At 44.1% G+C, this 144,179-nt stretch overlaps 2 protein-coding genes and 1 long non-coding RNA gene across 7 annotated transcripts in view; all 3 read left to right on the plus strand.

Annotated features, from left to right (window-relative positions):
* The first annotated feature begins 2,077 nt into the window (after nt 1-2,077).
* On the plus strand, nt 2,078-2,973 carry LOC122429543. Its single transcript, XR_006266061.1, has 3 exons — nt 2,078-2,184; nt 2,577-2,695; nt 2,914-2,973. It is a non-coding gene; the product is annotated as an uncharacterized LOC122429543 (long non-coding RNA).
* Nucleotides 2,974-45,955: 42,982 nt separating this feature from the next.
* KCNJ16 (potassium inwardly rectifying channel subfamily J member 16) lies at nt 45,956-107,896 on the plus strand. 3 transcript variants are annotated; one of them, XM_043450151.1, is made up of 3 exons: nt 45,956-46,094; nt 66,738-66,935; nt 106,247-107,896. In XM_043450151.1, exon 3 carries the CDS (start codon nt 106,346-106,348, stop codon nt 107,606-107,608), a length of 1,263 nt encoding a protein of 420 aa, XP_043306086.1. In that variant the 5' UTR covers nt 45,956-46,094; nt 66,738-66,935; nt 106,247-106,345; the 3' UTR covers nt 107,609-107,896. The 3 variants fall into 3 exon arrangements, with proteins under 3 accessions (XP_043306086.1, XP_043306009.1, XP_043306161.1); XM_043450074.1 differs by lacking the exon at nt 66,738-66,935 and having other exon boundaries at nt 45,973-46,094; XM_043450226.1 differs by lacking the exons at nt 45,956-46,094; nt 66,738-66,935 and adding an exon at nt 81,457-81,585.
* A 28,231-nt stretch (nt 107,897-136,127) lies between these two features.
* KCNJ2 (potassium inwardly rectifying channel subfamily J member 2) overlaps nt 136,128-144,179 on the plus strand; it is a 12,972-nt gene continuing 4,920 nt past the window's right edge. The window contains exons 1-2 of one of the 3 annotated variants that reach the window (XM_043450429.1): nt 136,128-136,743; nt 143,946-144,179. The exon at nt 143,946-144,179 is cut by the window's right edge and continues 4,920 nt beyond it. In XM_043450429.1, coding sequence (XP_043306364.1) covers nt 144,166-144,179 — 14 coding nt within the window. In that variant the 5' untranslated portion in view covers nt 136,128-136,743; nt 143,946-144,165. Of the gene's footprint in view, nt 136,744-137,239; nt 137,372-138,040; nt 138,208-143,945 lie in introns of those variants that run through there. The other 2 variants (XM_043450498.1, XM_043450345.1) reach the window with 2 other exon arrangements.

Here is a 144,179-nt window from a genome sequence, read left to right on the forward strand (position 1 = left end):
TTCCCAACCCAGGGATCAAACCAGAGTCTTTACATTGCAGGCAGATTCTTTACTGTCTGCGCCAGCAGGGAAGCCCGATTCTGTAGTTAATAGATAATAAACATCCTTTTCTGCAAATGAGTTCAACCCTCCCTGTCTTAAACCTGGTTCTTCCTGGCACAGCTTTCCAATAACTTGTCTCCTCCCAGAAGAATGTTTTCTCTAATCTCAGATCCCATCCCAGAATTCTTAAAATGGCATTTAGGGAACTCCCTGTAAGTTTTCCAGCTTCCCAGGTGGCTCAGTGGTAAAGAATCCACCTGCCCAGTGCAGGAGACAGGGGTTCAGTCTCTGGATGAGGAAGATCCCCTGGAGAAGGAAATGGCAACCCACTCCAGTATTCTTGCCGGGGAAACCCCATATACTTCCAGAGAGGTCTAGCGGTTTTCAATCCATGGGGTCACAAAGAGCTGGACATGGCTGGGTGATTGAGCACTCATGCTGAAAGTTTTCTTGCTTGATATCATTTTGATCAAATTTTTCAAGCTTTGCTTTTATTTGCTACCCATCTGCTTCCACTGCTGAGTGGAGGAACCACCACTTCAGTTCCTTCGCCTCTGCATTAAGTTTAGTCTGAAGCTAATAGCAGTTGATTTTATGTTGACAAATTCTTCAGAGCAGCCAGAGGGAGGAAAATGGCAGGCCTGCCCAGCAGCAACACATAAGCTCTCACTTCCCTTTTATTCCGTCTCTTGTCTTACTTGAATTTTGATAGGAACCGTGTGAGTAAAAGGTAATATGACCACAGCTCAGGTTTCTTCTCTGACCTGGAGCAAGGCAATTTACCTCCCTGGTTTCAGTTTCCCCACATGCAGAATCAAGAACTTGGCTGGATGACTTTTTAAAAAAAGCTATTGTTCAATGTAAAGAATCAGGGAGCAGTCTGGGTTAATCCATTTTTCATCTGTCCAAGTTCATTTGTTTCTTAAAACGATAAACGTTTCAGGGTCATTTTAAAGCGTTTGCTTTTTCATCTAAAATCTTATTTTTCAGTGGTGTGCTTTTGACGTACCCCTCCAGGGGAATGCTATATAAAATGTACGGCCACAGGGGTGGTGAATTTATCAGCTAGAAACAACATCATCCTTTTATCACCTGAGGTAGTAATAGAACATTATATGCTGCACTAAAAGTCTAAACACTTCGGGATCACTCAGAAAATAATCGGCCTGCCATAAATGTTCCTGAGAAAGATAGCAGCGAGCCAGACAAGAAGTGCAATTCTTGGCAGAAATAACTGCTTTTCTAAGAGCAAGGTCCTTACCATCCACTTGACCCCAAATGGAACAGATTTAAAAACACTCAAGGATTTCCAGCTTGATCTGCCTGTTTCACTGCCTTCAACCAATTCTGAGTCCTTAGCTTGCCCTTTGGAGAGCTGTGTCTTTCAATCCTATTTTTAATTTGTAAGCAGATAGAGCAGGAGATGCAGATTCTACCCTTAGGTCAGGAGGATCCCCTGGAGGAGGAAATGGCAACCCTCTCCAGTATTCTTGCCTGGCAAGAATACTGTCCCATGGACAGAGGAGCCTGGTGGGCTACAGTCCGTGGGGTCCCAAAGAGTCGGACAGGACTGAGCAACCACACAACAAGCAGATAGAGGTGCCCCTGCAGAGATGATACGGGGACTCTTTCTTGTTTTAGTGATGGTCAATTTCACGAGAAAAAAGCATAATCTTTTTTACTTGACATCATGTGAAGTCTGTTGTATACATTTCCAGAGAACCTCTGAGCCTCCACACGACAGCAGTTTAAGACTGGATCTTCTGAATTAACTGCGGTTTTGTCTTGTGCTCTTCGGAGGGTGTCTCCTTGTCTGTAGCCAATCTGATGTCCTCACACCGCTCAGCACCGATGCTTGTAGAACGCTGGGGAGGAGGCTGCAGGGTGCCCGGACGCTGTGTGCAGATGCCAGAGGAGATGTGGGCACGTGGACATCTCTGCTGTCCCGCTCCGCAGCTCGGCCCTCAGAGCTCTGTCTCAGGACCTGTGCCGGGAGAGGGCTGGTGGGTCTCCATCTAGTCCGGGCAACTGTATTTTCCAGGCTTAGCATCTGATTCTCTGACAGGCAGCTGAACGTCAGAAGACAGTCCTGCCAAGTTTTTGGCATGCAACTTGGCCCCCTGGTATCCTTCGCACAGTGAGGTAAGAAATCTGTGAGGGGAGAGCTGTGTTCAATGCGGCAATTTCCGGTTTCTGTTCACTACAGAAGTGAACCTCAAGTAGGCCTCGTTTTGCAACAAGATAAACATTAATTTCAGGTCGGGTTTGCCTCACATGCTGGCTGACTCCAGCTTTTAGTTTCTTGCAGTCGCCTTGATCTAAAGGGGAGACGTGATTGTTTTTCAGCCGGGACACGCTGTTGGTTCCTGTTGTCTTTCTCGAATGTATACTTGGTCTGCTTGGAGCAGGAGAAAATTAGAACAATAACAGAGGAGAAACAGGGATGTGTTTCCTTGTCTCGAAACCAAACCAAAACAAAAAGCTTCTAATTCCAAAATTAAACGTGTCGAACAAAACAACCTCTTCCTCTGCAGGACAGACACACGTGATTGGAAGCTGAACAGAATGGTTCTCACGCTGTGTGCGGCCACTGAGAGAGAAGACGGACTTTGCTCCATTTATATCCTGCCATTCTTTAAAAGAATGCTTTTAGGTCTGTCTTTAATTCTATTAATGTCACATTGCTTTAAACGGTGCTTGTTTTCTGTGGATCCCCTTTATTAAGTCAGAGCTTCATGAGGGGCTATTCTCTAGAGGAAAGTGAAAGTTGGTCAGTCATGTCTGACTCTTTGCGACCCTATGGACTATACAGTCAATGGAATTCCCCAGGCCAGAACACTTGAGTGGGTAGCCTTTCTTTCTCTTTTCCAGGGGATCTTCCCAAGCCAGGGATCCAACCCAGGTTTCCTGCATTGAAGGCAGATTCTTCACCTGCTGAGCCACAAGGGAAGCCCAGGAATACTGGAGTGGGTAGCCTATCCCATCTCCAGAGGATCTTCCCAACCCAGGAGTCAAACCGGGGTCTCCTGCATTGCAGGCGGATTCTTTACCAGCTGAGCTATCAGAGAAGCCCTTCTCTAGAGGAAAGTGAAAGTGAAGTCACTCAGTTGTGTCCGACTCTTTGCGAACCCATGGACTATAGCCCACCAGGCTCCTCTGCCCATGGAATTTTCCAGGCAAGAGTACTGGAGTGGGTTGCCATTTCCTTCTCCAAAGGAGAAGGAAAATTCTTCCTTCTCTAGAGGAAAACAGTAACAAATACTGCTGAAACCTGTGTATTATAAGGGAGATCACATGACTTGCTTGTAAACACTCAGGGCAAAAGGAAATTTCTTTTTTTTTAATTAGCAGAGGACTGCCCAACTGAGTAATGAAAGCATGATAGAAAAAATCATCAAGGTTTTTCTAATCCATCCCCTCATTCTATACAAGGTTAGATGCATCTAAACATTCTTAGAGTGATTAAAATCTCCCCTGTATTAAATCTTCCAAGGAAGAAAATCTGTTGAGCAGTATATTGTATAGAAAGACTGTGATCATAGATTATACCTATATTTTTATTCTTACTTCTCCACTTCTAGACTGTATAACCTTGGACAGTTATGTAATGTTTAGAAGTTTAAATATCTTGCCCCTCTCACTTTCACCTAAAAATTGCTCATTAATTGAAGTTGGTAATAAGTACTACATTTATTATTACAGAGATTAAAAAGCATAGCTTGTATTGCTTATATGTGGAATCTAAAAAGAAAATGATAGAAATGAACTTATTTACAAAACAGAAATAGATTTGCAGATGTAAAAAAATAAACATACAATTACCAAAGGAAAGGAGGAGGGATAAATTAGGAGTTTGGGATTAAAATATACATAAGACTATATATACAGTAGGGTAGGGCTGTATGGAAATTTTATAGGAGAAAAACAGGACTATCCTGGGAAAAAGGGACTGAGGCCTTAACTCCTCTCTGCAATTCTCGGGTGGTGAAGCCAGTTAGACTGGACCTAGATGGTGCCTCAGTGAAGGTGTCCGTCAGGAAGGGGAAGGTGGCACTGGGGTCTGAATCATGGGAAGATGGGCATATTCATAAGTACATAAAGGTGCATCCTAGATTTCATATCTCTTTGCCGACAAAGGTCTGTGTAGTCAAAGCTATGTTTTTTTCAGTGGTCATGTATGGATGTGAGAGCTGGACCAAAAAGAAGCCTGAGTGCTGAAGAACTGATGCTTTTGAGTTGTGGTGTTGGAGAAGACTCTTGAGAGTCCTGTGGACTGGAAGGAGATCAAAATAGTCCATCCTAAAGGAAATCAACTCTGAATATTCACTGGAAGGACTGATGCTGAAGCTGAAGCTCTAATACTTTAGTCACCAGATGTGAAAAGCCAGCTCTTTGGAAAAGACCCTGATGCTGGGAAAGGTTGGAGGCAGGAGGAGATGGGGACGACAGAGGAGGAGATGGCTGGATGGCATCACCAACTTGATTGACATGAATCTGAGCAAACTCTGGGAGACAGTGGAGGACAGCGGAGCCTGGCGTGCTGCAGTCCACGGGTCACAAAGAATCAGACACAACTTAGCAACTGAACAACAAGGTTTAACATTTCTCCAATGTTGTCTCAAATGTACTAAAAACCAATCAATCCTGGTTCTTTGTATAGAGAGCTAATATTCTTTACAGATTCTCCACAAATACAGTAAAATTCCATTTCTAATTTCCCAAAGCCTGTTCTCTCTTAGCAAAACAGACTAAGACTTATAAATCTTACCACTCGTCAGATTGTATTCAGCTCCTGGACCATTGACAGCCGGCTTCCAGCTTATCTGGAGTGGGTTGAGCAGTTGAGAGGTTGCTCAAATCTGGTGTGGGAAATGGAAGAGATTCAATTTGTGGTGGTCAAAAAAAAATGGGAAATGATACTTTTCATATCACTGAGAAAAACACTGCCTTGTTCTTTGGCCTTTGGTTTCATAAATAAGCTTGCTCTGGATCAAAATAGTGTTCAAGCCACAAATTCCCTGAGCATCATCTCTTCACTTTATTCTCACCATTTTAAAGTTGAATGAGTTTTTGTTTAAGAGTTCCTAGGTAGAGCTGTTTTTTCCTCTCCTTCCTGTTTACCTCTGTCCCAGGTCATCCTTGAGTCCTGTCTTACCAAAGTTCTTTTGTTTTCATAAAGGAAACAATGGTTTTTTAAATAATTGATATTGGATAACTGATAGCCATTTGAAAAAAGATAAAACTGAGCTTATGTTTCACACCACATATCACAATACACTATAAAGGCATCTGAGTTCTAAAGGCAAAAGCCAAAACCATACAAATACTAGAGGAAAGCATGAGGGAATTCTTTTATAACCAAAGTGTGGTGAAACTTTTAAAATTCTTTCTTTTTTCTGATTTCTTTTCCCAAAAAGTGGGCAGAAGCTCTAAACATGCATTTCTCCAAAGAAGACATACAGATGGCTAATAAACATACAAAGAGATGCTCAACATCACTCAGTATTAGAGAAATGGGACCCAAAACTGCAAAGAGGTTATCATCTCACACCAGTCAGAACGTGCAGTACTCTGCTAAGTCACTTCAGCTGTGTCCAACTCTTTGCAACGCTGTGGGCTGTAGCCTGCCGGTTCCTCTGTCCACGGGATTCTCCAGACAAGAATACTGAAGTGGATTGCCATTTCCTTCTCCAGGGGATCTTCCATCCAGGGGATAATCCTTCCAGGATCAAACCTGCATCTCCTAGACTATCAGGCAGCTAGGGGTCTTACTGCACTGAAATTCTCATCCATGTCTCAAAGTCAGCTTTTGAGAGAAACCACTTAAGAGGAAATGATTGATAAAATGCCTTTAATGATAAAAATATATGTGTTTATATTTAGAACACATTTCTTCATCCTTTAATCTGTTCATTCATTTAATCACATTGGAGAGCAATCTATATACCAAGTGAAGGTTACTGACTATCTGGGAAGAAAAAAAAATAATAATAATTTATGACTCCAAGGGGACCCTAGTCTGGTAGCAATAGGCAAGTGAAAATAATATGCAAGTAAAAATAAATATGTAGAATGAATCTTGGATGCCTTCAATAAGGAAAACAGGGGGAACAAAGTAGGACATTAGGGGTCGTTTTGAGAAAAATAGACCCCTCACTTTATAAATGTGGACACAGTGAGGGAAGGCCACTTGGCTAGCCTGGGGAAGAGTGAAGACAGGAGGGCAGGTCTCTCTATTCCAGTCCAGTATTCCTTCTACCTTCCTATATGGAAAAATGGAAAGAGGTGAATTCTTGACATTTTATGACTGTTAATTATGTCTAGAAATGTACGTGATAAGGTGGTAGGTAACCAGTAACTTTTTGTTTCAAATGGACTTAGTTAACTGGAGAAAGAAGTAGGTGAGGGAATTATTTTTTCCACTTCTTAACCCACTTTCATGGGCCAAATCCAGCACTCTTAATATCAGTCTGTAAAAATAACAAAAAACAAAGAAAGCAAATATAAAACTCAAATTATGTTTATGTAGCTGCAATGAATTGCGAAGAAACAAGGTGGTTTCCAAATGATTTTTTTAAAATTTTACTTAATAAGGGAGTATAGTTTGTTAACAATGCATTAATTTCAGGGGCCCAGCAAAGTGGTTCAGTGTTACATATACGTGTATCTATTCTTTTTCATCATCAGCTAAATGGACATGCGTTTGATCAACCTCTGGAAGATAGTGAAGGACAGGGAAGCCTTGCATGCTGCAGTCCATGGGGTTGCAGAGAGTCAGACAGGACTCAGGGACTGAACAACAACAATTCTTTTCCAGATTCTTATCCCATTTAGGTTGTGACGTAGGATTGAGCAGAGTTCCCTGTGTGATACAGTAAGTAGGTCCTTGGTGGTTATCTATTGTAAACATAGCCGTGTGTACCTGTCCATACCAAATACTTTTTATTTTCTGGTTTCCCAGCTTTGATCTCAGAGCACTACTGTATAGTTCAGACTTTCTCCCTCAAGCTGGACATCATGTGATGAAATATTTGGGATGATGAATGTTTGGGAATTGATCATGGGTAATGGCTTGGCAGTTGCTTGGCCCCTGTGTCTTCAATAGCTGCTTACAAGGCAGAGCCAAAACGTTGCTTGGGGTCCTAAGTTGTCTCTGAACAGGCAGGACGTGTCTTACTGTGGTTCAAATTCAAGTCCAGGGCCCTTTATTGTTATTCTCTTCAAAAACAGAGCCTGCTCATACTGGTCCATAGCCCCCTGTGTTTGTTTCAAGAGCAGTATCAGCTGACTCCCAATGATTTATTTGTTCATAAAGCAAATTAACAGAAATAAATTCTGATTCTCACTAGTCCAGTGAAGGCACTATGGCAGTTGTATATTGGACAAGCTTGTGACTTCGTCTTTATTATGATGGTACCAGCAATTCATGGGTATGGACCATGGGCTTGCCTCTACTGGTCTCCTAAATTAGAAAAGTTCAACAAATGACTTATACACCTGCGTCCCCTCAAATGCTTATCTTCCTTAGCTTTCTAGCATCCTTTACATTTATCCCCTTCCATAATTCTCAAGCAATTACAAAATCCATTCACTATAATTACAAAGCTCCATTATAATTTGATATATGCAACAATTAATATTCACCATCTGTAATTTTCCAAATGAATATTTGTTTATTTCAATACTTCAGCTGTGACATCTAAAAATGAAGGTGAATAATTTGACAAGGGCCTCAAAAGCCTTGAATATTTTCTTTCAGTTGAGAAGTGTATGACTTCTTAAAATATCTCAGCTCTTCATCTTTCATAGAACTTCTATGAATGTCCTTATGGATTATTTTGTGAGACTATAAAGGGAAAAGATTTGGATTAAAACCCCCCTTGGCTATTTTTAGAGAAATACTCAACAATCAGAAGATGTATTTAGAGTTTTTCTAAAAAGGATGCTATTCTGTTGTCAATGCAATTCCTAGTTCATAACTGAGGCACTAGAGTTAAAATTATCATCACCATCATCATCAACTAGAGGCATCATCATATTTATCGAAGGAATCTAATATTATGCTACTTTGAGTCAGAGTTCTTGTTTGAAATTTGTTGTTGTTGTTCAGTCACTAAGTCGTGTCTGACCCTTTTTGATGTCACAGACTGCACCACACCAGGCTCCTCTATCCTCCACTATCTCTTGGAGTTTGCTAAAATTCGTGTCCATTGAACTAGTGATGCTATCTAACCATCTCATCCTCTGTCGTCCCCTTATCTTCCTGCCTTCAATCTTCCCCAGCATCAGGATCTTTCCCAATGAGTCAGCTCTTTGCATCAGGTGGCCGAAATATTGGAGCTTCAGCTACAACATCAGTCCTTCTGATGAATTTCAGGGTTGGTTTCCTTTAGGATTGGCTGGGTTGATCTCCCTGCTGTCCAAGGGACTTTCAAGAGTCTTCTCCAGCACCACAACTCAAAAGCATTAATTCTTCAGCCCTCAGCCTTCTTTATGGTCCAGCTCTCACATCTGTACATAACTACGGAAAAACATAGCTCTGACTATATGGACCTTTGTCAGCAAAGTGATGCCTCTGCTTTTTGATACACTGTCTAGGTTTGTCATAGCTTTCTTTCCAAGGAGCAAGTGTCTTTTAATATCATGGCCTCAGACATTCTCTGGAGTAATGTTGGAGCCAATAAAAGAAAATCTGTCACTGCTTTCACTTTTTCCTCTTTCTCTTGGTTGAAATAGAAACCAACAAACCATTTCTGGGTAACTTATGTGGAAAAAAGTATAGTTTGTGAGATCTGTAAGTCTCTCAGATTCAAGCTGGAGAACCAGGCTGACACCAAATCAAGGAAGGAAGGTGTCTTTAATATATCTTCAGTGAACTTCAAGACATCACTGTTCACCAGATGACCCTTTTTATAGCTACCTCTGGGGTCCAGCAGTGAGTTCAACAATATGCGAACCAAGAAATTCCAGATGAAATTAGACAAGGCAGAGGAACCTGAGATCAAATTGCCAACATCAATTGGATCATAGAAAAAGCAAGAGAATTCCAGAAAAACATCTACTTCTGCTTCAGTGACTAAAGCCTTTGATTGTGTGGATCACAGCAAACTGAAAAATTCTTAAAGAGGTGGGAATACCAGACCACCTGTCCTGCCTATTGAGAAATCTGTGTATGCAGGTCAAGAAGCAACAGTTAGAACCAGACATGGAACAGACTGGTTCCAAATTGGGAAAGGAGTACTTCAAGACTGTACATTGTCACCCTGCTTATTTAATTTATATGCAGAGTACATCATGTAAAATGCCGGATGGATGAAGCACAAGCTGGAATCAAGATTGCTGGGAGAAATATCAATAACCTCAGATGTGCAGATGACACCACCTTTATGGCAGAAAGTGAAGAAGAACTAAAGAGCCTTTTGGTGATAGTAAAAGAGGAGAGTGTAAAAGCTGGCTTAAAACTTGGCATTCAAAAAATGAAGATCATAGCATCTGGTCCCATCACTTCTGGCAAATAGATGGGGAAACAATGGAAACAGTGAGAGACTTTCTTTTCTTGGGCTTCAAAATCACTGCAGATGGTGACTACAGCCATGAAATTAAAAGATGCTTGCTCCTTGAAAGAAAAGCAATGACTAACCTAGATGACATATTAAAAAGCAGATATTACTTGCCAACAAAGGTCCATCTAATCAAAGATATGATTTTTCCAGTAGTCATGTACAGATGTGAGAGTTGGACTATAGAGATGATTGAGCAGCAAAGAATTGATGCTTTTGAACTGTGGTATTGGAAAAGACTCTTGAGAGTTCAAGGAATTGCAAGGAGATCAAACAGTCAATCATAAAGGAAATCAATCCTGAATATTCACTGGACGGACTAATGCTGAAGCTGAAGGTCCAGTAATTTGGCCACCTGATGTGAAGAGTTGACACATTAGAAAAGACCCTGGTGCTGGATCATGACGATCTTTTTTTTTTTTTTTGTATAGTTCTTCTGTGTATTCTTGCTACCTCTTCTTAATATCTCTGCTTCTGTTAGGTCCATACCATTTCTGTCCTTTATTGTGCCCATCTTTGCATGAAATGTTCCCTTGCTGTCTCTAATTTTCTTGAAGAGATCTCTAGTCTTTCCCATTCTATTGTTTTCCTCTATTTCTTTGCCTTGATCACTGAGGAAGGCTTTCTTATCTCTTCTTGCTATTCTTTGGAACTCTGCATTCATATTGGTGTATCTTTCTTTTTCTCCTTTGCTTTTCACTTCTCTTCTTTTCTCAGCTATTTGTAAGGCCTCCTAGACAGCCATTTTGCCTTTTTGCATTTCTTTTTCTTGGGGATGGTCTTGATCCCTGCCTCCTGTACAATGTCATGAACCTCTGTTCATAGTTCTTCAGGCACTCTGTCTATCAGATCTAATCCCTTGAATCTATTTCTCACTTCCACTGTATAATTGTAAGGGATTTGATTTAGGTCACACCTGAATAGTCTAGTGGTTTTTCCCTACTTTATTCAATTTAAGTCTGAATTTGGCAATAATGAGTTCATGATCTGAGCCACTGTTAGCTCCCAGTCCTGTTTTTGCTGACCGTATAGAGCTCCTCCATCTTTGGCTGCAAAGAATATAATCAATCTGATTTCGGTGTTGACCATCTGGTGATGTCTGTGTGTAGAGTCTGCTCTTATGTTATTGGAAGAGCATGTTTGCTATGACCAGTGTGTTCTCTTGGCAAAACTCTGTTAGCCTTTGATCTGTTTTGTTTTGTACTCCAAGGCCAAATTTTCCTGTTACTCCAGGTAGCTCTTGACTTCCTACTTTTGCATTCCAGTCCCCTATAATGAAGAGGACATTTTTTGGGGGGGATGTTACTTCTAGAAGGTCTTGTAGGTCTTCATAGAACTGTTCAACTTCAGGTTCTTCAGCATTACTGGTCAAGTCGTAGACTTGGATTGCTATGATATTGAATGGTTTTCTCTGGAAAAACAGAGATCATTCTGTCATTTTTGAGATTGCATCCAAGTACTGCATTTTGGATTCTTTTGTTGACTATGAGGGATACTCCATTTCTTCTAAGGGATTCTTGCCCACATTAGTAGATATAATGGTCGTCTGAGTTAAATTCACCCATCCCAGTCCATTTTAGTTCACTGATTCTTAAAATGTCAATGTTCATGATTGCCATCTCCTGTTTGACCTCCCAGTTCAAATTGCCTTGATTCATGGAGCTAACATTCCAAGTTCCTATGCAATATTGCTCTTTATAGCATCAGACCTTGCTTCCATTACCAGTCACATCCACAACTGGGTGTTGTTTTTGCTTTGGCTCCATCCCTTCATTCTTTCTGGAGTTATTTCTCCACTGATCTCCAGTAGCATATTCAGCACCTACTGACCTGGGGAATTCATCTTTTAGTGTCATACCTTTTTGCCTTTTCATACTGTTCATGGGGTTCTCAAGGCAAGAATAATAAAGTGGTTTGCCATTCCCTTCTCCAGTGGACCATATTTTGTCAAAACTCTCCACCATGACCTGTCCATTTTGGTTGGCCCTACACGGCATGGCTCATAGTTTCATTGAGCTAAACAAGGCTGTGGTCCATGTGATCAGTTTGGTTAGTCTTCTGTGATTGTGGTTTTCAGTCTGTCTGCCCTCTGATGGAGAAGGTTTAGAGGCTTATTGAAGTTTCCTGATGGGAAAGTCTGAGGGGGGAAATGGGTCTTATTCTGAAGGGCGGGGCCATGTTCAGTAAATCTTTAATCCAATTTTCTATTAATGGGTGGGGCTGTGTTCCCTCCCTGTTATTTGACCTGAGACCAAACTATGGTGAAGATAATGAAGACAATGGCGACCTCCTTCAAAAGGTCCCATGCATACACGGCAGCTCTCAGTGCCCCCGACCCTGCAGCAGGACCCCACTGACCCACACCTCTGCCAGGGACTCCTGGTCACTCCGGGTGACCTGGGTCAGCCTCTTGTGGGGTCACTGCTCCTTTCTCCTGAGTCATGGTGCACAAGGTTCTGTTCTGCCCTCCCAGAGTCAGTTTCCCCGTCCTGTGTGTGTTCTGGGGGCTCTGTGGTTGGGGTTGGTGGTGACCTCCACCCAGAGGGCTTGTGCCACACCCAGGTCTGCTCCACCCAGAGCCCCTACGCAGGCCACTGCTGACCGCACCTCCACAGGAGACACTCAGACACAGCTCTGGCTCAGTCTCCGTGGGTTGCGAGTGCGTTGTGTGCCCTTCCTGGGTCCGAGCAGCTCAGGCGACTGGGTGCTTGGGAGCACACTGTCCCAGGAGGGCCGTGGTCTTACTCACCTCCCCGGTGAGCTGCTCAGTTTCCCGGGAGCACCGGGAGAGTACCATCTCAGGTGTGCCGTGTGTCTTCTCTGGGGAGCTGATCTCAGGCTGCAACCGTCCTGGCAGATGTCAACCGTCCAGGATACCAGGGAGACGTGGTTAGCAGCTGGGAGCCTGCTTGCAGTTTGGTGGAGGATGCCATCTCTGGGGCTGAGATTGCCCCTCGCTTTCCGGCTCTGGCTGTCGCCCGCCTGCCTGTCTGCCTCCTGGCAGGCTGGGGCTGGTCCGCAGCCGGCCAGTTCTCCTTTGGGGTTTGCTCAGTCCTTTGTTCTGTGAGGGCCAGGCTGTGCATTAGGTTGTTAGGTTAGAGCCTTTTGCAGGAAAGTTCTCTTTTCCACAGTTGGGGTTAGGTGTGTATTCTTTGTGTGTGTGTGTTTTCTCCTAGTTATGTTGCCCTCTGAAATTCCAAAACTCCCCACAGACCCTCCAGTGAGAGGTTTTCCTGCTATGTGGAAACGTCTCCTCCTTCACGACAGGTCTCCATCCCTAACTCTTTTGTCTCTCTTTTTGTCTTTTATATTTTGTCCTACCTCCTTTAGAAGAAATGGGCTGCCTTTCTGGGTGCCTGGTGTCCTCTGCCAGTGTTCAGAAGTTGTTTCGTGGAAGTTGCTGAGCATTCAAATGATCTTTTGATGAATTTGTGGGGGAGAAAGTTGTCTCCCCGTCCCCGTCCTTTCCTATAAAGTGGGCCTTAGGAAGCATCAGTATGAACAAAGCTAGTGGAGGTGATGGAATTCCAGTTGAGCTATTTCAAACCCTAAAAGATGATGCTGCGAAAGTGCTGTGATGCTGTGAAAGTCAATATGCCAGAAAATCTGGAAAACTCTGCAGGGGCCACAAGACTGGAAAAGGTTAGTTTTCATTCCAATCCCAAAGAAAGGCAATGCCAAAGAAAGTTCAAACTACCACACAATTGCACTCATCTTATATGCTAGAAAAGTAATACTCAAAATTCTTCAAGCCAGGCTTCAACAATATGTGAACCACAAACTTCCAGATGTTCAAACTGGATTTAGAAAAGGCAGAGGAACCAGAGATCAAAACACCAACATCCACTGGATCATCAAAAAAGCACAAGAGTTCCAGAGAGACATCTACTTTTGCTTTATTGGCTACATAAAAGTCTTTGACTGTGTGGATCACAACAAACTGTGAGAAATTCTTAAAGACACTGGAATACCATACCACCTGTCCTGCCTCCTGAGAAATCTGTATGCAGGTCAAGAAGCAACAGTTAGATCTGCACATGGAACAGCAGACTGGTTCCAAATTGGGAAAGGAGTACTTCAAGACTGTATATTGTCACCCTGCTTATTTAATTTATATGCAGAGTACATCATATAAAATGCTGGATGGATGAAGCACAAGCTGGAATCAAGATTTCTGGGAGAAATATCAATAACCTCAGATATGCAGATGATACCACTCTTGTGGCAGAAAGTGAAGAAGAACTAAAGAGCCTTTTGATGAAAGTGAAAGAGGAGAGTGAAAAAGTTGACTTAAAACTCAACATTCAGAAAACAAAGATCATGGCATCTGGTCCCATCACTTCATGACAAATAGATGGGGAAACAATGGAAATAGTGAGAGACTTTATTTTTGGGGCTCCAAAATCACTGCAGATGGTGATTGCAGCCACAAAATTAAATGATGCTTGCTCCTTGGAAGAAAAGCTATGGCCAACCTAGACAGCATATTAAAAAGCAGAGACATTACCAACAAAGGTTCATCTAGTCAAAGCTATGGTTTTTCTAGTAGTCATGTATGGATGTGAGAGTTGGACTATAAAGAAAGCTGAGCACTGAAGAATTGATGCTCTTGAACTGTGGTGTTGGAGAAGACTATTGGGAGTCCCTTGGACTGCAAGGAGATCCAACCAGTCCATCCTAAAGGAGATCAGTCCTGGGTGTTCATTGGAAGGACTGATGCTGAAGCTGAAACTCCAATACTTTGGCCACCTGATGCAAAGAACCGACTCATTGGAAAAGTCCATTATGCTGGGAAAGATTGAGGGCAGGAGGAGAAGGGGGCGACAGAGGATGAGATGGTTGGATGGCATCACTGACTCGATGGACATGAGTTTGAGCAAGCTCCGGGAGATGGTGAAGGACAGGGAGGCCTTGTGTCCTGCAGTCCATGGGGTCACAAAGAGTCGGACACAACTGAGTGGCTGAACAGCAACAGCAACTGGGTCCAGCAACCCTGGACACTGGCAGTTGCTCTGCAGACCTGAATTGCCTTTGGACTTCTACTGCTATGCCATGGGAATCCCCATATTACACGGGAATTTTCTGATTTTCTACCTGCCTATCTTTTATATTTGTTTCCCCCTCCAAGGTCAAATGCAGGCTTTCATGTTTCTGGATGCAGGGTCCTCACAATCTTATAAGCTAAGTTCTAGCAATAAATAGATTAGGGATCTTGGGAGAAGATTTATATTTTATACTGCAATAAAGGGGAAGAGAACTGTTTTCTTCCCAAAGAACCTTACTTGCTCCTTGGAAGCTATTGTTCTGAGTTCATTTTAATGGCATTATGTCTTATGAGTCTTGGTTGTCAAGGACTAAAATCCTGTTCATTATGACTTATCCTGGTGTTTTAGTTCCCTGAGATGAGTTTGTTTTTCATCAGAGGGAAGTGATAGACTGAAAATAGATGCCTCCACAGAGATCATAATAAGTGAGCTCTTTCAAAGGGGAAATTGCTTTTGCCTGGAGAAATGTTCCCACCATTTTACTATTTTTTTTTAATTGTTCTTTCACACCTTACTTCACATAGGAAGAAGTTTTCTTTAATTACCGTCATCAACTGAGCAGCTTATAGGAAGTGACTCAAAGGAAAAGGTGTAGACTCTTGTGAGCTGATAACATAGAAGCTGGTGGCCACGCAGGAAGACTTTCAATGGGGAAACACAATGTTCGTTTTGTGCCAGCATTCCATGGCCAGTTACAGGCCACTGTATTCCCTTATATTTACACAGTTTAATGAAATCACTTTCAAGTAAAGATTTCAGTCTGTACTGCATGTGAATATATATTACATATTCAGTGAGGTCAAACATTTCCATTTTATTTTATTCAAAAACTGTATTTTATTATTGGAGTATGGTTTTTCCAGTGGTCATGTATGGATGAGAGTTGCACTGTAAAGAAGGCTGAGTGCCAAAGAATTGATGCTTTTGAACTGTGGTGTTGGAGAAGACTCTTGAGAGTCCCTTGGACTGCAAGGAGGTCAAGCTAGTCAGTCCTAAAGGAGGTCAGTCCTGAATATTCATTGGAAGGACTGATGCTGAAGCTGAAATTCCAATACTTTGACCACCTGCTATGAAGAGCCAGCTCACTGGAAAAGACCCTGATGCTGGGAAAGATTAAGGGCAGGAGGAGGAGATGACAGAGGATGAGATGGTTGGATGGCATCACTGCCTCAATCGGCATGAATCTGAGCAAACTCCCGGAGATAGTGGAGGTCAGGGGAGCCCAGTGCTACAGTCCATGGGGTCACAAAGAGTCAGGCATGACTTAATGACAAAACAACCACCAAAACACAAAACTGTTGTCTAATGGAGAGTTTTCTCATACCCTGAAGGGCCTGGAGTGACAGCACAAAGAGATTCCATTGAAAATAATTTCTATGTGTGCTAGTTAAATGTGTCAAATTTGAGATTTTCCCCCTCCTTTCCCCCCCAGTGATTTATTATCTTTTTATATTAAACCGTATCCTTCCGGTCAAACAAGACCTAATTTAATTTTTTCAAGAGTAATTCACCTTCATCTATCTCTCATGTGGTCATAGAGTCAGTCAACAGATATGTATAGATTCCTGAGCACCTCTGAGATGCTGGTCAGTGCTGGAGACACTGTCGTGAGCACGTTTGACACGTGTGTTTCTTCCTGCCTTTTGGATACATCACACTCATTGTGAGAACTTACAAACCCTCACGTGGGGGGGGGGCCACTTTGAAGTTCTGCGCAAAAGCAACCCAGGACCCCAAAGATTCCAAAAATCATTTCCTTTTATCACAAAGAGAAGAGGTCACATTTTCCTCTCCGTTTTGTGAAGAGGAAATGGGAGTTTGAGTAAATCTTAAGTCTTTTTTTTTTTCCCCAAAATATGGATCATAAAGCAAAAAAACAAACAAGGAACAAAGAACAAAACCCACAACAATAACAACAACAACAAAAAAACTGGGAGTCTTCCGGCTGAGTCTAAGGCAATAACCTGTGTGACAGGTAACAGTGACGATCATGCTATATATTCTCTTCCTATTAGTAAAAGAAACACAAAAAAGATGAAAAAGCAGTCATCATCTGGCTTCCTGTGGACAACTGTGACCGTATTAAAAACAAACAAAACTTGAGAAAAGATGACCTCCTTACTTGATTCATACAAGCAGTCATTTTTTATTTTCATAAATACAAAAGCCTTCCCCTGTAAAATTTTGGGTTGTTACTAAATTATCAGATAGTCTCTCCTACTCTATTTCACTGTTGGTGACTATTTTACCTGTTGTCCCAATAATGGCATAAAGCCATGCTCCAAAGGTAAATAACAATAATATTGAGTTGATGCATGCTTTTGAATAGCCATATTCTAAAAAGGCAATTTTTTCCAAAACAAGTTTGCTCGTCACGCTTTCTATTTTTAATTTGCACTTAACACTCCATTTCAGTCCCCATCGTGCATGTGCCCTGTGTTTACTCGCCTCCCTCAAGACAGGTCTGTTTCCTTTTCTGCTCTATGGAAACCTTCACCATCTGTTCCTGATGCCATAATAGCCTGCCCTGAGGTTTAGGGTTACAGCAATACTGACAAATTTGCTGGGGGAGAGAGATGGCAAAAAAAAAAAAAGAAGAAAAAAGAAGGACTAAAGCCCATTGAAATTCAAGTTAATTAATGGAAAACTTTCAGATTAGCAAAGCATTTTTATGGCATACTGTAAAACAAAGTTTACATTTTCTAAAAATGTATTTATTACTGTATCTACTATGAATATGATTAAGCCCTTTTTTATTTGCAGAGTGCTTGGTCTCTGAGAGTTTTATGTTATCATCACATGCATAAGGGGGATCAGTTTAGAGAAAGAAGCATTAAGATCATTTTACATTAATAATAAACCAACTCAATGGAAACATCTCACCGAGAAAATATATGAAAAGACCTCAATAGCATTAGCTATTGGGGAAAAGCAAATTTCAGCCATAGTGAGATACTATTTCATACCCAGAGAATGGTGATAGAAGGAAGTGGCAGCTCGCTCCAGTTTTCTTGCCTGGGAAATCCCATGGACAGAGGAGCCTGGCTCCATGGCGTTGCAAGGAGTTGTACACAACTGAGAAATTAACACTCTTTTACCATACAAAACAGAAATTCTACTTCTAGATATCTACCCAAGAGAAATGAAAATGTGTGGTCACTCCAAAGCATGCATATTCCTAGCAGCATTATTTCTGATAAGCCAAAACTGGAAGCAATTCAAATTGTTCACTGACTACTGGAAGCCTAAGTAAAACATGTTTCCATACAATTAGATACTATTGGGCAATTAGATTAAACTTCAGATACACTGTACCATATGGTGAAGCTGAAAGCATTGTACTAAATGAAATAAAGCAGGCAGAAAAGTCTACATATTGAATGATTCCACTTGTATGGAAATATAAGTACACACATATAGAGAGACAAAAAAAATAGTGGTTACTTTGGGCTTAACTCTAGAGAACTCGAGGGATCTTATTAGGATGATGGAATGTTCTAAGTCAGGGTTATAGTGGAGATGCACTGTTCAGTACATTTACTAAAAATCCTTGAATCGCGCACTTGTAATGGGGTTGAGCACCACCATGGGTTTTCTCTGTGGGTGTTCTAACACCATTTGAAGGTTGGAAAGAGAGGTTCGCCCTCATCTAGCAAAGAGACTTGCCAGAGGTCGGTCGATTCTGTGTCTCTGTATGTGCCATTTGCTCCCACCAGGAGACCTTTACAGAAGTAAACCATTCCTGGAGCTCGGGTCTTATATTTTCCTGCCCCAAAGGGTGACCTAAAAACTGCATTAACCTTAGGCTTTATACCCTTCAGGTGGCCCAAAGAGGGTGTGGTGCAGGACGGTGCGGGGCTCTTGAAAAGGAGAGCCGCTGACCGTGGCATCCTGTGGGCAGGTGTGGGCAGGAGACAAGAGCCCCGGCAGGTAAAGCTAACTGGAGGCCAGACGAGCAGCAAGTGCAGCAGAGAAACGGGCGGGGTCGCCGGAGTGGGTGAACAACGGACTTCGATGTGTATCCTGCCATGCTTCATGGAAACTGCATGTGTGAATATTCACTTGAAATATTGAAAATTAAAGCCTATTTATTAGAGCAGCAACTTTGGGGTCCCGGTCTCTGTGATGTGGGCTTCCTCCATGGCTCAGCGGTAAAGAATCTGCCTGCAATTTTTGGAGCCATGGGAGACATGGGTTTGATCCCTGGGTCGGGAAGATCCCTTGGAGGAGGGCATGGCAACCCACTCCAGTATTCTGGCTGGAGAATCCCATGGACCGGGAGCCTGGTGGGTACAGTCCTTAGGGTTGCACAGTTGAAGCGATTTAGCAAGCACAGACATCTCTGTGATACGTGAGCACTGAAGCAGCAATATCACGCGTGGTCTTCCATGAATACATGTCACTTTGGTGTTGGGTCTCCCGGAGGACCGTCTGCTAGGTGGGCAGATGCCAAGGGTGTCAAGTATCATTGTTTCCAGTGCTTTGCTGTTCAGTGGAAGACACAGGCCAAGCACAGGCACAGATAAATAGCTGCAATAAAACAGGAACGCCAATGCTAACAACCAGAGGTGTCGAGAGTGGCAGTTCCTAATGCTTTTCAATGTGCTGTTTCCAGATGGGTGGCATTAAATTCAGAAGAAAATGAAAACACAGCTTCATAGTCCTATTCTAGCCCCCTGCTTCTCAGTGCGGCCTCAGAGCATAGCCTGGAAGCTTTGCTGAGGAAAGTTGGCCACCCAAACCCTTCCAAGACCCACTGAATCAGTTTCTGCATTTTTAATAAGGTCCCAGGCTTCTCCTGTGCACCCCACAGTTGAGGAAGCAGCAGACTGGGCTATGCATTTAGGTGCTCCCTCTGCGGAATCCTGACACGTGGGTTTTCAACAGGCTGCCCAGAGGGCTCTGCGTTCCGATCATCCAGAGAAGGCAGGGAGCCCCGGAGACTTGGGGCATTACAGAGGCCCTGCAGTGGGTCAGGCAGGGGGGCTGGAGCTGGGTCTGCTGGTGGGTCGAGGGTGGATGGGAAGAGTTGTGGGGCATGAGGCACTGAGGCAGCACCACGCATGCTCAGCAACATGAGCTCTTATCCATGCTCCCCACATGCCCATGGCCCTGTTTCTGATTTCCTGTAAATATTTAGACACGCCCAGATGTACACACATATCCCCTCCCTTCTGGATTTCCCTCCCGTTTACGTCATCACAGAGCACTGAGTGGGTTTCCCTGTGCTATACGGCAGGTTCACGTTAGTAGTTGTCTATTTTATATATTGTGTGTGAACCTGTTGGTTGCTCAGTCGTGTCTGACTATTTGCGGGACCATGAACTGTAGCCCATCAGGCTCCTCTGCCCATGGGGATTCTCCAGGCAAGAATACTGGAGTGGGTTGCCATGCCCTCCTCTAGGGGGTCTTCCTGACCCAGGAATCTAACTAGCATCTCCTGCATTGGCAGGCGGATTCTTTACCAGCTGAGCCACCAGGGAAACCCCTCTTAAAGAGTACCTAGCAGCAACCAAGTCATTTTTTTTTGTTGTTGTTGAGTGTAACTTTCTTTAAAGGTCTATTTAAAAACATAATAAGCAAGCAAGCCATAAAGCAACAATACAGACTAAACATTAGGTACTGTCCATCTTGAATTTGGAAAAACAAAGTCTAAGACACACCGATTTCCTAAGTAAATGTAATTTCCAAATACAATAGTTGCATTTTGCATCAAAAATACTATTGGAATTCACAGGCTGTTCTGATTTTCCATTTCCTGAATCAATCAGGAGGAGCACCTGGAAATAACACACGCACCTCTTGAAGCAGGCAGTTCTTTGATAGATGCTCAAGAACGTGTTCAGTTTTGTCTTCGGCATGAGACTTTCTGGGCTTCCCTGGTGGCTCAGTGGTAAAGAACCCACCTGCCGATGCAGGAGATGTGGGTTTCATCCCTGGGTCGGGAAGATCCCCTGGAGAAGGGCATAGCTACCCACTCCAATATTCTTGCCTGGGAAATCCCATGGACAGAGGAGCCTGGTGGGCTACCGTCCATGGGGTTGCAAAGAGTCGGACACGACTGAGCAACTAAACAACAACGACAACAAATGAGACTATCTGATCTTAATCAAAACCTGTGATGAGCTATCCTTACTGGAAGTTCTGTTCTTATATCATTTCTACCTTGAACCTCATGTAAGAGATGAACAAGGCTCACAGTGCCCTCCTTGAAAGTGCAAGCCTCTTTGTTTGCAAGGCATTGTCTCTATAGCCTGTCCCCTATCTGGCAGAAACCTGGCCTGGGACTTGCCCTTCCTCGCGGTGCGGGAGGAACCCTGAAACCACTATCAGGTGCTAATGATTTCTGAAGCAGACGAAAACAACCAAGAGACGTGCACACAGATTTCTGTGCTGTCATCTCCTTCCTGGCGATTTATGCACTGCGAGGCACTGTTTGTTTTCAAAGGCGGAGCCGTTAGAGAAGGTCCAGAGTCATCTTTGCAATTTCTTAAGAACCTACCAACAGATCGACTAGTGTGCTGACCTAATTTTCCAGGCAAGGGTTACCCAATAGGTCAGTCGGCTAATTCCAGATTTTGATGTACTGTGAAAAAGTATGGTCATCAGATCGAGAAGGCAGCGGGGGCGGAGAGTTGCCCTTTAAGAAGAAGATAGCTGACTGATGACATCACCGTTGGCCCGGCCTCGCTTGCCTTTGAGGACTGGTTTCATAAATTATCACAGATCCATGTTTGTGCAGCATGGGCGATGTAGAGGCAGAAAGATACCATGCACTTTGTGGGAATTACTAGTACCAGGAAGGAATTTACAAGAAAAAAAAAAGATATTTCAGTTTAAATGAGTCTATAAAATCCTCATATCAGTCCATTTCATTTTATTTTAGGGAGGGGGAGTACTGTCAGATAAAAATCATTCTTATTTTCATTTATTTTTTAAATTAGCTTTTATCGGAGAAAACAAACAGCAACCCACACCAGTATTCCTGGGAAATCCCATGGACAGAGAGCCTGGCTGGTGGACCACAGTCCATGGCGTCTCTAAGAGTTGGACACAGCTGTGTGTGCATAAACCTATAGCCCAATACAGTATATCATCATATAGAGATGCCTTAATTTATTCCACCATTCTCTTAATGCTGGGCATTTAGATTACTGCAAAAATTTCCTATTCTAGTAAAACTTTTTCAGCAAACGGCTCTGTGATGAAAGTTGTGTCTGCACTTCCAAATTTTCCCTTAGAATAGATTCCTAGAAGTAGAATTTCTAGGTCCAACGCTGTAAATATTTGTAAGGCTACCTATTCTTTTGCCCCTTATGGGGAGTGTGAATTGGTGTGACGCTCGTGGAAAAAAGTTTGGCAAAGCCTCCCTGATGCCTCCCCAAGATCTCACTGGTTCTAAGTATGACCCTTTGTAAAGAGAAACAGAGAGAGGTGCTTGGACTTTGTTAGGGAAAAAAGCTCCTCCTTGAATTCATTTTATGTACATACAACTTATCACAGAAGTTTGATTTTTTTCCAAGTTATTATCCATTTGCACATCTTCTGTTTAAGCTCTCATTTACATATTGGCCCCTTTTCTTTTTTAAAAAATTCTTTATTCAAATGTGTTGCTGCGCTGGGTCTTCACGGCTGCTGCTAGCGTTCTCTGGTTTCGGCGGGCCGGGACTCCTCTCTCGTGGTGGAGCGCAGGCTTCTCGCTGTGGTGGCTTCAAACCCGCGTCCCCTGCACTGGCAGGCGGGAGTCTTAACCACCGGGCCACCAGGGCAGTCCCCCTTTTCTTTTTCCTTCTTACCTTTTTTTCCTTCACTATTTTGCCTTTTCCTCTCCAGTTTCGTTTCCGTCATTCATAGCTTAGGTAGTAAAAATCTAAGATCACAGGTTCTACAATCAGACAACCCAGGGCCGTGTTCTGACCCTGCCACTTCTAGCCTTGCGACCTAATTTAAGTTTCCCATATTTCTCAACTTCTGTATTTTGGAAATAGAGTCTGTAGGAATGTGTACATATTGTGGCTTTGAGAAAAGTATGGAAAACACTTTTCACATTCCCTAACACACAGGGAATGTTCAAAGAATACCACCTGTGACAGTGATGGGCAAAAGGCACAATTCTGTTATTACTTAAATGTTCATTATCCATCTGGTGATCGAATGTATCTTCACCTGTATTTTCCCTTAACTTTATCTTGATTTGATTAAAAGTTCCCCAGATGCTGTTTTGGTGTAAGTTATGAAGACAGGCTCTGAACTGATGTATATTTTCCAAATAGTTGGCCAAATGATTGCAGTATCCCTTACTAAGTAGTACATTCCTTCCTCATTAGTTTGTGCTGTGACCTTTATCAACTATTTTGCTTTAATACATTTTAGGATCTGCCTCTAGTGTCTTAAATTTATCTGCTGGTTTATTGTGGCCTCTTCATCACTGATTTAATTATTGTGGCTTCATAACAACTTTGGGTGGTGGTAGTTTAGTGTCTAAATCATGTCCAACTCTTGCAACCCCATAGACTGTAGCCCACCAGGCTCCTCTGTCCATGGGATTTCTCAGGCAAGAATACTGGAGTGGGTTACCATTTCCTTGTCCAGGGGATCTTCCCCACCCAGGGATCGAACCTGTGTCTCTTGCGTCTCCTATGTTGGCAGGTGGATTCTTTACAACTGCACCACGTGGGAAGCCCTTATAATCATTGTAACACCTAATAATACTTGGCATTGCTCTAATTTCTCATTTTTCCCCTGGAATGAATTTTTTTCTCCCAGTTGTATTGTATTGTCATGTTTTCAATTTCCTAAAAGAATTGTTGTTACTTAAACTGGATCATGCATTTATTGACCCCAAAATATTTCATCTGGGCCTTCCATGTACCAGACACTCTGTAAGGCTCTCAGAAAGTTTTAGAGAAACATTAAGCCACAGCTCAAAACATTGAGAATCTTCTAGTCTATGAGGAAAGAAAAACCTGTACAAATGGGATTGTATTCCACTATGGTGAGTGTTACAATAAAAATAGCTTAGGAACAAATGGCTGGCATATGATTTATAGCCGTTTTATGGGGGCAGTCTTTCTAGAAGAGGTGATGATTAAGCATAAAACTAAGGAGGAAAAGAGGGTGACAGAGGGTGAGATGGATAGATCGCATCACCAACTCAGTGGACGTGAGTTTGAGCAACCTGTAGGAGATGGTGAAGGACAGGGAAGCCTGGCGTGCTGCAGTCCATGGGTTGCAGAGTCGGATGCAACTTAACAACTGAACAACGATAACAACGCATAGATTTCTAGGACTGCAGAACAGCAAAGGACGTCATGAGGTCTGAACCCGAGATCTGCCTTTGGAGGTGTGAGGAAACATAGCCTGCTACTCTCTGTGAAGCTGGGGCTCTAGGAAGCCCCCAGATGTCCACTTGAGTTCAGAGTCTGCTCGGGGTGGTCCACTGGCTCCCTGCAAGATGCACCACAGCCCCAAGTCCGGGTTAGCAGGCTCTCCAGAGGGAGCCAATGATGGGGTGATAAGATGCACTCTGGTTTTCCTCTAAGCTTCTATCTCACATGAGTTTCTCCTCCAACATTTGGTGATCATGTGGTCTGCCTGAAGGGGAGAGTGTTTATGAATACTGTGTCGGCAGAATATTGGCGTCAGAATTTCACAGTTATCTGGGTTCTCAAGGGCTGACTGGGCTGGACATCAGACTGAGATTCTGATAAAATGAGATATGGAGCAGGGAATGGTCAAAGCAGGAACCATGCTTTGTTTAGCCTGAATCAGAAGTAACAGGAGAAATTTAAAGAAGGAGCTAACGCCGGAAGTCTTGAGCCTGCAAATAGGTAAGTCAAAACTTTAAACTTCAATAATTTGTTGTAATAATAATATTTTTTCCTACTTATTATATTGTTAGTGTTGTCAACTTTGGTCTAGATGCTTCTGTCATAAGTATATTGTTTATGATATTGTCTTTAAAACATGTGTTAATAAGGATAGTTTATGATCATTCATTGTACAATATTTTATTTAATGGTAAGCTCTATTGCAATTAATTCATTGGAAAAGACCCTGATGCTGGGAGGGACTGGGGGCAGGAGGAGAAGGGGACGACAGAAGATGAGATGGCTGGATGGCATCACTGACTCGATGGACATGAGTTTAAGTAAACTCCGGGAGTTGGTGATGGACAGGGAGGCCTGGTGTGCTGCGATTCATGGGGTCGCAAAGAGACACGACTGAGTGACTGAACTGATTGCAATTAATAATCATTCTGAATCTTTTCATTTTACACATAAGGAATCTGAGGCTTACAGAGAGGAAGTGATTTATTCAAGTGACGTAGTTGGTCCAGGTTTGGGGCAAAAATATCCTTTGGGAAATACAGGACTCACATATACAAGTCTAATGATATTTTGAAACTACTGAACTTTGGAACTCATTCCCTGATTCTAATTATTTTCATGATAATCATCAATAAAGAAGTTAATTAATCCTGTTATCTGAGCTAAGTTGCTACACACATCTGTGAACAGAGTAGATATTAAAACGGTTAATTCCTAAAGACCGTGACTTTACAGATGATTCAGAGGAAAAATGTATTTGGAAGATAAGAGATAATTTTTTAAGTCAAAAGGAAACAGAGCCTGGATATTTTACTTAAAATCCCCAAACCAAACTCAAAATCATTCTTAATTGACAACCTACATTTACTTGAATGAGAGTTCAAATTTTATCTCTAGAGACCCTTTAATAAATTTCTGATCATGTATTAGCCTGTGAAGGTGGAGTGCCCACAATGTTACATTTAGTCGCCTCTGTTGCAGATGAGTTGTGCAAGCATTTAAAGAATCAGAGGATAAGATGCCAGCCCAAGTAAGTGAGGCCTGGGGAGCTCTCTGTTCATTTGTTTTGGTAAATTTACCATTGGTATCCTCCAGATGATGGAGGCAATGACTCCTCCAAAGGCTCTCAGAGGATAATATCTTTTGTCCAGATGTATTTTCATCCTAATATCCCAGAAGACCTAGTGATGCTGTGCAGATAGTGAGCAGAGCTCAGGTGGTTCACCTCTCTAGCCTCTGAACACGTTTCTTATTTTGGGCAAAAGACGTGGCGCTCCCTGGCTCCCTCTCAGTCACTGAGACTGGCTTACGTGAGGCCGACTCGTGATGCTTTTCCTGACAGGCATCACGGCAGTGGTAGGAGGCAGCCTCTGTGGGGTGTTGCCTTTACCTGGCCGGAAGCATAATTCATCAGCTATTAGGATATTTATGGATGGACTCTAAGTTTTTACTGCCAGAATTGCCAAGACATGTGTGTGCAGAAGCTAAATAAACCCTTTTTATATGACTCTCACAGCCTTTTGGGGATACTGTAGTCTTGACTTATAATTCAGCAAATAAATTTTCTTTTGTAATTGGAAAAATTTTGAAATGTGGCTCCGTAATATCCCTCCATCCAAGTGTTGGCTTCCCAGGTGGCTCAGACTGTAAAGAATCTGCCTGCAATGCAGGAGATCGGGGTTTGATCCCTGGGTCAAGAAGCAGGGGATGGCAACCCACTCCAGTATTCTTGCCTGGAGAATTCCACGGACAGAGGAGGCTGGTGGGCTATAGTCCATGGGGTTGCAAAGAGTTGGACACGACTGAGGGACTACACTAATACTAAACAGAATTCAAAAACTAACTTATGTCAACGATTAAACACTCAAATATTACTTAAACAACTCAAGTGTTACTCACTGAAATGTGTAAAGACAGATTCACCTTGGGCTGTTGTTTCTCTTTCTCAGCTGCGTCTCTAGCATCCTTCCTTCTTCAGAGGCAGACCCTTAATGTTGAGGATCCCTTTCCTGGGATGGGGGCAGGGCCTGGAAATCAGATCTGTGGACTTTTCCGTCTTAACATGAGCTATTCTGACCTTGGCTACAACTTTTGTTTCCTGGGAATTCCTGCAAAACTGGGAATGACTGACTTTGAAAACTAGGTTATCCAGTTTAATTATTTTACTCCTAATGCAATGGGAAACATTATTGAAGATATACCAACCTAGATTCTAAATACAATTTAATCATTTAATTAAAAAAAAAAAAGTCTTTGAATGTATCTAATCTCGTGACAACCATTGGCTTCATGTCATTCTTTTTTTTCTGTTTTGAGTCCTGAGGCTGATTTCATAGGTCTTCAAAGCACCTTCATGTTGAATAGGGTTGATAAAGAATAAAGGTCATTTTTAACCAGCTAGAAAATGTAGAGTCCCTTGTCACAATGCATCCACGCCAAGGTCAGAAGGTGTATTTCTGTCTGTGTGCAGCGGGTCATTGAGGAGCTGGGAACAGGCTACAGAAGGGCCAGTCAAGGGCAAGCATGTTTACTGCTAGCAAACAGGAAGGCTGCAGCTTCTCCTTCATAGTGTAGTAGAATCAGTGAGAGCAGGCCGAGGAAGTAATTCAGATCTCATGGTGCCTACCTACCTCCTGATAAAGGATAGTTGCACAATAACATATGCCATATTTCCCTTAGGGACAAGGCATTCGTTCACGTGAAGGACAACCAGAGGTGATTTATTTGTTCATTTGTATATTTACTTAAAAAGCCAATATGGAATGCCTCCTGTCTGTCAGTGACATAAAGGGTTAGAGAGACTGGTGGATTCCAAAATGATGGAGACGGGGCTGTAGACTTAAAAGATATTCACAACCTCAAAGGTAAGAGTTATGTTTTATTCAGCAGAAACGTTGAGGACTTCAAGCCTGGAAGGCAGTATCTCAAGGACCCTGAGAGAAGTGCTCTGAGGAGGTTGGGAAAGAAGCCAGGTTAGATAGAAGTTTTGCAACAAAGGGCAGGTAGCCTGAAAGTGAAAAAGTTATTGTTAATTAAAGAAAACCAGAGAGCCTGAGGTAAGGAATTTAGTGCTATTCTATGGATGGGAAGATGCAAGACTCTGGACTCACTGAAATCATTCCTTTAATATTTCATCTCAGCTCCCTGGGGCCAGTATCCTGTGTTTTCACATCCTGAGTTTCCCGGGGGCTCACCGTGGAGAGCGGCTGCAGTCTGATGGCTGCTAGACAGCAGATATATTCTTTCCTTCCTGAGTTTGCTCAGGGCTCACCAGTTCACCATCCACAATGGCTGCAATTGCTGATAACTGTAACATCCTTTGTTTACTGATATGGCAGGAAATATTCCATTCTGGCTTCCCTGATAGCTCAGTTGGTAAATGCAGGGCAGGAGATTCCAGTTCGATTCCTGGGCCGGGAAGATCCCCTGGAGAAGGGATGGGCTACCCACTCCAGTATTCTTGGGCTTCTCTGGTGGCTCAGCTGGTAAAGAACCCGCCTGCAATATGGGAGACCCGGGTTCTATCCCTGGGATGGGAAGATCCCCTGGAGAAGGGAATGGCTACCCACTCCAGTATTCTTGGGCTTCTCTGGTGGCTCAGGTGGTAAAGAACCCGCCTGCAATATGGGAGACCCGGGTTCTATCCCTGGGACGGGAAGATCCCCTGGAGAAGGGAAAGGCTACCCACTCCAGTATTCTGGCCTGGAGAATTCCATGGATTGTAGAGTCTGTCGGATCACAAAGAGTCTGACATGACTGAGTGACTTTCACTTTCACTTTCATTCCATTTTTCAGGGCCTTGAGCAGTTCACGGCATGGTGAGGAAGAGAGCCGTGCTTATAAACAATTATCATTGGCAGTTATTGGTGTGAGAGGAGACCCTGAATGATGTGCTGGGGAAGAACATATTTTGCCTGGGAAGGAAGGGATGGTTTATTAAGGATGTACAAATCTCTTGTGAGTCAGTGGTACAGGATATCTAGCTGTTATGGACTTTACAAACTTTCTCAACTAGACAAATACATGGATCCATTTCCACACTAAAGATATGTTCTGCCTCCTACGGATGGCCCTTTGATTGAGTCCAGAGTAGGATGGAGCGGCTGAGACTTGTCTGTGTGGACACAGGGACCAGCAGCTGGTGTGGGGCTACTGACCTGTCCTTGGGGGTCTCCTGCGTTTTGGTCTCCACTGGTCAAAGTGAATTCTGTGGTATCAGTGGGAGTAGGAAGCAAGAAGAGGGTGAGGGGAGAGAGTGAAAAACTGGCTGAAGACTCAACATTAAAAAACTAAGATCGTGGCATCCGGTCCCATCACTTCATGGCAAATAGAAGGGGAAACAGTGGGGACAGTGACAGATTTTCTTTCCCCGGGCTCCAAAATCACTGTGAACGGTGACCGCAGCCATAAAAGGAAAGAAATGTGGACAGCATATTAAAAAGCAAAGCCTTCACTTTGGCTATAAAGGTTCATATAGTCAAAGTTGTGGTTTTTCCTTTAGTCATGTACAGATAGATGTAAGAGTTGGACCATAAAGAAGGCTGAGCACTGAAGAACTGATGCTTTCAAATTGTGGTGCTGGAGAAAACCTCTTGAGAGTTCCTTGGACTGCAAGGAGATCAAACCAGTCAACCCTGAAGGAAACCAACCCTGAATATTCATTGGAAGGACTGATGCTGAAGCTGAAGCTCCAATACTTTGGCCACATGATGCGAAGAGACGACTCATTTGAAAAGACCCTGATGCTGGGAAAGATTGAAGGGGATGACAGAGGATGAGATGGTTGGATGGCATCACCAACTAAAAGGACATATTGAAGGCAAAAGGGAAGGAAAACAAGATAGAAAAATTAATTTGAAAAGGGAGAAAGAGGACAATTTTTCCAGTGTGGAGCAGATTCTGTTTCCTTGGTCCTCCAAGGTCTTCCTCCCTCCCCACATTTTTCTTTTTGTTTGTTTGTTTGCTTGCTTCTGATTATTTGTGGAGCCCATCTTCCTGGAATGCCATGGATCAGAGTACTGTGAGAAAGTAGAAACTAAAATTGAAAGGCATTTCAAGTAAGACCAGATTGCACCTACTAAATGGTAGCTTGGGACAAAACTGTGTCTTTGGTTTTCTGGCATTTCCCTTGGAAGATCCCCAGTAACAGATTATGGAGACAGAATTGGGGAGGGGGAAGAATTTCCAAATGGCTCCTGTGTGCTTTAATGTGTTAATATATGAGTCCTTTGTATTTTTAAAATAGCTTTGAACATATGGATTTCAGAATATTATAAGAAATACTTTCACATCCTACGTGCATGTTCAGCTGCTTCAATTGTGACTCCTTGCAACCCCATGGACTGTAGTCCACCAGGCCCCTCTGTCCATGGGATTCTCCAGCCAAGAATACCGGAGTGGGTTGCCATGCCCTCCCCCAGGGGATCTTCCAGACCCAGGGATGGCACCCTGGTCTCTTATGTCTCCTGCCTTGGCAGGCGGGTTCTTTAACACTAGATCCACTTTGGAAGCCCATCACATCTTACTGAACCTAAATAATGACTTTGGCTTGTAATGTAAATGTGTTCCTTACTTTCAAGGTGGTAAGTTGTTTTTTAAACTGTTAGGATAATTGAAGTTGCTAAGTCTTTAAGGTTTTTCATAACAGTGATTGTTATTTCTGTTTAATGATTAGGAAACATGCCCCATGACAATGCAAATCAGGTTTTCTGGGGCAGTCTGCCATGACCCTTCATATGCTTTTCAGTAAAGGCAATTCATTGAAAGGATAATCACATTTTTGTTTATTCAGAAATAAACTCATAAATCAGAAACATATTCTGCTGAGTTTCTTCCACAAAATTTGGTCATTTTACCCATGATAATAATAATATAAGTGGCACAGCCTAGAAAATAGACCCTTAAAGAAAACATTCTAGTGAGATTTAAAATGTGGGATGGCTATTGTTAGAATGGAAATGAGCCTCTGCAGGGGCAGGGAAGGAAGGGACCAAAAAGACCTTCAACCTAAAACACCATAAAGGAGTGAATGAAATGGGGTTAACTTCTTCAGTAGATTTTGAAGTGAGGGTGATCCAACTCTTTCCAGCTTCACAATTCTTTGTATTTACGGAGATCTTGTCAAGTTCTTGAATTTCAACTTGCTCCTTGTAATGGCCAGTGAAAATCCCATTAAGATAATCCCATGGAAACAGTTTGTGACTTTCTGTTTCCACCAACCCATTGTGGTTTGGGTGCTCGGAACGTCTAGGAACTTCCAGATCGGTGTCAGTTTCCAGTGCTCAGTCATTTCAGGAACTCAGCAGAGTGTCCCTCTGACCGCCAGGAAGTCTGCCTGCTTGCTTTCTCCAGAGGACCTTGGAAATCATGTCTGGGACCAAGGAAGCCCTCTGCTCACACTCAGAGGGAAAGAAGTATTTTCATGAAATGGGGAGAAATCAAAGAAGAAAAGTGACTAACACAATATCTTGGTCCACAACACGCATGGTGACGATGAGACTGGGACATAAAGGTGGACATGCGCCAATTCCTAGTTGCTTGCTTCCAGGGTAACGAAACTTCACTGGAGAGCTGGGCTCTGCCAGTTTGAGTTTTTCTCCCTGAAGGATACCTGTAAGACATCCGTTTTCATTCAAGACGAGATTTCGCATTTAAAGACACCAAGTTCACTTGTGGTTGGCCCCAGGAACCACAGGCTAAAGCGCATGTACTGGCAAAAGTCATGATAGAGAGACCCCAGCTCCTGTCTAGTCGCATGACATTGAGGTCCACGTCAAGGCTCCTATTTTTGTTTGTAAAACAGGACTGATAATTTTGTGTTGACTCCTGAGGTTACAAGGATTAAATATGATAACATACTTCAAACACTTTAAATACTGCCAGGCCTTTAGCAAATGCTACACAGAATGTAGCTGCTATTAATAGCTCCAGAGGGTTGTTTTCAAGTGAATTTTTTTCCTCCTGCAGTGATTCTCTTTCAAATAGTTGGTAGAAAAGGATTTTTATCTGTTTTGGGGGAAAATAAGAACATATAGAACAAATCTACTTTTTAATTCCTTTGTTATGATACACGCTTCCCCTCAGCTAATATCTAGAACAGGAACAATTTAGATGCAGTACGAAAGGGTCCTCATTCTCAAATGGTCATCTAACTAAAGACCAAAAGAACCATGACAAGATGTGGTTTATTGTTTCCCTTGGTTTATTGGGCTTCCCTGATGACTCAAGCAGTAAAGAATCTGCCTTCAGTGCAAGAGACAGAGGTTCGATCCCTGGGTCCGGAAGATACCCTGGAGGAGGGCATGGCAACCCACTCCAGTATTCTTACATGGAGAATCCCTTGGACAGAGGAGCCTGGCAGGCTACAGTCCACGGGGTCACACAGAATCGGACACGACTGAGCATGCGGGCGTATCTTTTTCTTCCTTTGGTTTACTAGGCTTCATGGTGAATTCCCATTACTAGAATTGCATCATTAGCATATAATTAGTATGTTAGAGAGCTCTGAAGAGAACTCTGCTCCCTAGAAAGTGGGTACCTTGGCCTTACTAATAATATAAGGATGTCACTTTCCAACACAACAATTTCAAATGATTTGATTTTATGAATTTCAAATGCCCACTGAGTCGAGCTTGATGTAAAGAGGTACTGATTTCTCCTACACAGAGAGCAGGTGCTGCTTTTTGGAAGTTGGAGGGATAACAAGATTATGGATTTTTCAACCCACCTGTAGCACACAGATGCCACTTCTGTGGTTTGGGGAATTTCAATCAGTTTCTGGCACCGTCATTTTGCTGCGTGTGGCATTTGTTCAGACAATTCTCAGGTTTCACTGAGCTTATGATTTTCCATCTGGTTGTTTTGGAATAACTTCCCTTTGTTCACTGACCAACCCAACAAATAGTAAATGGTGAGGAACAAAAATATTCCGGATCCAGGTGCCAGGATGGCTGTGTTTCTGTGACAGAATTTGGCTTCATTTTTAGAAATAACACACATTTTTCCATCCCTCCGAATACTACCATCATCATCCCATCCTGAGTTGGGACAAGCTAAGGGAGCAGGTCCATGTGTAGATTATATTCTCTACTTACTACCATTAGTGTGTGTGTGTTCGGTTGCTAAATTTTTTCAAATTCTTTGCAACCCTGTGGACTACAACATGCCAGTCTTCCCTCAAACACAAATAATTTCCAACTCACTGTGTTGAGAGACCATATTGTTTGTTGCAGATAAAAATCCCATTCCTGAATTAGAATGTATAGACTTACAGCTCTGCTTACAGAGAGAATTGATTGGCATGTTCTAGGCCAGCAATATCACCGAGTATCTGAATCGCATATTACACGGCCACCTTTCTGGTAAAGTAATTTGACTTGGTTTATTCAAATCTGTTACAACACGAGAAACTGTATGATAATCGGGTTGTATGTTAAAAAGAAAGTAAGAGAGAAGGAGGTGACTAAAGTTCTAGCTTAAGCTCATTGAATAATACATTGCAAATACATTTCTGGAAGATAACAGGGAATGTTCACGGAATTTCTAGACTGGAAGAAACCTTAGATTTGACTTTAGCCATCTTCATTTTATAGATGAAAAACAGAGAGGAAGGGAAGTTAAATGACATCTCAAGGTCACAGTTTAGTAAGTGGCAAAGTTGGGACCACACGCTAGAGCTCTCAATTGTAAGACCAGTGTTTCTCAAAATATATAATCCGAGTGTGTCTTCTCTTCAACATTTTCCATTTCAATTATATTTAATATACATCTACTGTTCCCCACACTGATGTTTCCATGCATCTCATTTGAATGCTCTCTAAAGCCCAGACATGTTGGTTGTTTGATGAGACTGAATAAAATGACCCAGAATTTACCTTTTATTATACTTCAGAAATCACTTCTCCAATAGTTACTTTCAACATTTTACTGAAAATAACTGTGCATTTGTATTGTCAACAGTAGTGTGCTATTTCTACTTCTTTCTATGTTCAAATTCCTTCCACGTGGGGGTTTCAGCTGGCTGTTCCCGCCTCAGGACTCTTCTCACGTTTTGCGTCCTCTCCCCCGGGGACCTGTAACGCTCATCACCTGTCACAAGTTTAGAGCTGATCGGACAGGATGTTTGAGATCGATTACTGCTCTCTGCTCTCCTCCAGGTCCCGAGACCGCAGCAGAGCCGAAAGTGTGAACTTGATACAACGCTGCCGGGCCCCATTCGCTGCCCAGCTCCGTCTCTGCTCCTTGGATCCCTAGGGTCCATTCACCTCGGCCTGCTCTCTGTACATAAATCACCCCAGGTGGTATTATAGGCAGGCCATGATGCTGTATCCCAATAGCTGGGTTATGCTGGAAATTACAGTCATCAGAGAAGTCTCCTACGTAGAATGACAACAGGAACCCAGTAAGGGCAGACCATTAGAAATGCGAGTTCCCACTTTAAAAATAACCTGAGTTTTTAGATTTAAAAACCCTTCTTTGCTTAAAACTTCAGAAATCTATCGGGCAATGCTGGGAATGCTAGGACAGTTAGACAAAAGTGAAGTTTCAGGCTTTGATAACCTCTCATCTCTATGAAAAAAAAGAAAGAAAGAAAGAAGCATCACTCACAGTTATTGATAGTTTACAAAAGAGTTGTACCATGCTACTCTGAGAAAGCCAAATATACTGGTTCCATAAAGGAAATGGAAATGTTTGTCTTCAAAGAAGTATAGGCAAAGGGGTTTAATACCTTTAATGGAACAGTGTTCTCCTGTGAAATACCTGCTCGTTTCTTTTTCATTCACACTGTAAGCATGGAGTCTTAACGACTGGACCGCCAAGGAAGTCCCTGGTGATGAAATTTTTGTTTTATGCCTCAACCACATTTTCTCCGTAAGTCCTAGCTTTGGGGGTTTTAAATTATTATTATTCTCATTTTGGTAGATTATGGTGATTTTTAAGAACATGCATGTCATGTTATAGCAGAACTGACTGCTACACTGCAGAGGAGAACTGAAATGCACCAGGACCCTCTGCCTTGGACGTGCTGCTTCCTACGAAGAAGGATCTGCTCAGGACCCTCACGGTTAGCACGAAAATCTCTCCACGTTACTTTCTCTTCCTGTCTGAACGCGCCCTCTGGCCATGCCCCCATGCCCCCACGGCTTTACTGCCCCAGGGTGAACCTCTGAAGTTGGCGATGCATCGGACTCTGAGATGCGCTTTCCAAAGACCAAATGGACTCTTTTCTTGCCTTTTCAAAGAGAGCCACACAGGAAGGAAAACAAGAAATTCAACTTTTAAGCTGGGCTATTCATGGCCTTTGCTAAATCCTGGCAGAGAACCCTGGCTTTTCATTACGATTCATCTCACTGATTTTCAAATGGAATGAACCAGCCTTTTCATTAAGGCCATAGGGAAGCCAAGTGGGGTTACCCAGGTCATTAAGTGCTGTTATCTGATGAGTGAAAAACAGGTTACTTTTCAATATGCATGTGGGGAGATCTGTGTTTTCTTTCAGTGGGTTCTATTTTGTGAGAATCAGCTCAAGGGGCGGGGGAAGTCCAGTCCTGCCTTCTCTCTTCAGCTAGACCAGCGCGAGCCTTTCTGCTCTGTGGGCTGTCAGAGACAGATAGATGGGCTCAGGAACCGGAAGTGGGGTGTTCGTATCCTTATTTCCTGCTTTCTGGAGAGCCCGCCATCACACCAGCTCCAGAACATTCTATTCCCCAACTGAACTTACTTACAAAGCAGAAATAGAGTCACAGATGTAGAAAGCAAATTTGTGGTTATGAAGAAAGAAAGGGAGGTGGGGAGAAATACATTGGGAGATTGAGATTGACACTTATGTACTATTAAATATAGCAGATATTAAGGACCTACAGCACACGGAACTCTACTTAATGGTCTGTAAGGTCTACTCAAAGGTCTACTCAATGATCTACAAGGGGATGCATGTTAAAAAGAGGGCTATATGGATGCATATAACTTATTCTCTTTTCTGAATAGCAGAAACTAACACATTATAAATCAACTACACTCCAGTAAAAATCAATTATAAAATAATGCCCCCCCCAAAAAAACGAACATTCTTTTCCTATAAACAACAGGAGTATGATTTCATTAGTTTCTTCACTTGCTTTTCAACTGAAGCCAACACACACACTCACACTCACACACACACACACACACACACACTCATGCACACAAACATACATACTATGACGCTTCCTTTTTCTACCAACCCCCACTCCCTTGAGCCTGGGGGAGGAAATGGCAACCCACTCCCATATTCTTGCTTGGAAAATCCCACAGACAGAGGAGCCTGGTGGGCTACAGTCCATGGGGTCGCAAAGAGTTGGACAGACTGACTAACACACACACACACTCCCTAGAAATATCACCTTGCATAAGAGGGAAGGATAGATTTATTTAAACTCTGTTCTAAGTTAATTATTAGGAAATATAATGATCTTTAACACTGAATCTATTAAAATACTTTGTGGATAAACAATACAATGCTTTAATTTGAGCTAAATTTACTGTAAAAATTCTCTGTGATTTATAAATTATTGAAATGACTGCATTGCATTTACTTACTTGGACATTATTAAATGTCATCCTTGAAGGTATTATTTTGCGTCCAGTCTTGAAGTCATGTCTGACTCTTTGTGACCCCATGATCTGCAACAGGCCGGGCTTCCCTGTCCTCCTCTGTCTCCTGGAGTTTGCTCAGATTCATGTCCACTGAGTCCGTGATGTTATCTAACCATCCTACGCTCCCCCTTCTTTTGCCTTCAATCTTTCCCAGCATCAGGGTCTTTTCCAATGCGTCGGCTCTTTGCTTCAGTATTGAAGCGGCCCAAGTATTGGAGCTTCAGTTTCAGCATTAGTCTTTTCAATGAAATTTAGTATAGTTTTAGATTATATCATAGTCTTTTGAGTTTCAGGACCCAATTCCAACCCTGTAGGGGACAGTTTCCCCCACCAATAAGGGGTGATTCTCCAGACACTAATGGGGTGTTTTATCATTCAACTCAATTCTGAAATGATGTTGGCATCAGATTCTGCAGGTTAAGTGTTCGGCCCTATAAGACTGCCCACCCCCCCATGCTCTTCAGACATCGGTTATGAGACCAGATTGTTAACTGTGTTTCTGACCACCAACTACCTCCATGTTGTAGATTCCAACAACCCCACTCTGACTCAGAACGTCAACCACAGGCCCAGGTTATCACATGTACTTCTGGCCAACTGGCTGTCAATCAGAGATTCCCACAACTTTCTCCTTGGGTTTGACTGATTTGCGAGAGTGGCTCACAGAACTCAGAGAAACAAGACTTACTAAATCACCCATTTATTAGAAAAGGATATAACTCAGGAACAGACAGACAGAAGAGATTCACAGGGCAGAAAAGGTGCAGGGTTTCCGTCCGCCTCCAGGTGAACCACCGCCCCTGGCCTGACACATGTTCATCAGCTATGAAGCTCTCTGAACCCCATCCTTTTGGGTTCCTATGGATGCTTCATTCCACGGTCATGACTGGTTAAATCATTGGCCTGTGGTGGTAGATTTGACCTCTGGCCCCTCCCTCCTCCCCAGAGGTTCAAGAAGGTGAAACTGGTAGTTTCAACCTCTAATCACAGTTGGTTACCTTGGTAACCAATCCTCCAACCCTCACCAATTTAGGTTACCTGCAGGCTTTCCAAAAGCTATGTCATTAGCATAATAAAGACAACTTTATTGATCTTATCACAGGAAATTCCAGGGTTTTAGGAGTTCTGTGCCTGGAAGAGATTTTGTAAATCCCAATATCACTCTTAGACTAAATTTTTGCACATCTAATTCCTTTTTAAAAAGAAAAAATGGTAGGGGGTTAAGGATTGTGATGAGATAGTATATAACTTGTTAGATATAACCATTTAAATATCTTCAGTTCAGTTCAGTTAAGTTGCTCTGCTGCTGCTGCTAAGTCACTTCAGTTGTGTCCGACTCTGTGCGACCCCATGGACTGCAGCATGCCAGGCCTCCCTGTTCATCACCAACTCCTGGAGTTTACTTAAATTCATGTCCATTGAGTCGGTGATGCGATCCAACCATCTCAAACTCTGTTATCCCCTTCTCCTTCCACCTTCAATCTTTCCCAGCATCAGGGTCTTTTCAAATGAGTCAGCTCTTCGCATCAGATGGCCAAAGTATTGGAGTTTCAGCTTCAGCATCAGTCCTTCCAATGAACACCCAGGACTGATCTCCTTTAGGATGGACTGGTTGCATAGCCTTGCAGTCCAAGGGACTCTCAAGAGTCTTCTCCAACACCACAGTTCAAAAGCTTCAATTCTTCGGCACTCAGCTTTCTTTATAGTCCAACTCTCACATCCATGCATGACTACTGGAAAAACCATAGCTTTGACTAGATGGACCTTTGTTGGCAAAGTAATGTCTCTGCTTTTTAATATGCTGTCTAGGTTGGTCATAACTTTCCTTCCAAGGAGCAAGCATCTTTTAATTTCATGGCCCAGTCACCATCTGCAGTGATTTTGGAGTACCCCAAAATAAAATCTGTCACTGTTTCCATTGCTTCCCCATCTATTTGTCATGAAGTGATGGGACCAGATGCCATGACCTTCGTTTTCTGAATAGAGTTTTAAGCCAACTTTTTCACTCTCCTCTTTTGTTTTATCAAGAGGCTCTTTAGTTCTTCTTCACTTTCTGCCACAAGGGTGGTGTCATCTGCATATCTGAGGTTATTGATATTTCTCCTGGCAATCAGATATCTTTGTTAGAGGTAAACAATATCATTCGGGTATTTTGTTGGCATGCATGCTAAGTTGCTTCAGTCCTGTCAGACTCTGTGGGACACTGTGGACTGTAGCCCGCCAGGCTCTTCTGGCCACGGGATTCTCCAGGCAAAAATAGTGGAGTGGGTTGCCATTTTGTCCTCCAGAGGATTTTCCCGACTCGGGGATCCCACCCGGGTCTCCTGCATTGGCAGGGAGTTGTCTAACCACTGCACTACCAGGAAGTCAGTGTAAAAGGGTCCCCACTACCTGAATCTGCTCAATAAGTATTTCTTATTGGGCTTCGCTGGTAGCTCAGTTGGTAAAGAAACTGTCTGCAGTGTAGGAGACCGGGGTTCAGTCCCTGGGTCAGGAAAATCCCCTGGGGATCTATACTGGGAACCCGCTCCAGTATTCTTGCCTGCGTTGGAAGGGCAGAGTCACCACAGAAGTCCCTTCTCTTCAGTTTTAGAGCAATGGCTTTAGTCACTTATACAGAATCTAACAGGCTGAAGTAGAGATCACTTTCATTGAATTAATTCATTTGAAAAGACACTGACATAGATGCGTTTCATCCCCATTTTGTACAAATCATCGCCTTTAGGAAATTAAGGTTTTACTGTTTTTTAAAAAATCATTTATTGAAATAGTGTGCCTTATGTTAGAAAAATGCTAAAATGGATTTCTTCTTGGGGTAATAAATTCAAGCTGATTATTTTTCCCTCTTCTCCCCCACCACCCCCACTTATTGTCACATACACCCTAGAAGACTTGGAACATAGAGGAGTACACAGAACCTGTTAGGTTTTTTTTTTTTTCTTTTTTCTTTTTAAGGAGAAAATGGAGGAGAGGAAGGCGGGAAGGAATCAAGGAGGCAAGGCTGTCTGGCAGGCAAAGCATGGGTGAGCAGAAACTTACTTTGAGTCAGAGTTGTAGCTCTCCTTACAACACGAGGCGTTTTGATTTGTGGTTTGTGTGACTAGCTGTGTGAACTTTATCTTTACAAGAGGAAAAATCCCGTTTGCATAAGCAAAGGCATCACATTTCAGTCCTGTTCCCCCTGGAGATTCAGAGGCTCTCAAGTTCTCCCTCCTCTGTAGACAAACCTCAGCTCCGGCAGCCTTCTCCGCAGCCCGCACAGTACAAGCTAGGAACACGTGCCTCCAGTAGACAAAACAAGAAGATAGACAGACTCACGGGAAACGTCTAGAGTTTGAAAAGTACCTGATGTGGAAAAAAATTGAGAGAGACAGAGGAATGGAAAATTCCTTTGCTGGCTTCCTGTTCTCTTTCCTGCTAAGGTGGGATTAGTTACCAGCTGTCAAAAGAAATATCACTTTTAATTCTTATTTAGGGGGGAAGGAAAGCATTAGGGGAAAAAATATGTCTTGGAGGAGAGGGAGGCTGGGAGGACCTCCCTTTTGACAATCTGTCTCTGTAGCTTGAAACAATACAAGTGGGGACTTAAGGAGAGGAGGGAGAGTTATGTCACCATATGAAAATCGAAGACGGCTGAGGACATTGTGTAGGTAAATGATCTCCTTCTAATATTTCCTAATGAAATAATCCAGGAGGTAATGAAGCTAGTCAGGAGTTTGGGGCTTCAAGTATTCTGAAGTAATTATCTCAGTCTTCCCTTGGAGTGATAAAGAGTTCCTAAAAGAAATATGGTCTTTAGAATAAGGGCATCCTAGAAATCCAATCAACCAACTTTAATGCAACCCCCAATCCCATCAGGCTTCCTGGAGGATTGTTGTTGAGTTGCTAAGCTGCATCTGACTCTTTGTGACCCCATGGACTGCAGCACACCAGGCCCCTCTGTCCTCCACTATCTCCAGGAGTTTGCTCAAATCCATGTCCCTTGAGTCAGCGTTGCTATCTAACCATCTCCTGCTTTTTGGTGGATAAGCACCTCTTCCAGAGAAGCTGAAGCTCCAACACTTTGGCCACCTGATGCAAAGAGCTGACTCATTGGAAAAGACCCTGATGCTGGGAAAGATTGAGGGCAGGAGGAGAAGGGAATGACAGAGGATGAGATGGTTGGATGGCATAACCAACTCAATGGACGTGAGTTTGGGCAAACTCTGGGAGATGGTGAAGGATGGGGAAGCCTGGTGTGCTGTACCCCATGAGGTTGCAAAGAGTCAGACACAATTTAGTGACTGAACAACAAGTGTTTGGGCACACCTTCAAATGGCATGCTGCAGAGTCTACAAATCTGTCTCAGAGCACAGTTCCAGTTGATGCCAGCAGCTCAGAGTAAATCCTATCAGTAAACACGGGTGGAGATTGACTGTGGAGTGCCAGAAATCCAGCACCTGTCTCACCAGATCTTCTTCACCTGCTTTTCTGGGATGTCAGGAATCCCGTGGTTACTAATGCATTCTTTTGCTTTAAGATGAGAGCTCCTTGACAGCAATTAAAAAGCAAGATTCAAAACTGTGACTATAATTGAATCTCAGTTTTTTACTTAAAAGCACAGGGGGGAAGACCAGAAATAACTTTGCCAAAAGAAATTGAGGCTGCTGATTCATTTTTATCAGCTCTTCCATATTCTTATTCATAGTGTCTATGGTAAACATACATAACTTAAATATCTGAGAGAGATTCTCAAAGGTATTCTCCTGTTAACCGCCCCCCGCCCAGCTCTGAGAAGAACTTTGAAGCTGTTAATTCATTCAGTGTATTGAGCTCATTTGAATGATACAGTCAGTTGCATCATTTCTGTTTAAATCTCTTGCTGCAGTAGAGGGCATCTGCTTATAAAATGCTAAACTGGATTGCACCTTGAGGAAGCAAATTCAAGTTAACCTTTTATTATTATTATTTTTTTCCTTTGCCTCTTACCATGTAGGGCTTGGAGCATGGTAAAACAGAGTCCTTCAAATGGAAATGAGACACAGTGAAGGAAAATTTTGAGAGTTGGGATGATAAAAAGAGGGAAAAGACCCAGGCAGAAGCCACTAATTATGATGTTGGCTGGGGGAATACAGGCAGCAAGAGAGCCTTGGACTTTCAGAGAGGCGGAGCTGGACAAAGATAGGCCAGCTCAGTAAGACAGCTGAAGAAAATGGCCAAGAACACTACAATCATTCCATCAATCACTCAAAAGGGTTTGGTCTCCAAATATGGTACACTTGCTTCCTTTAAAAAAAAAAAAAAAAAAAGCATTCATTCCCTAATATCTGTTGTGTTGCAGTTTTCTGCTAGAGGCTTTTTGGATTCAACAGTGGATAAATTTCAGTCAATCCTGGCCCACGAGTGTATAAAACTTGGTGAAGGAAATGACACATGCAACAAAGAACCACAGAGATCAAAGGGAGAATGCCTTTAAAAAGTTCATCTTTTTTTCAAAATATTTTAAAAATAAATTATGAAGCGATACAGTAGGCAAGGATGGACTGAGTCAAAGGAAGCTTGAAGGAGAAAATATTTTCTTTCAAAAAAAGATTATTTTGATGAGTGGTTTTAGGTTTACAGCAACATTGAGGGAAGACAGGGAAGGAATATGGGGCTTCCCAGGTGGCTCAGTGGTAAGGAATCTGCCTGCCAGTGCAGGAGACGCAGGTTCGATCCCTGGGTTTGGAAGATCCCCTGGAGAAGGAAATGGCAATCCACTCCAGTATCCTTGCCTGGAGAATCCCATGGACACATGATCCTGGTGGCCAAGGTCTAGGGGTTGCAGAGAGGCAGACAGGACTGAAGCCACTCAGCACTCATGCACATGATCCTATACATCCATCATTGTTAAATCATACAGAGAATTTTCACTCTCCAGAAATCCTCTGGGCTTTGCCTGTTTATCTCTCCCTCACTCTGCCCCTCACCAACCCCTGATCTTTCATTACCTCCATAATTTTAGCTTTTTTGGAATGCCATATACTTGGAATCACACTTTATGCAGGCTTTTCAGATTGCCTTCTTTCCCTTAGTAACATGCATTTAAGGTTTCCCTGTGTATTTTCAGGGCTTGGTAGTTCCTTTCCTTTTAGAACTGCATAATATTCCATTGTCTGGATGTAGCACTGTTTATTCACCTACTGAAGGATGTCTTGATTCCTTCTAAGTTTTGGCACTTATGAATAAAACTTCTATAAATACTCTGTGTACAGGTTTTTGTGTGGATTTAGGTTTTTAACTCTTGGTCTCAGTAAAGACCAAGGAGCATGATTGCTGGGTTGGATGTAAAAAAAGGTTAGGTTTTAAATTCTAGAATTTCAGTTGACTTGGAGTTAACTATGTGTTAATCATTAACCAGGAAAGAGGAACATCATCTTTGAAGAATGCAAATTGCTTAGTTTAACTAACTTGGGAATCTGCAAACATTTTTTCTGCAAAGGGCCAGATACTAAACACGGGAAGTTTTGAGGACCACCTGTTCTCTGCTGAGACTCCGAGGGTCACTGAATTCCGCTGCCATAGGGTGAATATGGCCATGGATGACATGTAAATGAATGAAAGAGTGGGGCTGTGTTTTTGTTTTTTTTTTAAACTTTCTGGATACTGAAGTTTGAATTTCATATAACTTTACATCACAAAATATTACTCCTCTATTAATCTTTTCCCTGCCATTTAAAAATGTAAAAACTATTCTTAGCTCCCAGGTCTTACAAAAACAGAAGTAAGGCCGAATAAACACAAAATAGTTTGTCCATGACAGAGCTAGAGTAGTAACACCTCAATTCTAACTCTAGAATGTTGGATGGTGTATAGAATTTGTGTGGTATATCTTCTTTTCAGAGTCTGTCTTCTTTTTAGGCCATGACTAAAATCATCGGACAACAACAAAGTACAGATTATTGAAAAAGGTATCAAAGTTCTTCCACTTGAGTAATGAATTCTTTCATCATCTTGTAATTTGTCAAATCTTAAAACAGGCTTTTTTTGATTTGCCTCAGTTTCTCTCTGTGTTTCCAGGAGGACTGTAGTTCTCCAAAGCTGAACTTCAAGACATTTAATTTTCAGTTTAAGGTAGATTTAGGAAGCATAGAATGCAACAGAGAAGCTGATCCGGATGATAATTTTACTTGGCTTTAGCAAGTGTTTTTCTGCTTATGTGTGAGGATGGGTGTGCCTGGTGTTCTGGGAATTTACTTCAAAGGGACAAGGCCGCGGCGATGGTCTGACTCGGGCTCGGGAGCCCATCCAGGTTCCCATCTTGCCTCCTGCAGGGCCTTGTCCATGCCATCCGTGTTCAGTTGCCTCATCTTCTTGGCAGTCAGCCAAACAAAGCCACCTTCCCCGTGACTGTCCTTGTAGAGTCACGTGTGTTCTGCTCAGTCCTTTCCGATGGACCACTAATAGAGGAATCCCAGCTCTCCATCCAGGAACAGAGCAGAGTGGCCGATAACACTCGCTCAGCAATCCATCTGCCTTACTGTGAATGCCCCGCAACGGAAGTGGCCTTGATGCGTGTGGGCATGCAGACATCTCTCCAGTCTTCAGATCTCTTGGCAGAAAGGTTCACCTCCAGGTCCACTGCCTCCCTGACATTTATGGGTGATTGAAAAGATATGTCCCTTGAAGGGTTTAAAGTCTTCTACCGGGTTACTGTGTGGCAGGTCGCAGATCATGCGCTCCTCTCAGAACGTCCTAATCTGATGGAGAGCTAGCAGGCTTGGAACACCAAGTACCAGCCTGAGTAGGAGCTGTGGTTGTAGTTGTTATTGTTATTATTATTATTTCCACTTTACAGATGAAGAGACTGGGATACAGAGCGGGCAAGCGGCTCCCAACGTCACAAAGCCAGTGAGTGAGTCCCCACACTGAAATCCCATCTTGCCTCCTCAAAGAGTTCATGCTGTCAAAAATGCAAACACCTAGAGCCTGTCCTACAGAGAGCAGTGAGTCAGAAAGAGGAAAAAGCATTGTCTGTTAATGCCTAGGTATGGAATCTAGCAAGATGGCACGGATGAAGCCATTTGCAGAGCAGGAGGAGACGCAGACATAGAGAGCGGACCTGTGGGCGCAGCGAGGGAAGCAGAGGCCGGGAGGGATTGAGAGCCTGGCTCTGACACACTTCATCCACGCGTGTGAAGCAGAGAGCACTGGGAAGCTGCGGCGTAGCCCAGGGAGCTCAGCCCGGTGCTCCGTGACGACCCCGAGGGGTGGCCCGGTGCTCCGTGACGACCCCGAGGGGTGGAGTGGGGAGGGGGAGAGGGAGGCTTAGGAGGGAGAAGGTACTGTGTGCACATCGCTGACTCAGCAGAAACCAGCGCAACACTGGAAAGCAACTATACTCCAATTATTTTTTTAATGAAAAAAAAATTAAAAAAAAAAACCAACACACACCCAACAACACCCCAGCAGCAACTCTGGTCAGAACTTAAGCATGGCCCCTGAAATCTGGAGGGTGAACCGAACTGGACAGGGCTCCCAGATCCCCTGCCTACCAGCGCTCTTCCGAGGAAAGAAAAAGGCCTGTTTCTGGCCAGCACACACCTCCCTTGGCAGCCCTCGGCATGCAGCCCCGCCCTCCCCCGCCCCGCCCCCAGGTTCTGAAGAGCTGGGATTGTTATTTCTTTCCCTTCTTGTGGCTGACTTTCACCTTTTCTGGACCTTTCTCGTGACTCTACCACCTCGTCGCGTATTATTCAATTTTCTGACTCGATCAGTCAGCTTGACCCCATGACTGCCTCAAAATTTCATCTCACCCCCAAGGACTGATGGCTGGGGCAGAGGGACCATCAGATTGTACGTTCTAGACTTGAACAACAGCCTGTATTTTATTTATCATCTGTCTTAAACTCTGATTCTTTTTTTTTTTTAAAGATGTTGTTGTTGTTGCGGATGGTTTTTAAAGTCTTTATTGAATTGTTACAATACTGCTTCTGCTTTCTGTTTTGGTGTTTTGGCCATGAGGCGTGTGAGGTCTTAGCTCTTCAATCAGGGATGGAAGCTGTACCCCCTGTGTTGGAAGGTGAAGTCTTAACCAGTGGACCACCAGGGAAGCCCTTTAGACTCTGATTCTGGAGGTTGTGGCAGGAGAAACCTTCAGCCTTGGTCTCTTTCTTGTTTCTCGAGGCTGACTCAGCTGTGGATGCCTGTGCTTCGGGAGCATGTGCGCACGCGGGCTCAGTCACTCAGCCATGTCCGTCTCTTTGCGACCCCGTGGACTGTAGCCCACCAGGCTCCTCTGTGCATGGGGTTTCCAGGCAAGAATACTGGAGCGGGTTGCCATTGCCTTCTCCAGGAGATCTTCTCAACCCAGTGGAACCTGCATCTCCTGCTTTGCAGGCAGATTCTTCCCACCGAGCCACCTGGGAAGCCACACTTGGAGCTGCGCTGCCCAGGGTCGGCACTCACCGAAGGCATGTTGAGTGAAGGGACGAGTGGGCGCTTAGCTAGTGCAGGTTGTCTTGTCCCTGTTTTCATCTGCATCCTGTCTCAACTCCGACCTGCTCAGAGGTATGCAAAGAACTCTGACAAGAGGAGCTTCTTTGCATTACTCAAAGTCTGAAAACAGAGCCTCTAATAGCCCTGTTTCTAAATGTTTGAGTCACTTACGGGCATTGTTGAGCATATTTCTGGCCCAGGAAATCTTCCTCCTTTGTGTTCCAGAGCGAGTGAGCAGTGAGTCAGGGGACACCTGGGTGACCTTCTCCCCGAACCTCTCCAGGGGTGCAGGGGCGGGGCGCCCGCCGCGGTCTCAGCTGACCGGCTGGCGCCGGCTTCCTAGGATGCCAGGGCTACCTGTGCGTGTTCCCAGGGTGGGACTGCAGGAAGGAGCCAGTGTCAATGGTTAACCCAGGTTCCTGGGGGCTGGAGCTGTTCTCTCCTGTATTGTTAACTAAAGAGCATTTTCACTCTTGGCCCGCTGTGAGCTCCTAGCTCCTAGATCCTCCATGGGGAGAAGGATGCAGGTAAGCCTGGCTCTGTTTTTGTCCTTATTCAGTCATTCAGCCTGCGTTTGCTCACGCTCCCTCTGAGCAGAAAGCAGCAAGCTCTGTATCCAGCAATGTCAATATCAGTGTGGAATGAAATTCAATTAAGACAATTTAATTCCCTATGTGAGGGCTTTAAGTAGGAGTCTATGTATCATATTCCTTGAGTTCTTGTGAAACTTTGGTATAATATAGTCTCAAATTGGTCTATAGAGAGTTAATGAAAGACACCTTATGTGCCACTATATATGTAGATATCTAAAAGTGACTTCTTCAGATCTTGTATTTAATAGCAGATGGAGTATTCCATAACTTCTATCAAGCAAATAATGGCATCCATATATATGTACAGATTTATGAATAGATGGCTTCAGTGAAACGTACATCTAAGCATTCCCTGAAAATACTGCAAGAAAGTACGTTGATTATTTTCTGAGGATTATATATGACAGGATATAAAAGCATCCATTTCTCTAGATTGATTTTTAACATAGAATCAAAATAGAGAGTTTCTATCCTAATTTCTATTTCTCCTGTGTGCTCACCTTAATGTTTCTAAAGCTTTTTCTCTTGTCCATTAAAATCTGAGACCTTTTGTCTTTGAGTATTTATTCAGAAAACTGTGGACTTATCAATTATTGCTCTCTGGACACCATGAATTTTTTAACATGTAAAATCAAATTGTCTCCCTTGTTGCTGGATGTAAGTGTAAAAGTGGAAAACAAGAACTTTCCTATAAACCCAATGGATTTTGGTCATTTGCATCATATTCTTATGTGGTTATAGGAACTGAGAGGTCTTTAGGGAAGTGAGACTGGAGTGTTTCTTCTAAACATCTACCCCTTACAGCTACAAGAGACAGACCTTAAAGAAGAAAAAACTTATTGATGCCCTTTGGCCACTTTACTTTGGAAAGTGTAGATCAACCGCTCTCTGTCAGCTTTTAACCAACAAAGTGACTTGAAGTCCCTATGCCACAGCTCATTTGTTGAATACCATTGTAGAGTTCCTGAAATTAAGCCAAAAATAAGTATAAAAGCGGACAGGGTCCAGAGTTCAATTCAATTCAAAAAAAGAAGGGAGAGACAGAAAAAGAGACAGAGACAGTGGGAAAACCAGAGTAACCAAGAGATGCAATTCCTTCAGTGCTTTTTAGAACATGTGAGCACCTCTGATAAATCCAAGACATTAGTCCCACGTAAAACAAGCCATGACAACATCTGAAACTGGACAAAAAGACTGAAGTGGGAGGGGCACTCAAGTTGCTATTTTAATGCATTTTCCCAAATAAGTATATTTTTATTTGCAAAAGAACAAGAGTTTTCAAGGACATTGAAAAAGTATGTTTTTTCCATTATACATGTGAGTAGTGAGTCCACATGAAGATTTGGATATAAATTAGTTGAAAGTTAGAAATTAGCGAAAAGCATAGTTTGGGGGAAAACAATAGATATATAAAGAACGAGTATTTAGAGTAAATATTTATAACCAGGACAACCTGAGGATTTAGTTGAATTGTTTCTTTTCTGAATTTGTAAAACCCATCCCTGAGCAGACGGTTTAGCTTTTATCCCCCATGAATTTATCCTAGAGCACCTTATATTACTTTCTTGTTCTAGGAAAAGTGGCCTCAAATCTAACTTTAGGAAACAGTGGATGGAAAATGTCGTTATTTCAGGCATCACATGAACTATAAATATTTCTATGGCAGTGTGGGGAAATGAGCATTCACATGCTTACTATGTTCTTGGTGATTAAATCCTATATTCATTGGATCTTCGCTTCAAGTTTGGAAGGAGCTACTGTCTTCATTTTATAGATGAAGATCTAGGTTTTCCACTCTAGCTGTGTAATCTGGGGAGAGTCATTTAACTTCTTCAGTTCTAAGATTCAAACTCACTCCTGTCTGAATTCCAAAATAAACGTGCTTCTCATTACCAGACGACCTCCTACCTTTTCCTAGTATGATGTTACCTGCAGTTATTAGGCTTGATACAACCAGCAAAGAGGAACTGTCTCCAAAGATATCATACATGTGGCTACGGTCTGTAGAGTGGCTGAGAACACGCATGGGTGACTGGTACCCTCTCTGAAACTGATGAGTGAGTGATGTTTTCTTCACAGGTATCGGTTTCAACAAACTGGTGGGGTACCTGTCATCGCGCCTCCATCCCTCTACGTGGCAGAAACCTTAACCCTCAAGAATCTGCCCGATTCTTTGTATAAGATGACTGACACTGTTCTTTTCTAGCCATTTATGTCACACTGATAAATGCATTTCTTCCAGAATGGAGGGCATCTTGCTGTTTGTCTTTCCTGCTAGTATCGTTGTTTTGGATAATGTGAAATAAATAAGTTAATGTTCTAAAGTAGACGATGACATACATTTTGTCTGTGAAAAATGAAAAGTCTAGAATTCTAATTTTTTTCTTGCCACCACAGTCTCAAATTCTTGACCTCTATAAGATAGTAACATGGAAATAATGGGTCATCTGATCATTTCCCTGACTGGATTGTTACCGCACTTAACAAAAAAAATCCAATTTTCTGTAATTTATTCATTGACTGATCCTCTCAACAAATATTTACTAAATATAAAAACATCTGAAAGAATGAGGGTTCAGTGGGAGATTGTTGCAGTGAAGCCATTTTCCTTAGGAACTTAGCAAAAACAAATTGCCATTGAGTGGTATAATACTTCATGTATTTAACAAATATTTGTTGACTACTCTGCACCAGGCAGTGATTAGACCTCAAACATATACTGATGAAAAGAAAAAGACAAACGTTTCTGCCTTCAGAAGTCTCATATTTCAGTAGATGTCTGGGAAGACTGTCAATAAGTGAAATACGTTGAACATTAATGGTGATGTCTTAAAGAAGAAAACAAAATAGAGAAAGAAATCACATGCGGGGGGCGGGGGAAGAGTGAATACTGTGTTAGTTATTTTAGGACAACAAGCGTTTGTTATCTCAGAGTTGGTGTTGGTCAGGAAGCCAGTTTATCTGGGTCCCTGGGACCAGGGTCTCCTGCGCTGCAGTCAGAGTCCAGTGGGACCGCAGGCATTGGCAGCCTTGCCCGAGCAGGGTTCTCCTCCCAGCTCAGTCACATGGTCCCTGGCAGAACTTGGCTGCTCTGGGGCAGTTGGCGGGGGGCTCAGTCTCTGTGGCTTGTTGGCCCGATTCCTCCCCCAGTCCCTTGCCGCTTGGGTCTCTCCATAACACAGCGCCCAGCATGGCAGCTGCTTTCCATTAACTCAAGTGAGGAGTAAGCAAGACAGAAGACAGCGTCTCTCTCCAGCCTCATCTTGGACGTGACAGCCCCTCAGCTTGGCCACGTTCTATTGAATGAGTCACTTCTTCCAGCTAGCCCTCAAGGGGAGGGATTTCACAAAAGCCTGAAGGAAGCGGGGGGTCACAGGGGGCCAGCGCCAAAGCTGCTTGCCACAGGTTTACGTGTTTAAGTAGGTCAGCCCGGGAGAGCTTCACCAAGGAGGTGATATTTGGTCAAAGAACTCGAGGTGGTGAGGAATCGAGCGGGCGGGTACCCTGGAGCAGAGCAGGCTGGGTGGATGGAACAGCCAGTGCAGGCTCTGATGTGCTAGGCCTACTTGAGAAGCAAGAGGGAGACCAGTGTGGCTGAAGTAAGGTTAGAAAGGGGAGAGGGGTCCTGGGGGAAATCATGAATGTGCCACGATTGTTTTCCAAGATGGAGAGGATTCTGCAAGCAAGATGTGTCTGAGATTTTCTTTATTGAGATGTTAAAAAAGACCAGGGTAGGCATAGAGTTCAATAGTTAGACAGGTATGGCAGGCAGGTGATGGTGATGGACAAAATACAGGGGTGGGAGAGAGGGTGACTGAAGCCCTGCTCCCTCCAACTTGACCGACGGAAAAGGACACTGTGCTCACCAGCTGAGACTCGAAGGGAACGCCCCGGTCTCATCAGCACAGACACTCGTGCCAGCTGTTGCCAACAGATGGGAAACCACAGGGCAATTGTAGATATCTTGGGGGGTAAAACCAACCCTGAATATTCACTGGAAGGAGTGATGCTGAAGCTTCTGAAGCTCTAATACTTTGGCCACCTGATGCGAAGAGCCAACTCATCGGAAAAGACCCCGATGCTGGGAAAGATTGAAGGCAGGAGGAGAAGGGGATGACAGAGGATGAGATGGTTGGATGGCATCACTGACTCAATGGACATGAGTTTGAGCAAACTCCAGGAGATGGTGGAGGACAGGGAAGCCTGGTGTGCAGCAGTCCATGGAGTGGCAGAGTCGGACTCGACTTAGTGACTGAACAGCAAGAAGTTTGATTTCAGTTCAAGTTTCTAGGCCAAAGAGCTCAGCTTTGGGGGAAAGAAAGGCTCGTCTGGACCGTGTAATGATCGCACTGGAGGACCCCTCTGCAGGGTCATCTGCATCCTGCTTTCCTAGGAAGCCAGCGTCAGAGGAGAAGTCTTTCTCATCATTTTTAGGCATGTGCACCGTGGAGTTTGGAGTTGTTTACACATACAGGGTGGATGAGTGGATGACTTGACTTTTCTTATAGCCGTTCTTCAGTAAAGGAGATGGGATCAATTCTTTTCCTCCTGTCCTTCCTGTCTTTCTACTCTAAGATCAAGGATTCAGATGTACACTGCATACAGTAATTTAAAGAGGCTTTGACTTTTAAAGCTTTCTCTGGCTCCACGTTCACTGTCTTTCAAAAAATTGACCTGAAACTGTCCAAAGATGCAAAGGAAAACTGAAAAAAGTCAATCATCTGAGTAAGAAGCAGCCCCCAGAATAGGTTTCCCCAACATAAAGAAGGTGATTTTTTTCTTAACAAGGTCAAGAAATATCACCTCAAGTTTTGATTTTATTTAAACTCTATGGCTATAGTTTTAAAGACTTCAAATGGTTGCAAGGCTTCAGATTATAGTCCACAAGATTTATTCTTTTAACTCAAAATGAAATATTCAGTTATTCTTTCTTTTTTTTAAAGAAAAAACTATGTTCCAGCAAACATGACCAAAACCATATTTCATCACGATGAATTTTCATTTTTCATTCTATTGTATCTTAAATTAGAACCATGTTCCCATGCAATCAATAATCATGTACTGGGTCTGGTACCAAGATGAAAAATACCCAGTCCCTGTCCTCAGACTGGCAGAAAAAGACAGATCTGTAAATAATTAAGGGTAATTCCATGACCTAGTACCATGATAACATAGATACAATTAGCATACTAACGAACTGAACTTTTTTCCTTGGAAGCAATACAGTGATAGACAAATGAGTGGCCTGTTGCTCTTGTCCTGCATATGCTTTTGGAATTCAGAATTTATACGTGCTGAAATACTGTTTTTTCTATGAACTCTTTTATAAGACTTTTTTCCAGAACTTAGTCTGACAATTCTTTTAGAATTATTGCTTTCTTTCCACTATAGTTTGGTAACTGTATAAGGGTTATCCAAAAAAATAGAACCAATATGATACACACACACACACACACACACACACATATATAGAGAGAGGGAAATGTAGGAAGAAATTTAATTCAAGTCTTGGGTCATATGATTGTGAGGGCTGGCAAGTCTGAAATCTGTAAGGTAGGCTGGCAATCTGGAAATTAAGAGTTAATACTGCAGTCCTGAGTCCAAACTTTGCAGGCTAGACGAGCAGGCAGAAAATTCTGGTGGACTATGTTGCAGCCTTGAGGCAGAATTTCTTGTGTTGCTTCTTTGGGAAACCTCACTCTTTACTCTTAGTATCTTCACCTGATTGGACAAAGTCCACCCTCACTATGGAAGGTCATCTGGTTTGCTCAAAATCTTCAGACTGTAAAGGTAAATCACATCTAACAAACATATTCACAACAACATCCAGAGGGTGTCTGACCAAACAACTGGGTGCCATGGCCTGGCCAGACTGGCACACGAAATCATCCCTCCCAGGAACGCGGGAATCTTCACCATGCTTGTATTTTTCCATGTAGTTATCAGACGTTCTAAGGGTGCAGCTTTAGTTTCTATAAAAAGAAATTAACTACATTTTACTTGTTATATACATTTAAAATTCCACAAAATGGATATGCCTGACAATACCATCATTTGTGTATAGAAGCATCCTGTATTCGATACAGCACTTTCAGTGCTACAATTTTTTAATAAGGCAATCTGGATAAAGAGGAAATTTTCTTTTTCTTTAATTGAGACAAAGAACAAATTTACTTTATTTAAAAGACACCCCAGCCTCCTGATGGTGTTGTCTCTTTTTCTATTAACTTCATTTTCCCTACCATGTATTTCAGCTATTATTTATTCTCTCCTAGATTTTTGCCCTGTCTACTTTTTCTTTTATAAAAACAAAATTGATTGGAGTAGAGTTGATTTAAATGTTGTTAGTTGCAGGTGGACAGCAGAGTGATTTGGTTACACATATACATGTATTCCTTCTTTTTCAGATTCTTTTCCCATATAGATTATCACAGGATATTGAGCAGAGTTTCCTGAGCTATGCAGTAAGTCCTTGTTGGTTCTCTAATATATATAGTGTAGATAGTAGTGTGTGTATGTTCATCCCAATCTTCTGATTTATTGCTTGCCCCCCTCCACATTTCCACTTCTATAACTGTAAGTTTGCTTTCAATATCTGTCTGTTCCTGTTTCATAAATAAGTTCATTTGCATCATCTTAAAAATTAGATTGCACATATAAGTGATAACATATGATATTTGTCTTTCTCTTTCTGGTTTGCTTCACTTAGTATTATAATCTCTGGGTCCATTTCTGTGCTGCAAATGGTATTAGCTCATTCTTTTTTATAGCTAAGGATGTGTAGTTTGCGGGTTTCCCTGGTGGCTCAGCAGAAAAGAATCCGCCTGCTAAGTCAGGGCACTCGGTTCAATCCCTGGGTCGAGAAGATCTCTGAAGAAGGAAATGGCAACCCACTCCAGTATTCTTGCCTGGAAAAATCCCATGGACAGAGGAACCTGGCAGACTACACCATGGGTTCGCAAAGAATCGAACACAGCTTAGCAACTAAACAACAATGTGTAGTTTATTTTTCATATATATGAGTCCTGCCCCCAAAGGACTGTGTTCACAGCAGCATGTCAGGAGCAACGAGGAGCCACAAGATAAGCAGGGTGTATCTTTGAAGCATTAATTTAACTCAAATTTTTCATGGAGAATAGATGAAGTAAAGCATTTAACTGATAAGCCTGGTTAAAAACTTATATTTGTAATGCTGCATATATTTTAAAGAAAATCCTTAAGACTGCAATATTGTGGGTTTGGGCCCAGACCTCTGCGTTATATTCTCAGATCTCCTAGGATTTTAGGGGTCAGGATAAGGGTCATATACTCATTTCTCTCTCTCTCTCTCTTTTTTTTAATGAACAATTTTGAGAAGCACTATTAAAGGGGAATTTTTGTGAGGTTAAATACACGGGATAGGTTGGTACTCGACTGGTTAAAAGGCCCTGCCCACCTTCACCCCCAACGAAAACAGCTCCTCACCCACAAAGTTGGCAGTCTTCTCACAACTATGTACTTATTTCATGTGAGACTGTCCTGAACAGTAGTTTTCAGGACATTCTGTCTCTACTTTAGGAAAGTAATCCAAACTAACCAGCTTCCCTGGTGGCTTAGTGGTAAAGAATCTGCCTGCAATGCAAGAGACCTGGGTTTAATCCCTGGGTTGGGGAAATCCCCTGGAGAAGGAAACGGCTACCCAGGGAGTTTTCTTGCCTGGAGAATTCCATGGACAGAGGATACTGGTGGGCTATAGTCCATGGGGTTGCAGAGTCAGACACGACTGACGGACTAACACTTTCAACCTCATGAAACAAGGCACCTGGCTTAATGGCCAGACCGCCCCCCCACCCCCCACCGCCACGCCGCTCCACACACACACACACACACACACACACACACGAAATGTCCAACAGATCTCTGATTCAAGCTTCCCCTGTGTGGAAGCCACTGCCTTGAGTCTGCTGAAGAAGGCCTTAAGACTGATGCATGCATGATCAGTCACTTCAGTCATGTCCGACCCTGCGACCCCATGACCTGTAGCCCACCAGGCTCCTCTTCCAGGCGAGAATACTGGAGTGCGTTGCCATGCCCTCCTCCAGGCATCGAACCTGCATCTCTTGTGTCTCCTGCTTGTCGGGTTCTTTATCACCACCTGGAAATACTAATGAGACTGGTCAAATTGCATTTACCCGAAAGACACACTCAGCTATCCTGATGACCTATGAGGTTATTAACTGACCTTTAATGTTCTCATCATGTACCACTGAGTTCTATTTATAGACAGCACAAGAAAATCTTTCCCTGGACATGCAATTAAAATTTGAGAAGATGCCAGAGTCTCAGAGGCTGTGTGTGACACACCAAGATTGCCAACCGAGAAGCCTGGTCCTTTTGTTCAGGTCAGGACTGAGTCAGCTTGTGGGTGGCTGGAGAACACTCAGGGAGAAAGTGGCGTGGCTAATTTGAGCAGATGACCTAAGACTTATGAGTTACACATATTTAAATTTAGGCTTTGTGGGAAGGGAAGGCGTTGCACTTCCTTACGACTAAAATTTTTATTTAACTGTACCAGATAACAATATTGAGTTGGAGATAAGATTACGGCGCTTACACCAGAAGTTTAAAAGCTAAAGAAACATTCAGAGAAACAAATTTGAACGAAGGGAAGCCATAAACAAGCCGCCCCAGAACCAAACCCAACAGAAGCAAAATGCACTGTGATTTCTGCTCACAGCGGGGCTCAGAACGCTGTTTGGTCCACACCTCCTGTTACTGTAGTGGGATATTTTGTGTGAGCTTTTCCTAAACACCTGTGTCACCCATTCCGGTTCTTTGTTGGCATAAAGAGTGGACCCTGCTTCTGCAGTCATGCCTGGAATTTTATGCGGGGAAAAGTGACTGTTAATTATGTATTAATCATGCACAGAGTAATACCCTGATAACTACCGTGGGTCTGGTTATTGCAGGCATCAGATAGAGAGTGATCCCACTGCCACTCGGTAGAGAGAACATCTCTTACACTTTGGTTTCACGGATTGAACAAACAGTCTCTCTGCTCTTCTAAGTGGGTGTACAGCACTCATTCCGCTGGGCACTAGGGTGTACAAAGGATAAGTCCATCAATTCCTTGCCACTGGGAAAGACAAAAACCAAGCCTCTCCAAGGAGCATGAGGGCAGAAAACTCAACTTTGCTCGGAAATTGAGGGAAGTGTTACAGTGGACCTGATTCTAATCTTTGTGTTTCAGTGTAAAGAAAAAGGGAATGCTTGCCTGACCTTACAGACTTCATGCAGAAAGTTTTCTGTGGCCCAAGATGACCTGAAACGGCATAGGAAATTCAGTTCTGGAATGTGTGGCCCCAGTTTCGCTAAACTGATACAGTCCAAACCTACCACCTCTGACACCTGCCATTTAGAATACAAACCAGCCCTGTGACAGAGGGTGGGACGGGTGGGGGAGGTCCAAGAAGGAGGGGACACGCATATACTTATGGCCGATTCATGTCTAGGGCAGAAACTAATAGCACGTTGAAAAGCGATTATGGTTGGCTTAGCCGCTGAGTCGTGTCCGATTCTTCTGCGACCCCATGCCCGCCAAGCTCCTCTGTCCACGGGATTCTCTAGGCAAGAATGCTGGAGTGGGTTGCCATTCCCTCCTCCAGGGGATCTTCCTGACCCAGGAATCGAACCCAGGTCTCCTGCTTTGCAGGTGGACTCTTTATTGATGGAGCCACCAGGGAAGCTCACTCCAGTTTAAAGTAAATCAACAAGAAAAAACAGAAAAAGAAGTGATCGAAGCATAGCCCTTATCTCCAAATAGCTAACTGGACAGTTACAGAGGGGCCTCCTTCCCTCGCTGAGTGTTTCATCAGAAGAACTTGTGTGATAGAGCACAAGCTCAAAGTGAGGCCAGTACACAGACAGGCCCTGGACGTGTTTCGTGTTTAATGGCTTCTCGGAGTCTTGCTTTGGCTGTTTGATGTTAGATCACCTCTATTTTTTTAGAAAGGAAAACTGGAAAACAAATAATATTACAAATGGTATTCCCTGAGATCCTCTCATCTCCATCTTATTTCATCTGGGTGAACGGTGGTGCTAAATGGTCAGCAGCCCCGTCCCCACACTGACCCAGACCTCTTCCTTCTCATCATGATGCTTGCTCGTTTCTGGCACCGATCATTTTCCCACAGGAATGAGGTTTGTCTTGCTCAAGTATGACTTGCTCCTCTTTTAACCTGAGGGGGGCGGAAAACCCAGAGCTATTAAAATTAAGAAATTCCTTGAACTTCCATGGTGGTCCAGGGGTTAAGCATCTGCCTGTCAACACAGGGGACACGGGTTTGACCCCTGGTCTGGGACAGTCCCACGTGCCGAAGGGCAGCTAAGCCTGCGCTCCACGACTGCTGAAACCCCCGAGCCCTGGGGTCTGTGCTGGCCCACGGGAGGGGGCCCGCTTCCTGCGGCCAGAAAAAGCCCACTCGGGGCACCGGAGACCCAGTGCCGCCTAAAGTAAACAACTGACTAAATAAATAAAAGAAACGCCTTGACTGGTGGCAAAATTGCTTGACCATGGATGATAAAGGAAAAAAAGCACTGAATGGGAAATAGTTAAGCCTATCAAAATGCTGTGCCCAAATTATGTCATAAAAACCACCTGTTTATCACCATCCGAAATGGGTTTTCTCTACTGTCTGATCAGATTATGTCTGATATACTCTTTCAGCTTAACCTTCGGCCTGTGTCCCTCCTTCCATGCTGTCTAGTAGGCTGGATCTGGTGTTTGACGAAGACTTCGTGTTTTCTCTGTATCATGAGAGCAGATGGCCTCATCCGTTCTCGGAAGGGTTTGTGTCCACAGCCCAAGTGTTCTGTTACCAAAGCCAGGGAAAGTGGATGTTTCTGCTGAGTTTTCCAAAGAGGGCACGAAAGCATGTGGAGAAACTTACATGACGTTTCGCCGGCCGACAGCAGGGGAGCACGTGTCCTTTCACAGCGGAAATGGGATTTTCAATTTACTCACCGCTTTCTTTTCTTCTCTGTTTTTAATTTTTTATTAATTTAAGGGCAATGTTGTGTCTGCTGTAGGTGTACAGAATTTGGTTCGCTTATACACATATCCCTTCATCTTTGGGTTCTTTTCCTGTGCAGGTTATTACAGAACGTTGAGTAGACCCCCCTTGCTCCACAGTAAGCCCTTGTTGATTATCTGTTTTATATGTACTAATATTGGTATATATATATGTCTTTGAAAATTTTTCTTGGAGTATAGTTCCTTTACAATGCTGTGATAACTTCTACGGTTAAGCTAAAAGAGTTAATTCACTTTACTCACTGATTTTTATTTAACTATAAAAACACAGGGTGTTAACTATGTGTGTGCATTGTTCTAAGGTCTTTACAAGCATTCACCCTTCTACCCTCGTGCGAAAGCTCATTTTTACAGAGAACGCAGGGGCCCAGAGAGGCCACGAAATGTCCCTAAGGTCACACAGCTATTAGTAGTAAATGGAATAGCTGACTTCGGACCAGGCAGCCTTTCTTTCTCTATAGGATGTGTTTTTAACCACTAATCCACGTGCGCTAAAGAACCTCAATTCTCCACAAATTCGTATCTGTGTGATTACTAGGAATGCTAAATAACATTAACACGTAATTTGGATTGTTCACCCAACATTCTAGAAACCTTTGCACACCACTCAGAGTGAAAGCCTGAGAAATGTGCAGGCATTGAAACAACAGAATCAAACGCTGCCCTCCGAACCCTGTTCTCTGCTCTCTGTTTATCGGTTTCTTTGAAGAATTCTATTTTGCACGCCAAGCATTAAATTGTACTTTCTCTATCAAAGACATTCAAAGGATAAAAAAACGACGAATCAGAAACAGAGCAGAAAATATCTGTACCCTGTTTAACGGGCAGAACCCCAGGCGCACCATCACATGGATTTGTTATTTTCATCAAAAGTTAATAAACACAAACCGAATTTTAGCACCATAAATCAATACGGATTTCACTCCACTGAGCAAGTATAATATCCAATCTAAGGAAAGTAATATTTCATTGATGGGGAAAAATACAGTCGTTCTTTATGTTCCTAATGACAAATGGAAATCTGTAGGCTTTAATACCAAATATTGAACTAATACCAAACAGGTCATTTGTTTGAGGGGGAAAAAACGTAAATAAAAGTAGAGCCCAGTGGGCCTTGATAGATTTCTTAGTTTACAGTTTAAAGTCTCTAATTATTCAGTGTAAAATAGACCCCTTTCTTTTTGTCAGTGAACATTAACTTCAATAGTTAGAAGTTACTGCTCATGGTATGCAAATATTTCCAATGGGAGTTTTCATGTAAAAAGTAGAAGCTGCCTTAGTTTTCACTCTTGCATTAAAATTATTGCATTGGCCATAAAGTTTGTTTGGGATTTTCCCACAGTATATTACAGAAATATCCAAATGAAATTTTCGGCCAATGCAATAATTAAGAATAACAGTGATATGAAGTCACCTGTGTTAACTACTCACTGCAAAGCAAGTCCTGTATTTCATTGGTTCTTCCATTTATTACAGGTGAGCTCAAATTTATATTTTGAGAAAGAGCAGCTGATAGAGACAAGGATCAGCATAATGGACTTGTGTTTTTAACAGTAAAATATTTCAGTATTCTCTGAATGAAAAAAAAAATATTTTAAAGAAAGCTGTTAGCATTACATTTTTACTATTCAAAAATAATTACAGGAAAATGTGCTGTGCTACTGGAAAGTAGCTTGCCCTGTGCTAAGTCGATTCAGTCGTGTCGGACTCTTTGTGACCCCATGGACTGCAACCCGCCAGGCTCCTCTGTCCACGGGGCTCCCCAGGCAAGAATCCTGGGGTGGGTTGCCACGCCCTTCTCCAGGGGATCTTCCCGACCTGGGTCTCTTATGTATCTGGCATTGGCAGGCAGGTTCTTTACCACTAGCACCTCCAATAATTAATCATTTTCTGGGATTCATCATAAGAATGTCTCTTGAAGAAATAGGATGTTCACGTTTTAAGTTGAAAAAAAAAAAAAAAAAAACCCACTATTGGACACAGTTGGCAGCTGCCCAACCCTCAAGACGTTAGCGCACTCATCTTAAAGATCCTGAGTTCCTAAAACTTCCAATAAACCTCTTTCTTGTGCATGGCATTTCCTTTTACGTAGTCGCAGCTTTTAAACTAAAGACCAGATCCTTCACTTGCATCTTTTTGTTTTTCTTGTTTTGTTTGTTTTTACTCTTTTCCTGATTGGATTCCTAACAAAATTAACAAAAAGATCTGCGGTAGCACGCCAACGTTTAGACAATTCATTTACAACAATGATCACGTTTTATCTTCAAAACAACTCTGCGAGATCAGTGAGAATAAAGTAGCAGAATTCTTTTTTTTTTTTTGACATTATTAAAAAAATATTTAGTTTTAATTGGAGGATAATTGCTTTACAAGATTGTGTTGGCTCCTTCCATACATCAACATGAGTCAGCCAGAGGGATACACGTGTCTCCTCCGTCTTGAACCTCCGTCCCACCTCCAACACATCTAGGTGGGCAGAGAGCACCTAGTTGAGCTCCCTCCGCTAGAGAGCAAATCCCCCGGCTGTCTGTTTCACGTATGTTAGCGTACGTGCTTCCACGCGCCTCTCAGTCTGCCCAAGCTCTCCTTCCCCCACTGCGTCCTCCAGTGTCTTCTCTGTGTCTGCATCTCCACTGCTGGCCTGCAAATAGGCTCATCAGTGCCATCTTTCTGGCTTCCATATGTATGCTTTGATATAAGAAATTTGTTTTTCTCTTTTTGACTTTGTATAATACACTCACGGTTCATCCATGTCATCAGAACTGGCTCAGATGCCTTCCTTTTTATGGCTGAGTACCATTAGTAGTAGCATTCTTAAGGATAGCGGTGGAAACATTAAGGATCAGGCCAGTCAAGTGATACAAGGCAGACAAGGCAACCCACCTCCCAGGGTGTCACCTCTGTATCCATGTCTCTCTCGAGTACCACGTGTTTCCTCCTTCTCCTCCATCTCTGCAGGAGAGAAGTCTTGAGGATGACAGGTACCTTCTCAGTGGGCAGTTTGTACTGTAGAATCAGACAGACCTTGGTTTTAATCCAGATTCTGCACCTGATGCCTTTTGTGAGTTAGGCTTGAGGTTCTCAATGTGTGGACTGGCTCTAATAGAGCTCAAGTCAGGTGAAAACTTCTTGTTTGCTGTTGTTTTTTCAGTAGCTGACTCTTTGTGAACCCATAGACTGCAGCACGCCAGGCTTCCCTGTCCTCCACCATCTCCCAGAGCTTGCTCAGACTCATGTCCATTGAGTCAGTGATGCCACCTAACCATCTCAGTCTCTGTTGCTCCCTTCTCCGCCCGCCTTCAAACTTTCCCAGCATCAGGGTCTTTTCCAATGAGTCAGCTCCTTGCATCAGGTGGCAATATTACTGGAGCTTTGGCTTCAGCCTCAGTCCTTGCAGTGAATATTAGCACTGATCTCCTTTAGGATAGACTGGTTGGATCTCCTTGCAGTCCAAGGGACTTTCAAGAGTCTTCTCCAGCATCACAGTTCAGAAGCATCAGTGAAACAGAGCTTGTAAAAGATGCAAACTCTCTGGCTCCATCTCAGCTCAGTCTGTCAGCAGCCAGGGTTCTTGGCCCCCTGAGTCAATGGAAATTGAGGCTGGACAGGAAGTTCAGGCGAGGCTTTATCGGGGTCCCTCCTGCGGCAGGAGGGGGTGAGAACAAACAACAGGTACCCTTGCACACTTGCTCCCTGAGGTGGGAGGGCGATGAGCTGGTCCCTTATTTGAGGTGATGGGTAGGCGTGTGTCCAGGGGTCAAGTTAGAGGGGGGTTTAGGTGTTTTGCCCAGCCCAGTAAGTGGTGCTGTGTGCAGGAGACACTCAAGGTTTTGCGCCTGGGTCTTCAGAGGGGTCAGCTGGGGCTTTTGGTCTCTTTGTATCCCTGCAGTCCAGACTCTGCCCTCACTGCCCACGCGCACTGTTGGTTTTAGTCCCGTACAGTTTCTTATATTTTGTTGCTGGAGGAGACGTGCATCCGGGAGCGAGCACTGCAGCTCAAGGTCCCAGCCCGTCCCCATCGGCTCTGGGGAGGGAGCCCAGTGCACCTAACAAAGCCTCCAGGTGATTCACACCCACAGTCAAGTTTGGAAGTCAGCAGAATATTTGGGCCAGGGCACCTCACCGCCGTCAGACTTGCATTTCTCTTTAAACTGTCAGTGATGGCTGAGCCACCCCGCTCTTCAGGGTTTGTGTGTGTCCATGTGTCAGTCACGCAGTCGTGTCCGCCTCCTTGGGATCTCATGGACTGTAGCCCACCAGGCTCCTCTGTCTGCAGGATTCTCCAGGTGAGAATACTAGAGAGGGTTGCCAATTTCTCTTCCAGGGGATCTTCCTGACCCAGGGGTGGAACCCAGGTCTCCCGCATTGCAGGCAGATTCTTTGCTGTCTGAGCCACCACAGAGGCCCTTATGAGACTGGGGGAATGAACACGAAGCCAACACACAGCAGACAGGCGCTGTAGAAATGCTGACCTTCCCAGGGGACTGGGTTTCATTAAAAAGGTTCACTCTATGAATGACTCATCTAATGACTTTGGTCCTCTGTGAGAGCAGCCTCTGTTGGATGTCGCATTATTTCTAAGCCTGGAAGACAGGACCACTTCTAATTTATCAATAAACTGGATGGTCCTTTGTGGCTGTATTTGAAGTGATTAGTGGCTGCCATGAAATGAAATCAAATGAAGTCAAGTGCTTTTTTTCCCTACTTGGGACTTTAGTAAAAGCTCAGGGGGGAGGCATGATCTCTGTCTTTGTCACCAGCGTTTTATCAGTTGTTTGTTCATGGGATTCTGGCAGTCTGTCATCATACCTTTGCCCAATGGCCAATTTTAGTTCCATGTTCTTGAATTACTTAAAATGTATAGATCTTAATATGGTTCAGTAAGTGAAAAATCTTCAGTTTTTTAAATAAGTATTTGCTGAATACGTATATATATATATTTGCTGAATCCCTGGTAGCTCAGATGGTAAAGAATCTGCCTGCAACACAGGAGACCCAGATTTGATCCAGACAATCTTCTAGAGGAGGAAATGGCAGCCCACTCCTGCATTCTTGCCTGGAGAATCCCCATGGACAGAGGAGCCTGTTGGGCTACAGTCCATAGGGTTGCAAAGAATCAGACATGTCTGAGTGAATAAGCACATATGTTTGCTGAATCACATATGCATACATATGTACATATACATATCTATTAATATTTGCTGAATCATATAGAAATCATTATGAATCATGTATATGCATAAACACACATATATACATGTTTGCTGAATCACTATGCTACACCATTTTTAAAAACATTTATTTATTTGGCTGCACCAGGCCTTAGTTGCAGCAGGCAGGATTTTTAGCTGCAGCATGTGACCTCTTAGTTGCTGCCTATGGGATCTAGCTTGCTGACCAGGGATCAAACCCAGGCCCCCTGCACCGGGAGTGTGGAGTCTTAACCTCTGAACTACCAGAGAAATCCTCAAAGTCTTCAGTTTAAAATAAACTACAAATTCAATTTGAAAACTCCATGATGAAAAATGATAGCCTTGTGTCTACCAAAATGTATGAAAGTTGCTCTTCTGTAGTCCTCTGTCCTCTTCATGGACCCGCAATAGTGGAGCACACTTGTTAAAGACCTCAGAAGTGTTCTGTACCAGGAATTGAGTGTTTAAGCCATATCATTTGGCCACCTAAATTTTCGTGTCTAGATGGAACTAAGAACCTTGCATAAATTTTAGCCGCCAGCAATAAGACCTTATGCCTGCTTTCACTGAACGCTCCGGACACCCAGATTCCTGAAGCTGGAAGAGAAACGACCACTGAAAGCCATGGTTTTTGTTTGTCTGTTTGTTTTTGTCTGTTTGCTCCCATAGTTCCTGAAGTTGGGATTTTTGACTGGGAGGAGACTGTGAGGGGAAAAAAGCCACTTTATGTTACTAAGGTGTTGCGGTAGTTTATAATCAGAGGGGACGCTGATACATAAACTAACTTCACTAGGAAGAAGGGAAAATATTGAGCTGTAACTGGACTTGCCACCAAGTGTAACATTTTGCCAGAAGGTTACCCACATCTCTGTTTACCAAACCTATATGTAGATAAGACATTAAAAGCTAGTTACTTCAATATTTACAGAGAACACACAGCTCTGACTAACTCTGACTATAACTAATAGTTGTATCACACTCAAGATAAAGGCAGAATGTGATATTCTTAGCACTGTCTAATCTTGGCAGTAACTGTCTCCACCCTCCAAGGTCTAGAGCTGACATCCCGGGGAAGCGTTAAGCCAAGAGCTCTGGCGGGACTGGAAGGGTCCACTTCGGTCCGGTCTCAGCAGCCTCTTTGCACAGCAGGAAAGCTGTTCCGTCATGTGCTCAAGCGTTTATTTTTTTAGGCTCCACCTTGAATTTAATCACATACTTATCTGCCAAAGTATTTGTGCTGGTGAAGCAGGGCGACTGGATCCAGGCAGATCCTGCTGATTCTGCTTCTGTCCAAAGGGTCAGTGGTAAAAAGGCTGATGATGGTGATTTTATAATTGAATGGGGGTAATTGTTCTGGGTTTTTTATTTTCCCCTTGAAAGAAAATGCTGCAGGCTTGAAAGCTCTATGATAAGGGAGAAAGTTTACCGCAAAACACTACATGCTTTCTCACAAACCTCCAGCTAGTGGAAAACAGATCATCTTTGTTACACTCTGGCTGGGTAAAATGGACACAGTAGTGGGTAACTGAGGCCAGTGGAAACCTTTGGAATTTATTTTCCCAGGTACTTTTCTTTTCTGGGCTGAATTATGGACCTCATTTAGATACACACCGTCGTTCACACTGAGTTTAATTCATTGGGTTCATTTAGCCTATTCGTCTGTTGAAGATACATAAAAAAGTCCATAGTTCTCACTGTGAATGATCAAATTCTTTAGTCTCTCTTCAATGATCTGCAGTTTACCTACCTAAGTGACCAGGAATGTATAAGGTACCATGCAATTTTGCTAAATTTGTCAAACAGAGAATCTGAAAAATGGACATGTCCTCCATTTCGTTTGCCTCGATGGCCAGAAATGTAACCGAAACCTTGTTCAGAAATACTGCTTAGCAGGTTTATGGCCACTGAAAAAAGACTTAGTCCTTAGCCGGGCAGGTGGAAGTTTTGCCATTTGGGATCCAAACTCATGTCTTGGGCCTCGCTGCCACCATTTCGCTTTTTCACTTGACAAAAATGCGGTGTTATTTCTTCTCATCTGGAGTCTGTATGTCCCCTCCCTCTTATGTAAACAGCTGTCTCAGAGTTAGAACCAAGTCCACTTTCCCCTGGTGGCTCAGTGGTACAGAATCCGTCTGCCAAGGCCGGATACATGGACCCCATCCCTGAGTCAGGAAGATCCCCTGGAGGAGGAAATGACAACCCTCTCCAGTGTTCTTGCCTGGGAAATCCCATGGACGGAGGAGCCTGGTTCGCGGTTGCAAAAGAGTCGGACACAATTGAAGTCACTTACCTCCCCCATGTACAGGACGCCCTTCCAACCGAAATGAACCAACAAGGAGCTCCTGCCGAATTCATGCTGCTTTCCATCCTCTCTTCTGCTTACCCACCATCCTCTGTGATCAAGTCCCACTCAGTTGACTGTGGAAACGTAGCTGAAATAAAATTACAACTTAAGTGATTATTTCCTGTTTGTTACATCTTGTCTTCGGAACTGCTTACTAACTTCCTATGGACTGGCATCATGTCTTATAAATCATAAATTTGCAAGTAGCCTACTTGTTATCAACCTTTTGAACTCTTTAATCAGTAGGAATTAACAGGAGGAATTCCAGGGAGGCTTTACAGAGGGGTGACGCTGCAGCAGGATCGGGTGGGTAAGGTGACCTTGCTCCATCTCTGTGGGGGAGCAAGCTGGCCCCTTAATGGGGGCGGGTCAGGGGGAAGGGTGGCTTAGCCCATCTCCTTCCTGGGGCTGTGTGTAGGGATCGTGTGTAGTACCCTGCTTTTCCTTCCAACACCTCAGAAGTGACAGCTGTTTTCTATTCAGTCTTTTTGTAACTTGTTCATAATTTGCCCCAACTCTGCGTGCACTCGATCATTTGTAACCCTTTATAGTTTGTATCTGTTGCTCCAGGAGATGTGTGTTCCTGCCCAGGCACTGCAGCAAAGGGTTCCAGGTGCCGGGTCTCAACCTGTCTCATCGTGACCACCTAGAACCCAGTAAAAGGGGTGAGGGGTGGGGCTGAGGAATGGCATTTACTTCTTTGGGGCGAAGAATAAAAAGTTAGGCTTATTGGGTTTCCCTGGAGGCTCAGATGATAAAGAATTCGTCTGTCATAATGGAGACCTGGGTTCGATCCCTGGGTTGGGAGGATCCCCTGGAGGAGGAAATGGCAACCCACTCTGGTATTCTTGCCTGGAAAATCCCCGTGGACCGAGGAGCCTGGCGGGCTATACAGTCCATGGGGTCGAGAAGAGTCAGACATGACTGAAAGACTTAACACTAACTAACTAGGAATTATATATAATAGGATTTCAGTTCAGTGGCTCAATCTCCTCCTGCCTTCAATCCTTCCCAGCATCAGGGTCTTTTCAAATGAGTCAGCTCTTCGTATCAGGTGGCCAACGAATTGGAGTTTCAGCTTCAACATCAGTCCTTCCAATGAATATTTAGGATTTACTCCTTGATATAAAGGGCTTCCCTGGTGGCTCAGAACCACCCTGACCCCCTCCTCCATGAAGAGTGACTTTTCCCTTATTTTACCCTCTCCGGTAATACATTTATTTTGAGACTTTCTGGTGCATCTATTACAAGATCAGGTATTATGATGATCTGGGCAGGGCGGGGAGGTTAACTTAGACCAAGTGGGAGGGGTGGTTACTTATCCTGTTTAAGCAGAACCTCATTTATGGACCAGAAAATGAGGTGTTTTTTAGACCAGAAGGTCTAAAATGTGGTCTGCATTACAAATGAAAACTTTGAAAACACCTATTTAAAAGCACATTTGTGTAAACCGTAGAGGGATATTCATTTTTTTTTAATTTAGTTTTTATTGTGTTATGAGTCTCAGTTTCCATATGGGAACAAAATAACTTAAAGCACATCTTCCAAATACGTTCTTGCTCCCTTTAGCTTGTATATTCAGATTTATGTGATAAAACTATATAAGCAGATTTACCCCCAGGAAGGTACCATGTAAAACTGAACAGCAACTTTTAAAGATTTCTGTCACTTCTTGATAATGTGATATGTTACAACCTAAGAGTAAGTTTAATGTCCAGAATGGCATATCTGGAGAAAAACAAAAAATTTTGATATATGTCAAGCAGCTGGTTTGAAATAATTGAATTTACTAGCCTAACAGTATGCAAAGATTGAAAGGTAGTAGCAGATTCCTCAGAGAGGAAGAGACAGATGGAGAAAGTCCTAAAGGACGTAGGATACGCTTTCAAATCCAAGTGTGGCTGTTGATTAGCTTCCAGAGACTCCGTTAGCTGGGCGGCTTAACACAACAGAAATGTATTCTCTCACAGCTCCGAAGGCCGGAAGTCTAAAATCAAGGCCACCCTCCTTCCAAAGCCCTGCAGGAAGCTCCTCCCTTCCCGCGTCCAGCTCCTGGTAGCCCCGGGCGTTCCTGGACTTGTGGCCGCATCTCTGTCTCCATCTTCACGGCTTCCCAGGATTCTTCGCTCTGCGTGTGGTCCTTCTTTGAAGGACAGCTTTCACACCAGGTGAGGGCCGACTCTAATGACCTCATCTTCACTCGATTACGTCTGTGAAGACTCTGGTTCCAAATCAGGTGCTATTATTGACAGGTACCAGAGGCTAGAACTTCAGAATATCTTTTTGGGAGGTCACACTTCAGTCCATAAAAGATGATGACAGAAAGAAATGAGAGGCTCCAGACTTTCCTCAGAAAAGAGTTGCTGTCTAGTTGCTCAGTCGTGTCTGGCTCTTTGTGATCTCCTGGACTGTAGCCCGCCAGTCTCCTCTGTCCATTGGATTCTCCAGGCAAGAATACTGGAGTGGGTTGCCATTTCCTCCTCCGGGGGCTATTCCTGACCCAGGGATGGAACCTGTGTCTCCTGCATCGGCAGGAGGGTTCTTTACCACTGAGCCACCAGGGAAGCCCCAGAAATGAGAAGAGAAACACAATAAAATGAAGAGTGGTTTTACTTTCTTTTTCTAGATTCTTCCTACTGTTATACATTTAGCTGATGTTGGCCAGTATGGAATGGTAAGCTGGTATGAGGTGGAAGCATTTGTTTTTCTGCTGTTAAGTGTTCTGACTCTCATCACTCTGAAGGTTTGCCGTGACTATTGACATTAGATTAATCATCAGTAAGTAGGTAACATTAATACTGTTCATAAACAACGTGGAAAAATACATTTCACAAAGAGGAAAGAAAAGGGAACATAAAAGGAACATTTAACTGTGGGTTAAGGAAAGGTGGAAGGTATGAAGTGTTCTCCGAAGTAGTTATCCCGTAAACATGAAGAAAATTGGGATTCGGGTCTTGACGCAGTAACTCATGACTCAGATTTTCTTCCATAACTTTTCTCGTGGTCCCGACAGCTGCCCTCTGTTCTGAAGCTCCCTCTGTATTTTCCAGACTTCCTAGCCTAAAAAAAAAAAAGTAACATTTGCATTTACTTAAGACTTGTTGGGGTGGGATCAAAATGAATATAGAAGTAAACTTCACAGAGTGTCTGCCGGGAAAAACGGGCTCAAATATTTTGGCCAACCCTGTTGTTTGGTCCTTCTTTTTCAGGGCAACAATAGCAGCTCTAAGTATTGTATGGAAGCTACAGTTTCATGAAACACATATGTGTAAAGTGGTTTTCCCACATTTCATTTATCACCAGGTTGTACTGATTGTTTTGAGAGGTTGAGTATACAAACGAAGGCCAATATCATATACAACAAAACACCTCTAGACCACTGAGTTCTGTAGGAAACAGTCCTGAAAAACACATTTTTGTAGCAATGGATCCGCAGTGGTCAAGAATTGGTCATTGACTTCCAACATCCCCAATTTTTTCTGGTACTTCTAACTTAGAACCAACCAGAGGAAGCAAAATGTGCCTGCTCATCACAGAAGACATCTCATATTAGTTAGCCTGATTTCAGCTTCTCAAGCACACAGTCCTGGATCAGACCGTACCTGAAACTGTTTTTTGTTTGTTTGTTTTAAGCTGTAATTCTTTCCCATTCTTCTGCCTCCATTTGAGTCTCTGCCAAACTTTAGTGATGGTCACAGACTAGCTTGCTAAAGCAAACTGTGAATGACAGCCCCTGCTTGTTCTCATCTCATCTTTATTTCTACAATATTTATTATTATTTCTATATGTTGTTGTTGTTTGGCTGCTAAGTCATGTCCAACTCTTTGCGACCCTATGGACTATAGCCCACCAGGCTCCTCTGTCCGTGGGATTCTCCAGGCAAGAGTCCTGGAGTGGGCTGCCATGTCCTTCTCCAGGAGAATCTTCCCCACCCAGAGACTGAACCTGCATCTCCTGCATTGGCAGGTAGATTACTTTACCACTGTGTCAACTGGGAAGCCAAACCTTTAAAGGACAGGATGAGCCCTGCCCAAGATTAGATAATCGCTTAGGGCCACTGGACATTCCGTGGAGTGCCAGTAATTTTAAAAGCCGGACGGACTGTTGGAACTGGTTCAAACTTGAGTCAAGACTCCTCTGACCTGGTTCAGATGGATGATAATTCGGCATTTCTCATAGTTCTCTTTCCAGGTCATTGCAGTAAAGCTGTCGCTCCATGTGCTTCCTGCACACAGTCTGACTGGGGGTCATTTTCATTGTGAAATGACTTCACTTGTGATGACTTTAATTTTAATTTAAATTTAATATTTAATTTAAGTTTAATATTTAAATATTTAAGTTTAATATTTCTCTGAGGTGGTCTCTTTTGCCTTTATTAACTGAGAAGTGCATGATCTTTGAATTTTTAGAAGGCTTCAGTTCTAATCCTTCTGTTAACTTTTATTCATAGTAAGAATCGTCTATTCTTTGGGAAAGTCGATCGGTATGGTTAAGTCTTGTTTAAAAATTGTTAGTGATGTTAGTACCTGTCTTACGGGTTGCTTAAGCAGGGAACCAATCTCTGTAAAGCTTCGACCAAAGTCTTAGCACTCATCTGCATGTAGCACACGTACAGAGGGCTTTCCAGGCGGTGTGGTGGTAAAGAGTCCAGCTGCCAGTGCAGGAGCCACAAGAAATGTGGGTTGGATCCCTGGGCCAGGAAGAACTCCTGGAGCAGGAAGTGGCAGCCCACTCCAGGATTCTTGCCTGGAGAATCCCAGGAACAGAGGAGCCTGGCGGGCCACAGTCCACGGGGTCACAAAGAGTCAGACGCGACTCAAGTGGCTGAACACAACACAGCCCACATAAACGCAACACATAAAAGTCCCTCAGTCGTGTCCGACTCTTTTCAACCCCATGGGCTACTGTTCAGTCTGGGGAATTTTCCAGGCTGGAAGCCTGGGGTGGGTTGCCATTCCCTTCTCCAGGGGATCTTCCCGACCCAGGAATCGAACCTGGGTCTCCTGCACTGCAGGCGGATTCTTTACCAGTTGAGCTATCAGGGAAGACCCTATTAATCAAAACAGTGGCTCATATTTCCAAAGGAACAATCCTTTTTTAATCTGATGTGACAGCACAGAACATCTGGAGCAAAGATTTATAAATTGCTGGTAACTGGCTAGTTTTCCAGATTGTGTTAGCCATCAGGCAAGCATGGATACCTAACAATTAAGCATTATGTCATATGGAGAAGAAAGGCAATTGTCTTCGTAAATCAGTTGCTGTCTACTTGCTCTACTGAGTAGATGTCAGTAATTTGGGGGGATGATTTGGGGTTAGGGAGGCAGGGCTCTGTTTAACCTCAAGGCTTTCAATGACCTGTGCAGATTGAGCAGTTAATAGCTAGCAACTTGGTTAAGGCTTCGTGGATGTAAACTTGCCGTTTTTATTTGTGAGTAATTTTTGTTGGACTGTAGTTGATTTACAGTGCTGCGTTAGTTTCTGCTGCCCAGCAGAATGAATCAGCCTTACATGTACGTATAACCCCACCCTTTCGGACTTCCTTCCTAATCTGGTCACTTCGGTGCCTTAAGTAGAGTTCCTGGTGCTACATGGGATGTTCTCATCCGTCATGGATTTTATGTGGTTGTTTTTGTTTTCAGGCACTAAGTCGCGTCTGACTCTCTGTGGCCCCACGGGCTGCAGCGTGCCAGGTCTCCTTGTCCTTCACTATCTCCCGGGGTTTGCTCAAATTCACGCCCACTGAGTCAGTGATGCTATCTAACCAGCTCGTCCTCTGCTGCCCCCTTCTTCTCCTGCCTTCACTCTTTCCCAGCATCAGGGTCCTTTCCCAAGGAGTCAGCTCTTCACATTGGCTGGCCAAAGTATTGAAGTTTCAGCAGTAGTCCTTCCAATGAATAGTCAGGGTTGATTTCCTTTAGGATGGACTGGTTTGATCTCCTTGCTGTGCAAACGACTCTCAAGACTCTTCTCCAGCACAGTGTAAAAGCATCACTTCTGCACTCAGCCTTCTTTATTGTCCAACTCTCATAATCTGTCCATGATGACTGGAAAAACCATAGATTTGATCAATAGTGTATATATGTCAATCCCAATCTCCCAATTCCCCTCTTTTCCTCTCAGTATCCATATATTTGTTTTCTATGTCTGTATCTCCATTTCTGTTTTGCTAACTTGCCTTTTTGGAGTATAGGCAAATCTACATTCAAAAGGCGTAACTCCAGAGGTGTGGTGAGGTACACAACCCAGCCGGCTGTAGAAGGTAGCGTGTTCTTTCTTTTCTTTTGCGTCCTATGACAGTCAGAGAAAGCATCTGACATGGGGAAACGCTCCTTTTGCAGACATGACGTGTGTGCAAGTTTAATTTCTGAATCAAACAAAGGAAAAATTCCTGGGCATTTTACATGCATTTTTCTTAATATGATCACAGAATTGGAGTTAGCCATTTAATCCTGAACGAGACATGACCTCACTGGGGTTTGTTCCCCGACTAAATTTCAGAGTTCCACACCAGGACGCGTCAAATTGCCTGTATGCTCCCATTCCCCTCACTGATGTCAGGGGCTTGTTTGGGGGTGGGGGGGCTGCTGCCTAACAGATGTTTTCGGAACAAGCATTTGTGGGAAGTTCACTGTTTTTGTCATAAAGTCCATTTAGTGGTCAATCTGGAAACCCAGGCTGGAATGAGTTACCTTGTTAAAATTCTTCAATCCCAAAGCACTGGTTTTTCTTGGTGAATGTCGCTGAAAACTAGAGGCGCAGGTCATTACAGGGGAGAGGGGGTCCCAAGCAGGAGCATGTGTGGCAGGGTTTCTAAACGCCCATTTGCAACCAGATTGTTTATTTGCTTTTTTAGTGGACATCCCTGTATTTGTTGTATCAGTCAGGATGGTTACAAATTGCTTTTCTTTTATCAATGCAATTTTCCAATTCAGTTTTCCCACAATAAAAGAAAGACAGTGAATTAGATATACTGATGCAACTTTGCAGGTGGATTCTTTACCTTCTGAACCACTAGGGAAGCAACTTTTTCTAAACATGACGTGTTTTTACAGCACATTCTGTAGCTTCCTAAAAGGCTACCAGGTGAAAACATGTCAGATTCCTGACAAAACATTCCCAAGGATGAGCCCTCAACACAGAGCTGCAAAAACGTAGTTTCTAACTTCCCTACACTGACGGTTTCAAATATTTTCCATCCTCTTTAAATCTCAGATCCTGTCTTCTGTACCCACTGTCCATCCCCTTATGGAGCCAGGAAATAAAGTCACCAGCTTCTTGCCATCCACCCTGCAGACCTGATTGCAACCATACCCACCTTTCCTTTGAGATCTTCCTTGACTCTCTCCCAACCCCTCGCTTCTCTGAGCAATTCCTCTTTCTTTTCCCTCTCCCTCCCCGAAAAACTTCTGATTCTTGGGGATTCAGATCCCCAAGTCGCTCTCGAGTCTGTTGCCTTTGCTTCTTCCCCTTGTTGTGGTTTTGTTCAATTGCTAAGTTATATCTGACTCTTTGTGACCCCATGGACTGCATCACACCAGGCTTGCCTGTCCTCCTCTATCTCCCAGAGTTTGCTCAAACTCATATCCATTGAGTCAGTGATGCCATCCAACCATCTCATCCTCTGTCGTCCCCTTCTCCTTCTGCCCTCAATCTTTCCCAGCATCAGGGTCTTTTCCAATGAGTTGGCTCTTCACATCAGGTGGCCAAAGTACTGGAGCTTCAGCTTTAGCATCAGCCCTTCCAATAAATATTCATTGTTGATTTCCTTTAGGATCGACTGGTTGGATCTCCTTGCAGTCCAAGGGACTCTCAAGAGTCTTCTCCAGCACCACGATTTGAAAGATGAATTCTTTGGTGCTCAGTCTTCTTTGTGGTCCAAATCTCACATCCATATGTGACTACTGGAAAACCCACAGCTTTGACTATGCAGATCTTTATCTGCAAACTGGCGTCTCTGCTTTTTAATATACTACCTAGGTTTGTCATAGCTTTTTTTTCCAAGAAACAAGTGTCTTTTAATTTCATGGCTGCAGTCACTGTCCACAGTGATTTTGGAGCCCAAGAAAATAGTATCTTCCTCACTTTCCTCCCTATCTGCTGTCTGGCCAATCCATTCTCACCACTGCTGCCAGAACCCACGCTCTTAAATTCTAATCAGATTGTCTTACTCCCCTGATCAAAGCCCTAGAGTCCTGCCTGAGAATAATTGAAATTCTTGGACCTGACTTGCCAGATGCAGTTCACCACTCCAGCTCTGTCTCATACTTCCCCCATCCTAGAGCTGGCCATCGAGCCAAATAAACACTTTGACTTTTCCTGCCAACTCCTATTCTGTGTTAAGAGACTGTTTCCACCAGTTGCCTTCAGGATGAACAGAAGAAGGGTGTAAATTACCCCCTTGTGAAGGACTGACTCACAAGTAACTCCTGCAGTGTGGGTTCCATAAAGAACGGTCCCAAGCACAGCTTTAAAGAAGGTAGATGTCTGCCCAAGAGGGAGGAAGGATCCACATGAAAAGAAGTCTATTCATCTGCAGAATTTTAAGTTAAATATTTATAGAGTTTTCTTAATTCTTGATAAGGACTTCATAAAGGCTTACTGAATTATAGGGAAACAGTTAAAACTTTTTTTTTTTTTTTGGTGGAAAGGAAAATTTGCTTGCTTTTCTTTTGAAAATAATTTTTTTTGTTTTATATTGGAGCATAGCTGATTAACAATGATGTAATAGTTTCAGGTGAACAACGAAGGGACTCAGCCATACAGATACATTTTTCCATTCTCCCCAAACTCCTCTCCTGTCCAGGCTGCCACAGAACATTGAGCAGAGTTCCCTGTGCTGGGCAGCAGGTCCTTGCTGGTCATCCACTTTAAATAGAGCAGCGAGTCCATGTCCATCCCCATTCCCTAACTATCCCTTCCTCCTGCCCTTATCCTCTGCCCCCTGCGATCATACGTTTTTTCTCTAAGTCTCTGATTCTCCTTTATAAATAAGTCTATCTGTATCATTTACTTTTAGATTCCCCATCTAAGGGATATCATATGGTATTTCTCCTTCTCTGACTTACTTCAGATAAAAAACAGTTAAAACTTTAAATCACTTTTTGTACTCTCCCTCTTAACAAGCTAGCCATTTAAAATTCAGTTTTTCATCCCATTTAAGAAAATGACAACTTTGATTAAGACTTAGTGGTATCTAATAATTGTTTAGTGATACATATATAATTTAATATATATCAGCTTTGCCCAATTCTATTTCCGATACAGACACTGACTAACTTTTTTTTTTTTCTGACCCAAATATTAGAAGTTCAAGGTTTTCTTCTGGGACTTTGTCTTTCTCTGCCTCCCTATCCTCATTCCCAGTAGCTGTGAAGTTGAATTTTGATGAAATTGGATCTTCGAAGTGGAATTTTTAGTGGAATCTGAGCAGACTCTGGACTTGCCAAATAACATCTCAGTAACTGTGATTTAAGATACATCATATTTTAAAAGAGAAGCTTAGAGACGAGCAATTAGGACCTTGAGGAAATCCTAAGACAAAGCTTATGACCCAGGGCTCTGATGGAGCCAGCCCTTGTCAGTGCCCAGGAGCCGGTGTGCACTGCCTTAGCGCCCCTGCTCTGATACATCCCATCCCTCCCCCCTTGATCTGATACATCCCATCACTCCCCCTGGCTCCGATACATCTCCCCCCTCCCTCCTCTCTGATATATCTCACCCCTCCCCCGACTCTGATACATCCCATCAGCAACTGGGCATTAGCCAGGGTCGCAGTCTACACCACAGAGCTAGGCAAACTCTGTACAAAACGGAAATAGAGTTACCGATTTAGAAACATGTAGAAAGCTCCATGGGGTCAAAAAGAGTCAGACACGACTGATTGACTGAACTGAACTGAACTGAAGAAGCTCCTTGGGAAAAAAGATATGACAAACCTAGACAGCACGTTAGAAGGCAGAGATGTCACTTTGCTAACAAAGGTCCATCAAATCAAAGCTATGGTTTTTCCAGTAGTCAATGTATCTACGTGAGAGTTAGACTATAAAGAAAGCTGAGCACTGAAGAATTGATGCTTTTGAACTGTGGTGTTGGAGAAGACTCTTGAGAGTCCATTGGACTGCAAGGAGATCCAACCAGTCCATCCTAAAGGAAATCAGTCTTGAATACTCATTGGAAAGACTGATGCTGAAGCTGAAACTCCAACACTTTGACCACCTGATGCAAAGAACTGACTCATTTGAAAAGACCCTGATGCTGGGAAAGATTGAGGGCGGGAGGAGAAGGGGATGACAGAGGATGAGATGGTTGCATGGCATCACCATCTCAATGGACATGAGTTTAAGCAAACTCTGGGAGATAGTGAAGGACAGGGAAGCCTACCGTACTGGAGTCCATGGGGTCGCAAGGAGTTGAACACGACTGAGTGACTGAACAGCAATGTGAAAAACAAAGGTGAAAGAGGTGGGGAAATAAATTAGGAGATTCATATTGACATAAACACAGTGCTATATGTGAAGTAGATAATGGTATAGCATATTATACAGTATATATATCTACTCATTATTCAGTATAGGTTCCCAATACAATCTATAGGGGAAAAGAATGTAAAGAAAGATACACGTATCTGACTCACTTTGCCGTGCACCTAAAATGAATCAGTTCAATTCAGTTCAGTCGCTTAGTCGTGTCCGCCTGTTTGTGACCCCATGAATTGAAGCACGCCAAGCCTCCCTGTCCATCACCAACTTCTGGAGTCTACCCAAACCCATGTCCATTGAGTCGGTGATGCCATCCAGCCATCTCATCCTCTATTGTCCCCTTCTCCTTCTGCACCCAATCCTTCCCAGCATTAGCGTCTTTTCCAATGAGTCAACTCTTCGCATGAGGTGGTCAAAGTATTGGAGTTTCAGTTTCAGCATCAGTCCTTCCAATGAACACCCAGGACTTATCTTCTTTAGGATGGACTGGTTGGATCTCCCTGCTGTCCAAGGGACTCTCAAGAGTCTTCTCCAATGCTACAGTTCAAAAGCATCAATTCTTCGGCACTCAGCTTTCTTCACGGTCCAACTCTCACATCCATACACGACTACTGGAAAAACCTTAACCTTGACTAGACAGACCTTTGTTGGCAAAGTAATGTCTCTACTTTTAAATATGCTATCTAAGTTGGTCATAACTTTCCTTCCAAGGAGTAAGCATCTTTTAACTTTGTGGCTGTAATCACCATCTGCAGTGATTTTGGAGCCCAAGAAAATAAAGTCTGACACTGTTTCCACTGTTTCCCCATCTATTTCCCATGAAGTGATGGGACCAGAAGCCAAGACCTTACTTTTCTGAATGCTGAGCTTTAAGCCAACTTTTTCACTCTCTTCTTTCACTTTCATCAAGAGGCCTTTTAGTTCTTCTTCATTTTCTGCCATAAGGGTGGTGTCATCTGCATATCTGAGAATATTGATATTTCTCCTGGCAATCTTGATTCCAGCTTGTGTTTCTTCCAGCCCAGCGTTTCTCATGATGTACTCTGCATATAAGTTAAATAAGCAGGGTGACAATATATAGCCTTGACGTACTCCTTTTCCTATGTGGAGCCAGTCTGTTGTTCCATGTCCAGTTCTAACTGTTGCTTCCTGACCTGCACACAGGTTTCTCAAGAGATAGGTTAGATGGTCTAGTATTCCCATCTCTTTAAGAATTTTCCACAGTTTATTGTGATCCACACAGTGAAAAGCTTTGGCATAGTAAACAAAGCAGAAATAGATGTTTTTCTGGAACTCTCTTGCTTTTTCGATGATCCAGCGAATGTTGGCAATTTGATCTCTGGTTCCTCTGCCTTTTCTAAAACCAGCTTGAACATCTGGAAATTCACAGTTCATGTATTGCTGAAGCCTGGCTTGGAGAATTTTGAGCATTACTATACTAGCATGTGAGATGAGTGCAATTGTGTGGTAGTTCGAGCATTCTTTGGCATTGCCTTTCTTTGGGATTGGGATGAAAACTGACCTTTTCCAGTCCTGTGGCCACTGCTGACTTTTCCAAATTTGCTGGCATATTGAGTGCAGCACTGTCACAGCATCATCTTTCAGAATTTGAAATAGCTCAACTGGAATTCCATCACCTCCATTAGCCTTGTTCGTAGTGATGCTTTCTAAGGCCCACTTAAATGAATACAACATTGTAAATCAACTGTGCTACAGTAAAAAATTAAACAAACAAAAAAAGGAAATTGGCGAACTCTAGGATCAATCCTTCTTTTTCCCTCGGAGAACCTATCATTAAAGTTTGCCTGCAAACCACCGCTTGTGAAGAAGCTGGATATGCCAGCCGTCTTGGTTGACACCTGGTGTCTTAGTGACTCATCATTTTATCATTGGTCCCAACCCTCTTCAGTCTCAAACCTGACAAGTTAAATCATCAGTCTGCATATCAGGATCCTAGGAGGCTTTGGAGGGTTCCTGAAGGAAGTGAAGTCTGACTTGGAAGGTAAGAAGTAAGCGTGAGATTTTTCTCATTTTTGTCAAAAGAACTGGCTATCGGGAGTAGAATGGGACAGGAACGTCCTATGAGAGCCACGGGAGACACATGTTTATCTGAGTTTAAGGGAGGACGTCCTCATTGAGGGAGCTGAGTCATCACAGAACAGGAAGAGAACATGAGTGGGGCACTGCAGTCCTTGCCAGTGACAATGTCCCCGCGGAAACCGAGGGCCACCTCGAGGGGCGGTGGTAAGGTGGGCTCACAGGCTTCTGAGGGTTTAAGATGACCTCTCCCAGGGTAGCTCAGAGGTGATGAATCTGCCTGTCAGCGTAGGCGACGTGAGTTCAATCCCTAGGTAGGGAAGACCCCCTGGAGAAGGAAACAGCAACCCACTCCAGTCTCCTTGCCTGGAAAACCCCATGGACAGAGGAGCCTGGTGGGCTGCACAGTCCACGTGTTTGCAAAAGAGTCGGACACGACAGAGAAACTAAACAAAAACAGCAACAACTCTCCCGACAGCACCTGGCTTAGCCACTGTGGCAGTTCCTACAGGGTCTTCGCCTGGGAATGTGTGTGTTTGGTAGATGGTACAACAAGCAGCAGGAGAAGTAATTCCTTCCAGTTCAGAGGGGGGAAAAAAAATCCAAATAGAATTTTGTATGGTGCCTCATTAAGTTTTTAAATGGGACAATGATCACTGATTTGAGATGAAGTCCCTGCTACTCCGTTGACCATGGATCTCTGATCAACATCTAAAGTCCAGATGTTGAAATCTATTACTGTCAGCTACTCCACTTTGGTACAGTTTGGCCAGAGAGAGGAAAATAAGTTGGTGAGTTGTAAATAAGCTATGGACGTAGGTGACGGACGAGACTTCCCTGAGAGGCTGGGGAGGAATGCCCTGTTTGGCAGGGAGAGGTTCAGACGCTTCCTCTGTCTCCTCCTTCACCCGCAGGATGGTTAGAACAGCAGGAAGCCCTCCTGCCAGCACAAGGGACTCCTGTGAAGTTTGTCTGGGTCTGTCCAAAGCCATGGTTTCAGCAGGAACTGAAGCTATGCCAAACAATGTAGCCTTTTCCCTTAGGTATGGAACATGATGTTAAATAACTCTGCCCCTTACCTAGTGTCTACATTTGTTTTGTTGTTGCTGTTTAGTTGCTAAGTCCGGTCTGAGTCTTTTGTGACCCCCTGGACTGTAGCCTGCCAGGCTCCTCTGTCCATGGGATTTCCCAGGCAAGAGTACTGGAGTGGGCTGCCGTTTCCTCCTCCAGGGGATCATCCTGACCAAGGGTTTAAACCCATGTCTCCTGCATTGGCAGGAGAATTTTTGGATTCTTTACCACTGAGCCACCAAGATTAGACTGTGATTAATTTGTAGATTAATGTTAGAGCTATTTTAACTAATTTTTATTGAGAAGCTATTAAAAGGTTTTATATTTTCTTTAGTTTATATGGTTTTATACAATGATATAAATGATGTTTTATTTAAGATGAAATTAAGCGAAGTATTTTGCATACCGTAGGAAAAATGGGAGAGAAAAAGATTTTTTAAAAACTTGATTACTCACTTTTCACTCACATATGGTTGGTAATGAAACTTGCCTAAAGCAGACACTGTTATTGGTCCAATTATAGTATTTCACTCTTTCCTCTTGATTCTATAATGAAACCGTGAGAGCAAATAGGACTTTCCTGATGCCTCAGTGGTAAAGAATCTGCCTGCCAATACAGGAGACACAGGTTTGATCCCTGGGTCAGGAAGATCCCCTGGGAAAGGAAATGGCAACCCACTCCAGTCTTCTTGCCTGGAGAATCCCATGGACAGAGGAGCCTGGCGGGCTACAGTCCATGGGGTCACACAGAGAGTTGGACCCAACTAGCAAGTGAATGACAACAAATTGTGGCTATGGTTGCTTTGGGGGAATTACTAGGTGGTCTGGTGGTTCGGGCTTGGTGCTTCCACTGCTGGGGGCTGAGTGCACTCACGGGTTGGGAAACTATAGTCTCACAGGCTGTGCAGCGTGGCAAGCTGGGGGCTTAAGTAGACTGACGTGGCAAGGGGAAGTGCATACATGCACATTTTCATCCACCCAGTTAGTCTATGTCTTTTGTTTGGTGCATTCAAGAACTCGCCTGTCAGTGCAGGAGACGTAAGGGACGCAGGTTCGATCCCTGGGTCGGGAAGATCCCCTGGAGGAGGGCATGGCAACCCACTCTAGTATTCTTGCCTGGAAAATTCCATGAACCGAGGAGCCTGGTGGGCTACAGTCCACAGGGTCGCACAGAATCAGACACGTCTGAAGCGACTTAGCACACATAGTCCATTTACATTTAAAGTAATGAGCTGTCTGTGTGATCCTATTACCATTTTCTTCGTTGTTTTGGGTTTATTCTTTCTAGGTCTTTTCTTCCTCTTGTGTTTAGGACACCTTTAAGACTCTCAAAAGAAATACTTTTTTTTTTTAAAGATTTTTTTGATGTGGACCATTTTTGTTAAAAGTCGTTATTGCATTTGTTACAACATCGCTTCTGTTTCATGTTTTGCTTTCTTGGCTGGGAGGCACCTAGGATCTTAGTTCCCAGCCAGGGATCAACCCCCCACCCCCCACCCCTCACCCCAACCCCACCCCCACCCCGCACTGGGAGGTGAAGTCTTAACCCTGGATGGCCAGGGACGTCCCAAGAAGTACTTATTTTTTAATAAAAATGACACATGAGAGTCATCGGAGGGCCTTTACGTAATCAAAAATTACTAAGCTGACAACATCTTATGCAGCAAACTGTCCGTCTCTCCTGTTAGAACAAGAAAACTCCCTGAAAAATAACCCCCTCCTAAGCCCCTCCTTCCTTCCCAGCCCAGCACCCCCCGTTTTCTACGCCATTTGACAGCAGAGCTCCTCACAAAGCAGACGTGTGTGATCGCCACTTCTTCTCATTCCTGATCTAATTAGGCATTTGTCGAGGAAACTCTACTGAGACACCTTTCATCAGAGCTACCAGACATCACAGAGCAACATCCGCCACAGCTCTGAGTCCTCGTCTTGACTCCTTACCAACCTCCGGCACAGAGGCTCAATCCCTTTCTCTTGTATTACTGTCTTCACCTCATACCACATCTCACAGTTTTCTTTCTACTGCAAGAAATTCTCCTTTTCAGTCTGCTCTGTTGGCTCATCCTCATCTTCCCAGCTTCAGATTGACTCGTCCCAGACCTCAGTCACTGGAAGCTTCCTCTTTTCTAACGGCCCTCACTCCTTGTGTGGTCTCATCCATGTTCCTGGCTGTAAATGCCATAGGTGTATTCATAACTTCCAATCTTACACCTCTCCTGAAATTACAGAAGAACGCGTGTGTGTTGTCTACCTGACCTCTTCCTTTGGTTGTTAGAGAATGTACCCAATTACACGATAAAACCTCAGGTGCAGAGTCCCCCACCTAAAAATCCCTTCTCTCCTACTTCCATCATCTTACTAACTGGCACTAGCATCCACTCAGTTTCTTGGAAATGGCCACTTTTTCACGGCTAGTCATTTCAAATGATAAGACTTCCCAACAGATGAAGAAAATGGACATTGAGTAAGAGACTTATTCTCTCACATCCCAAACTTAGAATAAAGAGACAAGCCAGAAAATAAAACTGGATTCTCAGAAAAACAATCTAAATGCTGTCCTGGAAACCATTACTGAGGTTGTGAGTGGTCTTCTGGGGCACACACATCCTTGGAACCCAAATGAAACGCTCTTTGCCTTGAGTGTACAATTGCACGGTCAGAAGGGTGTGTGTTTGCACAGAAAATCCTTACAGTGACAATCTAGGGCACCTGCACTTAAGAAGATAAGAAGAACACAGTTGGAAGAAGTTCAAGTCCTGGAGTTAGTGAGAAGAAAAAAAGAAAATCCCTCCTCTGGGACTATGAGATGTTTAAGGGCAATTTTGGGTTGTTTTGTGAATGGGGGAGAGCCTTGTTAAATAAGTTTAAAAGACAAAGGTATCGATGGGCAGGAAGGGAGGCTTTTTCTTCTGGACTCTTGCTTTCTGGAAGTCACCATTGGCAAGACTGTGTAGTATGGGTAGGCATGGGAACAAGGGAAAGAAAGTGTTGATTCACTGGAGCTGAGCGGAGAGCTCAGTGGCCTTTGTATCTGCTGAATGCGTCCGGAAAGGCAAAGGAGAGCCAGATTCCCCGGTGGGCTTTCTCATCTCCATGGCGGTGGGCACCAATGGCTGCAGAGAGAGCTCGGAGGAGCAGGGCGGAAAGAACCCCCAAGCGCCAGCCACCACGCTCCCGTGAGACGCATAGGACACGGGGTCTGAGCTGAGCTTCACCACCTGTCACTAAGGTGAGACCATTAGTGGGTTCCAGAGAGAACCGAGCTTGAACGAAGTGCTCTTCTGCTCTTGGAAGCTCATTCTTTTTTGGGGTGGGCACCTTTAACGATGCTTCCTTTGGTTCTGTGGTCATGGCTTTATTGCTGTCCAGTCTAGGGCTAGAAGGAGTCTTTCTTTCCTTCCTATAATCTCCAGGGAGAGCTGAATCAAGCAGATTAGAAAGCAAGTACCATTTTTAGATCAGGGAAGTAACCATCAGAGAGAGAGACTTAAAAGCACGATGACTTATCCAGCCTAACGTGGCTTATTGACGTGGGGCAATGCGGAAAAGAATGAGTCCTCTATTTCCTGTGGAAACAGTCATTCGTAAGACCCTCTTTTTGTGTGTCTGCGTCACTCGTCCCCTGTCCCCCAGTGACAACAGAGTGGCGTTGAGGATTTGAGACTGTGTGCTAACTAAGATATGCTGCTGTTTATTTGGCGCTCATCATGCCTTTACAGCTAATAACACAGACAGAAATACTGTAAAGACTCATTAGAAAAAAAAAAAAAAAACTGCTGAAAGGTAACATCGATAAATAGTAAACTCTTCAGGCATTGAAGTCTGATAGGGTAGGAAAGCGCTGGGCTTTTAAACTTTACGTGTTCTTCTTCTGCTGTTCTTGTCTTTTGGTTTGCAACCTGGAGGGTTGCCATGGAGTCGACAGCATCGGTTAACATCCCATGGCTTCAGATTTTATTTCTCTGGTGAAGTGAGCAAAGGCTGATATGCATGTAACTGTTTACCTGGAAAGTCCAATGCTGCCTAGATGCAGGTCTCCGGGTTTAGCCATGTTGTCATTATTGTTTAGCCACTGAGCCGTGTCTGACTCTTTGCAGCCCCAAGGACTGTAGCCCGCCTGGTTCCTCTGTAGGTGGGATTCTCTGGCCAAGAATACTGGAGTGGGCTGCCGTGCCCTCCTCCAGGAGGTCTTACATCTCCTGCATTGCAGGCAGATTCTTTACTGCCGAGCTTCCTGAGAAGCCCAGGTTTAACCATAAATACATCTTAGTTATGAAACTCTTGAAGCTTTTCATTTTCTTTTGATATGCCCCAGTTTTAAGTCTATTATTGAATTTGTTACAATATTGCTTCTCTTGTTTATATTCTGGTTTTTTGGCCTTAGGCCATGTGGGATCTTAACTTCCCAACCAGGGGCTGAAACTTCACTCCTTGCACTGGAAGAAGTCTTAACCACTGGAGCGCCAAAGAAGTTCCTAAGCTTTCCTTTTTAAAAGCCCTTCCCCTTCCTTCTTTATCTTCTGGTAAGCCTTGAAATCTTTCCGAGATAATTCAGATGGGCCTGGGGAATATCCCTAGACATCCTGAAAGCCCATAGCCCTGATGGTGCAGCCTGCCCTTCCCAAGTGACTGCTTCAATCTGCCTCCTTCTCAAAAGCCTTTCCTGACCTTTCTCTCTCTTAGATATCATTTAATCTCCTTCGATACGGTACCTGGAACGCACAGGGAGCACACACTCAGTGGAGACAATTTTTATTAGCTTCATTTTAGAGAAGAGGGAAACTCTGATACAGACAGTGATAGTCAGTTATCAGCTAAGCTTAAAGTCGTATCTCAACTCTGAGGCTCCACTCCGAGGAACACGTCTTATTCTCAGGTTTGAGAAGATTACCAGCCAGTTGCCGTTTTGCAGTAAGGAAGGCCGAATACCTGTGATGTCAAAGCTGTGGCAATTTTCTAAATCAACTTTTATTGGCACATAGGTGCTTTATAATGTTGTGTTCATCTCTGCTCTACAGTGAGATGAATCAGCCACACGTACACACATGTCCCCTCTTGTGGGATTTCCCCCCACTTAGGTCAGCACAGAGCACAGAGTAGATGTCAGTGAGCCATATAGTAGATTCCCATCTGTTGTCTATTTTATGTTGTTATTGTTCAGTTGCTCAGTTGTGTCCAACTCTTTGTGACCCCATGGACTGCAGCACGCCAGGCTTCCCTGTCCCCCGCTATATCCGCTCAAACTCATGTGTGTTGAGTCGATGATGCCATCCAGTCATCTCATCCTCTGTCGCCCCCCTCTTCTCCTGCCTTCAGTGTTTCCCAGCATCAGGGTCTTTTCCAAGGAGTCAGCTATTCCAACCAGTCAGCTTTTTTCAGATCAAGTGGCGGAAGTATTGGAGCTTCAGCTTCAGCATCAGTCCTTCCAGTGAATATTAGGGGTTGCTTTCCTTAGGATTTGCCGGCTTGATCTCTAGTGTCAATAGTGTATATGTGTCAGCCCCAACCTCCCAGTTCATTCCACCTCCACCCTTTAGTCCTGGCAGTTTGCACCAGCCTCAACCCGCTGCTCACGTGGTGTTCCGATCAGCAGTATTCCACTGTCCGCTTCCAGACGCCCACATTCCATGGCTGGGCCGCGCCTCTCTGATGAGGCCAATCTTCTTAGTGATGCAGCCGAGGTCTAGTGAAGGTATGCGGGAGGGGCTGCCATGAGGGGTGATGAGAGTCAAGAAGGAGGTCAAGGGTCAAGAGAGTCAAGCGTCCAGGCCAGGGACATTCTTCCGTGTGCATGTGATTTCATAAAGACAAACCAGTCATTTCACATTTTGATCTTTTTAAAAATCAAAACACCTGCCCCTCAGGGGTAGAGACGCAGACGTAGAGAACAGACGGGGAGGGGGAGGAGGCCACGGGCTGGGAGAGTATCAGTGACATACACACCGCCGTGTGTGAATGGAGAGCTGGTAGGAAGCTGCTGTGTAGCCCAGCGAGCGCGGCTCGATGCTCTGTGACGACCTGGGCAGGGGACGCGGGGGTGCGGTGGGCTGGGAGGTCCAAGAGGGAGGAGATACATGTATCCACGTAGATGATTCATGTTGTACATCAGAAACTAGCGCAACACTGTAAGGCAATTACTCTCCAACTAAAAAAAAGTTGTCAAAAGCATCTATGCCCATCATGATCACCGTGACTGCTTCCAATCAGCCAAGGCAAAATTCCTGTTTTTGTCCAGATGAAAGCCACTGACATTTGGGGCACACCTATCATTTTACAATGAGACCTGATTTCATTCCCATCAGTATCCTTTTAAAGGGACGGGGATGAAAAGAGGTAAGACAACTGGTCGGAATTCACATAGCTAAGTGGTAGAGATGAGATTCCGATAGAAATCAGTCAGACTCCAAAAATCAAATCTAAATGATTCAGATAAAGACACTCATTTGTTTGCATTACATAAATAATATAAATGGAATAGCAGGTTGTGCAAAGTACCTGATAAAGACTTTCTAGGACCCAAACCATCAAAACCTGAAGTTGGGTTCCTTGCAAGAGACCTCACATTTGCATTGAAGGGAAGCCTGGAACCAGTTCCCTGGTGGCTCAGGGGTAGGAAGCCACCTGCCAATGCAAGAGACTGGTTCCATCCCTGGGAGGGGAGGATCTCCTGGAGGAGGGCATGGCAACCCACTCCAGTATTCTTGTCTGGGGAATCCCACGGACGGAAGAGCCTGGTGGGGTGCAGTCCTTGGGGTCACAAAGGGTCAGACACAACTTAGTGAGAAGACAACAGATAAGCAGCCTGGAACGCAAGACTAACAGATCCAGAGGCATCTCTTATCTTTGGAACGTCCCTGTCAGCCATTATTCTGGGCTTCCCCTAATTTTTCTCTTAAGAAAAATCTATGATTTGGCCTGGGATTTTTTTTTTTTTAATTTAGGACACACACAGAAATACAAAATGAAAGTAAATACAGATCAACTAAAAAGATGATGCAATGAACAAAGGGCGTAAGCAGTACCAAAACATGGGCCAGTCTGATCTTTCCTGTTGGCATGAAAGTATGGCTCATAATTATTTAAAATTAAAAAGTAGACCCAACTGTTTTTACTTTAATGAGAAGACGAGGTCTTTCTTACACTTCACTTTTAATCGTCTTAGTCTGTCTTTCACCATTGTTCATTTCATAAAGCTGTTAATTTCATGAAGTGCTATTTACTAGTTAGCGAAAAACACCATAAAAACCTTTAAATCTTTGTATAAGAAGAAGCGTTCAGAGTTGCCTAGTTCAACTTGCTAATAAATTCAGGAAATTCTTCTATATATATATATATTCTTCAACTGGTCATCCATTTTTTGAATCAGTAGCCTTGCTCTTCACCAGATTGTTGGAGATTCTAAAACGGGTGGTGACTGCAGCCATGCAATTAAAGGATGCTTGCTCCTTGGAACAAAAAGCTATGACAAACCTTGACAACAAATTAAAAATTAGAGATAGCACTTCACTGACAAAAGTCTGTATAGTCAAAGCTATGGCTTTCCCAGTAGTCATGTACAAATGTAAGAGTTGGACCATAAAGAAGGCTGAGTACCAAAGAACTGATGCTTTCAAACTGTGGTGTGGAGAAGACTCCTGAGAGTCCCTTGGACTGCAAGGAGATCAAACTAGTCAATCCTAAAGGAAACCAGTGCTGAATATTCATTGGAAGGACTGATGCTGAAGCTGAAGCTCTAATACTTTGACCACCTGATGGGGAAAACCAACTCACTGGAAAAGACCCTGATGTTGGGAAAGATTGATGGCAGGAGGAGGACGACAGAGGATGAGATGGTTGGATGGCATCACTGACTCAATGGACATGAATGTGAGCAAACTTCGGGAGACAGTGAAGGACAGGGAAACCTGGCCTGCTGCAGCCCACGGGTTCACAAAGAGTTGGACATGACTTACTTAGCAACTGAACAACAACAAAGTGTTTTTGAATCCACAAGTGAATATCTCCTGCTTCTTCCATTCTTTTCCTGGGTCTCCTGTACCAATTCTTCACTACCTTCATGACTTCTCCTGAAAAGCAAAACATCCAGAATTGAACATTAGACTTCAGTGATGGAGTCTCTCCAGTTCAACAAACTTTTGTTACTTTTGCGGAGAGTTCTGTGTGGATGAAAACCTATTCTTGTTGACTCTTGACCTCGATTTTCTGGGAAAGATTTTTCAGTTTGTTGGCCACTCCTCCCTTCCTCTCTGTTCCTCTTTGCTGACCTCCTGAGCTTGGGGATGGATCAGCTTTCAGTGGAATCATCTGCCTAGATTTCCCTGCTGTGAATGTTCCCAGTGCCTGGGGCTTAGGGGACTGGACCCCACACGCACGCCCATCAGCTGCTTGTTCTGAGACGGGTCAATCCCGACTGCACCTGAGTGGCTCAGAAACAATGTCCTAAAGAACTCAGCCAAGTATCCAGTGCTGCTCTGAACAAGTTACCCAGTCCTAGTGACTGGGCCTCCTCTTGTTTTTTTTTTTTTTTTGCTGAGATCAAATCCAAAGAACCACCTTCACCCTGCTTCTTCTGCCAACAGCTCCTTTCCTCATTAAAGCTTAGAACTTTATCTCTGGAAGGAGCTGACTTTCTTATGGGCCTTTTCCCCTCAGCATTGGCTTTCTTTTTGACTCCAGATAAATCTACCAAACTAGTTAAGCTTTAATTGCTTATCGCTTGCATGCTAAGTCATTTTAGTCCATAGGTTGCAACTCTGCTAACCTATGGGCTGTAAGCCTGCCAAGATCTTGCCATGGGACTCTCCAGGCAAGAATACTGGAGTGGGTTGCCATGCCCTCCTCCAGGGGATCTTCCTGACCAAGGAATCAAACCCGAGTCTCCTGCATTGCAGGCAGATTCTTTACCACTGAGCCACCAGGGAAGCCCTTCTTTATCCCTTGCAAACTATTATATATAGAATGGATAAACAAGGTCCTACTCTATCGCACAGGTGGTGGTGGTTTAGTTGCTAAATCGTGTCTGACTCTTGCGACTCGTGGACTGTAGCCCGCCAGGCTCCTCTGCCCATGGGATTATCCAGGCAAGAATACTGGAGTGGATTGCCATTTCCTTCTCCAGGGGATCTTCCTGACCTAGGAATCGCCTCCTGCATTGCAGGCAAATTCTTTACCGACTGAGCTATGAAGGAAGCCCAGGTAACTACATTCAATATACATGATAATTATACATAATAGGAAAGAATATGAAAAAAAATATGTATATATACCCCAATCTCCCAATTTATGCCTCCCCTATACACGCTACTATATGTAAAATGATAGCTTTAAAGACCTACTGTACAGCACAGGAGCCTACGAATTACTCTGTAATGACCTATATGGGAAAAGACTCTAGAGAAGAGTGGATACACGTGTATGTATAACTGGTTCACTTTGCTGACAGCAGAAATTAATACATTATAAATCAACTGTACTCCAATAAAATAAATGCTAGAAAATTCTTCATCCTCAAAATGGGGATGGTCTTAATACCTAGTTCACAGGCTTTGGAAGGAAACTAAACAAATTCACAGATGTAAAGTGCGGGCACTTAAGAAGTGTTTCTGTTCACGCTGGGGATGGTACACAACCCTTGCCCACCCTGAGCCTGGTGCCCCATCCTGAAGCCCAGCTCCACACACAGGCTCGGCTGCTTTTATCCTTACCTGTTTGATGTGAGCGATCACCTTCCTTGGTGTCTGCCTGCTGCCCACACTCACCTCTCTTTATAAAACATGTATTGCTTGTATTAATCTATTTTCGGCTGTTCTGGGTCTTCGCTGCCCCATGGACTTCCCTGTAACTGCAGGGAGTGGGGGCTGCTCCCCAGGTGCAGCACCGGCTTATCTATGCCCTGGGTTCTCTCGTTTCGCAGCTCAGTCTCCAGGGCGCGTGGCTGCAGTTGTTGCGGCATGCGGGCTTAGGTGTGATGCGGGATGTGGGATCCTCCCGGACCAGGGATCGAATCGTGACCGCTGCGATGGCAGGCGGATTCTTGTCCACTGGACCACCAGGGAAGTCCAGCCTCTCCTGAACTGCGCTGCCCTGTATTTCCCTTTCCTTGTCGGCCTCTCACTACGTGGCTAAGAAGCAAACACAGAAACCCTCCGAGTCCTCCCCCCCCACTCTCCTCCGTCAGCTCCGCTGAATCCCCGTTCGTCCACAGTCGCTGGGGGGGCCTCCCTCCAAACACAGCCAGTGTCCCACTCCAGTGGACAATCCAAAATCCTTGGCCTCTGGGGTCTGGCCATCCTATTGGCTCTCAGTCCACACACATTAGATGTGGTACCTAGAAAGGCATCACCGTCTTCTCCCTAAATATATGCTCCCAGCCATGGAGCTGACCCTCCGAGCTCCCCAGGCCCACCGGCTGCAGCCGTGAGCATAGCCAGCCGTATTCCACCACCAGCTGCTGCATCAGGCTTAATGATGACCTCTGAGGCTGCAAGGCTCAGAACATGCAGTCCTCCATGCACAGGGCCGTAATGTGAACCTCTGCAGTGGAAGAAGGCACTCCTTCCCCTCTAAAAAAATCTGGACTGGAACATAGTACATTCTTCCCCCAGGGGCACTTCTTTTGCAGTGAAGATGGAAATGTGATTTCTGTCCTCCCACGCTTAGATTGCTTTGTATTGTTTTATGAGATGGGCAGTCAGGTGTGGCCATGAGTCTCAGGGAAAAATCAAATGCGTTATGGACTTGAAGGTCCTTGAGGTCCACGGTGCATGCGGCGTGCAGCGCAGACTACGTGGGGAGGACAGGAGGGGGCGGGGGGAGGCAGGAGAAAGCAATGAGGTCAAGGGTAGGTCATGGCCAGCTTCTGTCCGGGTGTGCGGGGGGGAAAGGCCAGATGGCTTTGTAGTGGCGAGTTCAAATGACTTAGGAGAACTTTGGGTGATAAGGGTGGTTCCAACTTGCTTCATGCCTGGCCCTGGGATGAGAAGGCAGAGGATAGTACCTCCGGAGGTTTGTAGCCACCTAGAGGAGACGTGGTCCTGGGTGCGTTAGTTTGTGTATCAGAGTTGTGCTCCCGGCTGAGTTCTTTTTCTCTCTTTTAAGAATAGTCTATTCCTTCCTGGTGGCTCAGTGGTAAAGACTCCATCTGCCCATGTAGGAGACACGGGTTTGATCCCCGGTCTGGGAAGATCCCACGTGGTGTAGAGCAGTTAAGCCCGGGAGCCACAGTTATTGAGCCTGTACTCTGGAGCCTGGGAGCCGCACCGCCTGAAGTCCGTGTGCCCTAGAGCCCGTACTTTGCCACAAGAGAAGCCTCCACAGTGAGAAGCGCATGCATCACCACAAGGAGGAGCCTCTACCTGCCGCAACTAGAGAGAAGCTTGCCCTGTGCAGCACCGAAGACCCACACTTAAAAAGAAAAAAAAAAGAGTCATGCTTCTGGTTGCAGAAGGAACTGATGCCAAAACAAGCTTGTGTTCTTTGGATCCGAGCAGTAGGAAGCTTTATCCTTGCCCCTTTCCTCAGGATGCTCTGTGACATCACCCACACGGGATTGCTTTTCCCTTTGTGTTCAAACACTTTGGCTCAATTCCAAAGGGCGTCCAGTGGCAACGGGTCTTCCCTCCAACCCACCCGCGGGCCCTGTCATCTCACCAGTGGAAAGGTTCTTCTCCGTGAAAAGGCATCGGCCTGTCTGCTCTCACGGGTGGCATTACCCCACCCCCACCCCAGCGCTGGGCCTCCTCTGGCCTCCTCCCTTGCTGGCCCTCATTAGATTCTGCATGGTTTGGTCAGGTGGTTTGCTGGTTGGCCGTCTCTGAGGCTTGTGTGCACATCAAGGGCTGATCTTATCAGTGGAGTGGCTAGACATAGCTCAGGAAAGCACAAAAACAACCTCAGATGCTCAAATATTTTCCCACAACCTGCGTGTTTACAGTTACAGGAATAGCATCGTCATTGTTGTTCAGTGGCTCAGTCGTGTCTGACTCTTTGCGACCCCATGGACTGCAGCACACCAGGCTTGGCTATCTCCCAGAGCTTACTCAAACTCATGTCCATTGAGTCGGTGATGCCATCCAACCATCTCATCCTCTGTCACCTGCTTCTCCTCCTGCTTTCCATCTTTTCCAGCATTAGGGTCTTTTCCAATGAGTATCAGGTGGCCAAAGTATTGGACTTTCAGCTTGAGCATCAGTTCTTACAATGAATATTCAGGGTTGATTTCCTTTAGGACTGACTGGTTTGATCTCCTGGCTGTCCAAGGGACTTTGAGAAGTCTTCTCCAGCACCACAATTTGAAAGCATTAGTTCTTCAGCACTCAGCTTTCTTTATGATCAACTCTCACATCCATACATGACTACTGGAAAAACCATAGCTCTGACTATGCAGACCTCTGTTGGAAAAATGGTGTCTTGGCTTTTTAATAGGAATAGCACACTTAATTCTAGGAAACCTGCTTCAAGTATTGTATACAAACGGTATGTGCACCCAAGATGATGATGTTCACTCTCATGCACCATCTAGAAACTATCTTTGGAGACCTGGGCTGCAATCCTTTCTTTCACTTTTCACCTCTATGATAGGTAGTGAACAATTCCATTTCTCTACCATTTAGTTTGTTAATTTGCAAACCAAAAGAAGGTATAACAAAACAGGGGTTTGGGGCTTGCTCTTAGGACTATGAAAGAGTGCCACAGAACTGAGGACCCTCGAGAAGAGACCCAGCAGGACAGAGCAGCCTGTGTCACCGGCATGGAGCCTGGGAGCACCTGGAAGGACTTGATGAGCATTGCATGTTGCCTGTGGGTGGGACCTCCCAGGATGCATCACTCAACTGCCTGGCCATCATCTATTAGAGGGCTGAGATTTTGCTTTGTGCTGTTCGATTGAACTGACAGTAAAGTCTGCTAGTGGAAACGGACCAGGACTTTATGCCCACACATCCTGATGTGTTGCTTCATGACAACGAATGTTCTTAGATTCAGATGACAAGAATAGAGGTCATGCATGGCCCTGCAGGGGACAGGAGGTGGACACCAGTTTGGCTTGATGGCACAGACATAGATATTGGGTCTCAGCCCTGGGACCCAGAACCCAAGAAGCAAATGGCAGCCCTTGGTTGGTGGTGCTGGGGAGTGGATTTCACAAGATTGTGGTGCCGTGTAGCCAAATCCAAATGATTAAGAGAGCAAATATCCCCTCAACCTATTACGTCTCCTCTCTTGAATGTCTGTGGGTGTGGAAGCTGGCATGAGTATATTCACAAGCTGTTGAATGTACTCATGTCTTTGAGGGCAGGCTTCTGATTTTTTTCAAGGGTATCCAGTTTGTTTTTCTACGGGAAATTTGCATGAGGTTTGGGAGTTTAAATTGTCAATGATATTTACATTTCTCAGTTAAAAAACCAATAGTTCTTCCCCTGGTCCTAGATTCTATGAAGGGAAAACAGTTATTTTAGTTCATAGCATATTCTTTCTGTTAAGATTTTAAACTTCTGCAGTACCGCCAAGGCTCATCAATTGAATGAATTTTTCAGAAATGTTATCTCCCTTACATGGGTGCAAGCTGGCATTTTGATTAAGTCGAAGCCAAAAGTTATTTTATTACCAGAGAAAAGATGCCTCTTCGTTACCTCCTCTAGTCAGCCTCACATGAAAGGCAGCTACAGTTACAATAGTTATGAATGATTTTTAATAAAATCAGTAGCTAAAAATTGAGGAATTTTCAAAACATATTGGAAATCTCTCTCCACGTCACTGTGCTGTGTATGTTCTTGGCTAAGGATGAATTTTGATTTGGATGTGGGGATTCTGTCTATTTGTTCAAGCCTAGCACCTCTTGAATTTCCATAGGCAGATTATTTGCTGGATGAATTAGCCCAAGGAATTAAAAATAAAAATTCATAAACCACCTTTTGCTCAACTACCCAGAATGTTCCCCTTGATTACATCCTGCCTCTCTGATAGCTTGGATTCAGGGAACAGAAAGTTGTTTTACGAGCCAGCGATATACAGAAATGGGGCACGCTTTTCAGAGCCTGTGATTTATTCCAAGCCAAATGCAAATCGATTTCTCACTTCTTTCCTCCTATGGTTTATCTATGCCACCATCTTTCTTCGTTTGCCTAGAAAATCAAGTATTAAGTACAAAAGTTGAACCCTGGGGAGGTGCCTTTTGTGCCTTAAATGCTGGGAGAGGTCTCAAACCTAAACACCTTTCTTTTGGATCTACAACGTGATGCCACCTTCATATTATGAACTCTAGTTGTGGCATGCGGGTCCAGTTGCACTTCGGCACGTGGAATCATCGTTCCCTGAACAGGAATCAAACCCACGTCCCCTGCCTTCCAAGGCAGGCTCTTAACCAGTAGATCAATAGAGAAGGCCCTCAGGGGGCTGTCTTGACAGAGCTTGTGGGGTGTCCTTGGCAAGACTGATGTCAGCTCCAGGGCAGTAATCACCCTCGTAATTCTTGGGAATGGTCCTCACAGTGCCTCACATGTAGTTAAAGGTTGATTGAATTGAAGAATATGCAGAGGCTATTTCCATGACCTTCCAGCTCCTTACAGGCATTGCTAGGATAGAGCCTTTTACAGTGCAGGTGAAAGACTTACTTTACATCTTACCTGGAGATTTAAGGGGAAAGTGCACCCATCTGCTTTAGACTCAACTCCCCAGTGTTCAACTCAGTGAATATTCCAGCCCAAGAAATGCTGGGAACATATCACTTCTTCTTCTTCTTCTTTTGGAGTATAGTTGTCTTGGGACTTCCCATGTGGCACTAGTGGTAAAGAGTCCACCTGCCAGTGCAGGAGACAAAGGAGACCCGAGTACAATCTCTGGGTAGGGAAGATCCCTTGGAGTAGGAAATGGCAGCCCACTTCAGGATTCCTGCCTGGAGGATCCCGGGGACAGAGGAGCCCGGTGGGCTACAATCCATAGGGTTGCGGAGTCAGACATGACTGAAGCAGCTTGACATGCATAGTTGCTTTACAATGAGGCAAACAGCCATGTGTATACATAGATCTGCTCCCTTCTGGGTCTCCCTCCCACCTACCCCCAGCCCACCCATCTAGGTTACCGAATCAAAGATGGAGAGATGACACCATGTTCTTGGCTTGGAAGAATCAATATAGTGAAAATGACTATACTATTCAAAGCAATCTACAGATTCAATGTTATCCCTATCAATTTACCAATGGCATTTTTCATAGAATTAGAACAAAAACATGTACAATTTGTATGGAAATGCAAAAGATCCCAAATAGCCAAGGCAACCTTGAGAAAGAAAAAACAAAAACGGAGCTGGAGGAACCACTTCTCTTTTTAGGCTAAGTATTGCTAACCTCTGGTGGCTCAGATGGTTAAGAATCTGCCTGTAATGCAGGAGACCCAGGTTTGATCCCTGGGTAGGAAAGAGTCCCACTTATACCCTTCAGAGAAGGACAGGGCTACCCACTCCAGTATTCTTGCCTGGAGAAATTCATGGACAGAGGTGCCTGATGGACTACAGTCCACAGGGTTTGCAGAGAGTTGGACACAACTGAGTGATTAACATAACATTGCTAACCTGGGTCACCCCTGTTTGTATAGGCATTCACAGATAATGAAATCTAACTTTCCAACTTAGGTAGGGTGATTTCTTCTTCTTCTGTAGCACTCTAGTGGAAACTGATGTACAATCAGTGGAGAAGCAGAGGAAATGAAATACATGGAAACTCACGAGTCTATCAAACACACTAACTTCTGCCAGCTGCCTAAATCTTCTGTTTTCTGTAGTGAGTGGCAATGCTTTTTTGCCAAGTGCCCTTGAAAAGGCTCAGGCTAATAGAAAGCCAATCTCATGTGACAGGCAGCACACAGCTTAGGGTATTGTCTCAGTGGCCTGTCTATCCAAATCTTCCTAGGGAAATCAATTGTCTTTTATTTGAAGACTGTCTCCAACTGACTGTACCCACAAAGGAAAACGGGAACTGAAATAATAGCCAATCACAGTTGCTTTGCTTTCCTCCCCAGTAAAGATGTCATGAGTTTTCATTTTGACAGCTTAGAACAGACACTCAATCATTTAAAGGTCAAAGATGTAGTAGATACTATCCAAGGATTTCCTGGTCTATGAGCAAGTGACATTTTTGGGTTTAATGATACCCAGAAGATTGAATAGATTAATAAACAGGCTCTCTGTAATTGCCAAACAATGAGATAATTTGCAGGTGATTCTCACAAAAATGGGAATATAACCACAGAGAGATAAGACTTGGTTTCTGGTTGGAATTCCATGCATACCAAGCTTGGAGGAGGTCAAACATGATAGCACACACACTTCCCATAACATCTGTTTCCTTTGGAATGGGCAGTTAGGGTCTACCAGTGCAGCTCCCAAATCAGACTACATGGGAGCTATCCTAGGTTGGTCATAGATGACCTGGCATTTAGGAAGCAACATGAGTGTCTAGTAGGAAATGGGTTCTATTCTGAGTGATAGTTGTGGTTCTTCTGGGCTCCTCCGGCATAGCTCCTTGAAGGTTATGGGCATGCTGAGTCACTTCAGTCATGTCCGACTCTGTGACCCTAGGGACTGCAGTTTGCCAGGCTCTTCTGTCCATGGGACCCCCTAGTGGGTTGCTATTTGCTACTCCAGGGGATCTTCCCGACTCAGGGATCGAACTCACGTCTCTTTCGTCTCCTATGTTGGCAGGTGAGTTCTTTACCATTGAGCTACCTGGGTAGCCTTGAAAGTTTTATCAAGGCAATTATGTGCTAGGAGGGAACTTTTAAACAAGCATGGAAGTTGACAATCTAATCATTCTTAGAAAAAGTAAAATGGCAGGTAACTCTCAGTCTCTCACTCTTTTTTATTAATTTGACTGGAGTATAGCTGATTTTCAAAGCTGTGTTTCAGGTGTATGGCAGAGTGATTCAGTTATATATATACATGCATTCATTCTTTTTCAGATTCTTTCCTATATCAGTTATTGCAGTATATATAGTAGTGTTCCCTGTGCTATACTGTGGTTTGCACTGGTTATCTATTTTATCTATAGTGGTGTATGTATGTTAATCCCAAACTGCTAATCTATCCCTACACCCACCCCACATTTTCCCTTTGGGGACCATATGTTTGTTTTTGAAATCTGTAAGTCTGTTTCTATTTTGTAAATAATTTCATTTAAATCCCTTTTAATTAGATTCCACATATAAGCGATGCCATATGATCTCTGTCTGACTTACTTCAGTTAGTTATGATCATCTCTAGGTCCATGCTTCACTCTCTCTCTCTCCTCATTTGGATCGATACTTGGACTGTAGCCATAGCTACGAGCACTGCAGTTAACTCCTCATTAAATGCCAGGGACTGTGAAAGCAGGTTTGGGGACATAGCTCATTTACTCCTCCTAGCAACCTGTGAGCTGCTGCTTTTCGGGCCCCGGAGATCTGCAGGTGTAACAGGCTTCCCTAGAATCTCAGAAGCAGGTGGTTAATAGACTATACTTAAAAAGACACACGTCTCCATCTCTGCTTTGGAAATGGGTTCATCTCTACCATTTTTCGATTAAAAGAGTCCACATATATGCATTGATGGATGATGTTTGTTTTTCTCTAATGGAATTGATGTATATACAATACTACATATATAATAGGTAACTTGAGAACCTACCATATAGCTCAGGAGACTCTACTCAGTGCTCTGTAGTGACCTAAAATGGAAGGAAATCCAAAAAAGAGGGGATATGTGTATACATATAGCTGATTCCCTTTGCTGTAGGGTAGGAACTGAGATAGCATTGTAAGCACCTACACCCCAGTAAACACTGGGGCACAGAAGCAAGCAAAGCGGCGGCACTCATACTCTGCTGCTCGCAGGGGTATCTAAGGAGATTTTAGGTTTCTGAAGATGAGTTACGAAGAACTGGCTAGGGCCAGCTCATTAGGCCCATCAACAAGGAGATCAAACCAGTCAACCAATCCTGAAGGAAATCAATCCTGGAAGGACTGATGCTGAAGCTGAAGCTCCGGTACTTTGGCCACCTGATGCAAAGAGCCAACTTGTTGGAAAAAGACTCTGATGCTGGGAAAGACTGAAGGCAGAAGACAAGAGGGAGGCAGAGGGTGAGATGGTTAGATGTGGACATAAATTTGAGCAATCTCCGAGAGATAGTGGAGAACAGAGGAGCCTGCTCGCTGTAGTCCACGGGCTTGCAAAGAGTCAGGCAGGGCTTAGCGACTGAACCACAGCATCATAAATCTCTAATTGCCTTCTTCAAATTCATCTGTCTCAAAAGATCATTTCCTTGTGTCTTAAAGATCCATTGACATAGATCTTAAAGCAGTCAAGTTGGAAAATGGCACAATTTTTAACATTTTCTTTCCAAAGCGATTGCAAATATTAGGATAAAAGAAAGATCCTTAAAACTGACTTGAGTGTGCTGGCCAAGAAGTGCAGGCATCAGCAGTTTAATAGGTTTTGGAAAGGGGAAGGGAGACAAGGCGGCGCTGAGGGACAAGAGCCACTTTAGGTGCCTGTTGAACTTGAACTATATACTCTGCTGCATGTAGCCCTGATCTGTGGCCATCTGCTTTCATGATTTCTCCAGCAGCCAAACCTGACCCAACTCTCTCTTCCCCCACTTCCTTGTTTTAAATGAGATCTGGTTTTACTTAGATGAATTAAATGTCACTATATTTGTTTCTGTGAATTGTTCCAGCAAAAGTTACAGCATCAGTGTCTGACTTTGAATGTCCGTAAGACTGTCAGCCTCTCTGGGCTATTTATAGTTGCCTTTTAAAAGTTCTAATACATGCTTTTAGACAGCGATTGGTTTCCTTTCCCTTTAAGGGGCCTCAGAATCGGGATGCTTTAAAGTACCAGCTGAAAATACCTGTTTATTCTTTTTTTTTTTTTGCAGAAGGAATGCATGTTCATTGTAAAATTTTAGAAAATGTTGATAGACAAATTAGAAGAAAAAAGGGGAGAAAAAGTATATCATACCAGAGAGGGTCACAATCCTTAGTTTGTTTATATCATTCTGTCTTTTCTCCATGTTTAAATGTATTTAAACTTAAAAAAAATTATATTGTACAAGATGTTTTATAGTCCTCTTTCATTTTTTTCCACCAAACAATATGTTTTCTATTTTTTCTGTCATGCTTCTACTCTATCACATTTAATGGCTACATTAAAAGTAATGAGTAATGATACAATTGTACCATTACCTATGAAACAAGCCCACATTTATTAGATGGTAAGCCATATCTACAATCTGCTACTACAAAGAGCCCTAAAAATTAGCCACCTCTCTCTGCTCATTCATGATGGTTTCTTCAGGATAAACTGTTACAAGTGGAATTGCTAGATCTGAAACTGTACCAAATTCACACACTGTTGTCACATGCAGCCAACTCACTTCCAGAAATAGTTCAAATTATATATATATATATATATATGTGTGTATATACACACACACACACACACACACATATATATACATACATATGCACACATACACACACACACATACACATATATGTGGGCTTCCCCCTGCAGGAGGGCATGGCAACCGCTCCAGTATTCTTGCCTGAAGAATCCCATGGACAGAGGAGCCTGGTGGGCTGCAGTCCGTGGGGTCCTAAAGAGTTGGGCATGACTGAAGTGATTGACCACACATGCACACATATGCGCGCATGTGTGTGTGTGTGTATGTATATATATATATGTATGTATGTATATATACATTCTGTGGTTAATTTGTTAAGTCATGTCTAACTGTTTTGCCATCCCATGAACTGTAGCCCACCAGGCTCCTCTGTCCATGGGATTCTCCAGGCAAGAATACTAGAGTGGGTTGCCATTTCCTTCTCCAGGGGAGCTTCCCGACCCGGGGGTTGAACACACATCTCCTGTGTGTCCTGCATTACTAGGTGGATTCTTTACCGCTGCACTACCTGGGAAACCCCTATATTTTATCTTTGAAATAAAAATATAATAGCATGCATTTGCATTAGGAGAACCACATTTCTAATCATTCAATCATCTTTTTAATAAGTTCTATTAAACACTTTTTACTGCCAGACTTTTTTTTTTTTTTTTTTCTGATCTCCATATGCCCGTCCTTTAACTTCACTGCTGGAGGACTGTATTGTGGAGCTTGGACCGTACCCCGCGGTAACAGGAGAAGGGTTGTTTACATTTCAGGATAATCACACTGGATGAAAGAGACAAGAGACGAAGGCCATTGTGGAGACCAGGTGAACCCATGTTCTTTCCTGATCAGGGAAGCTTGAATTCAGCGACAAAATAACACAGATGGGTTCCTGCGGTGGTAGGTTCTTATGAGAACCAGGTCTTAAAGCCATCCAAGAACCAAGGGCAGCGCAGCCAGCCTACAGCTAGCAACAGTGAGCGCCGTAACAAGGAGCATGACGCAAGCAGACAAACAGGGCAACAGGGCCTGTGCTGAGAGCCTCGGTACCCACGGCAGGAGCCGATCTCTCCTGGCTGAGGAGCATCTCTCAGCTCCAGTGCCAGCTCCTGGACCCAACCTGCTCTGCTCCCCTTGGGAAACGGCGCTCCCCTTGGCCTCCAGCCACCCTGCAGATCCCTCATTCACCTTGCTCTCTCTGTGGTATTTACTCCACACTCCGTGATCGTCTCCTTTTATTATTTATCAATGCCCAACTCGCAAATGCAAAGGTGGGTGCATGCATACTTGCTAAGTGGCTTCAGTCACGCCTGACTCTTTGCGGCCTCATGGACCATAGCCCACCAGGCTCCTCTGTTTATGGCATTCTCCAGGCAAGAATAGTGGAGTGGGTTGCCATTCCCTCCTCCAGGGGATCTTCCTGACCCAGGGATTGAACCCCAGTCTCTTGTGTCTCTTGCGTCGCAGGCAGGTTCTGTACTGCTTGTGCCTCCCGGGAAGCACCACAAAGGTGGCTCGTTCATTCTTGAAGGTGCGTAGGTCAAACACACAGCAGAAGCTCAATTTTTAAAAAAATTAATTCAAAAAAAATGCAAAATAAGAAAAAAAAAATCACAAATTTTCCACTGGAGTTTTGGAGACCACTGGGGAAAGGCTTTCCTTACACAACGAGGGGAAATTGAACTGTGGTCTCTCAAAGAGACATTAAGATGTCACGATATCCATGAGAATCTGGATCCAACTCAAGGTAAAATAAACTCTAAGCCACAAGGGCTGACACCTAACCGAGATGGGATGGCAGGCTTATTTTCAAGATGAGAACAGTAAACACCTTCAGAGCCGGCTCAGTAATGCAGGTACATAGCATTTAAAACAGAAGACAGCATGATAAGCTGTTGGAGAATTATTTTGTTAACATTGCTGAGCTTGTCAGTCTTGTTTCCTTTAGGTTGCTTCCTCAGAGCAAATAGCAATAAAATTCTTAAACTGAGCTGGAAGTATATGTACCGTGTATATAGGGTGTGTGTGTGTGTGTTTGTGTGTGTGTGTGTGTGTGTGTGTAGAACAAGGTCTAGGGAATTTTCTATTTGGTAGTAGTTGTGAACTGATGCTTTTGAACTGTGGTGTGGGAGAAGACTCTTGAGAGTCCCTTGGACTACAAGGAGATCCAATCAGTCCATCCTAAAGGAGATCAGTCCTGGGTGTTCATGGGAAGGACTGATGCTGAAGCTGAAACTCCAATACTTTGGCCACCTGATGCAAAGAGCTGACTCATTAAAGAAGACACTGATGCTGGGAAAGATTGAAGGTGGGAGGAGAAGGGGACGACAGAGGATGAGACAACAGAGGTTGCGTGGCATCACTGACTCAATGGGCATGAGTTTGAGCAGGCTCTGGGAGTTGCAGATGGGCAGGGGAGCCTGGTGGGCTGCAGCTTGTGGGGTCACAGAGTCTGATACGACTGAGCGACTGAGCTGAGCTGAATAGTTGTGAAAGTGACACAGCCCCTAGGGTTTTGGGGAAGCGGTGGAAGGACAGACAAGTGGCCCAGGTGGCTTCACCGCGGGAAGCAGTGGTGACAACCACAGCTCTGGGGGCCATGCACTGTCTGTGTCTGTTCTTGTTTAGTCACTAAGTCATGTCTTTCCAACTCCACAGACTGCAGCCCACCAGGCTCCTCTGTCCATGGCATTCTCCAGGCAAGAATGCTGGGTTGGGTTGCCTTTTCCTCCTCCAGGGGATCTTCCCAACTCAGGGATGGAACCCAAGTCTCCTGCACTGCAGGCAGATTCTCTACCATCTGAGCCATGAGGGAAGCCCAAAGGAAAAGAGGGCTGCAAAAAGGACCTCCAGATAAAGCTAATAGCAATACCACTAGGGTTGGGTTTTTGCATCGTTCCAACATCTCCCTTCTCAGCTTCTCCTTAAGTTCGCTGATAACATATTATAACATATGTTATAATACATATGCATTTTATAGTTAATATATATATTATAATATATTTAACATATATGTTATCAGTGAACTTAAGGAGACGCTGAGTATGAAACCCCTCTATTCAATGTAAAACTTTGTAAATTGATTCAGAAAGGGAAGCTGTAAGATCATATCTGGGAAGAGGTAAAATCCATGGTTACTGAGAAGTTGGACCAGGGTTGGAGAGGTAGGGGTAGGAGGGGAAAGGGAACAGAGACGGAATAGAAGCTCGATGTGTAGCCATGGCTACTCCGGGGGGTGTGAGAACAGCTGAGAAGGGAACATGAGATGTTATGGATTTGTCAGCAAGGGAGACAGGGGTAGGTGGAGAAGGACGAGCTGCATCTTGCACGGAGTGGGTGAAGCAGATGTTCAGTGACTGAGCATCAGGCCCACCTAAGAGCATCTCAGTGTCTTACTGACGATTCCAGGCAAGGTCAGGCTCGGGCTTAATTCCAAGACAAGAAGTTGTGGGACAGGTTTTGTGCAAAATAGCTTGTTTGGGTCCTCTCCTAACTCATTAGCATCCCTCTTTCTTGCCTCTTTACCAACCAGAACCCACCCACATGCCCCTGGATCACACCTCTCCCGAGCTCCCTCTCCCCTCCTCCCCCCCTCACCCCACAGACTCCTGCCAAGCACATCCTCAAACACCATGACCTGCAAGGAGAATTCAGGTCACCCTCTCTAATCTCTGCCCTGTCAACTCTCACGTTTCCACTAAAATTTACCCTATCTAACAGTTTTGCCAGGAAAGTAACTTGATTCTGGATGACTTCATGAAAGTCATTTACACTGGAAAGAAAGCACTTGTTCATCTCAAAGGCCACAGATGTGAATAAGTGAGTGTTATTGAAGATGTTTTAGACTTTTATTGGTGCTGCCTCTCCAATTATACAGAGATGATTACTATTGCTATTCATATATTTATATTAAGCAGAGGCTAGTGACCAGATCAAATTTTATTACGAAGGTGACAGAGGATTGTAAAGTCTTAGCCACTGTGTTATACCCTCAATGTGCTAATGAGAAGCTTAGGCCTGAAGAACTATTTACAGAGTATTCTGCTTGGTAAACGACTTGAGTGTGAGAGTATATAGCAAAATGGCAGATCTGTTTCAAAACTGGTGAGTCTGACTGAGGCGTTTTTGTGCATTGAGAATAGGAGACAGATAGGCAGGCTGCTCCTCTGTTTTGCTGAAAAATATTCCCTGTCATTTCTATGTGCATGCTCCGATGCTCAGTCGTGTCCGACTCTTTGTGACCCCACGGACTGTATAGCCCGCCAGGCTCCTCTCTCCAGAGGATTTCCCAGGCAAGAATACCGGAGTGGGTTGCCATTTCCTCCTCCAGGGGATCTTCCTGACCCAGGGATCGAACCCCCATCTCCCGTGCCTGGGCAGGTGGGTTCTTTACCACTGAGCCGCCTTCTGTACCCATGTACTTTACTGGTAAGGGTTTCTCCCTGAATTCACACAAAGATCTGAAAACCTGGGGCCTAACAGCAGATGTCACTGGGCAGAGCAGATCAAGGGACGCTTTTTAATGTCTTTACTTCGCACACTGAGCAAGGTTGGTGAAAAGTCGTCATGAGGACTGGCTCTCCTCACCCTTCTAACTCTCTTTCTCTCACCTATGTGTCAGCAGTTCCCTCCTAAGTTTCTTTGAAAGTTGTGATGAACTAGGATGCTGTTTTCAGGAAGATCCACCCTCCTCACTGTGTGTTGCTTCCTACTCAAGTCACGTCTGTAAAAGAACTCCACGTCAGGACAAAGTCCATATAACATTGAAGATCCTTTCCTATCTCTCTCATTAATCGCCAGGCAAGATAGCTTGAAACTGGTGTAGAAAAGGGGACCTTAGATCTAGCATTTGTTTTTGAACTTTATAGCCCACCATTTTGTAATTTCAGTGATCAAATTTCCATTTTGTTAAAAAAAAAAGGAGTTTTGCAGGGAATGAAATAGCCACCATTAGTTTTAGGAGACCAAGGAATAAAGCATGCAAAAGGAAATATAGAATCAGGAACACTGAAGATAGTTTTGCACGAGTGGTTTGTTGCTCCGTCGTGGCCAACTTATTGCGACCCCACAGGTTGTGGTCCCCCAGGCTGTTCTCTTCAGGGGGTTTTCCAGGCATGAATACCGGAGTGGGCTGCTATTTCCTCCTCCCGACCCAGGGATCGGACCCAAGTCTCCTGTGTCTCCTGCATTGGCAGGGGGACCTTTATCACTAGCACCACCTGGGAAGCCCTGAAAATAGTTTTTCATGATGGAATTGATGGTGGCAAGATGATTTTGAAAGCATTCAGGTAATTTTAAAGCCCAGTTTTAATTCTGAGGAAAACAAATGTTAACTATAGAAATGTCCAGTCAATCAGCAAGCCTTATCTTCTGTTCTTTATCCATAAACTATTAGAAAAATGCTCAAGTTAACACAACACATGAAACAAGAGACTAAAAAAAAAAAAAAAACACCTACATTGTTTCTACCCATTTTGACAACAGGGCCTTTGTAAGCATCTTAGCTCATGGTGTAAGGCTAAAAAATGGTTAACACTAAATAAATCAGTTTCACTGTCATCTATCATTTAGCTTAAAGGACATTGCCTTTTAGGAAATGCATCATTTACATGGTGGGAAAATTGAAGGATAGATGAATAAATTGTACACATTTAAACAGAATCTGAACACTTTTTTCTGGACAAGCTGAAATGTATGATCAGGATAATAAACCACAGCAGAGGACCTGATGGTTTCAGGAACAGAATTCTCACAGCTGTTAACTTGTATCCTTGACATTGTTACATTATGCAGAAATAATTTTCCCACAGATTCACATTTGCTCACTTGTAGCTTGTATTAATTGAAACTTCATTCACCAATTAGCATACTGTGGAAGGTATTTTTAAAAAGGGCTTGTTTATAACAGTTGTTGGCGCTACTGAAACTCTGAGCGATGCCAAGCAAATGCCATTTCAAAGAAAAACCTCTCTTTTTCCTTTTGGCAGCAGGAAACAGCAGAGTGTCTCACAGCAGCTCTTGATTTATGACTCCCACGATGGGTGCAGCTCCCTTGAAGGAACTGGGTTAGAAGGAAACATGGATGAAGAGAACAGCCCTATCTCTGAATTGGCTTCTTAATTTGCAGTCCTGTGGGCCTCTGATGAGACTTGCATTCTCATGCCTCCAGTGATCAGATGAGGGAGGAGACACTGACCACCTTGAATAGCTTCCTGTTTGTAATGTGTCCATCCGAGGCACATCAGTCAAACCCACAAAGAATCCTGCATCCTGTGGGCAACATTTGTGGAAATAGTTGTTTTTTTTTTAAGTGTATTTTTAATTGGAGGATAATTGCTTTGCAATACTGTGCTGGTTTCAGCCGTATCTCAGCATGAATCGCCCGTAGGTACACACGTGTGCCCTCCCTCCTCAACGCCCCTCCCAGCTCCCACCCCTTCCCACCCTCTAGGGCGTCACAGGGCATGGGGATATTTTGCCTTCAACATTTCAGGATGGGTTTGCTCAGCCGTGGGCCACATCCTGAAAGTATGCAGTTGTCTCCCCAAAATGTAGTTGAAGAGCTGAACAAAGACACGTGACTAATCAAGGCAGATCTGAAGGCTGGTGGGTGAGGCAGCCGGAGGCAGCCGGACGGACAGGGAGAACTTGGACATGCCTCCCAGGACATCTTGGCTGTAGGCAGAGTGTCCATCCTCACAATGGGCCACCAGACAAAGTGCTTATTGTAAAGTGGGCCTGGTCCCTGGAGAAGAGGAAAAATGATTCCTGTTGACTTTGGGGGTGGGGGGTGGATTAACTCATTCCTCCCTTTCATCATGGGAAGGCACTGGATAAATATTTGATGATTAATTTCTTTGGTTGGTTTCAAGGTGGACGTGTCTCAATGTCTGGAATAATATTTATTCCTGTGAAATTTTCTAGGCAGCCAAGCAACAGGGTCCTCTAGTACAACGTCTCCCCTCTCCTCCACTCTCCCCCACCTGGCAGGTAGATGGTGCAGAAAACAGGTTCTAGTAACTACTGAACCATTAGCACTGGGCCCCCATGACTTGGCTTTTTTGGCAGAGGAGTAACTAAAGACCACTCAGTATTGAATTATTTAAACTTACTTTGAGTTGAGCTGGAAAACCATTGACCTATACCGAAGATGCTGAAAGCAATAATAACTGTATGTATTAATTATCAATATAACTTGATCTTTAAAGATTGAATGGATTTGGAGGGAGGAAAACGACTTTGCCCAGGCAGGGCTGTGAAAACCTTAGGCACACAGTGAAGAGCTGGGGGAGAGGGTCCAACTGCAGCACGCTCCCTTTAAGAGGGAAGCAAGATGAGCGGCCTTGGCAAATCTTCGGCTTCTATTCAGAGAGAAAGAGAAGAGCTTCCAGTGTCAGAGAAAAAAAGGAAAGAAAGAAGAAAAAAAAAAGTATGGATGTTTTGAAACAAAGACAGGAGCAATTTTATACTTTATTGAAAGCTTACCTGGGAGTGGTTTTAACTCCTCCAGGGTAAAGAAAGATTTTTTTTTCCCTCTCAAAACTAAAGGAGGAGCTAGGGTAAAGTTGAGTCTGGAACAGCATCCTTGTCAGTTCTGTTCTGCTCTGTCCTGGGAACTACACAAGGAAGAAATACCTCTGTGGAAGAGAGAGGAGGCTGCAGATACAGAAGACAAGGGACCATCTATGATACAACCTGTATGTAAGTTACACTGTACCAGTAAGGTAGAAACCCCCTCTTTTCTTGTTAATTTTTATTGGAGAATAGTTGCTTTACAACGTTGCTAGCTAGTTTCTGGTGTGAAGGGGAATGCATGAGTCACAGGTGAACATATCCCCCTGCCTTTTGGCTTCCATCCCCCTCAGGCCACCACAGTGCATTAGGCAGAGTTCCCTGTGCTGTATGGATGTGATCATTAGCTATCTATTTTATAATATTTTATATACCATATCAGTTGCATATATGTGTCAACCCCAATCTCCCAGTTCCTCCCTGCTCACCACCCTTCCGAACATAAAAACTCTTATTTGCTTCCTTTTTCTAAGGAAAACCATCTGACTTAAACAGAAAGCCTCTAAGATGGCTAGACAAATACATGAATTCTGTTTTGCCTTTTTACATTATAGATTGTTTTGTTTTCTAAATGTCCTCAGGCAGAAGAGTCTACAAAATGAAGACAATTTTTTTTTTTTTTAACGTTGGGTCAGAAGAGGCCGTGAGGCCTCATTTGGGATAATCACAGTGTTTACTGAAGCCTTATGCATATATAAAAATGTTATTTTCTCTAATTGCATAGTTTGCTCCTGTAATGACTGAGTTGGATTCTAAACTGAAATGAGTGATCAATACTTAAGGTCTCTGCCGTTCAGATGAAGTCTGAGCTGTTTCAGACGGCATCAAATTGCTTCGAATTGGGCCAATTGCTCTAAACGAGATTGAAAGCTAAAGAAGCGTGTGGAATTTTCTGTTTTTCAGGTTTGAAGTGAAAAAAACCCAAACTCGCAAAGAGCAGCGCTCCTCGGACCCTTGCTTCCCCAGCAGTCACCCGGACATACCCCAAGGGCGCCGGCGAGCATGAGCTACTACGGCGGCAGCTACCCCATCGTGAGCGTGGACCCCAGGTGCCCGGGCCACGGCCCGGAGCGCCTCCTGGCCGAGAAGCGCAGAGCGAGGCGGCGCCTGCTGCACAAAGACGGCAGCTGCAATGTGTACTTCAAGCACATTTTCGGGGAGTGGGGCAGCTACGTGGTGGACATCTTCACCACCCTCGTGGACATCAAGTGGCGCCACATGTTCGTGATCTTCTCGCTGTCCTACGTCCTCTCCTGGCTGGCCTTCGGCTCGGTCTTCTGGCTCATAGCCTTCCACCACGGCGACCTGCAGGACGAGGGCCCGGGTGCCACGCCCTGCGTGGACAACGTCCACTCCTTCACGGCGGCCTTCCTCTTCTCCCTGGAGACCCAGACCACCATCGGCTACGGCCACCGCTGCGTCACCGAGGAGTGCCCGGTGGCCGTGCTGACCGTCATCCTGCAGTCCATCCTGAGCTGCGTCATCAACACCTTCATCATCGGGGCGGCCCTGGCCAAGATGGCCACCGCCCGGAAGAGGGCGCAGACCATCCGGTTCAGCTACTTCGCGCTGGTGGGCATGAGGGACGGCAAGCTCTGCCTCATGTGGCGCATCGGCGACTTCCGCCCCAACCATGTGGTGGAGGGCACGGTCCGCGCGCAGCTGCTGCGCTACGCGGAGGACGGCGAGGGGCGCATGACCATGGCCTTCAAGGACCTGAGGCTGCTCAACGACCAGATCATCCTCGTCACCCCGGTGACCGTCGTGCACGAGATCGACCGCGACAGCCCCCTCTACGCGCTCGACCGGAAGGCCGTGGCCAGGGATAACTTTGAGATCCTGGTGACGTTCATCTACACCGGGGACTCCACCGGGACGTCCCACCAGTCCCGGAGCTCCTACGTGCCCCGCGAGATCCTCTGGGGCCACAGGTTCCACGACGTCTTGGAAGTGAAGAGGAAGTACTACAAGGTGAACTGCCTGCAGTTCGAAGGCAGCGTGGAGGTCTACGCCCCCTTCTGCAGCGCCAAGCAGCTCGACTGGAAAGACCAGCAGCTCCACAGCGTGGAAAAGGCCCCGCCCGTGCGAGGGTCTGCCCCGCCCGACGCCAAGGTCAGAAGAAGGTCGTTCAGTGCCGTGGCCATTGTCAGCAGCTCGGAAAACCCAGAGGAGACCACCCCCTCCGCCCCTGAGGAGTGTAAGGAAGCACCCTACCAGAAGGCCCTGCTGACCTTAAATAGGATTTCCGTAGAATCCCAAATGTAGTCCTGAATCCTAACTGTGAGGGCTGCCTACCACGCAGTGGTTCTTACTCTCTAGCCAATCACCGTAAGGCAACTGGTTATAAACAGAGCTTTTGAAGAATGTGACACCTGTCTTTGATGGTGATGAGAGATAAATAGAGCAGGTTAAATAATAAAAGATATCTAAACATTGCATTGTATACAATTGCTTAATTTTTTTTTTTTTTTTGGCTAGCAACTGTTATATTAGGGAGGCTATCAAGAAGCCTAATTGATTAATTTAAATTTCATCTCTTTTAATTATTCCATACACTTGTATTATCTGTTGGAAGTATAATATTTCAGTAGTAAGGAACAAAGATAGGATACGAGAACAAATAATAATAGAGAGTAGAAAGGAAAATAGCATGAATGATAAAATTTTAAACATATCCAAATTGACAGTGTAATGAGCTACCTATAAAAACCTTATGTCTTACAATCAAGATGTGCAAGGAATGCATTCAGTAACTTGTGATGTTGAGCTGTTTCACTGTGAACTCACCCGACCCGTTTGAGTCACCGTGTTCCCCCCTCCGAGGGTCTTGGTATCAGATGGCAGAGAATGTATCTGTAAGAAGTAGTCCTATCACCAAGTTCTGACAGAGCCTCTGTGCCACTGACCAGGGGATGATCAAAAATGACTAGAAGTTACTTTTTCTCTCATCCATAAGGCAGAAGAAAAGTTGGCATTACTTTTCAGAGAGAGATTTCTGTCTCAAACGCCCTGGGTGATTGACTCCAAGGAGTGGCCGTATGTGGATGAGCAGGCGGCAAACAGGAGTTTTGTAAGGCCGGTGTCGAGGGGGCTTCTTCCGCCCACCCGCCCCCTCCTTCTCTGAGGACAGGAGGAAGGATCAGGATCGCAGAGGTGGGGTGAAGAGTTGGAGAGCCATAAACAGTCTCAGACTCTCAGAGAGAAAGCATGTCCCTGTGTCCTGAAAGATTGGAGCTCTGGCTACACACGGGATGGGACCTTTTTTATTTTTATTTTTTGGGCAGTTGGGTGGGGCGTTAGGAGGTGGGGAGACTGTGAGGAGAAAAGTCTTTATTTTCGCTTACAAGCAATTATGTATATTTTGTATCTCGGTCACTTTAGAAAACAGAAACAACTTAAACTCGGGATTTTAATAACCCTTCCTTGGAACTTGGAACCATCATTTAAATGAAGGATTTTGTGAAATATAATTAAGGTGATTCTAATGCACATTTTGAAGCAGATCAGCTAAGTGCTTCGGAATTGCTTAAATTGTAGGGCAGGAGATAAACGTGTACACTCTATTTCCATGTTAAGAGATGTTAATCATGATTACTTTAAACACAAACCCGATCACCTAGGAATGAAGAGTCACTGTAAGCTTTATCAACTGAAGAATTATCAGCTACCTTCAGAATTATCTGTATGATTTTTTTCCATTGTTGCTGACCCGACATTAAGTATATGCCACAGTTCTCTTTTCGTTTATTTTATATAAATATAAATATGTATACACATAGTTTTTGCTTTTTTCTGGAAAATTCCTCCCTCTCTCACCATTTAAATTAAAGAACACAAGTAAATTTTACTGAGAGTACCAGATTACTAATAGAAGTAAAATATATGGGAATATAAGCTATTTTTCTTTTGTTTTTTTTCTTCCCTCCCTTCCTTCTCTCCTTTTCCTCCTTCTTTCTTTTGTCTATGAGCAACAAAGTCATTTTATAAATGCACATGTGCAAATCTTTTATTCCTGCTGTTGTATAGACAAGAGATCTCTGAAGGTCACAGGTTGCGAAATTGTCCTGGAGCTTAACGTCAGAGAGAAAAATCACACCATTTATTTTTCTCGTCTTGCTTCAGAAATGCAAAATCCATTTTTTAAATTGCACATGCCCTATCGAGTTGGATTTCAGAGCAGCAATTACTCAGCTAAATTAGAGTACTGTCATCTACCAAGTAGATAACAACCTCCAGAACAACGAGCAAACTTGCCCCTTTCCCCCTTTTAGCTTGTCTCACACCAATCTAGTCCCATTCACTTTACTTCCCGGACTCTGCCTGTCCACACTCTTGCGTTCTGTCCAGCAAGTCCTCTTACCCAGATTAGATGCATTAATATGACCAGCATCCTGTGTAACATGCATCTCTCATTTTCTGTTTAGACTGATAACACACTCTGATGCCCCAATGAGTTACTTTATGATGAAGACCTTAAAATTGTGCAAAAAGTGTGTGCCTAGGCTGGTGGGAACTCTGTGGATGTGGTCAGCCCTGGGGACAGGGCACCAAACATGAGATTCCTGTTCCTTCGAGTTAGGATGTGTGCAGAATTAGAAACCATTTTTGTGGGTTTCTAACAGCTTGCAGAACAGCTCTATTCAAATGAACGGTTAAGTGCTCCTATAAGCATTGAAAGAAATCAGTCTTCAAAATAGCATTTCTAGTTTGAAACACTCTGTCAATGATGAGAATTTTCTTTTTTCTGGCATGCCTCTTCCCTTAAAAAAAATGACATTATTCAGTAGACCTCATCAGACAGAAAATAGATCGTGGCATTGAGGCTCTGTGGTCGTGTGTATTTCAGCCTGGGAGGAGGGAACAGAGGAGGAGAGAAAGAGAAGTTGTTTTCATGTACCACTGACAAGGTGCTTCCACAGATGCACTTAATCCCCACACAAAAAACAGTGGGGTGGATATTTTAAATTTCTGCATCTCAAACATCTCATTCTTGACTACCTGACTGACAAATTCCCAATTGGGATAACCAAGTGCTGAGGTTAAAACAGAAAATTCCTACTGCGTTTCCGAGTCTCTCTTGCAGTCGAGGGTGGGATGGAGGGTGCGCTTCTATGACGAAGTTCTGGTTCCTGAGATGTCAGCAGAACTGTCTGACTGTGACCTTTAAGAAAGCTCACTGGGACTTCCCTGGCCGTCCAGTGGTTGGGACTTTGCCTTCCAGCACAGCGGGTGCAGGTTCAATCCCTGGTCAGGGAGATTCAAGGCCAAAAAAAAAAAAAAAAAACCCAAACCTGAAAAAGATGCAATATTGTCACAAATTCAATAAAGACTTAAAAATGGTCCACATCAAAAGAAAATCTTAAAAAAAATACAGATAGCTTTTTGGCTGGGTCTGTCTTATCTGTCAAATGCCCTGTTAGCCTCATGCATTCATCCTTCTCCTCACCTGGACCTCAGTCGTGGTAGCTGGAGCTCCTGCAGCCATCTCCTGAGAGTGAGGATTGGGGATGTTCCTTACAAGGGAAACTGGACAAGTAGAAAGGCATGTGAGCCTAGATAGCACACCTCTGGACTTGTGTAGAGATGACAATAAATACAATTCCTGAGAGTAATCTTAAAGGAAATCAACCCTGAATATTCACTAGAAGGAGTGACGCTGAAGCTGAAGCTCCAACACTTTGGCCACATGATTCAAAGAGTCAACTCATTTGAAAACACCCTGGCGCTGGGAAAGATTGAAGGCAGGAGGAGAAGGGGGTGACAGAGGATGGGATTATTAGATGGCATCACTGACTCGATGGACATGAGTTTGAGCAAGCTCTGGGAGATAGTGAAGGACAGGGAAGCCTGGCGTGCTGCAGTCCATGGGGTCGCAAAATGTCAGGTACAACTTAACGACTAAACAACTATGAAACTCAGAGTAAGCCATAGATCTAGAGGAATTGGCTTCCCTGGTGACTCAGATGGTATAGAACGTGCCTGCAATGCAGGAGACCTGGGTTCCATCCCGGGTCAGGAAGATCTCCTGGAGAAGGAAATGGCGGTTCACTCTGGAGAATTTCATGAACACAGGAGCCTGGCGGGTTACAATTTATGGGATCACAAAGAGTTGGACATGACTGAGCAACTAACACTGGAGGGAATTATCCAGGAAGCAAAGGCTCGGAAGGAAAAATAAAATGGATGCACAAGTTACATCCAACGTGAACTTGTAGATGACCTTCGGTGGAGTAGGTCTCTGTGGAAACCACAGATTTTCTGGAAGGGTTGAGGAAATGCCACTGTGATTGTAAAACAAACACAAAAGGATTGTTCTGGGCCTGGGACTGCCCCGGAGACACCGAGGCCTAAGCGGCCTCGATGGGAGAGTGAGCCTGGCTCCGCTGGGCTGCCCTTCATCTCCTCCCGCCCCTCCTGCAGATTCGGTTCTCTGTCTGAATGGGACCCTGACTAGGGCTGGTGACCCGGAGCCTACGGAGACCCAGGCCAGCAAGTGCTGTGCCGCTTGGGCAGAAAAGCAAAAGTCCCCCGAGGCTGTGTTTAAGAATCCTCGGCAAAAACGAATGAGAACCTACGTGCAGCCAAGGAAACGCCTCTGAGAGCACTGCAGGGACCCGAAGGGGAAAGCAGTCCAAAAGGAATGGGACACACATGTGGATGGATATAGATATATGTGTGTATATAGATATAGGTATAGTTGATTCATTTTGCAGCAGAAACTAATGCAGCTTTGTAAAGCAATGATACACCAATAAAAATTAATTTTAAAATGAAGAGCTCCTGGCAAGGTCAGACTGCATGGATTCATCTACATGCACTCTAAGTATATATACCAAGAAGCCCAGACCCTGGTTTTAAATATTTTATTTCATTTCTTCAGAGTTGGCCAGGATATGTGCCAAGTAGATTCTCTGGACCATGCTTATTTAAATGATTAGACACTCATTCTACTTGGTTTAAAATATTCTACTAGTTCCGTCTATCATAAGCAGTGATTCTTCTGTCTCAGATGTTCTGCAAGGCGTGTGCATAGACACCTGAGCTTTGTTATTTTCCTTTGAACTTTTTATTTTGATGAGGGTCTAGCCAATCAACAATGGATTCAGGTGAACAGCGAGGGGGCTCAGCCATGCACACACATGTGTCCGTTCTCCCCCAAACCCCCCTCCCATCCAGGCTCCTACACAACACTACGCAGGGCTCCCGGTGGTCCGCAGCAGGGCCTCGTTGTTTATCATTTTAAATAGAGCCGTGAGTCCATGTCCATCCCCAACCCCCTAACTATGCTTTCTCCCCAGCAACCACAAGTTCCTTCTCCAAGCCTGTGAGTCTCTTTGTTTTGTGGGTAAGTTCATTTGTATCATTTCTTTTCAGATTCCACATAAAAGGGATGTCATATGACACTTCTCCTCTATCTGACTTCACGCAGTATGACGATGTCTAGGTCCATCCACGTTGCTGCAAATGGCATTATTTCATTCTTTTCAATGGCTGAGTGACGGTCTGTATGTACCACATCTTCTTTATCCACTCCTCTGTCAACGGACATTAGGTTTCTTCCGTGTCTTGGCTATGGTACAATTCTGCAGTGACACTGGGGTGCGTGTATCTTTTTGGTACATGTTTTTCTCCGGATGTATGCCCAGGAGTCCCCTGAACTTTTTTAAAAGGAAGCTTCACCTGTGGGCTTCTAGAATCTCCCCCCTCACCCTACACCTGGGGCACTCTCTAAATCACATGGTATTAGCTGCTCAGTCCTGTCCGACTCTTTGCGACCCCATGGACTGTAGCCCGCCAGGCTCCTGTGTCCATGGAATTCTCCAGGCAAAAACACTGGAGTGGGTTGCCATTTCCTCCTCCAGGGGATCTTCCCAACCCAGGGATGGAACCCAGGTGTCCTGCATTCCCGGCAGGGTCTTTACCATCTGAGCCACCAGGGAAGCCGGCTCAATCCCCAAACCCTGCCCCAGTCCTACACTGGCTGTGACCAACCTCCCTCTGTCCTCTTACTTTCACTTTTAAGGGAACGGGATGCAAACACTTGGGTACTACACATAGAACGCAGGGCGGAATCACACAGCCCGGCAGCCAAGGCAGCAGGGAGGCGCTTGGCAAATTCTCTGTGAAGGCCTCCTGGGAGGGCAGAGCTTTAAAAATAAAAGTTAGTAACTGGGACGCAGTTCAGATCCAAGTGTGGGCAGAGCGTGAGCAAGGCGGCCTCCGGGGACGCTCCCCGGAAGAGACGACATCTTCCTGCAGCCTCGGACAGCATCGTTCGCCTGCATCGCTTTGGAAGCTTTTCTGCCGTCAGAAAAACCCCACGTCGGAGAGAATCCACAGGCTGCTCTTTCACGGCTATTAGTTTACTAAAGCAACTTCACGCAGTCCTCTGAGGGCGGTGTGGTTGGGTCATGAGATCTGGCCGGGGGCAAACAACGTCTTGCTCCACCAGGTCGCCCCGGGTTCCTTTCCTCCGGGGATATGCAGGCTTGCGGTTTGGGATCTTTTGTGCCAAGACGGGGGACTTAAGTCAACATGGCTGAATATTTCAAAGTTCAATAGACTCTGAGTTGCTGAGTACCTACCAGGGAACATTTAAAGTTAAATAAACGCTTGCCTCCTGCTGTTTGGTCTCATTGATTTATTTTATTTGCTAAGTACTGCAAAGTAAAGAACACTGGATCGAGAGTCTGTCTGTTATCCCAAGAAAAAGCCACTGGACTGAGATTGAGAGGCTTCTCGATAATGCTGGTAACCTGAGCTGAGTGATCTCTGCTGTCAGGCTCTTGATGGAAGCCCTGGAGAGTCTGCCGGCCGCAGAGAGACAGGTTAATCATTTAAAGTTTTCAGCAAGCCCGGTGGATGAAAACCCAAACAGATAAATTAAGTCTTGCTAAATTACGCAGCCAAAGAATGCTTTTTCCTCTGTTCTCTCATTTACCGCTGGGGCCTATAAAAGCTTCTTAATCACGAGCTAAGAAACTTGAACTTGAAACAGAAACAGTCCCCAGAGGGTCAGACCCTGCGAAAACGTCTTTACAGAGACTGATCAGAAAGCTTCCAATTTCTACATAAAATACTTGAGTCACATGCGCTACACAGTGTGGTTCAAGGCTCTTTGTTTGAATTAGAAGCACATGTTGGAGATCAATTATTTACTGTGCGCTGTGCTGCCCGCTGACAGCATCTGATACCAGCTCGCCTGGGAAGGCGGGCTGGCCACGGGGCAGGGTTAAGGCAAGAGGGGAGCCTCTGCCAGCCACTGCCGATTCCAGATTCAAGGGCTCCTAAAATATTAGAGGGACCTCAGCTCATCGAGTCAGAATCCATCTTACATAGGAGGAAAAGTTAAGTCCTCTTATAGAGACAAAACCGTGGAAGTGCAGCCGCAGGAAAAACCACAAATCCCGAGGACCCGCGCTCTCCACAATCATCAGAGGCGATGGTTGTCCCTGATGCTGCTGGAGGTTGAGAGATTTCCCTTCTGTCAACGGGAAAAGCAATCCCTTTGATATCTCTGTTAAATGTTGTTGTTGTTGTAAGTCATGTCCAACATGACTCTTTGTGACCCCACACACTGTAGTCTGCCAGGCTCCTCCGTCCATGGGATTTTCCAGGCACAGATACTGGAGTGGGTTGCCATTTCCTCCTCCAGGGGATCTTCCTGACCCAGGGAACCAAGCTGGGTCTCCTGCATTGCAGGCTGATTCTTCATTTGAGCCACCAGGGGAGACCCCAGTGTCTGAAAGTGAACTATTATAACCCAGATAAGCCTCTGCGAATTGAACTTGGGGAAACTCGGTCTGTGATGTGCTGTAGGGCCCCGGGAGTGTGCAGAGGCCCCAGGGGACTGGCAGCCACACTCAGGCGCCAAGCAGGCTTTGCTAAGCTGTGACGTCCTGTGCGGGGATCGTGGACTTTCAGCCAGATGGACGTGGGCTCAGAGTGCAGGAGTGCCCCCGTGCCACCTCTGGGAACTTGGGCAACGCTCTCTTTGTCGCCGAGCCTCCCTTTCTCCGTGAGTTTAAATAGAGGTGATGCTACTGACCTTGTGGGGTAACTGTGAAGAATTTATCAGGACCCTCACACACACCTACCCTGATATACTCTTCACATGTATACATGTGTGTGTGCATGTGTGTTCAAAGATACACAGGTGCACACGACTCTCTGGCATGTAGGAGTTGCTTGGTCAATGAATATTCTTTGTTTTTCACCACATATATCCATCACAGTAGCATGTTTCAAAGGCATTTGAAAGGGAAAGCATTGTTAGCTGTAAGATTATACTGTTTTATTAAGGATCGCAAAATTATTTTTTTTCTAAATATTCATGCTTTCATCATGACGTGTACTTTGATGGCTGAGGTCAACTTTCTAAACGTGTTATCTTCCCTCTTCCCAAAGTAGTTAGTTTTACTCCCATCACTGCCACTAACAAAGCTGTGCAATTTAGGGAAATTACTCAACCTCCCTGGTTCACTGTTTCCAAACACTTCTGGTTTGAAGTTTGCTTTATATTTTTTCATCATTCTTTGAAGCCACAAAATGTGATGATTGTCCCCCCTCACTCTACTTTTACCCCCCCCTTTTTTTTTTTGGTTTCTTGGTTTTTTTTCATGCTTTTTTCACTGATGTGTGTATTTTACTACAATTTTCTTATTTTATAATTGCTAAACTATCTCAGTTTAAAAATTGAGAAAAATTCCTCATTCATGTTATTTTCTGCATCTTTTCAAATCTTTCCTTAATGGATAGCTAACTGTGATGTAATTGAATATTTCTCATGAAAATCAATCAATAACTTATTAACAAAAGTAATATCTGTTGAACTTAGTTTGCAGATCTCACATTACTGTACTTTTAAAAACTGGACTTACTTGAAATGGCAAAAGTTCAGGCATTTAAAATGACACGTCTGATTTCATAAAAAAATGAAATATTGCTTTTGCAATTACAAAGGCCGGAAGTGAGTAGTGGCATAAAAAAGGTTGTCCCTAGAATAACGCACTGTGATTCTGATGAGGGCAACCTGAATTTATGACTAAGTAGCTAACAAAGGGCATCAAATACGCTGCTAAGTTTCGAGACGCTAAAGGCTTGATTGATGGAAGTTGGGGACAATGTTGGGGCCAAGGATGCTATCGGCCCTTTGTGTTATTAGAGGTGCATCTGCAGACTGGTGACTTGCGCAGTGAATGACTTGGGCAACTGCACCTGGCCAGCCTGAGTTTCATTTCCATGTGGGACAAAGTGGCTGCTCTTTTATATGCTCCCAGTGAGTACGTAACTGCCCAGGATTGCCCCGCCTAGATTCCCAGACCCCTCGTCTTCTGGTCCCTGAGCCCTGGGGAGAGATGGTCTAAACTCAGTACCAGTCGTAAAATCAAGGACAGCGCATTGCAGTGTTTTGGAGCTTCTTTCCAGCATTCCATCTGGCGTGGAACCCCGAGAGATGGCAATTTGTGAAGAGCAAATCTGGACCCCAACTGTAAACCAAAGTTTCCAAGATGGCTTTCTCATTCTTACATTATAAATAAATATCAGAGTAGTCATGAAAGGCTAAAACTTGGACAGCTGCATCAGACTCATCAAACAAGATAAAGCATGGTTTATCCGTCTCCGGAAGTGGGACTTGCTATTATCTAAGCTGTCGGTTTTCTTTTTTTAAAGTCCCTTCTTTTTTGTTTTCAATTTTATTTATTCATTTATTTTTGGCCGTGCCGGGTCTCAGTTGCTCCGCGGGCTTTTCGCGAGCTGTGATGGGAGGGGGCTCCTCTCTCGCTGCGGCCGTGGGCTTCTCGCTGCGGCGGCCCCTCTTGTTGCGGAGCACGGGCTCTGGGTGCTCAGGCTTCAGTACTTGCGGCACGTGGGCTCAGTACTTGTGGCTCCCGGGCTCGAGAGCACAGACTTGGTACTTATGGCACACAAGCTTGGTTGCTCTGTGGCATGCAAGATCTTCCCAGATCAGGGATCGAATCCGTGTCCCCTGCATTGGCAGGCAGTCTTTACCCCTGAGCCTCCAGGGAAAGACAGCCTCCAGCTGTCGCAATAAACAAAGGATCTGCACGCCTACTTGTGCAAACTGGGGGCTCCTAGGGTTGGGGTTGGAAGAAAGCAAAATATCAACGACTGTGGCAGGCAGAGGGAAGATTAAAAGAAGATTAAAAACAGAAATTAAAGCTCCTGCTCTTTTCACCAAAGGCTAGGGCTGTGTGTTGGTCTTTAGGCATATCATAATGATAATGATAACTGCAGCGTTAATAATAGCAATTATGTCAGAGCCTCCAGTAATTGCAGCTCTATCAGGAGGCTGAGGATTTTTGGTCCCCACTGTGCCACCTTGTGGAGACAAGAGAACACACGCTTTTTTCCATGAAGTGAATCCACTGCGCTTTCATTTCCCCCCACGGCTAAGGGATGGTGTTTGGAAGAATAGCTTGGGAAGCATGTTGCCAATGAAGCCTAGAAACAAAATCTCATGGGCATCACTCAAGTCAAACATCACACAGGCGTAAAAGGAACAAATTTAACAATGGTCTAAGGATGAGTTCCACGTGCCAGGTTTTCCCTCTGCTATCTAGACATGGATTTTACAAACAGTAGATGAAATCAGGGTTCCTTTAGATGTCATTCTCAATTTATGAACATAGACATGGAAGTCTGGGTCATCTCCATTGAGAATCTAACAAATAATTTAGCAACCTGTTTATAGCATGAGACAGTAGCCAGCCATTTAGGGATCAGTGACCAATACTGTGTTAGGATAATCATGTCAATGTATACCCGGACACAGTTTAAGAAACTCGGTTTTAGTAACACGAGTAAAGATTAGCTTTTATAAATATATATATTATCATGGATTTGCTGTGTAAATAAATATATCATCCTTTTTATGCATTTCAAAAAGTTGTGATGTTGATTTAAAGGATTTTTCTGTTTTCTGAATCCCATGTGTGGCCGCATCCAGATGTGAGAAATAGAACAAATGAGGACCGGTCACCTTCCCACACAGCGACTAAGTAATGCACCTTGTCACCAGTTCAGACGGGGACTGGCCGTGGTTTCTCGTCGTTGGCGCTTGTTTCAAGCAAATAGTGTTTTATCAGGGGTGAAGGGAGCAGAACAAAGCGGAGCTCCAGCAGTCCTCCCACCGTAAACAGCGTGTGTGTGGAGGGTGAGAGAGGGACAGACTCTCAGAGAATCTACAGATGCGGGATGGGGGGGATGGGTGCACTGCCCTGCTCACGGGGGCTTCCGCCCTCTTCACCCCCCCTTGGCCTCTGCTTCCTTCTCTGCGCCTGGGAACCTCTCTGTCTCCATCTCTCTCATCGTCTGTATCTCACCTCCCAGTCCTTCTGGGTATCCGCTTGTCACACTCTCTAATTCACATCCCTTAGATCTAGAAGGTGGGCGGATCTAGCATTGAACCCCAGCTCTTTGGGTCACTAGCTGGGCAGCCACTGGCCAACTTCAGTCAACCCTCAGCCTCCAAGGAGACCTGCTCCCAGGAAGCCCCAGGTGCCAAAACCCACTGACGCTCAAGCTCCTCACATCACAGAGCAGAGCACAGTCCACCCTCCGTCTCCATGGATCCCACATCCCCTCACGTGCCCCGAGGACTGGCTGAACCTGTGGCCTCAGGGAACTGGCAGACACAAAGGCAGACGGTACTCAGACTCAGACACAGTTTCCTTATCTGTGAAACAGGCATAAGAGTTCTCACCTTGTCGAGTTATAGGGACAATTAAGCGATGGGTTGCATGCAAAGGCACTTAAGACAATAGCGCACAGGGTTTTAAAACGGTCAGCGCTTAGAGACCATCTCTGTTTATAATCTGAATGAGGCATCTCTTCTCCGTATTCAAATCCCTTGTCATTGAAAGATGTCTATCCATCCATCTCTCTGTCCTGTCTCTCTCTCTCTCTGTCATCTATCTATCAATCATCCATGTATCTATCTGTCCATCCATCTATCAGTTCTATCTATTGATCGATCCATCTATCTGTCTGTCTACTTTCCAGGTCAGGAATTATTGCAGTCAGTGACATAAGAGCCTTCAGTCAAGTACCTGACTTTTCTGAAATTCATTAACTCATGGCTTCCCACACTGAGTGTTTATCTTGTGTCTAGTCATTCACAGACACTGTGAAGGCAACAGAGAACCAACCAGAAAAATAATCTTGCCCTTTTGGAAGAACTACCTAGTAGGAGAGACAGAAAGTAAAGAAGCAATTTAAGGCCAGGCATAGTTAAGGGCCATACCAAAAAAAAAAAAAATAGAAAGAGAGAGAAAATAAAGGTGCATATTCCTGAAAAGACTGGTGGGTGTCATTTTAGGTAGGGCCATCAGGGAAGGCTTCTCAGTTGAGGTAACATTTTCTCAGAAGCCTAGAATAGAGAAAGTAATCCCTGTGGATCCCTGGGGAAGTAGAATTCCAAACCAGTGCAAAGACGCTAGAGCAGAAACAAGGTTGAGAATCTGGGGGTAGCAGCAAAAATGAAGAGCTCAGTTTTGCATTCCAGATGGCTCTTTGATACTCGGGGGGAACAGTCGGTAGGAGGTTGTGTATCCATGAGTTTGGAGTTGGGGGAGAAGATCAGAGCTGAGGGCATACACTCGGATGCCTCTGTGTAGATCTGTGGGGAGAGGTACAGGCTTGCATGAGTTCTACCAAGGATTGGATGGAGGTTGGGGAACGGGGTACCAGAGCCGGGGACGCTGAAACATGTGAGTCAGAGACAAGCAGACACTCATTCAAGGGAGGTGAGAAAGAGCCCTCCAGGAGGTCTCAGAAAAGACAGAGAAGAGTGGTTGCCTAAGAGCCGAGCAGAGAAAAGGAAGCGACCAGTGGCTGACCGTGGATGCTGCTTAGACCCCAGGTGTGAGAGAACAGCATTGCCCGTGGACTTGAGCATCTGCCTGGAGTCAATGCCTGACTCGAGGAGGTTCAGCGGAGAACAAGAGGTGAGAGATGAAGGACCATGCTGGAAAAATCTTGATGGAAAGGGGAGAAGGTCATAGGGAGAGTCAGCGCTAGAGGAAAAGGCAGGGTCAAGGCAAGCTTTCCGCTGTGTCTTTCTTTCTTTTGTTTGCAGGAGGTCGTTGAGCATGTTTATGAGCAGATGGGAAGGATCCCGTAGAGAGGAAAAAATAGATGATGTAGGAGAGAGAGGAGATAATTAAAGAAGTGGAGTCCTGGACTAGATGGAAAGGAGTGGCATCTAGACTACAAGTGGAAGGAGGGCAGCATCGGGACCACAGGGACAGGATGGGAGACCACGCATCTAGGTCAAGGGGGAGAGGTGGGCTTCCTGTTCGGGTAGAGGAAGGGGCTGACGGTTGAAGACATTCTCTTCTCTGTTTGCCTTTATTTTCCAGGGTGATGGCAAGCCAGGGGGTCAGCTGAAAGTGAAAGTTATTAGGGATTTGAGTGGAGATAGAAAATCAATACTCTGGCCACCTGCTGCGAAGAGCTGACTCATTTGAAAAGACCCTGATGCTGGGAAAGATTGAGGGCAGGAGAAGGGGATGACAGAGGATGAGATGGTTGAATGGCATCACCGACTGAATGGACATGAGTTTGGGTAGACTCTGGGAGTTGGTGATGGACAGGGAGGCCTGGCGTGTGGCAGTCCATGGGGTCACAAAGAGTCAGACAGGATTGAACGACTGAACTGAGCTGAACTGAGCTGAACTGAGAAAATCCTCATCTCAGAGAACACCGGTGTGAATGGACTAGGAAAATAGAATAGGACTGAGAGTGGCCCCAAAGTCCCTTTTAAGGTTAGTGACCATATATTCAAAGTAACACCAGCCAGCATGATTGGATTTTTCTTCATCTAGAACATGTATCATCAAGCTGAGTTCCCAAGAATTTATCCATATAAAAGTCCAGCTTTCCAAATTAGTACGCTCTCTTTTTGTGAGGGGTGCATGAAAGTGGCACAGTGGTAAAGAATATGCCTGACATTGCAGGAGATACGAGGGGTGAGAGTTTGATCCCTGGGTCAGGAAGATTCGGTGGAGAAGGAAATGACAACCCACTCCAGTACTCTTGCCTGGAGAATCCCATGGACAGAGGAGCCTAGCGGGCTACAGTCCATGGGGTCGCAGAGAGTCGGACACGACTGAATGACTGACCACATGCATATGCGTTTACATGATTCCATAACAGAGAAAACGGAGCTCACCAGTTATTGACACATGAATTCCAGCATTTAGAAATTAGCACTAGATCACCATTTTGGCTCAAGAAGAACATCTGACCACACCCATCTGTCCTTGGGATTCTCCAGGCAAGAACACTGGAGTGGGCAGCCATTCCCTTCTCCAGGGGATCTTCCTGATGCAGGGATCAAACCCAGGTCTCCTGCATTGCAGGTGGATTCTTTACCGTCTGAGCCACCAGGGAAGCCCTAATTTTTTAATTAAACATTTTATTTTGTATTGGAATATATTACGATAGCTTCCCGTGGACAACCAAGGGACTTAGCCGTACATACACATGTATCCATTCTACCCTAAACTCCCCTCCCATCCACGTTGCCACAGGAGACTGGGCAGGGTTCCCTGTCTGTGCAGCAGGAATATCCTTCTAAAACAAAGATATCCTTTTAAAACAAAGTTGTTTTTTTTTTTTTTAAATTCAACTGCTAATTTTATTTTTCACACTTTTAAAATTTCCTCTTACAGAGCACACAGTTAATGAAGGTTAAAATCTAATGGGGCTATTTGCAACCAATTTATTAGAACATAAACGCTAAATAAGTTCATTGAAAGTGTTCTAAGGAGAGAGTGATGGAATCAGGTCTGATAATAGGCTTTTCTGTGGATAAATGAAACAGTTGTAAAGCTGTGAGTGTATCTTAGTGAATAGGTGACCATATTGATTCCTGGGGCGTGCGCAATGTGTCGTCTTAAAAGTATCGAAAAATATTGTAAGTGAAATTCTATTTTAATGTGTATTTTGTGGTTGTTGTAAATTTAGTTGTGATATTTGCATGAGGGGAGTGTTTAGCTTTAGCTTACACAATAAAGGGACTTCTCAGATGGCCCAGTGGTAAAGAATCCGCCCGCCAGTGTAGGAGACACACGAGACTCAGGTCAGTCCCCGGGTTGGGAAGATCCCCTGTAGTAAGAAATGGCAACCCAGTCCAGTATTCTTGCCTGGAGAATCCCATGGACAGAGGCGCCTGGAAGGCTACAGTCCACAGGGTCACCGAGTCAGACACGGCTGAGCCTCTGAGCATACACACACACACACAAATTGCTATTTACTGGGTCACTAAAATAAATAATTGATTTTTGTTGATTATCACGTTCTACAGACAACAAAGTTTCCCAAAAATTTGCCGGTGTGCTTATTTACAAAGGAAACACTCTTGAAAACATCCTTCTTGTGCTCTGATTACTCGCAATGACGGTTGCCAGACTATTTAGTCTTTTCAAGAGCACGTATGAAGGAAATCCATATTCCTGTAAGAACATTGTGTTGAAAAGACACAAGGTCACTGTTTTTAAACTCATATGCAATACGAAGAAAGAAGGTAGTAGTCCCTAAGTTAGTATTTTCTATATTGAAAACTATGATGATAAGAACATTAATTATAGTAACACCTCTAGATCTACCTTCAGAGATCACCAGCTTAAAGTAACTGCAAAAGCAAAGAGAAGAAATAGTATAATTTAACCAGGTTGAATGTCAGAACTGAAACTACCCAGTTCATGGAGAACTAAGGTAATGACTCATATTGAACTATGTTTATATCATAATCATTTAAAGGATATGACTTCCAGGGGACTTAAATCCATGCAGGGGTTTTAAAAACTGACTATAACAATTTTATTTCTGGTAGATCAAATTGGTAAGAGATCCAATAAAGTAAAATTTATGCCATTTTAGTTTGACCAAAGAGATCATAGAAAAATAACTCTAGACAGAACTTTGTTCCTCTCCTTCTTCAGGGTTAAAAAGAGAATTAATTTGCCATGAATTTTTGAATGAATATTTAACCCCAATGATCACTCAGATCCCTCTTTCATATAAAAGATTTTGATGTTAAATAAAATGGATTTGGGAGAATCCTATATTAAGGTAATTCATATCATCATTTTCATTTCATTAGAGTAGATTCTGGAACTCCAAATTTCATTAAGATGGACTGAGTTGGTTCTATTTCTTTTTAATATCTGATGAATTTTCTTCCTAGATTTCCTCATGACATGCAGTCATTTATTATATTTAAAATCTCATCATCTTCCTCTTTGATTTTTTCCCTCTCTTATGTTTCTCTGTAACTGACTCCTAGCGTCAATTATTAAAAATCTACCCACCTATACACACAATCTGAACAGCAAATTGTTTTATATGGAAGTATAGCCATCAATCCTACTATGTAATTGTGTTCTAAAAAAACATATTGTCTGCCTATCAGAAACAAGCTCACTGAAAATCAGTATTTTCAGGAAGATTTTCATGTGTTAGAATCTGATTTACAGGGTCTGCCTATGGGTTTAACATTTCATGTTGTCTATAATGAAAAAAAAAAAAAGAAACCAGGGATGGGGATTCATGATGAAATGGGCAGTAGTTTCTCTTCCTCTTAAAGAAAATATTGAAATGAGCACAAGTCTAAAACCCTTATGTCTTTGATATTGAACTTTTGATATTAAAGGAAATTTAACTCTTACCCAACAGGTTAAATTAGACTTATAATCACATTCAATGGTCTCAGGGAGAAGAGACCAAACCTCAAGTAATTCCTAGAAATGTTGAGGAGGAATAAGTTTTAGGTAACTTTGCATTTCAGTTCCTAGAGGAAATGTACCAGAATTTGCAAAATAATCCAATTTATTCAATTATTTGTAGTTTTGGATGTTTTTCAATCGCTACACACTGTTAAGTGCAACACTTAATGATCGCAAATGAGATCGAATTAAAAATTGGTTGAATTGAAGCGACCCAAAGGTAGATAACTATCTGGGGGTTTCACGGACTCTCAGATCCCTTTATAGCAGGGGTCCCCAACCTCCAGGCCATGGACTGGTACCGCCTGTCGGATCAGAAGCGGCATTAGATCAGAAGTCAAGTGCTCAATAGATGAACCATCCAGAAACCATCCCCACGCCCCCATCCACCCCTATCCTTGAAAAAAACGTCATGAAATTAGTCCCCCTTGCAAAAAATGCTGGGGACCTCTGCTTTATAGAACAGCGCACTTGTAAAAGTCTAGCTATAGATTTGCAAAAATCAAGAAAATTAGCAATGTTGAAAAATAGGCCAAAATGTATTCAATCTCTGTGGAATCAGTTTTGTTTTTTAAAAAATTCTGTTTTTTGTTTTTTTTTAATGTGGACTTTTCTTTCTTTCTTTCTTTCTTTCTTTTTTTTTTTACAGTCTTTACTGGATTTCTTACTCTATGGTTTCTGCTTTATAGTTTGTTTGTGGTTTCCTTTGGCCATTTCATGAACCATATGGGATCTTAGCCTCCTGACCAGGGACAGAACCCTCACGGGCTGCACTGACAGGCCATGAAATCTTAACCACTGGACCACCAGGAAAGTCCCTCTGTGGAATCAGTTTTGACATTCATTGCTTTTAAGGCTTGATATTAACCTTAATTCTATTTCACAAATCCACTTGGAAGCCACTTAATTGAAATATGCAAGTTAATTTGATCAAGATATATCAATGATAATTAGTTTGAACAGAAAATATGTGATAGTTGAATACATATTTCACAATCATTAGTTAATCTGAAAATAAATCTATGAACATCTCATCTCTACTTTAACAAGGAGGCCTCAACAGTCAAACGAATCCTTCAATTACATTTATTAAGCCTAGAATCAGTGGGGCGGGAATAGCATATCTGTCTTTCTGACTCAACTCGATCTTAAGCTCTGTACCTTTAGCCCAGGCCAGCGGTCAGCAGACGTTTCCCACTCAAGGGCCAAAGAGTGAACAGTTTCGGTTCTGTGAGTCACATATGGTCTGTGTCTCATCCACTCAAGTCTGCGTCACAGCCCGAAAACAGTCAGAGTCACTATGTAAGCAAATAAGCATGGCTCTGTTTCAATAAAACATTATAAATCCAGAAATTGGAATTTTATGAAATATGCAAGTGTCAGACTTCCCTAGTGGTGCAGTGGGTGGGAATCTGCCTGCCAATACAGGGGACGCGGGTTTGATCCCTGTTCTGGAAAGGTCCATCTAACTGACTCAGGGCAATCAAGCCGGTGGGTCACAACTGCTGAGCCCCCCAGCCTAGAAACTGTGCTCTGCGACAAAAGAAGCCACTGCAAAGACGAATCTGTGTGCTACTATGAAGAGTAGCCCCCTGCGTGCTGCACCTAGAGAAAGCCTGTGTGCGGCAACAAAGACCCAGCACACACACACACACACACATCACGCGTCACAAACTCGTCTTTTTTCCCCTGCTTTTTAAGAGCATAAAAATATTCTTAGCTCACAGGCTGTATAGACCATGAGCCACATCTGGTCTGGGGGCTCTGGTTTGCAGATCCCTGTTCTATGGCCAAGGAAAGGATGACCCTCTTGATTTAATATATTAGACAGACCCAGGTTTCAGAGAAAAGCTTTATTTCCCATAGGTCTTCTAGTATAAGGATAGTCTCCTAACCAGTGTGAATCGCTGCTCTGGGTCATTTTCTTGCTGCAGGTAATTTCCCATCAAAAATGTTCAAACTTATATTGTTTCTCATGAACAAAAGAAGGAGGATATGCTTGGGAGAAAACTCATTTGAGAGTTGGCCATATCTGGTTCCAGATAAGTCCCTCCATAAAAGAAATTTGGGAGATTGCTTTTTTTTTTCAAATGGGATTATACTTATGGAGCTCCATCATTTATGAAACAGACTCCCGTTTCTTTTAAGATTGGTCTTACAGAAAGCCGAAGAAGAGCAGTCACTTGGACAGTGGACCTGTGACTCTCGGGAAGCCTTCCGGCGGTGCCCACGGCTGGGGGATGGGTGGTGCCCACCCTCTGGGCTCTGTCTCCACCCTGGGCATCTGACCACAAGGACCACACTCACATGGTCCTGACCTCTTTGCCTTTGACCCCCGGGAAGTCTGTTGACTTGGCTGTTGCTGTCAGAAGAATTGGTTTTTAAAGAGAAACGTTCCAGTGATGTTATCTCTGTGTATGTTCTCCTGGGTTGCTACTTTTTTCCATTTTAATTCAGTTCATGGAGAACTTCTAAGACTGAATTCTCTTTTGAATCAATCATGTTCAGAAGTTCCCAAGACCAGCTCTTTGCGATCTCTGCATGTCTCGGTATCTGAGCCAGGAGACATGGTGGAGGTTTTCCTGGAGGAGTCGGTGTGCAGACAGCAGGGAAGGAGGAGACGGGGGAGGAGGAGGAGAGGGCGGCCCTGGCAGGGTGGCCCTTGAGCGCTTGCCGCAGATGCACCCACGGCCAAGGGCAAAAGTGCGGCTTCGCCCATCAGCGTGACGACTGATGTCCTTGCTCTCCAGCTGATGGAAAATTCCTGGAGGAGAAACAGAAGAGAAAAAAGGAACGGAGGCGGGGGGCCGGTTACTAGATCTGAGCTGAGAGAGGGAGAGGCCGAGCCCCCAGCCCTGCCCACTTTCTACTGGTCCCAGTAAATCCCTCACTGAAGGCTCGGTTTGCAACCGTACACTTGCTCATCTAAAGAAGCCTCCACCGCAGGGCTGGGGCAGAGGAAGCGTAGGCACCTGTCACACTTTGCACTCTTTGAAGCATTTGCTCTCATCTATAAAGGAAATAAACATGGGATTTTCTTCTCCCCAGAGGCCTCCCTGGTGGTGCAGTGGTAAAGAACCCACCTGCCATTGCAGGAGACGTGGGTTGGATCTCTGGTCAGGAAGATCCCCTGGAGAAGGAAATGACAACCCACTCCAGTATTCTTGCCTGGGAAATCTCATGGACAGAGGAGACTGGCGGGCTACAGTATATGGGGTTGCAAAGAGTCAAACAGGCTTAGAGACTAAACAACAACAGCAGATTTTCCCCAAAATACTTTCCCCTTGTTAGAAAATTCTCTTCTTATATTTTGTAGAAAGAGGGCAAAGCGTGATTGATGAAATTATCAGAAGTAGTTTTTTTTTTTTTTTTTGAAGTCACTGCTAAGACTTTTATCTGCCTATAATTCTTTCTGAACCCGAGATCCCTGGCTATTCAAACCATCTTCTTGCCTAGCAAGTTAAGTTTGGGACAAAGCAGTTATTTTTCTAGTACTTTCAGGCAGAATCAAACCATCACAAACCAATCACCGAAGGCTGCTCCCTACAGCCTAATAGTAGAGACGATTTTCCCAGATACAGTGAGCCTTTTAGGTGCTTCAGAAAGAAAACTCACCAGCAGGTACATCTCTCTGTCTAGAGATCCTTTCTAACCAGAAGGCTGTTGAGATCATCTAAAGTGAGTGAAAATAGGTCCTCTAGGGAGAAGGTTTTTCGACCAGAAGCTCTAGTTATGAGGGTTGCCATTGTTGTTTCTTTCAAGGGAGAGAATAAAAGTGTAATCACAGGAGGTCATGTGTAAATTTATGCTGTTTTTACTGGCGCTTAACCCTTTTCCTTCCAGGAATTGTTAGGCTTCTTAGCAGTCATAGATCAGTCCTTGGGTATGTTCTCACCCAGGGTGACTGGTTGATGGTAAGATCCCTCCGTTGTCCAACAGAATAGAAGTCAGGTCATGTAACTGACTCCCTGGAAATTACGTAAGAGAAATAAATACCTTGGTATTTGCACAGAAAGGAAATTATGCCATTCACTTCAAGCATGAACTCAGAGTCTCTCTCAAAATCAAGCCTGTGAGAAAAAATTTTTCTTGGTCTTAGAGGGTCTTCAGAGGAGTTAGGGGTGGATTCTTGGGTCAGAGAGACCTCCAGTTCTTACATGCTTCAAACTGGCTGCAGGTCAGGTAGCTCCGGATGGAGACGGGGAAGTGGGTTCAGGAGACCCAAGAAAGGACAGAGTGCCCATCAGGACCTAGGGTTCTTGTCTTGTTTTCTTGTCTTTTCTTTCTGTTTGTGGTTTGAAGTCATGGCCTGTAAGTCAATTCACAGAGAAGGCTTTCCCTAATGGAGGAATAATTTCAGAAATGATTTTGTTGTGGACTGGACTGTCTCATATGCAGCAGACAGTTGATGTTTTTAGGTGATTGAGCGTGTTGGTGCTTTGGCAGCGTGTTACCTTGTAGATTATGCTCTGAGAGGCAGCCTGTGGAGCTGGAACTGTGCAGAGACGAACCGAATACTTCATTAGGACAGTCAGACAATGCTAAGCGCTATGCCTTGATTACTGACTGTTTGGGTCCCTGCCTCCCAGCTCCCTTTTTTGGTAGGGTTTGAAATAATGTATGGACCATGGAGGAAAAAAAATAAAAATGAACCAAGACAAGCAATGCAGGAGGAAAGAAGACAGAACATAGAAAGGGGTAAACTAATTTCTGTGCTTAATTCACTTAGGGAAGAGCACTGATTCGTTCTGAGCCCAGGATTAAAGAGCCTTGCATAAATTTCAATTATACTGCTGGGATCTTGCAACTGGACATGGTATTGGTGACTAAGTCTTTGTGCTAAATGATGCTTTGACCGGGCAAACGTTCAGATCACTTCTGCAAGCAAATGCAATTAGCCTTTTCCTGATTGTCTTCTCCTGTCAGAAAACTGCTTAAGACATGTATACTCAGCTACTGTCCTATGGAAATATTGAAGCTGGTTAGCCTCAGAGCTGTATAGATCTCTGTTGGAAAATACTGACAGAGTTGCTACTTTCTGCTTTGAAGTTTTCATATTTTAATGCATAAGAAATATGGGTGCAATGGTGAGTAGATGCTCTCTTAACATTGCAAACTGTAAAATATAACTGAACTCTGAACACCATGAAACAAGAATCATGACAAGTCTCTGAGAAACAGCCTCACTGCTGACTACAGCTCTTCTGTCAGAATGAAGCAACTGCAAGTCAAAACTGAGCCGCCTCCGACCTCCAAAGGGTTTCTGGACGTGTCGTCATTCGGTCAACAGACGCAACCCCGTGTGTGTATGTGTGCAAGTGTCTGCATTTTATAGATACTCTGATTTTGCTTTCTGCCAATTCATTTATTAAGTATTTTCCTTCCATTACCTAATTCTGCACTGAGGAGGCACTGCATTTTTATATAAAATAATAGACATTAAGAACAGTAACACTAGGGTTTGTTCTTTCCTCCATGCGGGAAATATATTATTGTTTTTCAAGGATTTTCCTTTTAGAAGCATGACCGCATGTGTTAGCACAGATGAGAGGTTTCATCTCAGTCAACAGGACAGTTGGATCTCCTAACTGATTTTTTTCCCCTCAAGTTGACTTAACAGGTGCATTGTGAGTCTTCACATATTTCAGTTTTCATGCAGGGAAATGACAATCAGGTTACAAAAGAGCTTTATTTATGATGTATAACTGACAAGTTCCTGCCTGGCTAAAACTTGGTGACTCAGTTATGCAAGCCCTGTAAAAGAATAGATTTGGGTATAAATACAAGTTTTGCAATGAGATCTTCTTTGCTGAAAAGAAGATCAGAAGCTGAAACCTGGAGACGGAAGGTAAGCCTGTTGTAAATTCAGAGGCCTTCTTTCGCTAACCATAGAAGCCCTTTTCCTAATGCTTGTTCACAGTGGTAATTCATTTGAATTTCCTTAACATTTGAAAATTCACATGCAGGAGAAGCAATATCTGGATTTGGTCCTAATTAGTACATTAAAACATCTAAGCAAACACCTATCAAATGAGTAATGCCATAACCTGGGTTTTCTTTAATCATATAAGGCTATTAATGTTATTTTTCTCTTACCACTTGGCATTCATGTTATTGGCATTAGTAGGATACAAGCATTTTGTTTTTACATAGTTGTGATACATGTTTTCTTTATTTGCAACTCATACACAGGAGCTGTGGCTACTAAAACAAAACTTATCAAAAGCCTGGAGCCAAATATTATTCGAGGTTGTAGGTCTGCAGTACAGAAACTGGTCAATGAAGAAGGATTGAATTGAATGCTCAGACACTGATCAAATTTATTTTTAAAATGGAAAAAAAAAAATCCTCCCACAGCAGGAAAAGTGGACCAAACATTTGGAATTAGGTTCTGTATAAGGATAAAAAGGCCAAACTTTATATACTACAGTCAGGGTAGAAATTTGGAGGGAATTAGTAAGTGCCTGTGAAAAATATAGGTCCTATTCTAGGATCTCTCAATTTTTCTGAGGAGAGATGCTATAAAAAGTTATATTCTGCAGAAAGTGGAGGAGGAGATCCTGGATTTGAAATCAGCAGGTCAGAAGCCATCCTGGCAGGTTCCACTCACACAACGAGCTCTCTTGAAATGGGATTTCTATACCTCTGTTTTTAATGAATTAAAATTGGGACTTGGCAAATCATATTAAAAAAAAAAAAAAAAAGAACGAAAGATCACATGGTAGGACTATAGCCAGAAGCAGTGTAGGAAGAAATGACAGATGAAGGTTCCGACAGGCCTGCTCACACCTCTTATCTTCTCACTCACTCACCTGTCTGCAGAATGAAGTGTCCACTCGTCCTGCTTGCCTTAAGGGTCTAAAATCTGGCTCAGACTTAATGTTCAATCCTCATGTCCCTTTTTTCGAGAATTTATACAAATGCTGACCACCAACTGAATTTCATGTTACTCACTTATCAAATGTCAATTTCTACTTCCAGATATAGCTGTAATATTCTCCTGAATGCATCAGACACTTACCTCTTTATGATGTTAGCACATAATCAGGCACTGCCATTGACTACTACGCTGTTTAAAGGCTTTTTATGTGAAAGTGGGGCTTCCCAAGTATCTCTTTTAAATATCTTATTCCTCGAACTAAGTTATATTCTTGTTTTGTAGCAGCAGTGGTAGTATAAATTACCACGATTTGAGGGATTGCTACACGGCAGGCATTTCATATATATTATTTCTAATCCCTATAGCAGTCACTCACAGCTAGCTAGATCAGTGTTGCAGATCATATCAGGCTGACCGAAAGCCCAAATTTTCCCTACTGTGCAATGCTATCACCATTGTCAAGGTCATAACTTAGAATGTCCTTGACATTCAATGCACTGGGATTTGATTTGAAATAATTGCAATTAAAAAAAGAGTTGTAAGAGATCATAAACTTTAACCTAGTAATTCCACATTTGGACACATATTTTAAGAAAACAGTAAGAGATGAAGATAAGCGTTAGTCTACAAAGATAGTTAATGCATCCTTGTGAGCATAAAACAAAAATGAATATAGAAGTATAAGAGTAGGTGATTCATCAAAGTATGGTTCATACACATTATTGAAATAAAATATATGCAAACATTAAAATATATACTCTCAGATGATTTTTGATTGTATGACAGATGTGTTCATGCTTAGTTGTGTCTGACTCTTTGCAACTCTGTGGATTATAGCCTGCCAGGCTCCTCTGTCCATGGGATTCTTCAGGAAAGAATACTGGAATGGGTTGCCATTTCCTTCCCCAGGGGATCTTCCCAACTCAGGGACTGAACCTGTGTCTTCTGCACCTCTTGCCCTGGCAGATGGATTCTTTCCCACTGTGCTACCTGAGAAGCTCTGGTATATGACAAATGCTTACATATAAAACAGTATGTTACTGATTTTTCAAAAAGTATGGCACAATTGATTTTAAAATTATGAAAAATAAATAAAGATAAAAAATTAGAAAAAGAACTGTAAGACAAAGCATAAGAAATAACCAAAGTATTTATAAAGGTGGGAATGTGGACTTATTTTATGTTCCTACACTCTTCTGTATTTGTAATGCTTATATTGCACATTTCTCACAATGGGCATATATTACTCTGATAATTAAAACAAAAATACCTAAATACACGTTACACTTAAAAACCCACACACATAAACTGTTAAAGCCCATAACCCCAAACCTCGATATTCAGGTATGTATGTACCCTTTTTTTCAAAAATATCATTAAAGTATTGTTGACGTTGGGCTTCCCTTGTGGCTCAGCTGGAAAAGAATCTGCCTGCAATGCGGGAGACTGGGTTTGATCCCTGGGGTGGGAAGATCCCCTGGAGAAGGGAAAGGCTACTCACTCCAGTATTCTGGCCTGGAGAATTCCATGGACTATATAGTCCACAGGGGCGCAAAGAGTCGGACACAACTGATTGTTTACTCAATCAGTCAAATTGAGTCAATTACTCAAACTATGTTTTGCAATTTATTTGTAACTTGTGGCACATTCCTTAAATGTCTACAATAGTGATGAGCTTTGATTGTCTGAAATTGTTGGTTTTGTTGTTAGTTCTGGAAAAAGCCAAGTTGCATGCATCTTATGGCAGGGCTACCTGCTGAAGGAACCACCATCCATAAGAGAATGCACCAAAGCTGCAGGCTTTTCATCCTTAAGAGAACTAACATACCACAGATAACACACACACAATGATCATCACAATCACTGTGTTAAGAACCACCGTAATGGTGAGGTCTGGCCCTCAGATGCATATCGTATTTTCAGAGTGTAATCGTCTCACCCTCATGAGATAAATACAGGCTTCCAGAGACTGACAGAAAATTTACTAAGTAATCACTCAGCAGCTCTGGAAGTGTGAGCTTCTTAAAGAAACATCCCACTTATTGTTGTTGGTTTTAACATATTTGATGAAAAAGATCCTATAAATGGACAAAGTGAGCATGCAAGTGAGTTCTCAATAAATGAACGTATGATTTTCTTGTACAGCAACATACAAACATATGCATAGTTGCAGGCAGACAGGTAATATTGTTTTTCCAGAGTTCTTTCTCAACTATTCATAACACAGCAAATACAAGGTCTGAAGCATTTAAGTGCTCTGAGAAACTAAAATAGATGCCATAAATCCATATCCCAAAGCTTTTTTATTCAAAAAGGAAACCAACCAAAACAAGGTAACTCCAAATTTAGCATATGCTCATACTATTTCAAAAATATACATCCACTTTAAGCCCTTCAAATCATATTTACTTTTACTTTGCATATATTTTTAAACAACCTTGGTTACATAATTTCTCAGCCTAGTGCATATTAGAATCAACAAATTAGACAGAACACGTTGACAGCCTAGTAAATTCCAAGCACGTTGGCAGAAGCAAAAATGAGAAGTGAAGGCTCATTGATGGAGAAGAAGGAAAAACAAGCAGAACAACTTAAATAAGCTCAGTCTGGGGTCATTTAATGTAGAAGACACTGTTCTTATTGTATCTTGATAGGCTCTCTATTGCAGGTAAAAATGAAATGACTTATGTTTATTATAATGAATCATTACTGAGTCATTATTCAAAAGCCATCTTATACTCAGAAATATTGTTACTTTCATTCTTTTCATCATTCAGCTGACATTTATTGAGCCTGATTTATTTGCTCAGCCATGTTCAAGGCAACAAGGATACAAAGATAAAAAATTGGCAGTGGACTTCAAAACACTCCTGATTGGTAGGTGGAAACAGATATAAGGGAAAATATCTGTAATAGCCAGAGAGGAACAGAATATACCATACTGGAAATATATACAGAATGCTACAGGGGCCACCAGTTAAAAGTTTGAAGATGCATACGATAAGGGAAAAATCATTCCCAGTCAAACAAACTTCAATTATTTAGAAAAGCCATTCTGTAATATGCTGCATTCCCAGGCTGCCAGATAAATAAGGCAACGTTACTGTGTGTTACAGGGGTGACAAATGACAAATAAGGCTCGTGAACTAAATCCCAGTGCTTTAGAGGAAGTTATGCACGCAGCAGCATACAGGAAGGACATGCCATTCTTAGAGGCAGCTTATAATTTACACACATAGTTACACGTATACAGACGGAGCTGAGCGCATAATGGGCATTTAGGGTGCAGTCCAAGTGAGGGGCAACCCCATCTCCGAGTGTGCTCTCAGCATCCTTGACACAACTGTGTGAGTGATCATGTCAAGCATGTTAAGTCTTCCGTCCTAAAGACTTCCCCACACATTCCCGTCCATTTCATTCCCCTCCTCAGAAGCCCTCCAGATTCTTCTTTTCTCACCAACCCATTTTAGCACTTAATCATAGGCTGCCTTATCTTGTCATTGAGTCATTCCACGTAGGCATTGTCTGTCTGCTCAGAGATCCTGGATCCTCAAAGGGGAGGAACTGTTCCTGTTCCAGAGCTCCTTTGTTTCCCACATCACTGAGCACATGGCTGAAGTACAAAGTAGCTACTCAGCAAGTACCTTTATGGGTTTTATGATGAAGATGAAATCTTACCAATATGGTAAGTGAAACTGCCAAAGCAACTTCCCCCCAGGTAAGATTACATTCAGTGTCTTAAAATACCCTAGCAGATGACTTGTCCTCATAGCAGCAGATTGCATACCCAGCCTGTCTATATTTCAAGTCAATATGACACAGTGGTAAAGCATCCGCCTGCCAATGCAGGTGATGCAAGAGATGCTGGTTCTATCCCTGGGTCGGGACAATCCCCTGGAGGAGGAAATGGCAACCCACTCCAGTATTCTTGCCTGGAGAATCCCATGGACAGAGGAGCCTGGTGGGCTACAGTCCATGGGGTTGCAAGGAGTCAGACATGACTGACAGAGCACACACACACACACATTTACTAATCTATTTATTATGACTATTAATTATTACTGCAAAGATTAATGAGTGATTCTTGCTACCAGGAAGATGCAAAAAACAGGAGCAGCTCTTCTCTTATCATTATAAACTGGCCTGCAGTGATGGTTAATGGACCCTTGAAAAAAAGCTGATTGCTGGTGGTCTTTACTTAAGCTCAAAAGAAAGATTTGTGTTCCTGGCAGAACCATGTCCTTCCTGCATCAGACGACCATTCATAATCTGACTGCAGATCTAGACTGTGACTAATATTTGGCTCTAATATTATAGGTGGTTACTGTGGAGGGAATCAGTAAGGACATAATTGTCACTTCCTTGGAAAAATTTAATCCACAGATGGATCCCAACACCCAACTGTACTTGTGTCCAACTGCATTGGAGATTTTTATTTTTTTGCTAAATAAGGACTGATTCAGCCAAAAAGATATACTCTGAGAGAAATCTATATCACATACTCGCTCCAAAAAAGTACATTTATCCAAGCACTGAATGGTTTGGAACACTAGAATTTTCCTAATAGGGACATAGTGAAAGGCTCATTCATTTAATTCACATTTATATTTTTCTTATAAGATGAAGCAATAGAGTTAATCAATGCTTTCCTGCATTTATAAAGTTTCAGTCATAAACAAAATTTAATTCTTCATGTTTCCTTATTTAGCTAAATAATTAAGGGAAACAGTCTATTCAGATTGGGAATCTTCTTGTTAAAACAATCAACCTTTCTCTAATTTTTGGCTTCAGTAAATAAGCCTTGATGCATATCATTCCATGGGAGGTGAAAGTGACATTGGTAAGAAGGACTAGGATACATGTATTTATTTGCAATTTATTTCCCATCAGTAAATTTATACAAACAACCATCATCTGATAACTTTGCATTCATTTTTTTAAAAAAAGATTTTTCTGATCATATGAAACCATCCTGATCTGTGGTGTATTCAGTTTACTTAGAGTAGCATATTAAAGTAAAACCATTTCAATCGTAATTCCAGAGAAATGGTATCCCTTTCTGGGTGACTGGTTTTCAGAAAGAGCTCATTACCTGGAAATAAGAGTGTTGGATTCTTGTGGTTTTGGAAAATCCTTAGCCATCTACAGATGCATAGATTGAATCACAATAACAGAAGAGATCATCTATAAACGATGAATTTCCTCTTTCCATTTAGGTTTAATATGCTTTGAAGGATTCACGGGACCTCTCCGGTCCAATCAAGAAATGCAGGAGGAAACCCTTCTCAGAGGCAGCTCATTGCAGCGCAGGGAGCGTCACCGCGTCCTTTGTCCACCGGTCATGCGGTCAGCTTGTCTGTCTCCAGGTTCTTTCAGCTTTAAGCTACAGCCTGGCTTCCTATACATCCACCCCTTTGGCACAGTTAGTCCAAGTGGCCTATAAATAGCACTTGGCTTCACACAGGTTAAATGAGACCTCCATGGTGTGAACCGTGATTCCCACGGAGAGGGCTTTAAAAGGCAAGACAGTTGGTAGCAGCGCTCGAACCACTGACCATCGCCACAAGCGGAGTGAAACAGCCAGGCGCTCGGCTGTCAGAGTCACACCGCCGGCACCACCTGTTCCAGCCCCTTTTAATGTCAGCGTCTTGGGACAGTGACTAGGAAGAGCGGCACGCTGGCTGAGGCAGGATTCAGAGGGAGCCGGGAAGCCCAAGCGCACGTCACCAGCACCTCCTAGGGGCCGGGCGCGCGAAGGAGGCTCAGAGGTGGGTCCCGGCGCGAACCCCGGTTCCCCGGTCGGTTTCACTCTCGCGCTCCCGCACAGCCACCCCGGCGGTACCGCCCGGAAAGACGAGCGAGCGTGTGGAAGTAGTTTGGCGTCTCTAGGAGGCCTCGGAGAGGTTTAAACTGCGCGGAGGACACATTTGATCGCTTGAGGAAATAAACATTCACCACACACACACACAGAGGGATGGCAAACTTGGTGTAAGGAGGATTCTTAAGTATTCTAAGAGCAAAGCTTCGTGATGACACCAAAATGCTTAGGCGTGCGCGGCTCCGCAGTGTACACACACACACACACACACACACACACACACACACACACACACACACAGTGTTCCAGGGTCCACGCCCGGTTCACACTGCGTTTGACAGCGTTTGTGAAAGGGTCTCCTTGCCCTTGCCCGGTTGCTGGGCGGGAGGGCTGGGAGGCGCCGGCGCGCGGCAGCGCTGAGCGCCCGTAGGAGTTGCCCTTGCAGAGAATTCAGGAGTCTAACTGCTCTGGGTTTAGATCAGCAGAGCGTGCCGGGCGCGCTGGTGGAGACCGGGATTGAGGGCGGACCCCGCGGCAGGGAACGGGCCGTTCACCCTGCCAAGCAGCGCCGGCTCTCTGTAAGTAACTCGCCCCCAGTCGGGAGAGGGAAGGGCCGGGCGGCCCGGGCGCGCGTCGGCCCCCGACCGGGCTCTGCGCGCAGCTCGCGGTCCCTTTCCGCGTTGCATCGGCGGCTCCTCCTCGCCCCGCTGGTTCAGCCCGGGATTCGGGGGGCGGGAAGGATCGCAGGGCGGGGGGGAAGTTGCCGCTGGTAGGTGGGAAGGGGAGAGGAAGACGCGCCCCCAGCTGACAGGCAAGCTTCGCAGGCGGCCGCCGGGCGGCCGGGACACCGGCCCTCCGCGAGCCCCTGGGGGCGCGCGCCCGGGCCCCCGCCGCCGAGGACAGGAAGGGGCCAGCGTGGGGCTGGCCCCGGAGTGGGAAGCTCTGCCCACTGGCCGGGCTGCAATTAGGCCGCCGCCGGAGCCGGGCCGCGGGCGTCCCACCTGCTGCGGGCCCGGCCGGGCGCGGCCGCCTCCTTCTCCCTGGCGGCAGGGCGCGGGGGGCGCGCGGGGCGGGAGCCGCGGCAGGTTCTCGCGCCGGCCGCGCGGGCCCCGCGGGCGCAGCATCCTCCCCCCAGCGCGGTCCCCGCGGGGCCGGGAGCGCGGCGATTGGCCGGCGCGGCCGGGGGCGGGGCCGGGCGGCCCGGTGCCTCGCGGACGCCTCAAAAGAGCCCAGGAAAGCGCAGAGCGCACTGGAGACCCGGCCCGCGCGCAGCCCGCCCCGGCGCCGGCCCGCTGGGTCTTGGGAATTGCTGGTTCGCTTTGGCTCCCTCGCTTGTACAAACTCCTGGACCTCACATGCCTCTGTAACCCCCCCACTTCCACTCCATGTCCCCATGCTCCTGCGCCAGCAACAGGTAAGGGCTGCTGTGTGTTTTCTTACCCGCTTTGCTCTCCTTGCCTGTGGGTCCCGGGGAGAGGACTCGGGCTTCGGTCCCCGACCCCGCCCGGCCCGGCCGCCCCAGAGGTGCCCAGCTGTCAGGCGGCCTTTAGCGCTCCCCCACGCGCCGGAGTCCCAGAGCCTGCCTATAGAGTTTGTGTGCGCACCAGAACATCCTCAGAGCTAAAAATACGGAGACATGCTTGGAACAGTTGAGCAATAGAAACGTTTCTCTGCAGCATCTGTTTGTGCTCATAACTTCCAGTGCACCAGCTGGAGCGAGATACTCAGTTGGGAGACCCGGGCGAGGGAGCCTGTGTTCGATTCTGTCTCTAAGGAAGTTAAAAAAAAAAAAAAAAAAGGGCCGTGGCTGCGTCTAGAATACCGGTCTCAAACCTTGGCAAACCTTGGGACTCAGCGCCGATCTCGATCGTTGGCGTCTTTCCTCCCCACCCCCTCTGTCATTGCTTCAAGTGCAGCTTGAGTTCCAGACCCAGCGAGCTTCTCTCAAAGTTGCTTTGCTGGGGAAGAGAACCGGAGCTCGCGCTGGATCTGAGCCCTAAGATCGTGAAACTTGCACACCTTCGCTAAGCAGCTTGCTCTTCTTTGGAATAATCGCGTTAATCCTGAAATTTGAAGACGGTGAGGTTTCAGGGAAGCACGGTGGTCGAAACGGCTTGATTCTGCAAAGGATTGCATCATAACAGAGAGTCATCATGACAGTTGGAAAAAAAAATCGAGATAGGAAGTGGGCAGTTTATTGTCTGTGTCTGGGCGATCCTGTCAGCAGGGTAACTAAGATGCGGCTGTGAATCCTGGGATTTCTATTAACCAAGAATTTACCTTTTAGGAAATCAGGCCTGATTTGAAAGCCTGTTTTGGGTATGCAAAGAATGCATATTGCTTTGGACCACTTGCTTTCATTCCCTGTTAGTGATCTGTAGGCTGTCAGATTTTCTCCCACTAAGGACTGCTGTATGCCTGCTCTGTGTTACCTGTATGCTTGCTAGCTTTTTCCTGCTCACTTCCACGCCCTGCTCCAAGTGTTTTATTATTTGTCATGATCCAGAAAAATCCCCAGGCTGAGGAATTAAGAGAGGTGACTTTAAGGATGGTGGGAGGGGTCAGAGTTGGGGTCAAGGTCATGTCATTTTGCTTTCACTCCCTCCCCCTCCCCCCTGCTGGCACTTTCTATGTTATTGCTCTCCATAGGAATATTTGTTCTGAGCTCTTGTAAACTGACCTTAAAAAAAAATAACACGCGGTATTTCTACTTCCTTCTACTTCCTTCAGACCTTCCAGCTGCCCAATCCTTGTCGGAGTCCTTGCATGACTTTTTGAGTAGCATAAGACCGACCACGTCTTTACCTGGGCAGAAGGACAGTTTCAAGCTTTTTCTTTTTTTTTTTTTAGTGTTTATTTTTCTTTGCTATAGAGATATATAGTTCAGCTTGTGCGCATACCAAGTGATGCTATACGCCTTGTTGCATTGTTGAGTGTGAAAGATGTGGGGCTCCCAGAGGTGAGTGGGTGCCCCCCTCTCCAAGCGCCCCTCCCCCCCTTTCTGTTTACTGAGCTTCTGAGAGGTTGCTTTGCCAGCCTTGAGCTCTCGTAGCAACCGACGCCCAGAGCACACTCAGGCTGGTCTATATGGCGTCAGCTGGGGAATAGCTGCTCTAAACACTCATTAGCAGACCTCTCCTTCAGTCCTTCTGCCACCCCTGTTTCCTCTCCTTACTCAGAAACTTTCTTATCCACTCCACACCACGACCATGAGAGGGGGCCCACTTATTCTCATTTAGTCTTCCAGGTGAGCATGTCTCTGTTCTTGGGTGATCTTTCCTGGGAATATCTCGGTGATGGTAAAAATGATCTGGATACATTCATTTACACCGTGTTATCTCCTTGGCCTCATCTCTGTCTCCAGCTCTCTCTCCTTTAACATCTACCTTGAGATGGAAGCCCTGAACTATTTTTTTTCCACTGCTTATGCTTAATTTGGGCTCAGCCTATAAATAGTCTTAACATGAAGAGCAGCACATGTAACCTCTCCATTTCCCAGAAATACTTTCTTTCTCATTGGTTATGCCCTGGGTAAAAATGATTGTTTGTGTCTATTAAGTTTATTTCAGGCCCTTACATATTCTGGCTGAAAATGGGGGCGTTTGCACATTGTTCATCAAATAACATGTGAATTCTCCCGAGCTGTGCCCCTCAAGGAGGGCAGTCACTGGGGGTTTTCACTGGTTCTTAATCAGATGATTCTCAAGAACTTACTTAGAATGTGGCCCTAAAATGAAGTTGCACGAAAGCCCTATACCTAATTAAAGTGTTTTCCCAGATGCTCATGAATTGGTGATTTTCAGTGTGAGAAGTACAGGCAAGGAAGTTTTCTGCTTGCCTGCAGCCACTCAGGCATGTGGGCAGGTTAATAGGAAAGACAGTCTTCAGAGTGGAATATTAAGACAGTTACCCTATCAGACTTTGGCAGCGTCTCAGCTTTTGCTGTATCATCAGCTCCACCAAGGTCTGAATGCGCATCATGTGTGCGCACATATACACACATGAATCTGTTTTGGAACATATCTGCTGGAGGTGACAAAAGTTTCCATTTTGCCAAAAAAATCTTTCTTTTTTTTCCCCCCCTTTCCAGGCAGAAATGGTAAAATTTCTAAATGATGCTCCGCATATGGAACAAATTCTGTCATTAGCAATGGAAATAAGACAATAATAGTCGCTCAATACAGGCTCTCTTCAAGATTCTAAATGCGGAAAGCTATTCATTCGTAGGAAGCTGGTCGTGTGTGTTTTGTGGAATTCAGACGAATGTCCTGGGGTCAGGATTTTTAGAAAGTCGTACTTCAGTCTTTAGATTTCATATGACTGTTATGCTTTAATCTGGAAAGAGAGCAGAAATAAGTCAGAAGAAATTTGAGACTGTCTACTCTTGGTCCCTAATGGTAACTCAGATGGAAGGATTGTTTTGAATCATGAAAAGGGAATTTCTTGGTGTCAGCTTATAAGATCCTGAAGTTAGTCAGAACTCACACTATTTAAATGAGGCCTCCCCTGTCCCCTGTTTCTTGGAACATGCACCTGCATTTGGTATCATATTATTATCTCTATTTGTGCACGTGTGTGTGTGTATGTATAAGGGCTCAGCAATTTCATATGAGCCAAATGAGCTGAAATCTCTGTTTAAAAAAAATCTTTCTGTGTCCAGGGTCTAGAACCCTGAGGAATCAGAGTCTTGTTTCTCTTGTCCAAGTGCAAACTTCATGGGAAGCAGACAAAACACTGAAGCAGGTGGAAGGGTGAGAAGACACAGCACCTTCTTTTTATAAAGTAATTCAAAGGCAGTTTCAAATCGGGCATCATTTAGGTGTCAAAAGCTGCCAAAATGTAACACACATTGCAATTTTCACAGATGACTAATCTCAGGAAAAATGTGTTGGGGCACATTCTTGCATAATAACTTGGATAAAGAGGCAGAAGTGAAAAGACTGTAACAAGTCATTTTCAAAGACAATACACCTTGCCTTCTTACTCAGGGGGTGCGTGAAAACAGATCAGTGATTTGCTGTCTTTGCAGCTGGTCTGGTTGCACGTGGTTCTGTTAACTGCTTAATCTGAGTGCGGTTTAGGGGGAGAAAGAAAAAGTGGTGTCCTCGTCATCAGGGCATCGACAAATATCTGATCCTGTCCATCTGCTGTTCACTGTCCCCCTTGAATCCAGGAGACAGCTTTGGTGGTTTGAAAGTCAAGCATCCCTCCTATTTTTCATTTCCCTGCTGTGTTCATTTCTTAACTTATATTTGGTTGCCAAAACACCCTAGACTTTCTCCCAGCCTTTTGCAAATTGAGGAAAAATGATATCCTTTGGAGCAAACATGGAAAGGCAAAAGTCAGTAGATGACTTTTAACTACGGGGGCAGGGGTGCAGGGGGCGGGAGATGAGCAGAGAGGGGAAAACTGAGAACTGCTGTTTATTTGTTCGCATTAAGTGAAGGTGAGCACCTTCTCTGCAGGAACAGAGGTCAGAAAGCCGCGCTGCAAATGCGAGTGAGCTGAGGGGGCCTTGTGACTTACCGCTGCAGAGTTGTCTGTGTTTGGGAGCACACACGCTTGGACTCCTGTGAAATGAGTCCCAGCCGTATCTCAATCCACTAAAGGCCTGATCCTTGAGCACAAAGGTGCTTACTTCCTCCCCTGTCTTTACACACGGCAATCCCATCTCCAGAGAATTTCAGGTCTCTCATTGCTAAGCAACAGGATCACTCTGTATCCCCTAGAGTGAGCCTTCATCTTCAAGTCCAAATCACTTGCAGGAACAGAGATGTTATCAGGAGTTTTCTGCCGCTTTCGGAGGCTGCTGTCAGCATGTGATGTGATGGAATAAGCCCAAAAGGTCTCCAGAAACCCGCATCCCTTTCAGATGATTGTAAGGGCTGTCTGCTCAGTTATCTGTTAAATGAACTAGTCGATGCTTTTGGATTGCAGCCTCGTCCTTGAGGGCTGTCATATTCCTCCACAGTGCATTCGTGTGAAACGTTCTCTGACATGTCCGAGTTCTTAAAGCTTCATGGCAAACCTGGAAGTTAGAAAAGTCTTTCTTCTGCTGTATCACCAGGGACCCCAGCAAGTAGAGAAGGCAAATGAAGAGCATAAGAAGAGACAGGTGGATCTGTAAAGTAGAATATTCTAGATTTCTGGCCAAAAATAGGGGAACAGGAATCTGAGACTTTGGGTGAGGGGAAGGGATAATTAGGGATGGATGGATATGTGCACACTGCTATATTTAAAATGGACAACCAACAAAAACCTGCTGTCCAGCTCAGGGAACTCTGCTCAATGTCCTGTGGCAGCCTGGATGGGAGGGGAGTTGGGAGGAGAATGGACACGTGTGTGTGTGTCTGAGTCCCTTCACTGCTCACCTGAAACTGTCACAACATTGTCAATCAGCTGTAAGCCAATATAAAATTTAAAAGTTAAAAAAAAAAACCACTGTCATGAACAACTATCACTTCTGTGTTTAGCGACGTCACGTTTTTAAGTAATATAAGAAAATATTTTCGTTCTATTTTTTTCAGCTCAGTTCAGTTCAGTTCAGTCTCTCAGTCATGTCCGACTCTTTGCGACCCCATAAATCACAGCACGCCAGGCCTCCCTGTCCATCAACAACTCCCGGAGTTTACTCAAACTCATGTCCATCGAGTCAGTGATGCCATCCAGCCATCTCATCCTCTGTCATCCCCTTCTCCTCCTGCCCCCAATCCCTCCCAGCATCAGGGTCTTTTCCAATGAGTCAGCTCTTCGCATCAGGTGGCCAAAGTACTGGAGTTTCAGCTTCAGCATCAGTCCTTCCAATGAACACCCAGGACTGATCTCCTTCAGGATGGACTGGTTGGATCTCCTTGCAGTCCAAGGGACTCTCAAGAGTCTTCTCCAACACCACAGTTCAAAAGCATCAATTCTTCAGTGCTCAGCTTTCTTTATAGTCCAACTCTCACATCCATACACGACCACTGGAAAAACCACAGCCTTGACCAGATGGACCTTTAGGGCTACACAGAGAAATGAAAACCCCAGTAATTCAGCATAAAGGACATTTATGTATATCTTTCTCTGTTTCTAGCTAGGAACTGTTGCATTAAAGAGTGGAACCCTTTCCTAATGAACTTCTTTTGTAATAAAAGATCTCTCTCTTTTTTGCAGGACCTGTTCCCTGGATGTCAGCTGAGTTACTAAAGTGACTCTGCATGTCAAGAGACAGACCTTGGTAGCCAGAACCTCAAGGCTCCTGGAGACCCCGTCCCTCCTTCTTTTTTTGTGTGTGTGGGTCCTCACTGAACATTCAAACCTGTTTCTCCAAAGGGTTTTGCAAAAACTCAGACTGTTTCCCAAAGCAGAAGCGCTGGCGTCGGCAGCAGAAGCGATGGGCAGCGTGCG

The sequence above is a fragment of the Cervus canadensis genome, chromosome 1, assembly GCF_019320065.1.
Source record: "Cervus canadensis isolate Bull #8, Minnesota chromosome 1, ASM1932006v1, whole genome shotgun sequence".
NCBI lineage: Eukaryota > Metazoa > Chordata > Mammalia > Artiodactyla > Cervidae > Cervus > Cervus canadensis.

Excerpts from the sequence above, each read along its gene's own strand:
- KCNJ16 (XM_043450151.1), top strand. The coding sequence starts at position 106,346 with ATGAGCTACTACGGCGGCAGCTACCCCATCGTGAGCGTGGACCCCAGG.